General features: G+C 40.4%; 2 protein-coding genes and 1 pseudogene across 2 annotated transcripts; 2 read left to right on the top strand and 1 right to left on the bottom strand.

Moving 5' to 3' along the window:
• Positions 1-72,364: 72,364 nt before the first annotated feature.
• Positions 72,365-134,651, bottom strand: SLC38A6 (solute carrier family 38 member 6). Its single transcript, XM_059182256.1, has 17 exons — positions 134,519-134,651; positions 133,309-133,439; positions 130,249-130,322; positions 116,459-116,511; positions 113,523-113,562; positions 102,080-102,158; positions 91,614-91,696; positions 91,084-91,142; positions 83,629-83,694; positions 83,343-83,396; positions 81,627-81,706; positions 80,863-80,963; positions 74,939-75,063; positions 73,625-73,769; positions 73,420-73,514; positions 73,108-73,235; positions 72,365-73,074 (listed from the first exon to the last, which is right to left on the bottom strand). The coding sequence occupies exons 1-16, from the start codon at positions 134,621-134,623 to the stop codon at positions 73,155-73,157; spliced, it is 1,371 nt and encodes a 456-aa protein (XP_059038239.1). The 5' UTR covers positions 134,624-134,651; the 3' UTR covers positions 72,365-73,074; positions 73,108-73,154.
• Positions 84,026-86,732, top strand: LOC131835427 (large ribosomal subunit protein eL15-like; annotated as a pseudogene).
• Positions 134,652-134,760: 109 nt separating the features above from the next.
• TRMT5 (tRNA methyltransferase 5) lies at positions 134,761-143,935 on the top strand. Its single transcript, XM_059182255.1, is given in 6 exon segments — positions 134,761-134,938; positions 136,370-137,019; positions 139,294-139,418; positions 142,606-143,260; positions 143,668-143,711; positions 143,713-143,935. Coding segments are annotated over 6 exon segments (1,680 nt in total). The 5' UTR covers positions 134,761-134,777; the 3' UTR covers positions 143,758-143,935.
• Positions 143,936-144,179: the final 244 nt, after the last annotated feature.

Below are 144,179 nucleotides of genomic sequence, written 5' to 3'. Positions count from 1 at the left end.
ATGCAAATTTATTTTAATTATATTAATATATGATGGGACATTTTGAGCATGTGCAAATTTCTTGCCGCCAATTTTGTCTGAAAATTTTAAAACTCCATTAATACAGAAAACTGCACCCGCTGAGCCAAGTCTTGTAGGAATTCACGAAATGCACAAGTGCTCACACTCCACACACTCTCCCTACCTTGTACTGTCCTCCTTGTCCCATCCAAGTGTGTGCTCCTACAAGGTTAGTTTTGGTTCTTATTATGTGAGCTTTTTTATATTAAAAAAAATACTCATTCAACATCTCAAACATGTCTAACCATCCTGATTTTAAAATACCAAACAAGCCATGAAAAAGGAAAATTTTATGTATTGAGAAGAAATTTGAAGTAAAAAAGAAATTTTGAAAGAATCAAGAGATCATGTGCCGTTTCCCAAGCAACAGGTATGAAGGAATCCACAAACGCTGAGACCATAAACAATACACCCGAGGGAAACAACTCTGAGGACTAAGGCGTCAATGAGACTAACCCCTGAAGAAACACAAGAGACAGAAAGATGAGCACTGTTGCGACTGAAAACCAAACAGGGCAAAGTGGTGGGCCAGCTGTCTCACAAAGACACACACTCTCTCCATACAAGAGCTTAGGGCAAAATGCCAAATTCTGCAGAAGGGGCACCTGTCAGTACTACGAGTGGCTGATTCGGGGGTTTCAAATTCATGCTGACTTCCAAAACCTTCAGCTGTTAGGTGAAGCCCCAGGTGTAGATGAGAAAGCCACGGAAGAATGTCCAGAAGGCGGACAAAAGTTAACAGACGGCAAAGACTATGCATGGGATCAAATTTTCAATTTTGATAAAGGGGGTCTCTATCATAAACACATGCTTCCAAGGGCCTATATCTCCAAGACAGAAAAACAAGCTCCAGGATTTCAAGCTGGCAAACTTGGGTGACCTTCCTCATATCACCCCACAATGCCTTGCAAGCTGTGCCACCTGCTTCCAGAAGCCAACTTCGGGTCTTTTTCAAGATAAGGCGCCATCTTTATTGTAGTACTGACCCTTTCTCAATCATTTAACATGTGCGAAGCTGTGCTATTTCTATTGATATCTCTTTTTAGTGTTACTGACAAAATTTTTAGGTGGCTGCCCGTTTCTATAAGCCCCGCAGTTTTTATTGTGTGATTTTGTGCAGTGAGGGGAGTTTTCTATATTGAAAAAAAAAATGCCGACTGTACTATAATGAAATATATAAATGCACTGGGATGTTATTACCCAGATCTTTTTTTTTTTAAATATTTTATTTATTTATTTGACAGGGAGAGATCACAGTAGGAGAGAGGAAGGGAAGAGATCACAGAGAGAGAGGAAGGGAAGCAGGCCCCCTGCCAAGCAGAGAGCCCGATGTGGGATTCGATCCCAGGACCCTGAGATCATGACCTGAGCCGAAGGCAGCAGCTTAACCCATTGAGCCACCCAGGCGCCCCTACCCAGATCTTTTAATTCCTACATGTTTCTCACTCCACTGCAGGCTACAGGTGTGAACCCCTAAATTAAGCTGGGCCCCAGGATCAGAACCCCACAAGCTGTTCCTTATTCCTTGAGGCCCTTAGAGCTGAATCAGACATCTTGACAACCCTACACTGTGCAGCTAGTTTGTGAAGGACTCCCCGAAATCCCATTTGTTCTCCAGAAGCATGTTCTTTCCTCTTCATCTCCATTGCTCGTGTCCTTTCTTTCTTGCACCCACATGTTGGAAGCCCCACAGATCCCTGTGGTTGCTATTATCTGCTTTCCATGGAACAGCCCCCCCCGCCTCCCCCAGCATCAAGTGGTGCTGGGTGAGATGTCAGGGCCTCATCAAAACTGGTACCCTTTCCTGGATGATCCTGGGAGTGGCTGGAGAAAGCTAACACAGCTCTTAGTGGGACAAAGACATAGGGTCTCTAGAGAAGCCTCAGTTGTGGGCTGGGCATCCTACAGGCTGTCCTCAGGCTGTTCTGGAAGTCTTGGCTCTTTTGCAGGACTCTGAAGATCTGTCTCTTCAAGGGCAAGCTGAGACCAGCCCCACGGGAGGTGAGGAGAATAGGATGAAAATCAGACCCCCGGCCACCTAGAAAATCATACTTTAGCCACTGCCATTTGTGAAATGCTTTTCCTGGGGAATTTTATTATTCTTTCCTGACTACCTAACATATGTCAGACATCGGAGACTTCAGGAAATCCCCCACTGTGCTAGCTTTATTTTACTTTTAAAAGTGAGTTTCGAGCCCTTCCTGTTTCTAAACTCCAGTAGCTTTGTCGACATAAGAACAACACTGTGCAGCTCAGCGAAGACAACCCCAGAATGAAAGGTGTAAATCATGTCACTCCAACAAGGCAGAAACTTCAAAACTGTGTTAGTGCTAGAGACTAAAGGTGGAGATCAATAGAATTCTTCAGAAATCTGACTTCCCTTAACCCCTTGTTTCAGCTGAATTGCATGTGGTTTCAGAGCGGTTTTCAAGGGGATCACATTGAACTTGACTAGCAATTAGGAGAATTGTGTATGATTCTGAATTCATCTCCTGACCTCTTAGCGTGTGGACTACTTCAGCTCTAAATCACAGACCACAATAACATAATGCTGAACAGTGTCTCCCGCAAAAGTGAAAAAGGTAGTGTTTTCAGGCTCAAAGAACAATGTGTTGGGCGGGTGATGGCCCAGAAACATTTCAGTAAGAAATACATTGCTTTTAAATCAAGGTCAGACATCTATACTGACAGTCAGGGATTGCCTAGGAACATTCAAGCCTGGAAAGGCTCACTTTGGTGAGGCTTTGGTGCCAGGCTGCCTGGGTTTGATTCTTGACTCTGCCATCAATGAGTTGTCTGACCTTCAGGATGTCACCTTCTGTCCTCTGTTTCCTTAACTGTAAAATAAGCATCATAATGACACCTGACTCATAGATTATAAAAAAAACCCAATGCAGAGTTCATGGAAAATATCAGGTGCGTAGTAAGAACTCAATAAATGTTTGCTATTTTTAACATCTCAAACTACCTTATGAACAGTCTAGAATAACATGCAATTTTATGCAAAACTATTTATTCACCGTGGTAATTTGTTGAAAAGGTGCAATCTTCCTAACAATACCACTTTTCATGAGTTAATACATGGGAAGTACCTGGTACGTAGTGGGTTCTCAATAAATGTTACTGGTTATGGACCATCTCAAATTGCATGTGCCTAGCCATGGGATGCTATCTGAAGAACACTCAAGATTATTTGCTCTTGTTATTTCATAAGAGTGGTAATCTTTAGTGCCTTCTGTCTATTTGAGTCCAAATGCCGGTTTGGGTTCTGATAAATGACTTATTTTAAACCCTGAGCTCATGAGGTCATACTTGAAGGAATCACAGCCAACTATTGGTTGTTTATGTTGAAAGAAGAGAGGAAACACAAACAGAGCCAAAGTCTATAGCAATTACACCAGTTCCCCTCAGAATTTGCTGGACCCCTCCCTCCTTTCTGCAAGAGGTCTGCAGGCCTAACCCCTGGGGCGGTGGAATGCTTGAGCCCATTCTTCCCCCACTTGCCAGAGCTGATTTGGCTCATTTCTTCCCAACTCTTCTTTCAGGGACTCCTAGTTCACATCAGGGACTTGCAATTGGGGGTGGGGAGAATGTTTACACCATGATAATTGGCCAGCGCTACAAACTAGAGATTTCTTTTCTGGACAGCCATTTGTTAAACATTTAATAGCACACACTGCTTGGTGGGGCCCAAAACTTTGTTCCCTCTTGTACAAATCCTTTCCAGAGATCCTCCCCAGGCAAGGGACCATCTGGCACCTCTGTTGGGGGCGTCCCTGTGGGAAGCCTATTGCCATCTGGCACTCTGCAGAGCCCTGGTCCTCCTGATGGGCTGCCTGCCACTTCCACTGGAGAGGAGGATGCAAGATGACTCTCTCTCTTGTCACTTTGCCCCTCAGTCCCCACAATACTAATATACAGGCTGCAAAGACACAGGCAAATGTCTTTAAAAGAGTTAATACACTTAGTCCCCCCGGGGGAGGAGAAAGACTACGGGTCCTCTCAACACACATTTTATTCAGTCACTAATCTTCTCATTTCACCTAGTGATTGAGACATGAATTCAAACTTTTTAACCACTAAAAAGTAGCACAGCTAAGGAACTTGAGTTTTGTCTATTTTTCCCATCTTTTCTCCCTTTCAGGCTCTACTTGTCACAATTATGAAGAGAACCAGAAGAAAAGAGTAGAAAAAACCCTGAAGATCTGGTTAATTGACAGTTTTAATCATGGCTATGGTTGCAAGTAATTGTCCTTCACTGGTATGTGTCTGCCCTTGGCTGGACAGATGGGAGCATTTTCATACCTACCAACACCTTTCCCAGGAAGTGAAATGTCTTTGGCTCAGGACACCCCAAAGAATTTTCCCTGTCCTAGTTCCATTGACAACTGCCTCCGGAAATTTCTGTAGCCATTTATTCCAATTCAGTAAGAATTTCTCCTTCTAAGACCTTGGCCCAGAATTCATTGAGTTCCTCCTTAAGTTCAGTGAGGTTCCAAGTGGCTTCCATTTCCTTCCATAACCAGCACAGCCCAGACTCAGAGAGTCTGGTTCCCTCCAACAGAGAGTTGGATGAGGGGAGTGAATGGGATTTGTCCCAAAGAGCCAGAATTGCAGTGGAGTTTCCCTAATGACATGGCTAAGAGTGGAAAGAGCCGCATAGCAAAACTGGAACAGAGTCTAGAGAGAGAATGGAATTGAAGGTGGGAACCTCTCAGAGGATAAGGGAAATTGAAAATGAGAGATATTGGCTACTTTCACGAATGAGGCCCATCCACAATGGGTATGACAGCAGAGGGCACTGGGCTCCTGTAAAAATGAGGCTTGGGATCTGCCCAATACACACTTGGGCAACTCTCAAGTATCAACGGAATCTCTCGTTTCCCTAAAAGCTGATTTCATTTCCAGGGAAAAAAAAAGAAAATGAAAACTTCCCTATTAGAGTATCAGTTGAGGTATAAGTACTAAAAACAGATTCATATTTGTGGAGACAAACCCAAGTGTTTTGTTCCCCATGTAAAATTCAAACAAAACACCAAAACAAAACCCTGTCCTTTTGGAACATAGTCTGAGTTCCCTGAGTGTTTTGAAATTTAAATCCAGCTCCAAACCTAAAGTATGTTTGGCTAGTTCTTAATTATTAAAATCTTGGGGAAATTTGAGGGAAATTTTATCCATATACTTCTGATCTGTTTGCATTCAATCCATCAAAAAAGTATTTAAATGCTACTTCATTTCAAGAGATTTTTTACAAAATCAAAAACCAGGAAGTTCTATTTTACAGAGAGTAAACAAATTTAAACACCAACTGTTCTCATTTGGTGGGATTTGCCTAGACCAAAGAGACCGAATGAATTCTAAAGTTGGCCAGATACAGCCCTGCCTCCCTACTGGACTCATTCTATCACATGCAAAAATGCATGAAGTGATCCTAGGAGAAAAAAATTTAAATATATTTTTGATTTGCATACAAAGCTTTGTTCATATCAAACTAGAGTAGAAATTTAAAAAGCATGAAAAGTTTCTGCTCTTTTTGTTGTGATTTCCATCTCAATTTCTCATGGGATTCCATGGCACTGGGCCAGTTTTCTCATTTTGCTGGAGCTCAGGTCTCTCAAGGAAGAAAGAGTCCCAGCATAGGTCACTCTCATAGAAATATACTGAAGGATTTTCTTCATTGACTACAGTGCCTGGAACAGCAATAATTTATTTTACCATAAACTGTGGTGATCGTGTGAACTGCCTTGTTACATTTAAAGAGAAAGTTTATAAAATCCCTAAATGATTTTCCATGGCGTCCAATTCATTAGCTTTATTTCTTCTTTCTTCAGTTGTTCAACATTTCCATTGGGAAAAGATAACATGTGAAGTGCTGGCATTGCAAATACCAATGAGTTTAAGTAAAGATCACTTTTAAATTGACCAGATGACCATAAACTTTTGAATTCTTAGTCTCTTAGAAACTATGTGAGATCCAAGCCCAAAAACATTAGATTTTAGTTCAAGAGGTAATAAGAAATGACAACATTAGAGGACCAGCCAGGAAGCTGGAAGGGAAGGAGACACAAAGACGAGTATAAAATAACTCTTTATCAAGGGTGAGGTTAGAAATCTCCAACCATAGATACAGTCTATCATCACCAAACCCACTATAGTAGACAGATTTCATCAATTGCTCTAATTATTCACCTTTTGCTGTACCCACTGTTTGCCAAGGAACTTTCTACTTGTCACTCTGGTGTGAAGCCTTAGACATAGAACTTTTTAAAAAAATCAGCTTTTTAAAGTTATAATTTATATACAAGAAAATATACCCATTTTTAAATGTATTGGTAGATGGGTGTGATAAATATATAATTACCAGCACGATCGAGCTATAAAACATTTCCATCACTCAGAAAGTACTCTTATACCAAGGTCACAAATCTCCAGCCCCAGGCAAAGACTAATCTGGTCTGTAGCTCTATAGCTTTGCTTTTTCTAGACTTTCCCAGACATCAGATAACCTAGTCTTCCACTCTGGGCTTCTTTTGCTTAGTATCATGCTTTGTTCTTTCATGTATCAGTAGTTCATTTCTTGACGTATTCCATCGTTAGGAAATACTAGAACTTATTTATCCATTCATGAGTTTATAGATATCTGGGTTGGTTTCGCTTTCAGCTCGCGGAAATCAAGTTGCTATGAACATATATATACATATCTTTATGTGGACCCATGATATTTTTCTTATGTAAATATCTAAGGATTGAATCACTAGGTCATAGTTAATGACCAACTCCATTTAATTTTATAAAAAACTGAAAAACAGTTTCCAAAGGACTGTACCATTTGCAATGTTCCATCAGTAATAGAAGAGAGTCCACACTGTTCCACATCCTCACCAATACATGGTATCGTAAGTGTTCTTAATTTTAGTCATTTAAGTACATGTGCAGCAGTAACTTACTGTTTTTAACTTGCGTTTCCCTAATGACGACAGATGTTGAGCATTTTATCACATCCTGATTCACCATTTGTATATCTTCTTTGGTGAAGAGACTGTCCAAATCTTTTGTCCATTTGCTTTTATTTATCAGAGTTGTAAGAGTTCATCATATATTCTGGCCACAAGTCCTTTATAATATATCTGTTTTCCAAATATATCCTCCCAGTCTGTGGCTTGCCTTCTCATTTTCTTGATAATGTCTGGTAAACAGCAAAAGTTTATAATTTTGAAGAAATCCAGTTTATTTTTATTTTTCAAAGTTTGTGTTTTTGTATTCTAAAAAATGTTTGTCTAACCTAGTTCAATTTTTTTTTGGGGGGGGGGGTATGCTTTCTACTAGAAATTTTGTTTTGTTTTGTTTTTATTTGAGAGAGAGAGAGTGAAAGCACTGAGCTGGGAGGGGAGAGGGTTGTAGGTTCCCTGAAAGCAAGGAGCCAGATACAGGGCTCAATCCCGGGACCCTGAGATCATGACCTGAGCTGAAGGCAGAGGCTTAACTGACTGAGCCTCCCAGGCATTCCTCTACTGGAAGTTTTGTAGTTTAGGTCTTACACTTAGGTCTATTGCCTACTTAAAATGAATTGAGTGTGTGATATGAGGTAAGGTTCAAAGTTCATTTATTTCCTTACAGATGTCAGGTGTTTTTTGTTTTACTTTTAATATTTTTTAAGGATTTGATGCATTTATTTGAGAGAGAGAAAGGCATAGAGATCATGAGCATGGGAGGAGCAGAGGGAAAGAGACAAGCAGACTCCTCACTGATTCGGGAGCCTGACACAGGACTCAATCCCAGGACCCTGAGATAGTGACCTGAGCTGAAGTCAGACACTTAAATGACTGGGTCGCCCGGGCATCAACTGTTTTTTTGAAAAGACTCCCCTTTCTCCATTGAATTACACTGGCACCATTTTTCAAAATTTGATTGACCACGTATGTATGGATCTATTTTTAGACTATTTTGTCTGTATCTCTCTATTAAGTCTTTAATTTCTCCCAACAGAATCTTATGTTTTAGCAGATGCTGCACATATTTTGTTAAATTTATCCCCAAGCGGGCACCTGGGTGGCTCAGTGGGTTAAGCCTCTGCCTTCAGCTCAGGTCATGATCTCAGGGTCCTGGGACCGAGCCCCACATCAGGCTCTCTGCTCTCTCTCCCCTCTCTCTTTGCCTGCCTCTCTGCCTACTTGTGATCCCTCTTTGTCAAATAAATAAATAAAATCTTAAAAAAAAATTTATCCCTAAATATATCATGTTTTTCAATGCCATGCTAAATGTTATATTTTAAAGATTCAATTTCTAGTGATTTGGGACTAACAAAGATACAGTTGATTTTTGTTTAATCAATTTACATGTTTCAACCTGTCTAAGCTCACTTACTCATTCTTAAATCTTTTTTGGTAGATTTTAAAGAATTTTTCCACATCAACCATCATGTTATCTATACAGAAAGACATGTATCAGTAGCCCATCCTTTTTCATTGCTAGGTAGTATTCCATTGTAAGGATGTACTATGTAAGAGTTCATCATATATTTGGTTTTGTATTCACCATTTGGTTTTGTATTCACCAAGAAGATTGGCTTTTTTGGCAATTGTGCATAAAGGTACTATAACATTTTTGCACATTATTTTCTGTGAGGACATAGCTTTCATCTACCTTGGGTAAAGGTTTCATGTTTCTGAAGTCCTTGCATTAGGTGCATGTGTGTCTAGGATTGTTACATCTTTCTGATTAATTTATTCCTCTCTCATTAATAAATATCCCTCTCTATTTCTGTTATCATTATATGTTCTGTTGTGCACCAACATGCTGCATTCATGGAATGAATGTTTAAAAAGCCCCAGAAGTTTCTGGAAGGTCTAAAGAGGGTTATCCTAGTTATCTCAGACCGGAGTTACAAAACAATGCTTGAATCACCTTCAGATCAGAGCCTGGCCAAGGAGAAATCCAGTTGGCAAGAAAGCACTGGATTGCCTTTAACTATTTTCAAATATCACAGTCTTGAATCTCCTCAAACCAACAGGAAATTAAAATTCATTGAAAACTCCTATATCAAGGCTCACAAGCCAGAATGACTCAAATGTGAGATGATGAAATGTCAGGAATGATTTTTGAGGTTTTGGTTCATGAACTTTTTGGTTACTTCTTTTTTCTCTCCTCTGTCTTCCTTAGTTTCTTCTAAACTTTTTGCAAATTCATGTAAGTTATGCATGGCTGTGCCCACCATCTCCACAAACACTGAGGACAGAAAACCATCCTAATGTCCTTCTGTCGTTCTTCCTTCCCTCCTTTTCCTCTTCTCTTATGCCCCTTTTTCTTTCCTCCCCATCATTCAACATTTATCAAGTACCACTATGCATAAAGTACAGTTGCCCCAAAATTTTTAATCATGACCCACAGTAGAAAACACATTTTTACATCAAAACCCAGCACCCTCCCATCTTCCTTCCCGTTCTCCACTTGCCCTCTTCTCCAGACCGTCTTCCTGTCCCTCTCATCTGGTCGGAGGGCAGTACCGTTAACAGAACAGTGAACACCAATGGTGGGACTGCATCCCCAGCAACTCTCATCTAACTGGTGTGCTGCAAAACTCACAAACCCTTTTTAAAAGCTGCCCAGGTGATTTTAATACAGAGTCAAGGCTAAGAGGCATTCAACTTAATAGTATTTAAGCCCCTTGTATCTCCTTTCCTGGGAAACTGTGATTAAAATAGTGAAAGAATTGGCCCCAAATTACCCCATGAGGCAAGACTAAAGCCCCAAGATCTTGTGTGTATCTATGCCCCACCTCTATCTGCCTAAAGAGGATGAATATACAGGCAGCCCTTTGCCCTCGATCTAGTGTGGCCTGAGGATTCCTGTCTTCTCTTTCGCTACAGTTTGTAGGTACTGTACCTCCCATTAGTATCTCTGTTGTTCCTGGTTAATAGCCTAGATGGTATCAAGAGCCTAAAGTGTGTTCACTAATAGCTAGAAAGCATCTTAATAAAGACCAAGCCTTTTTCAATTGATCCACATTGATTGTTTCCTCCGGTTAAATGGACTGAGACAAAACCCAGAGCAGGGCGTGTTCTTGTTGTAGGTAGTGAGATTCCACGAGGGATGGAATCGTCCCTCCGCTCCAATCAGAGACAGGTGATGGAACCTCCAAGACTATCTCCACAGGAAGAGACAGGCTGACAGCAGAGAGAGGAGAGCACACTCATCCCCCACACTCATGGCCCGGGCTGGCCTGCTCACAGCTGACGTGTCTGGTTTAGACAGTGTAGCTCAAGCTGGGGTTTGGATTCCTTCAAACAATCTACACACAAGAAAAGGAAAACACCAACATGATTTTCTTTGACACTTTCCCCTGAGTTCCTTTTCCATTATTATTGTTAGAAATTCCAGAAAGAAAAACACTGAATTAAGCATTACATACATTCCTCCCGGGATGAGAATCGGGTGTGTGCATTTTGGACTCATGATTAAAGTTCTTGGGTACCCAGTTACTTGGCAACCCAGGAAAGGCCACAGGAACTCCATGCCTACCTTACCTTCTCTAGGGGTACAATGCGCTCAGCACAGAGACATTAAAGGCCAAACTACCAACCACAGCCTTGCTTGAATTTTCCTGACTGGAAGTTGGGATGGTCAAGAAAGACAGGGACTCGCCTCAGCAGAGCTAGAATGTTAGTCGGGGTCCCTGCAGGAAGCAGATGGCACGCTCCAAAGGGGTGACTGGAGAGAGTTTATAAATGGATAATTTGCTGGGCGATGGGTCAACCTACAAGGGACGATGACGCATCCCAGGGCTGACAATATACTGTGCCTTCCCTTCCTCGGGCTTGAAAGGAAAAAGTGATAAAAAGCAGTTCCTGGAATCTGGTGAGACCTGCCATTGTAGGAGCTGTGGTCTTCAGTGATGGTATGGAGCTGCTGCCAACCCACAGCCCCACCGGGAAGCAAACACCCCAACCTCACTCCTCCCTCCCTCCCTGCATGATCTCCTGCTGTGCCTCCCTTTGGCTGAACCCAGCAGGAAATGGGGGCAAAGAAGTCCAGCTGATGCAATCCTTAAAGGCCAGCGTCCCATGGCGCCTGAGCAGGATGGAAAGGGGAGGCAGGGGGAGAGCAGATCCAAGGGGCAGGCAGAGTACAAACAGAGAACTGGACAAAAACCTCAGAGTCCCCTGAAAAAGGAAAGTCCCAAAATACAAATCCATGGTGTATACTCCTACTTCAAACATCATATCATGATGCGTAATTGTTAAATATGACTTTGTACACAAAAACACACGATCAACTCTAAAGACCTACCCATAATCCTATTATTATTAATAATACTATTCAAAGGGGAATTAGAAAACTCTATAGCGACTGGATGTCAGGAGCTGAGTAAGTAAGTAATTTAGCAGCTGTAAGGTACAGAGGCTGTTATCAGGAGGCCTCAACCCCCAGGCCCTGCCCCATTTGGGTCCCACCTGTAACACCAAGTGGCCCTACTAGGGATTCCAACAGTGTAAGCTACGGTCCCTTTGCCTGCTCGGTGCTGATTTTCCTCTCTTGGGCTCCTGCAGGGTGGAATGTCAGCTGAGTGGCAGGGAGCCTGCTAACCAAGGGGCTGGCTGATTGCTTTGGAAACCCATCCCTCTACTGGAATTTAATAAAAACCACCCACCAGACGCAGGGTGGGGGCATTGGCTCTTTAAATGATGCGTTCCTTTAAGGGAGGAAAAAAAAAATCTATCTGTGCCAGCAAAAAAGAGAAAGAATCTAGTTATTCAAAGATGGAAGAAAAATGTTTTTAATTTGTAACTTTGCTAATTTCATTCCCCTGCTCAAAGCTCTTTGATGTTTATCATTGCTGAGAAAATAAATTTCAAATGCTTTACCCTGAGCTTTGCCCTCATCTTTTTCTACCCAAACTCTCATGACTCTCCTTCAATTCTCCTTCTTCCTTCAGAGGGACCGACTCAGAGGAATTTTTCTAGGCCATTCCATGTGTGCTCCCATACACCGGTCTCTCATGCTTTCCACCAATATTTCCCAACCCAGGATAGTCTGCTACTTAGGGGACATTCAGCAATATCTAGAGGCATTTTTGATTGTCAAACCTAGGGAGGGGAACTGCTACTGGTATTGAATGGCTGGGTTTTAGAGATACTGCTCAACATCTCATAAGGCACAGAGTGGCGTTACGGAGCCCCCAGAAGACAAAAAGGCCAAGGTTGGGGAGCCTTGAGACTCTGCCAGGAAGTCCTCCTATGCTCCCCCTCAAAATGCTGTCCATTCCCTCACCACTTAGACCTGCACTGCCCAACTGAGGAGCCACTTACCCTCTGGGGCTATTGAGCCCTGGAAATGGGGCGAGTATGAGTTCGATGCACTGTGTCAAATGCTCATCAGATCTCAGAGACTTTATATGAAAATTAGAATGTGAAATGTTTCATTCATAATTTTTATATCGATTACATGTTGAAGCAACATTTTGGATGTTCTGAGTTAAGTAAAATACATTATTAAAATTAATTTTACTTGTTTATTTTCACTTTATTAACGGGGCTACAGAAAATGCTCAGTTAAGTATATGACTGAGTTATATTCCTATTAGTACTGGTCTAGACCAGGTATTGGCAAACCTTTTCTGTAAAAGACCAGACAGCTTTTAATGTTTATGGCCCATACATGGCCTGGCACGTATTTTCTCCTTCTTCTCCTCCAACAGCTCCTCTTCTTTCTCCTTCAACCTTTTAAAAATCTAAAAACCATTCTTAGCTTGGGGGTATTTAGAAACAGGCCTTGGCCCCAGAATTAGCCTATGGGCCATCGCTGACAGACCCATGGAGATCACTGAGCTCCAGAAGTAATCCTCCCTTCCTGGTCTTTCACCAAGAACTTGGACTTCTCCAAATCCCTTCTTCTATAAATTCTGATGTCTGCATCTCGGCCTTTCCTTAACCCATTAGCTCTTAGAAAGTTGATACCATCTTTCCCAGACATAGATCCTTCAGAGAGACGAGCAAGATGCCTCCACCAAGCACGGCCCTATGCGGAAGGCAGGAGCACACAGGGGTGAGACACCCAAGCTATGCATAGCTCCAAGGACTTCCCTGACCTTTTGTTTTCCTTAGCTCTAAGTGGAGCTAATGGTACAACTGAGCTCAGAGACTAGGCGTGAGGATGGATGGAATAACAGACAAACAGAGCACTCAGCACTTTGCTGTGAACAGAGCTGTGCTTCTCATTACTGTTATTATTTTTGTGAGTGATCATTAGAATTAAAATTTAAGTATTTATTGAGTTAGAGATGAGAGAAATATGAAAACAATTCTTGTTATTCTTCTTGTTGTTATGATTATGTTTTAAAAACCCAAGTATTTATGAATTGAATTATAAAGTCTATAGAATTATAGCCTACGGCTTCCAGAAATCTGATTGTTTTTCCAGGGAGTTACACATACGCATGAATGTGTATATGTTGGCAGCTCAGAATTAACAGGGTATTTTTTCAAGTTCTAAATTCCTCTCAAATGAGAACGAAGTGTTCTCCTGACCCTTCCTACACTTCATATTACTGTCGACATCTGCAACTAATTGGTGATCTATAAGTCAAAACTGTGACCAATGCAAAAAACCTTTAGCAAAGTCGGCCCCAGGTTTGGCTGACCCTTCTTAATGTATTTCAGATTAAGACTAAAACAAGCTACCTTTTAACTGTTCAACTGAGTACCAAACGGTAGCAGTGAATATTTATCAAACATCAAATAATAACATGATCAGATAACATGCTTACCAGTGAAAATCTAATTTGGAGCATTTCTTAAATTTCATTGAATTTTTTAAAACTCAGACATTTTTGAGAGGTATAGAGGAATATATTGTCAGCATGCTATTTGATTGATTAAAGTAACCCTTTAAGACAACAAATCAAATTACGACCATCAAAATATCTTTGTCATGACACTTTAAGAAACCGTAGGAAGAGGCAACATAGCATTTTGCAAAAGAACTTGGGACCTGAAATAAATTGGCCTGAGTTTGGGTCCCAGCTTTACCTTTTACTAGCTAGGTGATGCCTTATACCTTTGCCTTCATCCATGAAATGGGGGAGAGCAGAAGCTTCTTTGCAGGGAAACTCTGGGAGGGTTAAATGTGATACCTTTAAAGCAAAGTGTTTGGCACACTGCTAACTATGTGCTTCAAACATCAGACACAAGAAGGCTACAAAATGTACAGTCTAGGTAAGTAACTATCTTTTTAAAATTAAAATATATAAAAGGTGATGGACTTGATAGCCTGTTTGTGTGTTGACTAACTGACCTACCCCGTGTTCTTTAGGAGAAGATGGATGTGACTCCAGAGAATTGCCCATATGAGAAGCAGCTTGTTGCAAACCAACAACCACATTCCAACTTAGGGCTCCTGTGTGGCAATTTGCTTTCTTGGTCCCATATCTTAATTCTGGGGCCAGCACCCCCTCAGCTGCCAGGCACGGCTTCTTGTCGCCAAATTTCAGTTTCATTCCTTCTGAAGAATGATGGCTTATCTTCCTGAGATTCCCCTTGGGCAGAGCACACATTTTCATACCACCCTACCATGCTCTTCAAACCTGGGAAAAATCCACCCAGCAATCTTCGTGGCCTGTAGTAAAGGCAAACAAAGAAACAGTAATCTCGGTTCTAAGCTGAAGTTCACTTATGTTCATTTATGATCCAGGTAATTCAAAAACAGATTAATAGGATGACGCTTGTTTATTTTTAAAGTACTAATAGTTTTGAGCAGGATGATTAGACTTTGGATTCTTTTCCATTGACATCTGCCCGTCTCAAGCCCTGGGTCAGGCATCTATAGAGCTGAAGACATTTCCTTCCACCTGAGCTGCTACTGCTTAATGTCGCACCACCGCTCTGTGAAAGAAAGTGGCCCCCCAGCCTGATCTCTCTGCAGAAACGGGGTTCCCGGAGCCAAGAATGCAGGCACAGTGGCCACATACTCCTCAAAGGGGCAAGTTCCTTGGGCTGCCGTATCAGTACACATTAACTTTCCTTCATTTGTAGGTTTCTGAAACTACTTGGAGTGAGGGAAAGTACACTGACCACTTGCCCATACCAAGGTTTCTGGGCCCTTCTGGAAGCTGTGGCCACTTCCCAACAGAAGACCAGGTCACCAGGGAGCCTTGGAAATAGTCCTCTAAAGCCTTGCTTAGGAGAAAGTTGTCTTCCCAGAGCGGAGGCAGTTGTTGATGGGCTAGGTCAGTCCCTCTTCCATAACCAGGGTAGGATGTGTGCATGGGGACAATCACATACCGGTGACATCAGCATACTCCCTTCTTCTCCAGCCCAAATATGGCCCACGGCAGGGGAGGGAAACATGACCACTGCTAGCCACCTCCAGCCAAGCTGCTTAGGCGAGGCGCTGGGGGATCTGGGTATATTACCTCATTTAATCCACGACAGTCTTTGGAATTAGACCTTTCTCTCCCCATTTTATACCTGAGGAAGCTGAGGTCCAAGGAGGTTAGATCATTTGCCCAAGCTCCTGCAGATCATAAGTAGCAGAGTCCAACCCAGGTGTGAACAACACATTCCTACCCAGACCCCCACAGCAAGCCAGGAGGGAGTACGCCCCAACCGTCCCCTGATGGCTACCTGTCAGGGTCACTGGGACAGGGGCTTTGTTCCAGGGCTGAATGCAGGCTCCCTCTCCCACTCCCCCTCTCCCCAGGTTGCCAGAGTAATGTGTCTGTTCTGTTCTGCTCCCAGTTTCCCAACTCAGAGCGCCGGAGTCCTCTGCTTGGCTTGGCCAGCTCTCAGCAACGCAGGGCCGTCCATCACTCATGTCTCAGGTTTGCTCCTCGGAGAGCCGCAGTTGACCACAACTGCTTTGGCGCCGTTCCACTGTGAGGGAGTCACAAAACTGGCATTTAAGTCCGGAGCGGAAAAAACACCCCAAGCTTGTTCGTTTTTTCTGACAGGTGCTGGAGCCCATGAAAGGTCAGATTCCAGCTCGCAGTCACATCCTGGCTTAGCCGGCTCCAGGCACACAAAGGCCTGTCTGTCTCACCCGAGCGCGGGGAATGAGGACCCAGGCCAAGGGCTTAAAATGGCCGCCTGATGGCCCGCGCCTGCTGATCCGTTCCTTCACGGACATTGGCCTAAATGAAGCATTGGGAAGCCCAGCTGCCAAGGATGTGTGAAACCGGTGAAATGAAGAAGAATGCGGGCTTTTTTCTGATTTGTAATTGCAAGAGATATTAACCCCCACCTCCACCCCCACCCCCACCCAGCAGCCCATGAATCCATCCCCTGACATCCAGCCCTGCTGTGGCTCATTTGTAAGAGCCCTGGGACACTTCTGTTTCATGTTCAAAGACTTGCTGGGCTGGAAAATTGAGCGAGAGCTGTCCCTCCAACCCCAGCCAGGCTGCTGGGAAAGGAAGGAGTTTGTTCTCTTCCTTGCTGAGGTATCAGGGGTGGCTCCGCGTTGTGGTGTTATTGGAACAGAGGCTGTGTGTGTTTAAATGCACGTAGTGCACGCTTTCCACCGGGAATGTTTGTTTTTGCTGCCTTTATGAAAACATGCCCCAATTCAAAATGGCTCCAAGGTCCCACAGTCCTGTATTTTAAGTTCCTCATCAACAGCTGTAGGCTGAGGTGCTTTGACACCTTTAACGTCTTCAAAAGATGGTCACTTCACTGGCCCTCCAGCCCCCTCTAGTCATGTGAGTCCTTCCCTCCTCCTTCCCCCTCCCCGTAACTTTACACGGAACTGTGATGCTGGCAGGGAGCCAAGGGACAGCGGCTAACACAGATCACCCTGGAAAGGAACATGGGAGATCCTGATTTTATAAGGGCTTCATTTGAAAGCTCCTGTTAAATAACAAGCTCAGACTTCCAATAAAATTCTTAACCCCCCCCAAAAGAAGATAATAAATCTGTGAAATAAAAACCATTGTTTTGGAATAATTTCTTCCCCATCAGTGGAGAATCTCACCCTAACAAGAGACTTTCTTAGTAAAATAAGCCACAGACCAGGCACCAGGGCCCTAGCCTCTTGTCCTAAATGTGCCTTGGAGTTGTTCTGGGTCAAAATGTGTTCATACCCACACGACCCCTGAAATTCCAGTCTCTGCCACCTCAGCAAGGTTCCATCCCACAGACTTCACCAATGGTTGGACTCAAAGAACTTCTGTTGACAGCCTCTGTGAAAAGGCGTCCTGGGGGCCTGTCCCACAGCCACTCTATAATCTTTCTCTGGGAAGCACAACTCAACCCTAATAAACACACCGGTGCTCACACCTACAATATGCACATACTGTGCTAAGCTCTTCCCCAGCACAGTCATAAGATTTCCCCAACACTTGAGGAAGTAGATATGATTCTTCCCATTTCGTAGAAAAAGAGCCTGAGGTTCAGAAAGGCCCCCTGCATGGGGTGGAACCAGCATTCAAACTGTATAAATCTGACACCACAGTTTAGCCCACCGGGCTGCTGAGCCTCTCCCAACCAGGGATGTCAGGAATAAATAATCCCCAAGAATCTTTACAAAGAATTTAGTAGAAAAGAGCATTTTGGCCAAAATACCTCTCATGTTTTTGGGCTCTCAGTATGTGCCTGACACTGCCAGGAGCTGTGTATAAATCTCCCCCAGCATTCCTACAAGGTAGCCAACGTGACTCCATGTTGTGTCAATGACCTGACAGACATGAGAACAAAGCAAAACGCTGAGTGAGCTCGATCCTAGAGTAAGACAACCCTGGCCATGCAGCTGGCTTCCATACGATGTAAATGTGGCAGCATCCGGACAACTCACTGCTCCATCCTGTTATTTTTTCTTATCAGAAACAATCAATGGCATTTATTGAGCATAGAGCACATGTTTTCGGGTTCCCGTCCTAGGTTAGGTTTGTGGTCCCTCTTTAGGGATGTCAGCTTTCCCAAAAATGTGATTCCTGTGATTTCCCAGACTGCCTGGGGCTCCGTGTGTGAGTGTGTGTGTGTGTGTGTGTATTTGCACACTCCCGCTATGTGTCGGTCACACTGCAGGGAGCTTTTCCTCATTTAAACAGCCAATTAAAACCTACTTTGGCACTTAACGCATGTCACTGCTTCTAGGCGCTCAGCTGCCTTCCCAGCAGGCCTTTAATTTGATAAAGAGCTTCTAATAACGACTAACAGAGCCCCAGTAAGTTAATTAAACCTTGTCCTTTATTTTGCTTTCAAGGTGTACCCTCCCTATAAAAGGCCCAAGGTCTGTGCTTGCAAATGACTTTAGACAATGTTCCATGCTTCAATGAGAAAAGTATGTCTGTCATGTCCTGGCAAGTTACACTTAAAGTCTCAATTTCAGCATCATGTCAGGCTTTAACGGAGGCCAGAAGCAGATGGAAAAAAACCTCTGCACCCAGTTGTATGGAAGCCAGAGTTAGCAATGGAAGATGAGTTTCCTCTGAGACTATAACGCTGAAAGACGACCTGGCTGTCATACCGAACTCCATTTATCCTATTTCTTTAAAGTAATCTGAGAGACCAGATGGGCTGTATAAACAGAACAGGAGGTTCCTGGGAGTTCACTAGCTTAATGAAGCCCGTATGTTTGACTCATGTAATAAGTATTTAATCATGCTGATGAAATTCATTTAAACCTCAGCCACACACGCTGTTGCGAAGTCCCGATAATGCCCCACGTCACTCGTGCTAGCCGTGCTGGAGTGAGATAGGTGCAACAGAGAGCCGGTGACATTTCTCCTGGTAAGTGCGCTTTGGGAAAGATAATGAGCCGTGAGAAGCTAATATGCAGCATTACGGCCTCTGAGTCCTCGACGTTCTGCTCTGCCTCTGCCCGTGAAAGGTGCTAAATGCTGGGTAATAACTCACATGTCCCCTCTGCCTAATTTCTGAGTGATCAATGAGAAAAGATACATCACTTGGGAAGCTCTCTGCTGGAAGTAACAGAAACCACCCCCCACCCCACTCCACCCACTTAATCTGGAAGTTTTCTGGATGCACATAATTAGAAGTCCTGGTACACTGTGCTGTCAGACCCTGTTAATTCAGCAGCTTGATCACATCACCAAAGACCCGAGTCCTTCCTGTCTCTCGTCTGCTGTCCATGGTGTGTGCAGGTGTCCACAGGCTAGCTGCCTCCACAGCCTCCATGATGGCTGCCCGTGCTACGTCACAGCGGGATGTAAATTACTGTAGTCCATTCATAGCCAGAGGAAGGGGAGAAGCCATTCGTTCCTTTATTAACAAAGAAAACTTTTCTTCAAGTGCCAGGTCCCATCTCTAATGGCTTTTGCTCACAAACCAAAGACAGACACCAGGATGGGATCACCTGATTGACTTAGACTCTTTTATCTCTGAGTGGCTGTAGCAGCGCTGGACTGGAGCAGCTCAGGCCAGTTTGCAGGTGCGCATAGCGCACAGCTCTTACCCTCTTACCAAAGGCCTCTGTTTAGTGACCTTGTGCTGGTATCTTGAAACCAGCCACAATGGGCAGATTTATACCACATGAACTGGCAGACACTACAAACAGGGCTTTTTCCTGAAGAGCCAGCTGATATGTATTTCCCAGCACATCACTGAAGTAGGGTCACTTTCCTTTTTTATTTATTTATTTGACAGAGAGAGAGATTACAAGTAGGCTGAGAGGCAGGCAGAGAGAGAGGGGGATGCAGGATCCCTGCTGAGCAGAGAGCCCGATGTGGGGCTCGACCTGAGCGGAAGGCAGAGCCACCCAGGCGCCCCTAGGGTCACCTTCCTTAAGGTTGGATACCAGAACGAAACCGGGGCTCTTTTAGCTAGAAAGAAAAATAGGGACGTGGGTGCCACATGAGCACTGAACGTTTTCTGTCTGAGAAGGGCTCAGCGGCCTGATCGTTCTCTCTAGAAAACACAACACTCAGAGCCTGAGCAAGATTAAAATACCTCATAAAAGTATAGGGCAAACCCTAAGTGGCTTTCAAAATATCCTAAAAGAATCTGCTTGGGTAGGGAGCGCTTGTTTTGTTGTTTGGCTTCATTTTTCCACCAAGATTGAAAAACTTCTCCTAAGAAAGCTCTTGGTGTCCTTTTGTCTGAAACAGTTCTCCACACGTAGGGTGTTCCATGACCATCCAGAAGAATCTGGGACCACAGCAGGCTCCTGGCAGCCTCCCCAGGAGTCTGGTTCGCTGGCTCTGCTGAGAGAATCAGGAAGCTGGACTTTGAGCACCATCCTCCTCCCCGCCCCCTCTGTGATTCTGATGCAACTTGTCTGAAAAGAAATTCCACACGGCAAAAGAAGCCTTCCTCATGGTGGTCTGACTCAGAGGTTGGCCAACTAGAGCCCACAAGCTAAGACAGATTTGTATATTTTTAAATGATTTCTAGATCTCAAAGGAAGAATATACTGTTGTGTGATGTTAAGGTGAGATGAAATGCAAATTTCAGTGTCCACAATAAAGTTTGCCTACGACACCATCAAACATGTGTGCATGTGTTTTACAGAAAACAGCTGCCCTTAAGCTATGATAGCTGAGTTGAGTTGAGCTGCAACAGGAATCCCATGGCCTGCAAAGCCTAAAGTATTTACTCTCTGGCCCTTTACAGAAAAAAGTTTGCCAACTCTGCTCTAAACATATTCCATTTAGTTGAAGGACCAATGGAATGAGAAGACTTTCCCTATCAATTCTCTAGCAGAGGGGTTCCCAATGGGTTAAGTCAAAGCCCACGAGCCACATCAGAGCCTTGCAACCTGGGAATCATTCTATGGCTCCATTTCCTTTGGCTCAAAGATGACTAACAATGGCCACATGGTTTTCCCTTTGACTGCTAACGGGCCCTTGATGGTGTGTAGAGTAGGTAGTGGTGTTTTCTTAGTAATATGCTCCACATATTCAAAATCAGTAGCCATCATACCATTCCCCACAGTGCTTCTACCCTGGACACACCCCTGTGCTTGCCCATGGCCAGAGTCAGTGGGGAATGGATACAAACACATAGGACACATGGCCTCTGCCCTCCTGGGACTTACACTTTAGTTGGAAAGAAAATACAGAAAGCCTGCAGGCAAGGCAAAAACAGCAGCACTTCCATTCCAAGCAGTGGGACTTTTCTCAAAAAAAGTCAGAAATGTGTCCAACCATTAGCCATCCTAGGTCAGGGCTCCATGAAATCAACATCCTCTGAGACAGGGACCCACAAAGGAGAGCTCCAAGGACTGAAGGCCATCACCGAGGATTCTGGAAAGTTCCATTCAAGGGCTATTTGCTGTCTGAATGTCCCTGATGAGTAGGATACAGAATGTGAACTCAAGGAAGCAGAGGACTCAAAAGTGGGGGCTGAACAAAAACTAAGGAAGAATGCACAGAGAAGATGATATCTGAGATCTTAAAGTTGGGGGGGCAGTTCATAGAACCTTCAGAGGAAGGGCGCAAAAACAAGGAAGTATAGGATGACTGAAGAGAATATGTCCCCTGGTGAGGTTGGACTAGGGGGATTAGTCTGAGAAGGTAGGTCAGGTCACAGCGCAGAAGATCCCTAATGCCAGAGTCAGACAATGGCACTTAATTCTATAGAAAAGGAGGAACTGTTTTTTAATGTACATTTTTACTAAAATTAACATATACAAAAGGGAGCACAAATCACAAGGAATTTTCATCAAGTGCGAATATCCAAATAACTAATAGTTCTGTTCCCTGAAGTATCCCAATCTGTGGGAATTCCCCCCATCCTGGTATATAATTAATAATAACAATGATGATTATGTCTCATACTTATATAGGATGTTATGATTTTTAAATGTATTTACATGCATTATTAAAGCCCCCCAAATTATGTGTGGCTATCATTATCATTGGCCTTGCATCACAAAGGCATAAAGCAGTAAAACCATGTGAGTATTCAGTAGAAGAAGCTGGACTCTGTATCCTCACTCTGTTAATGGTACAATCACTGAAATGATGTGGCAGATATATATTTATTTAAATAGAAACATGGTTAAAATACATTATGGAGTTGAAGAAAATAAGACTACTGAATAGCCATATAGAATTTCACTCATGGAAGATCTCGTGGGGCAGTGGAACATTCCAGAATCAGACCATCTGCTTTCAAACCCTGACTCTGACATATACTGGCTATGTGACTGCTAGGGACTGAATTTTCTGTGGGACCCCCATCTGTGGAAGCCCTAGTCCCCAGGGCAGTGGTACTTGGAGCTGGGCAGGCAAGGAGGAGCAGAGGAAGCTGTCACGGAAGTGCTGGTGACGTCTCTGCTTTTCCCCCACCCATATTCTGGGAAACGGATGACTTGATCTGAATGGCCTGGATTTAACTGTTTGGAATTTTGACTCATTTGCCTAGTGTTTCTTAGTGATCTGAATTCTGATAACCCTTGTGGAAGGGGTTAATTCACATCTTAAACAGGGGAGCGTTGGAGTCCTGTGTAGAATTCTCGGCTCCCCCAGTGACTGGTTGTTTGATCTTGAATAATTAACCTCAAAGGAAGCTCAGTCTCCCCATCTGTAGGAGCTGAAACACAACGCATTCCTGACAGGCTACTGAGAGGATTCAGTGAGACGACGTAAGGTTCTGAGCACAGTGCCAGACAGAAAGTAAGCGCCCCAGAGGGGTGGCATGAGTTCGTTAGTAATCACCCACAAAAGGGCACCATCCCAAGAGCAAGGACCCCTGAAACAAGCATGGTGGGTGCCTTCCCTACAATCCAGGCCCCCAAAACACCCCAGAGTGTCCAGCCCACATTTGTGGTGAGCTCTGCTGAAGCAAGAGGCACAGGCCGGTGGAGGGAGACCATGGAGGCCCGTAGAGACCAGGGGCGGGGGGAGCCACACGCAGGAGCCTGGTGAGCTGAGAGTAACGGCCCTCTCCTCCCTGGGACCTGTGGTATCCTGCCACTGGCTTGAGATTGTCTGCAGATGCCTGCCTCCTTCAGGTGAACACCCAAGCGCCCCCTGTGGGTGTGAGCGAAGGAAGGTTCTTCGCCTAGGAACTCTGGCTTCCAAAGCAAGCAATGTCAGGAGGTTCTTCCCACCCTCCCTCCTACTCTGTCTCAGTTGGGCCGCTGCCACATCCCAGACCCCGAGGACACCAATGCCCTGATGTAGCACCAGAGTAAGGCTGGGGCATCCAAGTACAACAAAGAGGTGAATGCCATTCTCTTGTTCTTTCCTTGACTTCTTGGAGCAAAGGGTGGTTTTGAAAACGCTTGAGGCCCATCCGTAGTACAGCACAGAGTGGGCCCAGGGCCCTAGCTTGGGGCAGCGATCATGACAGTTCCCCTTTCCTGGAAGGAAACTCCAGTCCCCTCAGTTTTTATGCCAAGAAATCAAAGACCTGTGCATTATAGGAACAGGAAGGAATAAAGGAGGTCTGAGAATGAGAAGAACGGAGAGAAAAATTGGACTTCATCATTTGGAGCCAGGCCCACAGTAGATGGAAAGTAGACGCTGACAAGGGACAAAGACGTAGTGAGAGGATGATGACCAGGGCTGGGGCCCAAGAGCGACACAAAGAGCTGAAAGCACCAGCAAAGCACATGTTGCCATGGACCCACAGCCACCCAGTCCCCGATAGCAGGTGCCATGGGGAGATGGGCATGCCCCCAGTGCCCATGCTGGTGTGGAGCCCACTTGTCCAGGGAGAAGGGGCAGAAAGAAGAAAAGGAAAAAATGGCTGGCTCGCTCTGGAGTCATAAATCACTGGAAGGGAGAGACCTTGCCCAGTGATGCTGGAGACTCTACCTGGCATCGTTCTGAGGGCGAGCCTGGGTGTCATCAATCCCTGTGGCCCTGCCCATTGGCCCAGGGCAAGGATGATGGTTGTTTTGCTGGCTCTGGAGCAGGTGTCTGCCAACTCATGGACACAAGCCCATTCTGTGTGTTTTCCCTTGAGTGTGATGGGGGCTAAGAGCAGAGTGGAAATCTGTCCCTGGGAACCTGGGAACGGGGCCCAGCGAGCTGGCAGAGCTGGAATGTCCTTGGCCAGTTCTTTGTGAGCAGAGACAGTCAGGAGATGAATCTCATGATCAGATGACTTGGGCTTGCTGGAGTATTTTCCTCAGGTTTTGGAATCATCTGAGGTCACTTGAGTGTCCTTGCTCTCCTTGTTGGGTCCCTCAGGTAGCTCGCTGAGTTCTAACTGTTTAGCTTGTGTTAATGTTTAGCTTGGGGGAGCTTGCCCAAGAGGTAGATGTCAAAGATGCTGTCAAAGATTGTCAAAGATGTGAACTGTTCACCTCACTGTCGCACCCATCAAGGAGGGGCCATACCCAAAAAGGGAGAGATTGTGGTTAGCAATTGTCTCCTTCCCTACCAGCCCAGGCGAGCTACATGGATCCTTGCTCCCCAAGGCTTCACCACTCTCCAACTCACATCCCCACTAGTACATCTGCAACAGCCCTTCCTTCTGGCAAACACTTGATAATACTACAAGGTATCTTCCAGGAAGCCTTCCATGACATCTCCCCAACCTCATACCACTGCATGCCCGAAAACCAACAAGAGCCGTTCTTTCTTTCGTTTGCTTAACAAATGATTGTTGAGTCCTACGACGTGCCAGATGCTGTCAGAACAAGATGGGCACAGTCTCTGCCTTCCTGGAGTTTAGTCTGTTGTGGATTAGAGAGATAATACAATATAAATAAATAAGACGGTCACACTTGAAAATGCTTTAAAGGAAATCAACAAGAAACTGAGAGCAAATGATGACGATGAAAGCTGATAAGTTACCATAGATGGGGCGATGAAAGAAGGCCTCTCTGAGGACAGATATTCAGCAGAAGCTCAAATATGAGCAGCCAGTGGTACGCAGTTCAAAGGGGACGATGTGTGCAGAGAGATCCCGAGTGAGAGGACAGAGAGGTTCATGCATTTGGAGTGCGGTCAGGCTCGGATCACTCTGGGCCAGCAGCCATGGGAAGGAGCTGGGTGGCAATCCACACTCATGATCCTTCAATCATTGGGTATTTTACCTTATTCTGGCAGGCATTCTGTTACACCGTTCCCACTGATTTACTTCCCTACCTTCCAAGCAGAGTATGAGCCTTTCAAGGGCAAGGCTGTGTTTGCTATGACTGCATCTTTGGCGCTAGCCCATACAGCGCATTGTGGATGGATGGGACGGACATTGACCCCTGACCACCTGAGTAGATTTCATACCTGTCTGTTCTCCCCATTTTCCTCCCTTTCCCAAGGTAAGAAAGAAGCTCTGGCTGGACGAGGGAGTGGCAGAGCCAAGTGGCCAGAGTAACTGACCTAGCCTTTGTCCTGAGATAACCCTGGCACCTGAGACACAAAATCCCCCGGGGTTGGAACTGGTGGAGGCTGTGAGCGCTTCTCCAGCTGCTGGCAGCCCCAAGGGTTCTCAGCAAGACCGAGCACCTTTTATGGACTCATCCATGTTTTGAATACATGGCAGAAACTCATGAGGAATTCCTGCCCATTGTTGAAGAATTGTTTACATATAAAAAATCCGGTAAACATAATTCAGGTAATATATGCTCATGGCATGATTTGATCTGTGGCAAGAAGCACTGATCCTAGGTGAGATTTTGTATTTCATTTTAACACACAATTCTAGGCCGGGCCTGCCTTCAGAGAGCTTACAGTCTGGTTAGAAGTAAAGACTTGTAAACAAGTAAATTCTAGAAAGTATTTCTGTTGCTAGGACATCAGCTCTGTTTACAGATGAGGTGATCAACTGTAGCTGGGGGAAAAGGGAGAGCAGGGGACACTGGAAAGGTTTCCATTTGGGAAAGGATGAGTACGGGTTGACCAGACAGATGAGAAAATGTCTTTCGGGTGGAGGCAGCAGAGTAAGCAAGGGGGTGGGGGGAGGGGGAAGGTCAGAAAGGGAATATGGCACGAATTGTTTGTGTATTTGGCAAGGCTCAGTGTCCAATACTGGGGAGAAGTGGGGGGGTGGGGCAGGCTACGGAGATTTGAGGGCTGGGCTGTGGAGCTTAGACTTGATCCTGTGAGTATGCGGAGCCCGTGAAGAGCTTTATGTGGGACAGAGAGCAGAGAGTAGAGGTCACAGTGGCCAGCCCCCCCAAAGACAGCGGGAGGTGGGGGGCAGGAGCTCAGTTGAGGCACAAGTGAGAGCTGCTGCTGGGTGGAAGCTGGGGGCTGGAAAACAGGGATGATTCTGTGGAGGAGCTGAAGCCCTTAGAAAGCTGCTCTGGGGGTGGAGAAGGGCTTTCACTCTGGGAGTTTCCTTCAGGGTGGATGATGGCAGCAGCCTAGAAGCGAGTAGATTTGGCGGGAAATTCATCCCCTTTTGGAGAGTTAGAGTTTGACATAGTCAATACCAGATGTGTAGCTGGGCAACTGGGTGCCCACCCTGAGCTTGTCAGCTCAGTGACTCCATCTGAGCCCTTCCTGGATCACACTGCTTTCCACGAAACAAGAAGTCCGTGGGACCACCAGGACGAGCCTGCCTACATGCAGGGTCATCTCCTTCTCGACCTTGACCTGGGTGACTAAAACCTGGGACTCCCCTGCCCAAATGGCCCCCATCTGTGGCCTCTTCCCAGACCCGTCCATCCACGGGTGGCTGATGGGCAGGCACACTTTGGTACCAGGCAGTGGCCCAGTGGTCACTGTTTGGGGCAGTGCAGAGGCCGAGTTTGGTTGGGGCTTCCTTGCCCATGTGCATGCGGTAAGGCTTCTTGGGGTCTGGGACAGGGGAGGGGTTTGGGGGGAAAAAACAAAAGATTCGCCATTTGTCTCTCCCACAGATATTAGGGACAGATCTAGAGGTAACCTGTAGGGTTACTTTCTTGGTGTTCTGAATCACTCTTATACACTAGTTATAACATCTGCCAGCCTTCCCTACGCCCCCGCTAGTTGGTCTGACTCCTTTCCACACCCCTCATCATCTTGGTCACCTCTTCTGAATTGACCCTGTCTCGTGTAACTAGACATTCAGATCGCTGCTGCATTAACTCTACAATCAGGGGCGACGAGGGAATTCAGAATCAATTACACAGAACAGCATAAAGTACCCCCTCCCCAGACACTGACGGATGTAGAGGTGACTCAGGAATTAGGTTAGTGGTGGGACAGAGAGTGGCAACCCGGGAAAGGGTTTGGAGCTGTAGGGCCATAATCTGGGGGGAGGAGGGGGGAGAAAGAATGAGCAAAGAACAGAGAGGAAGAGGCGCTGAGGGCACGCATCTCAAAGAGACAAAGCCACACCTACACCTACGTGTCCTACAGGTGCACAAAACACAAAAGGAAGGGAGGGTCCACTTCACTTTCAAGCCCAAGGTGCTGACCCTCCACAGTCTTCCTTGTGTCTCTTTCCTGAGCAAGGGGGGGGGGGAGCGGTCCTCCTCTCCCTTCCCCTCTGCCCTGATTCTACAGGCTGCCTTCTCCCCCGGGGGGTGGGGGCGCCAGCAACCATCCTGATTATCTTCTCTGCCTGGCCAGCTCTTCAGCTCCTCACCTTTTCATAATCTCATCTGAAAACATCCTTTTTCATTTGTCTCTTCGCTTTTCCCTCCTCCACAAATGTCTTTCCCTCCTCCCTTTCTCTCTCTTGCTCGTTCGCTCACCTGGCTGTTGTTGCTTTATAGAGCATTGGGGGGACAGATGACCTGAGAAAACATGCCCATAAAGTAAACCACTCTGGCTGGGTCTCTGCCTTGTCTAGACCTAAGGCAGCTGTGCGCGGTCACAGGCCCCACTGTTCACCTGAGCGCGGCCCAGCGACCCCACGGTGCCGGTGCTGGCTTAAGAGCTACTCCTTTTCTGTCAGGAGTGTCTTGTGCATGGTTGACCTTGGATCACTGGGACCACTCAGCCCGCAGCCCTGGTGGGTTACTCAAATGGAGTTTCCTGGTGGGAGTGGGGGGCACTTCTCCAGCCCTGGGGGGTGGGGCGGGGGTTGAGGTAGCAATAATTCTAGGAGCCTGACATCGGTGTCCCCAGGGTGTTTCATAAGCCCCGACATCTCCTCAGCACGGCTTTAGGGGGAGCGGAGGCTCCTCTGGCTTCCCTACCCCATTGTTGCCCCTGGAAGGGATCATTCTCCCCACTTGGAGTCTCTTCCCAGACAAAGGAGGGGGAAGTGACTGCATGAATCAAGAAAGGTCAAGTCTGGCCTGAAAGAAAAGGGACACGGTAGGCCCCATTTCGCAAGAGCCCTTTGGGGTTCTTTGAATTAGCTTGTTTTGTGTTGCGCTAGGTGGGGAGAGCCCAGGATCACTCTGTCAACAGCTCTATCTATAGCGGGAGCCCAGGCAGGCCCGGCCCTCCCCCCAGCCTCTCCACTTGCCGGGTGCTCGCTGACCCTGCGGCTCAGCTGTGGGGATCAATCATCTCCTTCCAGAACTCATCCTTCAGCAGCTGCGTGGCCTTGGCTATTTTTACCACCCCAGGAAGCCAGTGGCCAAGGACGTGCTGGGCCACCTTGGCGGGAGGTGTTGCTGTAGAAGGCTGGTGGGTTGTCAGGGCAGCTGAGCCTCTACCTCAAGGTTAAATCCAAAGTGCCTGACCTGGAACAGGAGAGCACTTGCTCTTCTTCCACTCTGCAACAGTGAAAGTACCCAGAGGCTTAGGCTGGGGAAGCAGGTGGCCAGAGGAGGGACAGAGCCCAGGGACACCGTGGTAAAGACTGGAGGGTGGGGGGCAGGGAGGAAAGGAGGCAGACAAGAGTGTGCCTGCGCCTGGGCTTCTCTTAGCCAAACAGGGAGATCGGAAATCAGAAGGTCTCAGGCAGCTGGCCTCAATCACCTGCAGCTTTGCAGCCAGCCCCTAGACACCCACCCCACTGCCTTCCCATCATCAGCACTTCCAGGGCGCTCGTTCTGTGCTTGGACCTGGGGATCCAGGGTCTGCCCTGGAGTTGTCCAGAAACTAGAGAGGCCAAATCAAACCAAACATCACCAAACCCATGAGGGCCCCTTACTCCCCAGTCTGCCCATCACCCCCAGTTCCTTTGCCCAGCCTGAGTGTATAACTAGCTTCCTGCTCCGGTCCCAAAGGGGGAGCCTGTGTAGTGTAAGAGCAGGTGACGCAAAGCATTTCGTGTTTGTAAAGGTTCATCTGATACCCTAAACCAGCTCCTTCAGCACAATCCTCTGAAGTCAGTCAGTATTTTTAGTCTGTTTAAAAATAGTCTGAACAGCCAGAGTCTCAGCTGCTGGTGCACATGTGTGCTCTGCACACAAAGTAGGAAAGGCAGAACTCACTAATGTCCTGACAGAGCAAAGGGTGGCCACCTTGGATTCCTGGGATGTCTTCCATCTCCGAAGAGGCAAGGAGGGGATCTGGGAAGAGAAGCTCTGAGGCTCTGTGTGGGTGCCCTTCTGAGGCCTTTAGGAAGGGAGAAATCAGAGCTCATGAGATGCTTTACTGAAGGGATGAGATCGGGGGAGAGCTGAGGCTCTGATCCCTTTTAGGCTCCAAAGACAGAGACAGAAACAAGTGAGCTGGGACCAGAGCCCCAGCACCTCCTGAATGGAGAAGCAGGCTGGTTCTCCAAACCTACTCTGGTCTGTTGTGGATCAGCTGGGAGGATGGCTGAGGGCAGCCTGTCCAAGGTGGAATAAGAGATACCCTAGGGAATGTTACATCTCTTAGAGCAGGGGGCAGGACGTGAGGACCTGTGTGGATTACACAAGTCCATGGGCATCCATGGGCCAAGAACGCCCTCAGTGCCCTGGGCTCTCTGTGGCTTAATAGACCAGATACTCTCTTGCCCTTGAAATAGTCTTTCCCATAGTCAATGCCAAATTAGCAAATCATTTAAAGAATAAAGTCACTTGACACTCTCATTTACAGCTGTGTGCAAATGACATAAGCTTTCTGGAGAACAATGCAGCAATTAGTATTGGACCTTAAAAATATTCACACCCCTTAAACTAATCATTTCTGCTTTATAAACATACTAATACTTTATATACATACTAATGCTTTGGGAAAGTGCTAAAAATGTAACACTTGATTTAAAAAGGCAGAATGAAGACTATAGAGAGTATGATATCACCTATTATTATTATTATTATTATTATTATTATTATTAAAACAGTAGCTATAAGATTAGAAATGTCCTGGGGCACCTGGGTGGTTCAGTGGGTTAAAGCCTCTGCCTTCAGCTCTGGTCATGATCCCAGGGTCGTGGGATCAAGCCCCACATCGGGATCTCTGCTCGGTGGGGAGCTTGCTTCTCCCTCTCTCTCTCTGCCTGTCTCTCTGCCTACTTGTGATCTATGAAAGTCAAATAAATAAATAAAATCTTAAAAAAAAAAAGATTAGGAATGTCTTTGTTTAAGGAGATTCCTTCATAAGGCATGTGTTCTACAAGGGAGACCTTAAGGGTTGGGTACTAATCACCAAAGCCCCCCAGAGCTCTTCTGCTACTTTGCACAGTAGCAGAAGAGATCTGGGGGGGCTATAGTGTTGACCATGGAGAGAAAGAGGCATGGAACTAGAGGAGGAGCAAGGAGCTGGGGGGCATGATTCTAAGACTTCTCAGAGTAAAGTAGCCAGAGATAGTCCACATTAGGGGAGCTGCTTATGAGGCAGAAAGATGTACTCTGTTGCATTTAAAGGTGACTTTGTGGCTCCCATCAACACCTCGAGTCTGTACCCACCTGAAACTTTCAGGAAAGCCCATCTCATTAGTAAATGCCTCATGTAAGTGGATGTTGGGGGAAGAAATCCAGAGAAAGACCTAATATCCATCTAGGTTCATAAACTGCAGAACAACACAATTAAAATGACTATAGAAATAGATGCTTATGGGCAGAGTTAGTTAAGAGGACCTAAGACTCCCTGAGATTTCCAGAAACACTGGGAAGGACTTTGGACTTCCACAGTATATGCCACAGGGTTGAACCTCTCCAGGAGTACAAGACACTGGGGATTCTTGCCAATATCCCATATGCCTGTATACACACACACATACACACACACACACACACAGGCACACACACAGCACTGAAAGAAGCAATACCAGGATTTCAACAATGGTTACTTTGGCAGTGGGTCTATGACAATATTTACTTTCCTCTTTATACAGCTTAGAAATCTCCAATTCAAATAATAAACAGACTTTGCATAATTTTTCAAAAACAACAAATAAAAATAAAATAAATAAATAAATACAAATAAAAAGCACAGCCATTCCATTTGGCATCTGGAGTGTTTGTGTTTTCCTGTGAGTGGATGAGAAGCCTGGTGGGCCCAGATCCCATCCTCTGTGCTGACTCTGCATGTCACCTGGGGGAGCACGAGGGGCCAGGGGGCCTGCCCACACATGGACAACCGAAGACCACATTGAAATCCTGAAGCTGGAGGTCTGGGACACTCTGGTCTCTTCTGCAGCCTAGAGGGTTCTCAGCTCACATCGCTGGATCTGTGAAAGGGAACCTATTTGCCAGCAAACCGAGGCAGAATTGCAGTTGAAAGGATATAATCAACCCCTGTCTCCTGGTTTCTCTGCCTTCCTTTGACTTCCGTTTTTGTGTCTTCCAAAACCTTGCAAGTAAAATACCATCCTACACCGATTTTCACCTTCAAATATCTTTCCTCTCTTTATAATAGATCAGAACCCTACACTGCTAGATTTGTTCTCTTCTCTCTCTCATTGAGGAGAAATTCTGCACATAGTCAATAGAGATGAAAAGGCAACCTACCCCCTTCACAGAACTAGAGCAAATAATACTAAAATTTGTATGGAGCCAAAATAAATAAATAAATAAATAGAAACCCGGAACACTCAAAGCGATCTTGAGAAAGAACAAAGCTGGTATCACAGTCCCCGATTTCAAGATACACTACAAAGCTACACTATCAAAATAGTATGGTACTAGCATGAAAATACACATACAGATAAATGGATAGAATAGAGAGACAGAAATAAGCCCATGGGTATGGGTTCAATCGACAACAAAGGAGGCAGGCATCTACAAGTGAAAAAAAAAAAATGGTCTCTTCAATAAGTGGTGTTGGAAAAACTGGAAAGTTACGTGCAAAAGAATGAAACTGGACCAGTTTCTTATATCATACCCAAAATTAAACTCAAAATAGATTAAGGACCTAAATATGAGATCTGAAATCATAGAGCTCCGGGAAGAAAGCAGGCAGTAATTTGACATCAGTCTTAGCAACATTTTTCTAGATAATGTCTCCTCAGGCAAGGGAAACCAAAGCAAAGACAAACTACTGGGACCACCAAAACAAAAGGCTTTTGTACAGCAAAGGAAACCATCAACAAAATAGAAAGGCAACCCACTGAATGAGGGAAGATATTTGGAAATGTTGTATTTGATAAATGATTACATCCAAAATACATAAATTACTTACCCAACTCAACACCCCAAAACTCAAACAATCAATCCAATTAAAAAATGGGCAGAGAACACAGACATTATTCTGAAGAAGACACAGGAGATGGCAAACAGACACATAAAAGATTCTCAGCATCTCTTTACATGAGGGAAATGCAAATCCAAACCACAATGAGGTTTCTGACCTTACAACTGTCAGAATGGCTAGAATTTAAAAAGACAGGAAATATCAAGTGTTGGTGAGGATGTGGAAAGGAATCCTGGTGCGCCCTTAGAGGGAATATAAACTGGTGCAGCCATTGTGGAAAATGAATGGAGGCTCCTCAAAATGTTAAAAATAGAAGTATGGACAAAACAAACTGAGGGTTGCTGGGGGGGTTGGGAGGTAGGGCTGAGTGGCTGTGTGTGGATTCTGGGGAGGGTATGGGCTATGGTGAGTGCTGTGAAGTGTGTGAGCCTGATGATTCACAGGTTCCCATGTACCCCTGGGGCAAATAATACATTATATGTTAATAAAACATAAATAAAATAAGAGAGAGAGAGAGAATAGAAGTATTGTATGATCCAATAATTCTACCACTTGGTATTTACCCAAAGAAAAGGAAAACACTAATTTGAAAAGATATGTGCACCCTCGTGTTTATTGTAGTGTTATTTATAATAGCCAAGATATGGAAGCAACCCAAGGTTCCACTGATAGATGAATGGATAAAGGTGATGTGTATGTGTGTGTGTGTGTGTATGGAATATTACTCAATGATAAAAAAAGAATGAGATCATGGGGTGCCTGGGTGGCTCAGCTGGTTAAGCATCTGCCTTCAGCTCAGGTCATAATCCCAGGATCCTGGGATCGAGCCCCACATCAGGCTCCGTGCTCAGCGGGGAGTCCCTTTCTTCCCTTCCCCTTGGCTGCCATTCCCCCTGCTTGTGCGTGTGCACATGCTGACAAATAAATAAAATCTTAAAAAAAAAAAAAAAAAGAGTGAAAGCTTACCATTTGCAACACGGATGGACCTGTAGGGTATTATACTAAGTGAAAATAAGACAGGGAATGACAAATACCATATGATCATATATGGAATCTAAAAACAAAACAAAACAAATGCATAAACAACTAAAAAGTAGAATCAGACCCACAGAGAACAAACTGATGGTTACCAGAGGGGAAGGGATGTGGGGGGTGGGCAAAATGAGTGATGGGGAGTGGGAGACACAGATTTGCAAGTTATGGAATGAGTAAGTCACAGGGATGAAAGGTACAACACAAGGAATAAAGTCATTAGATTGTCATTGTGTTGAACAGTCACGGAGGGCAGCTACACTTGTGGAATTACTATGCTGCATGCCTGAAACTAATGTACCATTGTGTGTCAACTCTATTTATATTTAAAAAAAAAAAAGACAACCAACCCATATGCCCATTGCACCTTCGGGTGGACAAAGCAAGTATTTCTGTCTTAGATATAAAATATACTATCACACTTGGAACTTTTCTACCATTGCCTTTGTGGAGATCTGAAAATGCTTCACTGCCCAACCATTAATTCTCAAACCATTTTGAGGGAAAAGGAAGGAAACTAGGAAAAATTACTCTCAATGTCCTTTTTCTGGACCGTGCCCTCAAATGTTTTTGACTGTGGCCAACTTGGGCTTGGCAGACGTCCCCACAGCCTATGTCCCTCTGCCTGTTCCCTCCTTCCAGAAGAAAATAAACAAAACCCTGTAGAAAAAAAAACCCAGAGGAACAAGAATTTTTTATTCACTTTATAAAAACATTATAAGCACATACCCATGATTTTATACTAAACTTCTATTATATATAATACCTATTTCTCATGTGTATATATTTTATACAAACTTAAATCTTTTTATATTGCATTATATTTTAAAACATGAAACGATGTTTTCTTCAAAAGCTTAGTAATGCTTAATGATTCTTAGTAGCCTTCAAATAAATAAACTTCATTTAGGTGCCAGCTAGGCACAGGTATCTCTCCCTGAGTGGAAAAAAAAAAATGACCTGTAGAAGGGCTGGTTTTATTTGTACTGTAGAAGTATAAATATCAGAAAAATTGGAAGAGGGGCACCTGGGTGGCTCAGTGGGTTAAGCTGCTGCCTTCTGCTCAGGTCATGATCTCAGGGTCCTGGGATCGAGTCCCGTCTCGGGCTCTCTGCTCAGCAGGGAACCTGCTTCTCTCACTCTCTCTCCCTGCCTGACTCTCTGTCTACTGTGATCTCTCTCTGTCGAATAAATAAATAAAATCTTTTTAAAAAAATTGGAAGATACAAAATTAAATAAAAGCACGAATCCTCTCAGTACAAGATCAGCTGATCGTCCCTCCCTGGCATTCCGTCCCCAAACAGCCCAGTCAGGCTATGCTTAGCTCCCCGCCCTCTCGCACATCTCCAGGCTGCTCTGCCCCACACAATGCTGTCCACCCAGGTCCTGCCCCACATTCTCCAGAGGCCTGTCCTGGCTTTTCAGGACGTGCCCTGGCAAGAGAACATAGTCTTTCCTGAGTTAGGTATCATTCTGGACTTTGACGTCTTCCAGTGTAGCTCAGTCTCTCTCTCTCTCTCTCTCTCTCTGTGTGTGTGTGAAATGAAAAGACTGGGTTATTCTCTCCCCACTTTTTATATTCTAAAAGGAGTAGGCATTGTCCTCATGCCCTGGAAATCTCTGCGAACTTGGTCTGGTCCTGCCCGCACGCAAATGGAAATGCCTAGATGGAACGAAGGCCGACGGAAAGGGTTTGGCCAGGCCCCAAAGAAAATAAAATGATTCGGCCCTAAAGAGGCAGACAGTCCTGATTCCGGGCACACGAGGTAAATGCGAATGGAAATCCAACTGTTGTAGAGAGTGATTGCTCAGATGGAGCAAATGTGCTGTGAAATCAGCCCTTGGAAAATCATCTGGAGTTCATCTTCATGAAATCCAAAAACAATAACAGACTCCCCAGCCGCCCCAGAGGGAGCCTCAGGAGCTCCCCTCGTCAGAAGCCCGGAAAGCCACGGCAGGAGCCAGGCCCAGGGTCTCTGACTCTGCCCTTGTTTATTTACAAACCTGCTTTCCTTTCCCACCTCGGATCATCCCTCGGCTTGGCCCCCTGGGGAGCCCAGGGCATCCATCATGCCCCTCACCGGGCAGGCGCTGAGACACACATGAAAAAGAGAGACCTTTAACTCAGCGGCTGCCTCCCCAACCCCAGGGAAAAGAGATCCTTCTCACGGCAGGAGGCAGGCAGACCAGGGACTTTACTCTGGGCCAACACAACAGAAGTCAGAGGAAAGGTGAATCCCAAGGCAGTTCCTGAGGTTCCCTAGAAAAGAGAATGCCCCTTTGCGTTGGGCTATGCCTGTTGCAGTGCACATTCAATAAAGTCCGAAAAGCTCTGACCACTGGGGTATTTTACTCCCGAAAAGGGGCCTGAGCTCATCCGCATTCCCAGAGGCGCCAGGAATCAGCCCAGAGGAAGTCCACATCCCCACCAGCCAGGAGAGCCAGGAGGTGTCCCAGTGCAAGGACTGTCCCAGGCGACTGTTCCCACACAGGAGGTTGGAGCTCTGAGGAATTCAAGGATTCGTTGTCTTGCAATACCCTGGTTTTGACTACCGCCAAAGATTCAGTGAAATGGGTGAATTTCCGGAAGACTGATGGCTCCTGTCCCCAAACCTCACATCTGCCCTTGACACCCTCCCAGAGCCTGGAGCCAGCCCGTGCTGGGTCTGTGATCTCACTTGGAAAATTCAGATGGTCGGGCTGAAGCAAAGAAGTTGGAGGGAGTCATGGGAAGGACTGGAAGAATGTTTGTAAGCTGCTTAGCAGATGAAAGTGACAACGTGTCAAATTTTCCAAGCTGGTTTCCAAAGCATTCTGTTAATGGGTCTTCCAGAAGCCCATCTCGTAACGACCTGAAAGAGGCTTGGGTCCCAACTTTTTCTGCCACAACATAAGAAATGATGACATTCATACAGGCAGCACACTCCCATGGCCCTTCCCATGTGCCCAGTTCCCAGCATGTTGGCCCCCTCCACCCTTCCTCTCCCACACACGACAGCACAGCAGGATGAAAGTGAGTATAAGAGCCTTACAACGGAGGTCATCTAGAAACCACTCCAGTAACAAAAAATAAATTAGTGAACAAATCATTCACTTACTTTACTAGAAGGGACAAATGACTCTTGTCTAAGTGTAGTCTCGTTGGGATGATGGTTGAAAAGGAGAGCTGGAGGGGTGCCTGCGTGACTCAGTGGGTTAAGCGTCCAACTTTTGATTTTGGCTCAGGTCATGATCTCAGGGTCATGAGATCCAGCCCCGAGGTGTGGGGGGCGGGGGGGGGGGTCGTCCATGCTCAGCAGGGAGTCTGCTTGACATTCTCTCTCTCCTTCTTCTGACCCTCCCCTCACTTGTGCATTTTTCAGTAAATAAATAAATAAATCTTAAAAACAAAACAAAGCAAAACAAACAAACAAAAAAAAAAAACAGAGAGAGCGCAAGAGAGAGAGCTGGAGCGGTATGGAACTCCCAGTGGGTGCTTGAGTCCTGGGCAACAGGCCTGGCTGCCTTAATTTCAGGGTCTAGTGTTGGGGACTGGCCATTGTTCCAGGCTAGCGTCCCCAGCCTTTCAGAAGTGGTGGCCCCAGGGCTGGCGTCACCCACTATGCAAATACTGTAGCATTTTGCACTCCCATTGTTGCAGACTTACGACTTCCGTGTCTGGCAGGGGTTAGGGTAACTCAAGTGTAATCACATTGTCAAGATGATCATACTTATCATCTTGTGACCCCCAAAAAGAGGCTAAGCTCCCGGGCCATTGAGGAGACATGAAGCTGAGGAAGGCGGGCTGGCAGGGAGGCCTTAGGAGAAAATGGGTGGGGGGGATATCTGTGGCAATTCCCAAGCTATGGGACGAAGGATTCTCTCCGCATTTAGAATCTGCTTTCTTTGGGCCACATCTTGGGCCCCCGACAAGCCAATAACTTGTTTCTTTTCCCTTCCTGCCTCTAAGAAGGAATACAGCTGAAAACATGTATTTCAGAATTTCAAATCAAACCAGCAGCTTGCCACCCCGGACAGTACTAAGCCCGGCTCCTCAAGCAGCAGCCAGAGCTCCTCGGAGGAACTAGCCCTTGGGAGGCCCTGCTGGCCTACGGGCCGGTCAGAGTTCTTTCAAGCTAATTGGGTATTTAGATGTGCTTGAAACCAAAATAGAGATTCCACAGAAAGTCTGTGTGTCCCTCTCTTTCAAACGTCCCTCAGGTCCTCCGAGTCATGGCATCTGTGCACCAAATAAACAACTGGGAGCTACGGGCTTCAGCAAGGACCATGAAGTGGCTCGTCCCTTCTCATGCTCGATGTCCGCTGTCCCTCTGATTTGACAAGAGATTTTGAGTTGACCATAGCGAGCCAAAGGTTCAGCTTGTCTAATCTGCAGCATCTGGGGCCTGGTCTTCACGTACTGACCTTGGTCAGAAACATCCCTGTTTTGATTGTCGTCTCCTTCTCCTTCATTCCACGACACTCAAGCGTCATGCGCAACATGGACCCAGGCACACCTACACAGAGCAGCTCTTCTTCGGGTAGAGACAGACAAACAAACGCAGACATGCCCGGTGAGCTCCAGGACAGTCAGGATTTTCATCTGTTTGTCTCTCCAGACCTTAGAAAAAACACCTGGCACAAAGTAAGTGCTCAATAAATGAGTATGTGAATAACCACAGAAAAGGCGCTTGAGCCCTGAGTGGTATGGCCAGAATGCCCATGTGTGGAGACAGAGCAGTCCCCAAGGCATGGTCTGCGAGGTGGGGCAGCAGAGAGAACCGGCCCATAATGTCCTGTTCATGCACACCTGACCGACACGTCGGGCATGGAGTCATTTGCTGGAGCTGCTCTAGCACATGGTGGAGACTGGGTGGCCTAAGCAGCAGAAATTGTGTCTTTTACAGTTCTAGAGACCCGAAGTCACTAGGGTGCTTCCTTTTGAGGGCTGGAACGGAAGATCTGTCCTAGGGCCCTCTCCTTGATGTGCAGACGGGCAGCTGCTCCTAGGTCTCCCTCCCTCCACACGTGTCTGGGTCCCAGTTTCTCCTTACAAGGACACCGGTGATGCCCCCCACTGGACGACGACGTTACTATAACTTGATGGCCTTCGTGAAGATCCTGTCTCCAAATAAGGTCACACTCTGAGGTATTGAGGGTTAGGACTTCAACATATGAATTTTGGAGTGGACACAATTCAACCCCTAGTTAAGTGTTTCATAAACGTTAGCTGTTAACAAACTCATAAACAAGGAAAAAGTAGAAAACAAAACCATTAATAATAAAGTCAAATGTTGAGTGCCTGGATGACTTGGTTGGGCCACTGCCTTTGGCTCAGGTCATGATCTTGGAGTCCCAAGATCGAGTCCCACATTTGGGCTCCCGGCTCCATGGGGAGTCTGCTTCTCCCTCTGAACTTCTCCCCTCTAATGCTCTCTCTCTCAAATTAATAAATAAAATCTTTAAAAAAAAATCAAATGTTTGTTTAATTAGCTCAAAATCTTCCAATAGCTCCATATGCAACCCAAGAGACAGAGGCCAAGTCCCTCAGCCCTACAGTCAAGGACTCCCACAAACGGCTTTCACTCCCTGTGTCAGCGGCCCGTCCCTTGTGTCGCTGCCTGTCTCCCCGGAAAATTCTTCTTCTCTTCCCCACATAGGCAGCTTCAGCCGCTGCTCAGAAGCCCAGCTATAGGCTCTGCTCCTCGGTCTATTTCCTAGGACGGTTCACTGGTCCGCCTCCCAGCACGTGCAAGGGAACTCTGAAGAATAAAGGGACTATTTTCAGGGGAAGGGGTAGGCTGAAGGAAATGAAAAAGGGACCCAGGGGACCCAGCGGCACCAGGAAGCCACACCATCCTGTGCTCTCCAGGAGCTGTGGCTTAAAAAAAACCCATCCAAACCAGCATCATTGGTAACAAGACAGGAAAGAAGCAGCGGGGAAACACTGCAGGCCCCCCTCCTTTTCACCTGCCCTCGGGTCTCCTGCCTGTGGCTCCACCGGCAAAGCCCACCTAGAAGATGGGGGCAAGGGGCTGGTCGATGTGGTCTACAACGGTTTCTCCCAGGGCACCCAGTGGGAAAAAGAGAGTCTGTATGTGTGAGTCCCAGGCAGACAGAATAATCAGCACACACCCTGCCCCCATCTCTCTTGCCCTTCTTAGATCCCAGAGGGCATTTTTGCATCTGGACCATTTCTGTGACCTAGAGCCAAACCGAGCCCCCCTGGTTGGGGACCTCACTTTCCCAGTGTGTGGCTGTGGCTATGGCTGGAGGATAAGCCCCAAAGCAGAGAGCGTGTCCAAGGCTTCCTCTGCGCCCACCCCCTGTGCTGCTGAATACAAAGCTGGGCTTGTAGTACGTGCTTAGTAAATCAGAGCCGCACACGAGCTGGGTTGTAGAGATGAAGTGTGGGTGGGATCCACACAAACACATATTGAAAAATCACCGGCTCTGGAAGAACAATTGTCAGGCCCATTTCCTGCTGCAGACGGAGCCAGGAGACGCTCGGGGCTTGGCAACCTGACAGGTGAGGAGCAGCCAGGGAATGGAGCAGGAGACAGAGAAAATGAGCCCTGTGGGTCTGGCCTGGCCCCATCAAAAGCAGACTCGGGGCAAAGTCTCTCTTCCCAGATTCAGGGGCCAAGGTGGGGTGGGTGCTGGCTCTGTTTGCTCAGGTCTGCTGCGAGCCAGAGTTGGGGGTGGTTAGGGAGGAGGCAGCAGCATTTTGGAAGCCGATGGCTCAGCCTCAGGCCAGGCAGAGCTTGAAGGCACAGAGACGGTCACCTAAGGGGAGAGCACACACGTGTCTATTATGGCACCTGCCATACCCCAGACCCTCCTCTGGTAGAAACTGTCTGCCCTTGACCGAGGCTGGGCTGGAGCGAGAGGTAGGCACCGAATGGACCCACAGCAAGCACCTGCCTTGATGACAACCTGTCTATAGGCTAGTCATTGACATATCCGATGGACACTTGGTCCTCACTCAAAATCCTCTCTACCCCGAAGACCTGAAGGGTAGAGGACCTGAAGGGAAATGTTCATTTCATTTCCCTTTCCAAGGAATGCACATGAGACTGAGTTCTAGCCAATGTAATTTATAGGAAAGTCTGATAGGAGACTTCTAGGAAAAAGAAAGTGACAAAGACAATCTCCCCTATTCCCGTGTCTTGATGTGACGTTGCCGCCATCTTCTTACTGCCAGAAGTCAAACCAACACCAAAACTTCTAGCATAGGTGTGGCAAGAACTTCTGTCTCTGAGGAGATAACTGAGCCCCTAAAACAGCCGGTCTCCACGTTCACAATCCCAGTAGTCCGGTTGTAGGAGGTGGTAAATGCCATTATTTAGGTCTGCTTCCCTGGGGTTTCTGTTACTTACAGCCAAGAACACCCTATTTGATATGACCTGAAAGACAATAAGCTAAGTTGGATAGACAGTCCCCCTCCAGGACGTGAACAGGATAGGTAGCCCACCAGTGGTTCAGGAGAGAACTTCAACTGGCACGCAAACTTTTTTTTTTTTTTTTTAAGATTTCATTTATTTATCAGAGAAAGAGAGAGAGGGAGAGCGAGCGAGCATGGGCAGACAGAATGGCAGGCAGAGGCAGAGGGAGAAGCAGGCTCCCTGCAGAGCAAGGAGCCCGATATGGGACTCGATCCCAGGACGCTGGGATCATGACCTGAGCCGAAGGCAGCTGCTTAACCAACTGAGCCACCCAGGCATCCCGGCACGCAAACTTTTAATAGTTACATATTTATCATCTACTCATTTAAACCTATAAGGAGAATATCAAACCTGTGACACCATGGTTCTTTTAAAAATAAAGTTTCTTAGGGCCCCAGGGTGGCTCAGTTGGTTAAGTTTCCAACTCTTGATTTTGGCTCAGGTCATGATCTCAGGGTCATGAGATTGAGCCCTTGGGGGGAGGCAGTGCTGGGCAGGGAGCCTGCTTAAGATCCTCTCTCCCCCTTTGCCCCCACCCCTCCCCACCCTCCACTCTCCCCCCTCACACACACACATTCGCTGTTTCTAAAAAAAAATAAAGAATAAAATAAATTTGCTTGTACAAAGGAGAGCATAAAACATAAATGGTACAAAGTGAAATATGATACATGGAATGTGAGTCTGAAAGGTCAGTAAATTAGATCAGAGGCTACTGAGGAATTAGCCAGTAAAGAGAGAGAGGGGGGCGCAGGAACACTGAGAGGGGGAGACATTCAGCTCCACAACGACCAGCTAAGGACCCTCACGTGCCGTGCCTGGGTGGAGGCTGGGGACGCCGCAGAGAACAAGGCTGTTCCGGGCCCTGCTGCCTGCGGTCCAGCGTGGAGGCAAACATAGACCAGGGAGCCTGACAACACGCCGTCCAGTTCCCGTACCAGGAAATTCCGTAAGAGACAAAGCGGTGTTGGGAGTGTGTAGAACAGAAACACCTGACTTCACCTGGAGGGGACAGAAAGGCCAGAAAGAGCGAGATGTAGAAAGGAAAAACTCCCCGGAATGGCCGCTCTCATCGGCCCACCTCAGCTCAAGGCGGAGAGCATCCTTAAAATAAACTTTTGCTTAGGAGGCTGTTAGGGGCTAAACTGCATCCCCTCAAATATTCAGGCACTGACCTCCTAAACCCCAGTACTCCAGAATGTGACTGCATTTGCAGAGAAGATGTTTAAGACGTATTATATTAAAATGAGGTCATCAGCACAGGTCCTAGTCCAGTATGACTGGTGTCCTAATAAGGAGGAGAAATTTGGGTCCAGAAACACATGAAGAGAGAAGATAGTGTGAAGACAGCCCCCACCAAGCCAGGGAGAGAGGCCTGGGACACATCCTTCCCTCACAGAGCTCAGAAGGAAGCACCCTGCCGACACCTTGATTTTGGACTTTCAGACTCCAAAGCTGTGAGACAATGATTTTCTGTTCCTTGAGCCCCCCTCGTCTGTGGTACTTGGTTTCATCTGCCCTCGAAAACAAACACAGAGGCCTAAGTGGGTTTTTGTCCTTCACAGTTAAAACAGCCCAAAGGACCCTGAGAGCACATAGACCTGAGTTTGGGAAGGGAAGATCCTGGCCAGGGAGGACTTCACAGGGCAGTCCCCTCCGGGTCTGGTAGGCCTCAGGGTCTTCCTCTGTCTGTCCCCTCTCTCCCCCAAACGGGAAGTCTGGAGCAGACACCCGTCTTCCCTCCTGGACAGGGAGGAGCTGGTAAGGAGGACCCCCACTCCTGCCAGGTTATGGGCTCCCCGGCCATAACCTTGGATCACTTCTAACAGTCCTGCAGGGACAACGGGGTTTACTGCCAGGAAGAGAAACCCCAGGAAGCCAGCCTTACTGCTTCTCGGGGTAGTGGGGTGGAGTGAGATTCTCCAGCCATGACTCATGCAAGGTTTCATGGGGAAGGGAATTTAAGAGAGTCATAACGACCATACTGAAAAGCAGTTAAGCCCATTTTCATGGCAGCATTACACAGAATTAAAAACTGGACGATTCGATCCTATTTTGCGACCACAGCTGCCGTGAACTATGCACAAGCAAACTGGACGGGGTGAGCTTCTTGCTGGGACTCAGGCTGGGCACACGGGCTTGTGGGAGGGGGCGTTTGAGCTTCAGCCGAAAACACCCCCACCCCTCCATTCCCTTCCTATTCCTCAGACTCCTCGAAATCACATGGCCATCTACCCCTTGTGGGGGGACACCAGGATAGCCAGCCTGTGCCAGAGGGAGAAAGGTCGAGGCCTCGGCAGACCAGACTTCAGAGACTCACTCCTGTCCTTGTGCGAAGAACCTCCACTCCACCCCCAACCCAGGGCTGCTTGGAAGGTGAAGAATTTGTAGCCATGCCTGCCTAGAGCCAACCAGCTTTTCCTGTCCCAGGGTTTCCTGAGCAACACCTCCCACAGCAGTGAGACTTGGGCAGACAGCACTGAGGAAATCCTGGAGAAGTGAGGGGCTCAGCAGGAAGGAAAATGGGCTCTTTCACAGACGACAGGAGATTGGCAGGTGCTAAGTGGGGGGAGGTGTGGGGTTTAGCCAGAGTTGTGCCACACACCGAGACTCAGAAGCAGCTCTGGGAGCTGAGCAGTCAGTATGTTCCTACTAGTGGGCTGGCCTCAGTGCTTCCATCTGTCTGACCGCATTTATTGAGTGTCGAGTGTTTACAAAGTGCAATTCTAACAGCAGAGGAAAACTTTAATATTAACTAGATTACACTTGGATGTCCCGGTCTTTGAACTTGGTCTGGTTGAGCAGAGGCATCCTACTCATTCTTTTAATGGAGTAAGCAAGGGGCAGGAATGAGCATGGAAATGAGAATTATTCATCGGACTACTTCCACTGTCCCTGAGCCCATCCAAGCCTTCTTTATTTTGTACTAACCTGGCTTCCAAAGTCAACCAACGAGCATTTGCTTCGTGACCTGCTGGGGCCCATAAGAGGATTTTTTTCAACCTAACACACTCATCTGTGAGCAACCACTAACAACACAGGCATTGTGAGGAAGGGCCCCGGATTTTTGAGGGCAAGGAGAAGCTGCTCACCCACTTCCTCACATCATCCTTGAAGGTCACCTTCTTGCCCACGTGATGGCAGCAGGAAATGTTCTTAGAAGCAAGAGCAATGAAAGAGACCATATTCTCCCAGCAACCCCCAACCGCACCACTGTCCCAGATAGGGAAGGAAATGCCAAAGCAGCTTCCCCCCAACACATCCTAAAAAGTTATTTCTAGTAACTGCCAGAACTATGTGTCTGGCACTGTACAGTTATTCTGATTTCCACAATTCTGCATGGCCAGTGGTATCTCCCCATTTTATAGACATGAAAGTACAATGAGCAGACCAAATTATGGCCCAAGGCACACAGCAGGATTTAATGCAGAAACAAAGGCCCGCCTCGAAATTGCTCAGTGTTTCCATAATCAGTGATTACAACCAATTCAAGAATAATAAATTTGGAGTGTGTCTGAAAGGGAGTCAGCAGCTATAAATAAACATACATGGATATTTCTCTTGAGCAAGCTCCAGTAAATTTTAAGGAGTCACAGTTCTACCTGGAATCTGTTTTCCAGCAGCAGGCGGATCTTTCCCTGGGCATCACAATGCAAGAAGAGTGAGGCCATCAGTACTGTTTCCCTGAGTCCTGCTGTGCAGTGACAATTTATTCTAGAAACCACACTGCAGAGCAGGACCAAAAATAGAAATGCAGGTTTTGCATATTTCATTCCTTAATGCTAGCACTTTGACCTTGTCCATAGTGGACCGGAATGGCTGCTGTGATTAATCCAACTTTATTGACACTTGATGTGTCCCTAGTTGGCCTGAAATGCCAGGTGCCTCAAAGGTGACAGTTACCTTCTGAGCAGCATCTACGTCAGAGTCTAATATTTTAAGCACATTTACCTCTCTTGATGCAGTGAAGGTTTCTAAGCTTCAGTGGGCACGGAGAACGAATGTGTTCTCCAAGGCCCAGGTCATGATCGAGCATGGGTTTTAACAACGTTTTGAAATGGGGAGGATGACTAAGGAGATTTGATATGGCCTTCGTTAACAACAGGTCAATTTAGGCCAATTCCTGAACCTGATGGTCTGGGTAGTCAATTCTAGCAACCAAGGCTGGATTCTCATAACAGACACAAACCAGAGGCTGAGAAAGCCCAGCTACGAAGGCACAGGCAGATCTGATGGTGGAAACGGAAGGCACATCAGCAAAGCAAACGGAGAGGCTCTCCGTCTGGTCCCACTTGGCCCCTGCAGATGTCTGACTTTCCACTTTTCAGCATTCACCCCCTCTAGTGAGTACAGTGCTTCCCAAATGACCATGACAGTCAGTGGCAAAATAAAGGTAGTTGATTTTTTTATAAACCAATTATGCTCCAAGGAAAAGACTACCCTTTCCACTATTGGATGTTGTTAAAGAAGACTTTCTTTTAGGAAGGACTGATGATGCTAGGTAGGAATTTGTTTTCTTTTTTTAATGTTCTCACTTAGCAAAATAAGAAGTTAGCCCTCTGCCAGGGGTTGCCAAAATGTTTACAGATTTCACTGGTCTGGGGAACCTCTGCATTAGAACATCATCAGAAAGCTTGCCGTGAGAATGCAGATAGTAGGCAAGTCCAGACATGTCCCGTGACAAGGAGCTTGCCAGGTTCCTTTCCCTCCAGAAGGTCGAAGCCTGACTTCCTAAATTCAGTGGGCACAGGGAGGGCGGGCCCTGGGGCCAGGGAACCAGAGGTCATGCTGAGAGGGGAGTTGGGCAAACATTTTGTATTTACTTTGTGATTCTGCCAAGGCTCTTCCTAAGTGCCTCTCTGCGAAAAAAGACGAAAGTGAATTCCCCAAAGAAAAAAAAAGGGCAACGGGGCAGATTACAGTCTGGAAGGCAACTGTTCTCATGGATCATTTACCAGCCTTCAGTGTTCTCTATCTCTCCAAAGCCCTAAATACAAGGAAATTGCCTCAAAATGAAGCAAGAGCAAGCATAGTTAGTACTCGCTGTTCTCCCGACCAGGAAAGTTCTCCCTCAACCTCTTCCAGCTTCCAAGGCCCAAATCAAACTTCTTCCAAAGACGGGTCCCAACTTCCTGAGATGGCCCCAAACCCCACCTCTCCTGGGCCCCCAGCACTCTCCATTCATACTTCTAGGACAGCCTGGCTCATTCTTACATAGGTCATTTCCTTCTGATTCGGGAAACAAGGTTAGAATGTTGGAACTTTAATAATAACCTAGGCAAGGCCCACCACATGCCTGGCCCTCCTCTCAGCAGCGGTGTCAACACATCCATCCTCTCAATAACCCAGCGGCTCAGCAAACCCGGCATTACCCTACTTTCATAGCTAGAACCAGACCCCAGGATCTTCCTGCCTCTGCTGCCTGACCCAGTGTCGGTCACAGTCAGTGCCTACTGAGAGAAGCGTGAGCTACGAGACAGTTGGATTTGCCTATTTGGGGTGTTGCCAAACCAAGGAATATAGGGCTGGTCTAGATAATGTTTAAGAGTTTTCTCCAGGGCACCTGGGTGGCTCAGTGGGTTAAGCTGCTGCCTTCAGCTCAGGTCATGATCTCAGGGTCCTGGGATCGAGTCCCGCATCAGGCTCTCTGCTCAGCAGGGAGCCTGCTTCCTCCTCTCTCTCTCTCTCTGCCTGCCTCTCTTCCTACTTGTGATTTCTCTCTGTCAAATAAATAAATAAAATCTTAAAAAAAAAAAAAGAGTTTTCTCCAGCTGTTCAGTTGTGGGAACTTTAATTAACTTGCACACTCCATAATCATATTATTTGTGTAAATATATCAGTACACTCGTAATTTACCAGTTTATTGATCACTGACTGATAGCTAAGGGTGGGTACACAGTTCTCTCACCACCTTGAATCTTGTGAAGTTGTAGGAGTGTGTACAGAATTAGTTATGTGCATATGAGCCCCAAAAGGATTAGCAAATTAATACATTATGCCTGTGTCAACACTTCTATTTTTAAACTAAACTATTTACTTACTTAACTAACTTTTGGCTTTACGGACAGCTGTTAGTACAGCAAACTGGTGTTTAATGAAGCAAGAAAAATAATAAACCATATTGATGTTATTTCCCAAATAAGTGCTTTTTAAAAACATCTCTTTGCTGGGAAGGCAAAAATGGAGCTGGAGAAGATCCAAAGAAATGCAATAATATGGTCAAGAAAATGGAATAATTTCTATGCAGACAAAAAAAAAAAAAAAAAAAAAGAGGGAGGTCCTTTTTCCTGGAAAGATGAGGGATGAAAGAAAATGTGATAAAAAGCTCTAAAACTGGGGTGCCTGGGTGGCTCAGTGGGTTAAGCCGCTGCCTTCGGCTCAGGTCATGATCGCAGGGTCCTGGGATCGAGTCCCGCATCGGGCTCTCTGCTCGGCGGGGAGCCTGCTTCCCTCTCTCTCTCTCTCTCTCTGCCTGCCTCTATGCCTACTTGTGATCTCTCTCTGTCAAATAAATAAATAAAATCTTTAAAAAAAAATAAAAAAAAAATAAAAGCTCTAAAATTGTGAAAGTTACACAAAGAAGATAAACATGAAGAGTTGCTTCCAAATTCCAAAATAACAGCATCACTTTTTTCTTTCTACCTTGGAGATCAACGTAAATACAAGCACCTACCAAGAAATAATACTGCTTACATATTGAGAAAGAAGATAAAAGGTAGTACTAACTTTTTACACAGTGACAACTAGTAAAAGCTAATTGGCTTAGAGGTGGATGGATTAAGGCGACTTGTAAATTATGAAGAGAAAACAGTATGTGGGAGGAGGGGAGGTATTTTCTATGTTGATGAGGCAGACACTGTTGCCAGTAACTCTGCCCTCTATCTGTCCTTCCTCAAACCAAATATTATGCTGGATGGACCATGAATCAATGTACCAATATTGGTACCAATGTACCAATCAATGTACCAATATTATACTTCTACATTTCCTATTGTGTTTCTGTATCAGATGATGAATTTGACTTTTGCTAGAATATATATAAAAGTTGTCCCCCGCTGACCAGTTTCATTGCATTACTATTCCATAAAAACAATCATCTTCTAATGAAAGGGTCTTAATTTAGTGACAAATGATAGTCCTTCTGAACAGAATTACCAGCAGGACATTAATTCATGCAAAGGCCTTTTAGCTGATCTTAGGAACATTAGCCTAAGTTTTGTCTTGGGCCACAACACCTCTCCACCCTTCTCTCCCATGACCCCAGATTACTGAGCTGCCATGTGTTCCCAATGCAAGAGTCCTGTAAATAAATGACCCCTCTGCTCATAAACTCACCTTGGGCTGGGGACAATGAATCCTGGCACCAAAGCCATGAAGGTGCCCACAGGGACACATTCTAACATACACAAGAGGACAATGAAAAGGACTGGAACCCCTTCTTGGGTTCTGGCTCAAAATGCTGCTGCCTTTCCTCTGGCTTCTCCCGACAGCCTTCTCTTAGCAGATAATCACATCTCACCCTTTAGAACATGTACTTGATATTAACGTTACACCCTCGCCTAGCAGGGCGGCCAGCTTTCCTGTGGTGGCTGGGTGAGGGTGGCCTTGGTTCACAGAGCAGGGACTGTGCCAGCGCCTTCAGGTCCAAATAAAATCTTGGAGATCTTTGCCTTCAGTGGTAATTATTCTGGCAAAGATCCTTTATACATTGCTCTAAATGTTAGCCCTCCAAAGCAGAAAATGACTCTGTGGAAAGTCTTTTGTGTTTAAAAAAAAAAAAGAAAGAAAGAAAGAAAGAAAAAGCAGCAGCAGCTTTAGTAAAGGCATAGCAGCTTTGGAGATAGAAAATGTATATTTTTACAGGCCATAGTGAAACCCACTTGCATAGCTAAGAGCTATTGCACATACCCATTCGCCTTCTTCAGTGACCTTCCAGGATTCAAGCTCTCAAACCAAATACAGTCTTATGTGTTCCCAAATTAGTTTTTCTCAGGGCTAAAGAGAAATTCCCCTAAAGCCCCACTTTTCCAGAATGCAGCACCCTCCTCTGTGCCCAAGAAAAAAATACACTCAAAACTCCATTTCTCAATATTAGGGCATATTATGGATATGAAATCTTGGTCCAAATCCCCATGGTCATATAAAACATGTCACAGAATTGCATTTGGGGGCATGGAAGAGTGTTACAAAATAACTATTTCCCCATCAGAGCACACTGGGAAATGTTTGCTGACACCTTCACTTGAACCCAGCAGGTTCCCTCGGAAGAGTTTGGCAAAGAACAGGCCCGTCCTTAATGAGGTGCTGGAATTGGTTAAAAATTTAATATGAATTTACAAAAATGGTACATCCTAAAAATCAGACCTCGGGCCCGCACAGGGGCGTCTTTGCGGGCTGCGTGGCTTCAGCTTTCAGTCTGCGAAATGTCCTGAGTCAACCAAGGATCATCGCCTTGTGTTGGCCACTCCTTCTGTTTCTAAAGCAGTCTGTGGAAAACATCAAGAATTTTTTTTCTTTCTTAAAATTTTTGCCTTTATTCCCCCTCCTGGAAAATTCTTCCTGAAACTGATGGTGATTTGTTTCAGAGGATTCCAAGAGATTCCTATTTGCAAGGGCCTTGGGAGCACAAGTCAATAGGTGTGATCATTGCTGGTTCCTCTTGGAGAATGGTTTCCTCTACACATCGTCTACATACTCTGGGCTGCCCGGTCATGCCCTATTGTTCCAGAACACTCAACTGCCCTGTCTCTGGCTTTCCTCTATGGCCAGATTGAAGAGAGAGGACCACAATGGTGGCCGAGGGGGCTTTCCTCCCCACTGCCCTTCTCCATCAGGTTAGGCATTCTGATTTTCAACCACTCAGGGGCTCGCAGTTCCAGATTTGGTCATTTTCCTTCCAGCTCCCATGTCCTTCACAGAATCCCCTTCCCTTCTCTACACACACATTCACACACTCACTCAAATCACACAAAACTCTGTCTAGTTCCGTGGTCTTAATTTATTAAGTGGAGTGATGGTTGCAAATTAGTTATTATACTCGTCCTTCCAAAGCAGACTGCATGCATTTTAATCCCTTAAGATTCTGGGAGTCTTTCTTTTACTTCTAATGGTAGAATTTCAAGGCACCAGAGCAAAGGGGCAAAGTTTTGAGGCAGGCTGGCCTTTGAGCATTCTTCCAAGCACAACACCTACTTTGGCTGCTATGTTCAGATCATGGGGATGGGAGTTTCAACACATTATGGGACGTAAATTAGTCTACATATTTTAACACCTTTTCAATCAGAAAAGGTTTTTTTTTTTTTTTTTTTTCTTGGAGAGTTTGGGAGATGACAAACTTGATAAAATGATTCTAACATGCATTTAAGAGAATAAATATATGAGAATAGCCAAGAAAAGATTTTTTGAAAGGAAGAGGAAGGAGAAGATACATGCTTGATTAGATATGAAAACATGAGTTCCACTTCTGTCCAGTGTGCCAAAAGCTGAAAATAGTGCCTCTCCCATCTTCACAAGCACAGAAAGTCAGATAAACTACAAAATCATAGATTTTCCTAAACCCATCAGAGAGCTAAGCTCATATAGAATCAAAACACATGAAATCTATAGAAAGACAGCCCCTCCAAGGAGAAATGGGACACAAGCAAGGGCCTTCTTGTGGTTGAGTATACGAAGAAAAGAGACCAGGAACCATACAAGCAGAAGAAGATGAAAGAGAAGAAGAGGGAAAGGGGGGAAAAAAAAGAAAAGAAGAAGAATTCAGCTACAAATTGTAATAAATTGTTAAAGGCTAAAAGTGGGCTAGCCTGAAAGTATAGCACCCCTGGGAGTCGGAAATACAAGTGGAATTTACACCCACTTGCAGGCTTTCATCAGAGGCCTCCACCCACCGCTTGAGAAAAGACTGAAAGGAGGGCAAGAGACCAAAGCAGCTCCCCTCCGTGGTGCAGGTCTGTGGGAGTGTGAAGCAGTGTTGCTGAGGGAAAGGCACAGATTTATACCCAGACTCTTCGCCTTAAGCCACAGGGGAAAGGCAGTGAACTCTGTTGCCCTTGGGCATAGATGAAGACCCATTGTAGCTGGGAGAAGGGTAAGAGACAAAAAAAATCCTCTATTTTTGGGAAAGGGAAAGGAAAGAGTCCTGGACTCAAGATTCTGTAAGAAGTCTCTCGCCAACAGGAAAGGGACAGGACACATTCTCCTGCATAAGACAAAAGGGATAGCTCAACTGCCATGGGGAAAAGGGCAGAATTTCTGAGTAAGCCCCACTCCTGAGACCCAGATACACAAGGCCAGTCTGGAACTGCACCAGGATGAAACCCACCCACACATCCCAGCACCCAGTAACAAGTAACGGCAGTCTACCCCACAGGCTGGGTGCAAGAGCATGGAGAAAGAACTCTCTGAGGCAGAGATACAAAGGTTGAAAACTGCAGCTGAAGAACGAACATCGAGAAAAATACCTCTGATATTCCAGCCATGATCAAAAACATAAGGTAATGCTGAAGGAATTTGAATCTGGTCATGCACTGAATATTAACATAACAACAACAAAAATCCAAAAAGCAAACAAAGCAAAAAAAAAAAAAAAACCAGAACCAAACCCAAGCCCAGCTCAAATCCTGCTATATTCATTCAATCTAACAGAACAAGGTAAATGTCTATTTCCAGGCACAAATTTTATTTACTTTAACTTGCATCAATAAATGTTGCATCAATAAAAAATTAGGAGAAACATAAAAAGGGGGGGACAACCCACTGTCAAGAGACAAAGTAATCAATGCAACCAGACTGAGACAATCCAGATAGAATTATCAAATAGGGAATTTAAAATAACCAATATATCAATATGTTAGAAGCCTAGTGGAAATGAACACATCAAAATTTTTATCAGAGAAATGAAAACCATAAGAAAGAATCAAGTAGAAGTATCAAAAGTAAAAAAACATAGCAAAGATGAGGAATGCCTTTGACGGGCTCAAAAATAAATTAGACACAGCTGAGGATAGAAACAGTAAACTTGAAGGAAGGTCAATAGAAATAACCAAACTGAAACACAAAAAGGAAAAAAAAAAAGCCCAGAGAATCCAAGAGCCATGAAACAATACCAAATACTCTAATCGGAATTGTAAAGGCGGGGGAGGGGTGGCGGGGAAGGGAGAGAGAAAAAAAAAGAAAGAGAGAAAGAGCAAAAAATTGAGCTAAAGAAAGAAAAAATGAGACAGAAATATTTGAAAAGATAGTGGTCAAAATTTTCCAAAACTAATGAAAGACATCATGTTGAGAACCCCAGGCAACATAAATACAAATGAATAAAAAAGGCCAACACACCAAGATACATTATTTTCAGAGTTCTGGGTTTGGATTATACATATATATGTTTGAAAATAAAAAAACCTAAAGAAAGATCCAGGTGGTTTCGCTGGAAAATTCTATCAAAACTTTAGAAATTACCACCTATTATATGCAACATATTCCAGAAAATAGAAGAGAGCATGACACATCTCATTTTATGAGGCCAGCATTATCCTGACATCAAACCAAAGGTAGTTTAAAAAACTATTAATATCCCATATGAATATTGGTGCAGAAATCCTTTAAAAAACAAGAGCTATATAAAAAGAATACAGGGAATAAAGACCAAATAAATGATAAATGTCTAAAATTGCTCATGTCAATATTAAAAAAGTGGAAATTTGGGTGGAAAAATAATGAATAATACATCAGAAAAGAATGGAGTTTATCCTGAGAAAGCAAAACTAATTCAATATTTAAAAATTGTCTTCCACCATATGAACAGCATTTTTAAACACATATATGCATTGCTACTTTTTCCTCTTGTCATTTGTCTTTTCAGAACAATTAAAAAATTTGTAATGTATTTTACCTTCAATCATTCAATTCTCAGTGCTCTTCGTGTCTTTGTTCTGGCACCTGTTCCTGCTTGAAGAACTTCAACATTTCTTGCAGACTACATCCCAAGGCAATAAAGTCTTAGTTTTCATTTTCTGAATTTCTTGCCCCTTGGTTAGGGTGGAGGGCTGGTTTCAGGTCCCTCCACAGTGGGTATTTTTCCCCTCCCCGGACTGCCCCACGGAGGGATTCTTTCCCGGGACTTTGGCCAGTCTTTTCTGTGAGTGTCTGATGGGCTACACGGAGAAAAGCCTGCAAAACAGATGCAAACTCCCCTGTATGTGTGGTCCCAGGGGCTCACACTCCCTCACCAGCCCCCACTCATTCTCTGCTAACTCACTCCCTACTCCAGGTGACTTCTGTTGGCCACATCAGCCCCCGGGGAGGCAAGGGCTCGTGGCCTGCGCTTTTCCACCCGCCCCCACTGACCCTTAGATTTCAGCCTAGTTGCTTGCCCTGTAACCTCAGCTCTTGGAGGGGTCCCTTGGAGCTTGTCGGAGTTTGTTTACTTTAATAAGAGTGGAGGTGAGGGTCCTTCTATACGTCTCTATCTTGAGCGTTTTATATTCTTCATACCTGGCTAGCCCACACGGCCATTTCATTCCTCAATATGCTTTTCATACTCACAGGAATACCTGTGACAATCGCACGAGCACGGACGTGCTCCCACCGGCCTGCAGGGAGCCCCCTTCCAGGAGCCAGCCTACCCTGTGGAGAGCCAGAGGTCCAGCTGGGGAGGAAGCCGGGGTCCTTAGTCCCGCACTGGGAAAGGTCAGTAGAGAACACAGCTTGCAGAGAGTGCAGTCAGGATGCAAGTGACCTTCTGGGGCCCTTGGATTTCCAGACTCTGTCTCAGTCTCCCGTGCCTGTTTGTGCCCCCACAGTTGTCCTCTAGGAGCCTGGGACTGGAGAGCGCCCTCTGCAGCTGGGGGCGTGGAGACTGTTTCAGTTTCGGCAGGTGACGATAATGTGGTTGAGAAGCCATGTTTACTGGCAATAGAAAACGGGATCCAGGAGACACCATGTGTTCCCACTCCACACTGTGTACATTTTTCGGGATCTGAGCTGCTCTGGCTTCCAGCTGGTTCATTTGCCTTCACTCTCTAACAAACAGGAGGGACAGGACAGAGAGAGGCCCGTTGTTTGGATGGGGTCTGTATCAGTGTTGAAAAGGAAGAGTAGATTTCTCTCTTTCCCTTTAGTGAAGAGCGAATAGGGGCAGCTGAGCAGCCAGCAGAGCTCCTCTCCTTTACCACACTCAGGGCTGTGCTTCAAAGTAAAAACCACCATGCTCTTGCTTTCGAAGACGTCAATGCTCCGTGCATATTTATCAAAGAAATTGCTTACAGAGAGGCTCTAGAAGAGCCCTCTGCTTTTTTGTAGGGTTTGAGACTCAGTGGATTCATACTTGCCTTCCACATTCATCTCAAAATACCCCCCTAAGGAGGTAGACTTCGTGATCTACGCCTCACAGATAGGAAAATCGAAGCTCATAGGAGTAAGGACCACAGTCACTGGGCTCCTAAGGAGGACCCATGTCTTGGAGTAGCCCTAGAGCACTTGATTGCATTCATGCAATGGAGGGAGTTGACATGGGAGCTGCTTTCTGCAACCTACGTCCTCGCCTTTGTCCCTAAGACCTCTTGTTGGAGTCTAAGCTTGTCTCTCAGTCAGGAAAAAAGAAAACAGGTGATATGTTCAAAAGGAAAGTGTAGTAAAGAAACTTTACACAAGGTAATAAGCAGGGTTTAAGGAAATCACTGAAGGACAGTGAAGTATGTTCCTGGCCAATGTATGAGTTTGCTAGGGCAGCTGTAACAAAATAACACAGACTTGTGGCTTCAACGATAGAAATGTATTTGCTCATAGTTCTGGAGGCTAGAAATCCAAGATCAAGGCGTTGGCGGGTTTGGTTTCCTCTGAGGCTTCTCTTCTTGACTTGCAGATGGGCGGATGCCTGCTTGCTGTGTTCTCACATGGTCATTCCTCTGTAAATGAGCATCCCTGGTATCTCTTTGTCTAAGTTCCTTATTCTTGTAAGGATGCCAGTCAGATTGGATAAGGGCCCATTCAAGGTCCCATTTTAACTTAATCACCTTTTCAAACGCCCTATCTCCCAAGTCCAGTTATAGTCTGAAGTATTGGGGGTTAGGGCTTCAATATATGAATTTGGAAGAGGACACAATTTAGCCCATAACAGCTAGTAACAATGAGGGAGAGGTAGTTATTACTACCTTATGACTGAAGGGGCAAAGAAGAAGTCCCCAGCAAGGATGGCTATATGGAGAGGGCCACCTGACAGGAGTTGTGCCTTCAGTAGAGAGGTGCAGCCAACATGGCCTAGCAGAGAGGGGGTGTGGAGGGGTCATTACCCTGACATCACTTTCCTTTCCTCTGGGTGTCTTTCTTTGGCTGAACCCAATGGAAAGCCAGAGGCAAACAAACCCACTGACACAGTCCACAGGGGTCTGCCTCCTTGACTGAGAGCAGCATGCGAAAAGTTGAGGGGCAAGTATGAGATACTCAGCATGGCTTACAAAGTGCACACTAAGGTTTGCTTTGAAGTGATGGTGATTTACAAGAGGGGCATTCAATTGCCTGGTTTTTCAATTATTCCTAGGTGTGTTCAATGGTGAGAGAATACTGGGGAAATAACTATGTCTGTAGGGTCATTCTGAGAAGACATTTCCTAAAAAAACAGTCTTCAGAGATGTCTTCTCTAGGGCTGGGGGCAAGAGCATCATTCATGTTACTTAAGTAGACAGTAGAGAAGGGTCAGGGATGACCTGGGTTTCTACCCTCTCGTCAGAGCCCTTCCAGTCGGAGTCCAGGTGTGTTCATGACTGCTTGTAATCATGCCTCTAGGCCTTTACTTGTGCTGCTCCCGCTGCCTGTAGTGCCCTCACACTCCTTTTCACTGGCTAACTCTCACTTACTCTTCAAGAGGGTCATCCACTCCCAGAACGCTTTCTTGGACTCTCCCGCCCACAGTAGGTGCCCCTCAGCATGCTGCCATCATAGCCAATGTTATCCCCATTGTAATGCTTGTTTGCTTGACTAAAACAGACACTCACAGAATGAGAAAGCCCAGTGGGGGGACCCATGGCAACAGGCCTTGGCCCAAAATCAAAATCAAGACAGTCAGCAGGACTGTGGGACATACTCTGACTTTCCTGTAAGGTAGGGAGACTCTTACTGAAGATGTAATAGGCAGACCAGTTTTCTTGTTTTAGCTATGTGCCAGGGGACAGTTGCAAGTGATAGTGGTGGTCGCCCAAAGATCTCAACATTTTAATACATTGAGGATACATGTTAATAGGTAGGACACAGCACAGATGGGGGTGGAGGGGGTTAACCGTCCATCCATCCGAGCATACCCTCAAGGGCCACTGTGCTTGGAGGTCAGCGGGTTCAGAAAAGCACCAGCAGCGGTCCCTGTGCCGTCATTACTGCCAGCCAGGCAACAGAGACGGCGCATGTGCACGTGGGGCCTGACCCAGCTCTACCGCGTGCTCCCCTGAGGGGTCTCCCTGAGGCCCAGCTGGTCTCACCCATGCAGAGCTAAGTGGCACAGGCAACATAGCACGGCTCCACGGGTCTGTCACCTGCTTCAGTGCTTCAGAACTGGCCTTTGGAATCAGTCCTCCATCCTGACTCTGACCAGTTCTGACAATGGACACAGTATTTAATCTCTGTGAAGCGATTTCCTCGTCTGTACGACGGAAGCAATAGTGTCTTTGGCATGTGGTTGCTGTGAGAGTAAAACGAACAAGTAGCACACATTAAATACTCAGCAATTGTTAGTTGCCTTATTTTACTGACAGAAGTACTTAGGGGTTCAGGAGAAAGATCGCCATGTGCTGGGTGGTCAGGAAAGGCTTGGCGAAACATGAGAAACTTGAATTGGGCCTGGGAAGGTGGGTTTGGAATGTCTGTGGATGGTGAACAAAAGGGTGGGTCAAGCAATGACCCCAAAACACTGGCCAAAGTAATCCTACGGCCTCTGGGCTCAGACCCTTGTCCAACTTACTTTGGTTTTTATTCCTCAGTCAAGCCTCCCACCTCAGGCAACCGCCCCCTCACAGCTCCTGCTTCCAGGTCTGGCTAATTCCCCTTGTGCTCAAAACCTCCATGATTTGCTACATGCCATGTGGCCCTCTAATTCCATCCCAAGGCTCTAGAGGTGCAGATCTGCAAACCAGCGTGATTAGCCACCACTGCTGGCTTCCCGTTCAGCATATAAATCTACTGCCTGGGATTACCTCATGCCAGAAAACCGAAATCCAAGTCAGATGGTTAAAGCATTAATAGCAGTGAGTGTTGTAAAGACTCAACAATGCGAACCTTCCCAAAATGAACCATCCTGACCTCCCTTGCGCTGACAATGCGTGTGTGACATCATGTGTAAATGAGCCTTAAATTTGAACCAGGTGCCGAGAGCTGTCTGGCGTCTCCCGGCTGCTGTATTAACCACTAACATGCACAGGGGGATTCTGAGGCAGTAAAATGAAGCGAAACTGATGGCAGTGACCAGTGCTGGGGCGCAGCAGCTGTGGCAGTGAATATTCAAATCACGCCCACCCTGTTGGCCCCCAGGCCCTGTAAAGCTTATTTCTGGAGGGCTGGGGAGCCCCGGGAATTTGGCTGGCTTCTCTCAGTGACAAAGCTCCACCATGCAAATCAACCCATTCTGACTTGATTCTCAGGCTTGATTCTGGGCTGTTTGGATTTGCATCCGTGAGGCAGGACTCTGAAGCTCTGTCTAAAGCAGTAGTTGGTGGTGGTCAAAGTTGGTCATGCAGGGACAGGCAGCCTAGGAGAAATTTTTGGAGGGCACAAGTTCCAAAGAAGAGAGCCACAGCTCCAAACCCTCAGGTGCTATGGCTTCCTCTGGCTGGGACCTGGAGATGAAAGTGTGCCTTTGTCTGTGCGGCATTATGGACTCCCCTGAGCTGGGCCTCTCCCTACAGCAGGTTACATGACAAACAGGCTCTAGAGATCACGAAACAAAATTTGGAGGGCTGGAATGAGGCGTGTATGTGACCTACCAATGCTAGTCATAGGTCCCAGAGAGTGGATGAAGCAGGTAAAAGTGAGTTAGGAGGAAATGAAGCCTGGATACAATTAAGAGGGTTTTTGTTTTTTGTTTTGTTTTAATGTTTTTTATGGTGCCCGATCCCAGGTTATTAAGGGCATGACCATGTTAGCAGCCTGCATTCCTATCATCACTAGAAACTGGAGGCCTGTAGAAACTGAGACACTGAGGATAGAAGGAAGGCTTATGAAATAATTGCTGTCTTCGTGGATACTGTTCTAGAGGCTTTATACATCTGGTAAAAAGAATGTGGAGCCCAAGATGGGTGAAAGCCCACACCCCACATATCCTATAGGTCTTCAGCTCTAAAGAAACCCTGTGTTATTGAGGGCAAGCTCTTAAACCACCAACACTCATCAAGTGCACTGCACTGTACTATGAAGTTTGGGGGTGGGGAGGCAGGATGGGAGGCAGGTCCCAGACACAGGATATAAAGGGTCTGCTAGACAGAGTATATTTTCTAAAGCCTGTTATAGTGTGGTTAGATATAAATATACAATAATTTGCATATTTCATGATGTAAGGAAATTAAATGTAGTACCAAGATGTTAAAGATGGGTTTCCTAGAAACAAATATGGAGCAAATAATTTCATATTAGAGTCTTAGAAGTCCCTTCAGAAGAGGCAAGTATTGAGTTAGGTTTTGAGGAGGAGGAGGAACTTTGGGGAGGAAAGAGAACATATCATGTATGGCTTTGTGCAGAATTGTGGAGGCAGAACCATGGCGAGTCCCTTGAGATGCCAAGGGTTATCATAGGATCTGAAGGCATGGGGGATTTCCCACAACTCCAGGAACAGTTCCTCATGCCCCCTAAAGCTGAGACTTTAGAACAAATTAAGTGTGGGTTTTTAGATGACCAGCCCTTGAAAGCAGAGCGTGCTTTTTCTCATGCAGCTTTTGGAAGATAAGGATGGTGATAGGCAATGCAGAGAAGCAATTAAGATCACTTTTGGAACATGCCTTATTCAAAAGCCTTCAACTAAGATTCTACCTTTTGTTTGATTTAAAGCCCAAACTCAGGGGTGCCTGGGTGGCTCACTTGGTTAAATGTCCAACTCCAACTCTTAATTTTAGTTCAGATGATAATCTAGGGTCATGATACTGAGCCCTACATTGCACCTTGTGTTCTGCATGGAGTCTACTTAACATTCTCTCTCTCCCTCTCCCCCTTCCCTACGGCTCACATGGGTGCATGCTCTCACTCTAAAAAAAAAAAAAAAAAGGGGCCAAATTCAGCCTGGCTTCCAGAATTCTCTACAATCAGGATCCTACCCCTCGGCTTTCTTTCTCAAACTGTTCATTACATCTTTACTCCTGACAAAATTTTTACTGGTCACTTCTAAAATATACCTTTCATTTTTTTATGCATTTCTTTTTTTTTCCAAGGGGAAATGCATTCCTCCCATTATCATCTTTACTTCGGTTGTCCTACAATTTTACTCAGCTGTTACTTCCTTGGCAAATCTTTCCCATTCATCCAGGCCATAAGCCTCCATTCCTATGAACTTGTCCAGCAGAGGTTTTAATGTTCCTATTACTCACCAAGCTATGTCATTCTTTCAACAAGTGTACACTGATGTCCAGGGCGCACATGGCATGCACTAAGGCCAAACCCCGTCCTTCCGGGTATTATGATCCTAGTTGTACACAGCTTGCCTCTGTTGGACTGTGAGCTCCAGGAGTGATTGGATTGAGCAACTAAAGGTTAATCACTGTGTGTACTGAGCAATGCCACGCACCTCTATGACAAAATCATCCCCTGGCACACGAGGTTGGAAATGGGAGTCTAAGAATTTTCTCTCATCAGAAAATTAAATTAAAATTAAAGTTCAAAACTGCTACAGTATGGCTCTCTGACTTACTGAAAGCAAGTTTCTTTTTGTTTTACTAGAGAAGTGGAAACATTGTGAAATGTTTAAGTAACTGAGTCTGGGAGTGATTAGATATCTTTTGGGGGATTTGATTGAAAAGAAAAAAAATCTGGGAAAACCATTTTTACTTTCACATTAAAATGCATGAATGCAACTCTATTTATTTAGTCTGGTTAGCTAATAAGTTGAGAACTATTCTGGATGAGTGAAAGCAAAGAATTTATTTGAATGCAAATGAATGACAAATCTTTAGACAAAGACATGGGGAGTATCCAAGTATTTGCTTCCCTGTGAAATGTAAATATTATCATGGTATAATCATTACTGACTGACTCGCTAGAACACGTAAACCTATGAAGCTTTATAGTAGAAATGCTACTTTTCCTAAATGCTGAAACATTGGCCAATTTTTTTTAAAATTTGTAAACCATTAATTATTTAGATATTTTTCCCTTCCAAAGTTTAGGATCAGCAATTACTTGGGGGAAAACCCAACTAAAAACGGGCGGGGGATATGTGGCAAGTTTTTAACAAATACAGGCCTATTGCATTTAAAGGACTGTATTATATTTTTATGCTGTATTATGACCTTTCTTTTTTATATTAAAGGATAATGATGATAAGGTGGCAAGCTTTTTCTTAATACCCTCCATCAATTTGCAAAATAAAAAGCTGGCAATCTTAGGACTGTCCCCAAAATCTATTTTGAAGGTCTAAGGATCCAAAAGAAATCCAAAGTCTGGAAAACAATGAATCAGAATCTTGATGGTCTGAGATATAGATATAAAACAAATTTTATTTGTAGAGAGTCATAGAACACAAAATTGGATTTCTAACACTGTTTTTCAAGGGGTCTAAGTTTTCGCAAAGTCTGATTGACAAATACTGGAAAAATATTCCTGCTCTACCAAAAGCCCACATGCCTTTCCTTTGCAGAGAATTTTCCTCTGAAATTCTTAACAAAAAAGAAATAATAATGTTGTGGCAATAGACCATGACTCAGAGGACAAAGTGTGGGCCCAGTGCTGTCTGGCTGGCATGGGAGAGCCGACTTAGACTCAGGTGCAATATTTCAATGAATAAAGGAGATTCTATACAGTTGGTGTTAACTATGTATCAACTATGAGCAGATATACTTAGCCATTAGCTGGATATACTTAACCATTAGCAGGACAGTTAAGCACACAAAAACTTGTTTACATCCTGGGTGGGCGACCTTGGGCAAGTCATTTAACTTCCTAACTTCTATAAACTTTAATTTCTAATCTTTTAAAGGGGGGAAATAGCTGTACTTACTTCAGATGACATGTGATCACGTGCTTGGCCTGGTGCCTAGTCCATCCACACATGGGCTGGCTCATGTTTGGGATATTATTTTATGAGACTGATGACCTCCCATTCACTTAAAATATCAAACTTCCTCGGATATAAACAGAAAACTAAGAGAATGAGGGAACTACAAAAATAGTCTTCACTCTTTCCTCATGGGGGTCCCTTTCCCTAGAGACCCTCTCCTTTCGATTCCTACTTTTACCACCCAACTAGAAGTAGAATCAACGGGTTCTGATCCCCAATACAAAACACCTTAGGTTGATAAAAGGCATGTTCTGGGAGACCAGTCTCTGAGCTACCATGTTTGGTTCTGGAACCCATGGAACCCTTCTAAGGAGAAGAGTTAGAAGCACATAGCTGCCCCAACCCTCGAGATCTACTTCTTTGAAGTTTGGTCTTTTGTCTTATAAAAGAGAGGCATTTCCCTACAAGAACAACTGAAGACTAATCACGAGTGATTTTAAGTCAATGAAATGACATTTGGCTGCTCCTGAGATGGCACCCGAAGTGGCCTCGCTTTGAGAGCCAAACCTAGTTGGTTTAATCACATCTTCACAGGGGGGTGGCCTCATAGCCCTTCTGACATCCCCAGTACTCTGGGAAGAAGCAGCGGCTTACGTTTTTTTCTGGGCGTCACTGGCTTTGAGGTCCACTTTTCTGAGGGTTCTGATCTGGCTAGCACAGATGGTATTATTCTTGTTCTGCCCCATGTGGCTCCAGGGAAGGGTTCTGCACGCACAAGCTGGCTCACACAAGGCATTTCTGTGTATCGCTTTTATTGGTTTCAGGAGACAGAGGCAGGCAAATTAAAGCTGAATATTAGACTTTTCTGTTCGTTAAACGCCCTTCAGCCACTTTCACTCACAGGCTCCAGACTCCCACCGCTGGCTCAGCACCCGCGGCCTCTTTCTCTCGACTTTTCCTCAATCCCTAAATCTATGCTCTTTTTATAAAGAGTGCTGTAGCTATTTCTTCAACTTCCTCTTATCCTGCCAACTCATTCTCATAAGGTCTCAACCTTTTTTTTTTTTTTAAAGATCTTATTTATTTATTTGACATACAGAGATCACAAGTAGGCAGAGAGACAGAGAGAGAGGAGGAAGCAGGCTCCCTGCTAAGCAGAGAGCCCGATGTGGGGCTCGATCCCAGGACCCTGGGATCATGACCTGAGCCAAAGGCAGAGGCTTTAACCCACTGAACCACCCAGGTGCCCCAGTCTCAACCTTTTTTTAAAAAAATTGAGGTAAAATTCACATAACATAAAACTAACCGTTTTACAATTCATAGGCATTTAGTAGAGGTTGCATCCCCAATGACTTATCAAGACAGTTTCCTAAATAAAGACATGAAAGATATTTCCTAGTACTAAGAGGAAAAAAAAATTTTTTAAGATTACATATTTTTAAGTGATCTCTATACCCAATGTGGGGCTTGAACCTACAACCCTGAGATCAAGAGTCGCACTCCACTGACTGAGCCATCCTGGTGCCCCCTGAGGAGAAATTTAGAATGCCAGTTGCTTCCCCTCCCTTAAACCTTGATCTTCCATGGATAGAAGTCTTTCGGCATTTGAGGAAAAGATGCATGAAACAGCTGCTTATCCTTTTGGAGAAAGAGATATAATTTGTGGGGGGAACACGGTTGTGAAACATTTAAAATAGATTTGTTCACAGAGGGTAGTATTTATAAAACTAATTTTCAGCTTTATTTACTACTCAATGGAATATCAGCAACTTACTTGCAAATCATTCATCAAACATATATACATTTATATATTTTTATATATTACATATAAACTTGACATTTGTTCCTAGTTGTTTTGGTACCTACATATATATATTTATATATGTAGCAAAACAACTAGGAACAAATGTTAAATTTCAGTAGTGGGTATATGGACATATTATTCCAATTCAGATGTATATTTGAAGTTGCTTATAATATAAAGTTGGGAAAAACTCATGGAGAATAGATTTTTATTTAGATAATTTGTACTAAATGGTATAAAAATGTGTTATCCATGTTTTTAGGATATGAAATTTTAGGCTATGAAGGGTACTGGGCTCAAGTCTGGTGTCAGCCACAGTCCTCACACTGATCATTCAAACTAAACAAACCTTAGAACAGATCCAAAGATTGGCTGAGCTGAGCAAAGATTATACGGAATCTGGAAGAGCGACAGCAATGGCCAGCCTCTCTCCTCAGATTATCAGTCACACCACCTCCTCTCCCAGGAACAGTTCACATGTAAAGGGCACAACTTTCACATGGTGGTCATTAGAGCCATAAGAAAACTCCCTAAACACACAATGAAATAAGATTTTTAACAAATATTTACTGAGCACCAATTGAGTGAACTTACGGTATTAGGTGTTGTGTACAAGCTAATATTTGCAGGATGTGGCTTCTGTTTTGGGGTTAATCACAATTGAGGGAGAGAAGGTGCTTAAATGTGAAAAGCTAAGTAACACCACAAAATGTAAAGAGTAATTATTACATTGTTGGTGAAAATGTAAGTTAGTAAAACCTTTACTGGAGGACAATTTAGTAATAGGTATACAAATTAGAAATATGTATACCCTTTGACTCAGAATTCCAGTTAAATGGGCAGGAACAAAATACTATGCCACTGTAAATAGAGTTAGGCTGCTTGCCTTCTTATTTTATTTTTGTAAAGTAGGCTCCATATTCAGCATGGAGACCAGCATGGGGCTGTAACACACAACCCTGAGATCAAGACCTGAGCTAAGATCAAGTCCAATGCTTAACTGATTGAGCCATTCAGGTGCCCCTAGGTGGCCTGAAATGTGTTGATACAGAATAATCTCCAAAACAAAAAGTGAAAGGAAAAATAGACAAGTGGGATTACATCAAGCTTAAAAGCTTCTGTGCCAGAAAAGAAACAATCAAGAGACTAAAAAGTCAACTGACAAATGGGAGAAAATATTTGCAAACCATATATCTTATCTGATAAGGAGTTAATATCCAAAATATCCTACAACTTAATAACAACAACAAAAATAACCCCAAATAACTCTAATTAAAAATGGGCAAAAGACTTGAATACACATTTCTCCAAAGGCATACAAATGGCCACTGGGCATATGAAAAGATGTTCAATGTCCCTGTTAAGGAAATGCAAATCGACACCATAATGAGGTATCACCTCACATCTGTTATGATGGTCACTATAAAAAAAATCAGAAAATAACAAATGCTAGTGAGAATGTGGAGAAACTGGGACCTTGTGCAGTGTTGGTGGGAATGTAAAATGGTGCAGCCACGGTGGAAAACCATATGGAGGCTCCTCAAAAAATTAAAAACAGAATTTACCATATGATCCAAAAATTCCACTTCTGTGTATTTATCCAAAATAACTGAATGAGGTATTCATACTACCATGTATATTACAGCATTATCCACAAGAGCTAAGAGGTGGAAACAGTCTAAATGGCCACAGCCAGATAAATGGACAAAGAAATTGTGGTATATCTGTACAATGGAGTATTATATAGCCTTAAAAAGGAAAACCTACCATATGCTACAACATGGATGAAACTTGAAGACATTATGCTAAGTGAAACAGCCAGTTACAAAAGGACAAATACTGCATGATTCCACTAAAGCAGTGAAACAGCCAGTTACAAAAGGACAAATACTGCATGATTCCACTAAAGCAGAAATACTCATATACACAGAAAGTAAAATGATGGTTGCCAGGGCTGGGAGGAGGGGAAAATGAGTTTTTGTTCAATGGATATAGAGTTTCAGTCCTGCAAGATAAAAAAAGTTCTATAGATCTACTGTATGCATAATAATGTGATTATAATTAACAACAGTATTGTACATTTAAAGGTTTATTAAGAGGACAGATTTCCTGCTTTTTTTTTTTTTTTTTACAACTGAAATTATGTATCTATACATATCTTTAAATATCTCTAAGTAAAAAGAAGTCAAGATGCAGAGGACTGCAAGTTTGCCAATGTTGTGTGTGTGTGTGTGTGTGTGTGTGTGTGTTATATAAACAGATAGTTAGCTCAGCTTAGAATATATTTTGCAAAGATACAGAAAGCTGTAAGAGCAGTTGCTTTCAAGGAGGAAAACTGGATGCTTGGGGCAGATACTGAAGGAGGGAATTTTGTAACTTCTGAATTTGTACCAATTACATTTAAATTTTATCAATAAAAAAATGTAACACAAAGCAATTTATAAAAAAATAAGAAATATATTATAAGGTAATAATGACACACACCAAAAGAGTTATCTAAAAAATAAGAGATAAGGTGAAATGGAGAATGAAGTATTTACAAGATGGAATTTGAGCCAGGCCCTGAGAAATGGGAAGTGCTTGGGTAGGCAGAGGAGAGGAGTAAGGACAGGCCAGGTGTGTAAGTAGAAGTCAGTGTGGGGAAGGAAGAAGAAGAGGAGAGGGCAGGGTAATGAAAGGCAAATCAAGTGTTGGTGAGATGGTTTCAGTGTATCACAGACTGTAGGTAAGAGAGAAAAGAATGAAATACAATTTAGTAGATGACACAGGGGAAGGTGGGATTGATGTGGCAGGCAGTGGGGAGCCACAGTAGGCTCTTGATGAAAGCTGAATTCCAAGGAGATCAATGAACACAACAGACAAAATGAACTAAAGGACAGCTGTTAGAAGACTGATGCAGCCATCCAGTGGGTGCCCATTACAATCGTCTGGGAAGATTTAAAAATATGTATTGGGGCCCGAGTTTCAGGCAGAGATTCTGATTTCATTGGTTTGAGGTGGAACCTGAATGTTCTCATTTTTTAACGCTTCCCAAGTGATTCTAAAGAGCAGCATAGGCTGAGAACAGCTGTAATAATCAGGCAAAAAGGGATGAAGGCAAAGGTGCCAGGACTGGCAGAAGACTGGGAGGTTGGGGATAGGATAAAAGCAAATATAGGAGACATTTCCAGGGAAGAACTGATGTGCAACAGACTGGAGGTAATGAATGAAAAGAGATATATGGTCCATTGGATTTATGCAATCACTCAACAAATACTTACTAAGTCACTGCCAAGTACCAGGTACCATTCTAAGCTCTAAGGATATAGTGACGAGAAAGACAAGTCCCAGTTCTTAACAAACCTGTAGTCCAGTGGGCCCCAACAACAGGCGAGCCTGCCAGCAATGGGCTGTGCTAGAAAGCACGACTGTGCGCTGGGGGCTACTCGTCTAAGCCAAATGGTCAGGGAAGACCTTGCTGGGCCAGTGACACTGGGCTGATGCTTGAATGAGGAGGAGCTGGGCCTGCAAATCTCACTGAAGAGAAAGTTCTAACTCGGAAAAACAGTAAGCCTGTGGGAACAAGCTGGGTGTGTTCAAGGCAAAGAACAGCTAGAGAAGAGTCAAAGATATGAGACAGGTCAGAGAGAGAAGGCGTAGACCAAGCAGAGCCTTGTGGGCCATGACACAGATTCCATTCTCCATGAGATGGAGGCCCTTGGAGGAAATTAAGCAGAGCAATGACATGACCTGGTTTACATTTTTAAACAACTACTTTGGCCGCAGTGTGAAAACGAACTGCAGGTGGTGGGAATGGAAGCAAGAAAACAAGTTGGAAGAAAAGATTAGAACATGTTGAGTTTAGTAACTGTGCAGCACCTAGGCAGAAATATCCCAGGACAACTACTGCCTTGGGAGTCACTTCCAGAAGGACTGAAGAAATGCAGATTAGATGACAATACAGGAATACAGGACGATAACTTTACCCAAAGAAGAGATTAATAACATGGAAGAAACATCTCTAGTGGGGGGCTGCAGGCTCTACAGCTGGTCTTGTCTCACTGAGCATCTTTGTGAATGGGATGAAGAAACGTCAGGATCATGAAGGATGTCAAAAAGCAGGAATTGGGGCACCTGGGTGGTTCAGTGGGTTAAAGGCTCTGCCTTTGGCTCAGGTCATGATCCTAGGGTCCTGGGATCGAGCCGCACATTGGGCTCTCTGCTCAGCGGGGAGCCTGCTTCCCCTTCTCTCTCTCTGCCTGCCTCTCTGTCTACTTGTAATCTCTGTCTGTCAAATAAATAAATAAAATCTTAAAAAATATTGTCCATTCTGGGGCACCTGGGTGGTTCAGTGGGTTAAAGGCTCTGCCTTTGGCTCAGGTCATGATCCTAGGGTCCTGGGATCGAGCCGCACATTGGGCTCTCTGCTCAGCAGGAAGCCTGCTTCCTCCTCTCTCTCTGTCTCTCTGCCTACTTGTGATCTCTGTATGTCAAATAAATAAATAAAATCTTTAAAAAAAATTTAAAAAGCAGGGAATGATGATGCACTAGAATCAAAACTCCAAAAAGATCTCAACTGCTTGAAGGATGAGCTTAAGTTTAGACAAATTTAACATATATGGATAGATAACAGGTGTGTATGAGTAAGTATATGTATATAAATGTGTGTATATATATGTGTGTATGTGTATATACACACATATGTGTGTATATACACATACACACATATATATGATATATTCCTTCATACTTAAAAAAATTAAAATCAAGTACAAGACCTAGAAATCTGGCAGTTCACTTAAAAGAGAGCTGGAGCTTTTACTGACCACATAGTTTATGAGGCTGAAGCGTCCTAACATTGTGAAAAAGCTGAGGTAAAATCAGATTACGGTGACATTATTGACATTATTACAAAACTATAAAAATTATTTTTCTGGGGAAGAATACATCAGTCATGAAAATAAACTGCATTGATCAGATATTTCTAGAATATTATTTTCTCATCGGACTACTGAAGCAGAGAAGGGAGAAGAGATATGTGATTTTAGGAACAAATAAAACCACCTATATTCAAGTCAATGCTCAATTCAAGCATACTGAAGCTTTCCCCAAACATCATGTCAACTAACTTGAAGAAACAAGGTGCATTTCCCCTGGCTGAGAGAAAACTTAGTCTTCAAACATGAAGGCCTTTAGAGAATTCACAAAATTCAGAAGACTTGTCCAAAATTGGACAAAAAGAGATAGAGCTGGGATTTGGACACAGGTAAATATGACTCCAGAATCATTAAAAAAAAAAAAAAAAGAGTCTACCTGTAGGTAAATATATGAAAATATGGATTTTTTTTTCCTTTGAGTTAAGCAGTCTCATTCATCAAGTCCATCTGAAAAAGGTTCAATGAGAAAATTCCAAGTTTTATCTGAGGTTTTTTCAGGTAAGAAATTCAGGTGTCCTATTTAACCTCACAACTTTAGGACTAGGTACAACTCTAGTGCATACTGTGTGCTCAATAAACATTTGTTCAGTAAATTAGCCAGTCCCTTTGCTTGTGTTGTGCATCAGTCCACTAACTGATAAAAGATAAAACACATATACATTTAAACAAATGAGAAACAATTTTCTGCAAGTCTTTTTTCCCTTATACCATTCCATATAACCATGTCTTTTAATCATCTTTTTTTGCCCCCCTGACAACTCAATTTCCCTCTCCACTCCTTTCCTTTGTCCCACAGGCAAACAGACCTTTCACTTCCACCTGTCCATCTGGCCATCAGCCAAGATGAGTCTTCCTGCTTCTCAAAATTGCTCACCTTGATTGACAGCTTCACAAGCTAGGACAGTGGATCATGAGGACCATAAGAACACAGATCAGACTGTTCGCGAAGAGTGAGAAACAGAAAGAATTCTGACTGCAACAAGGAAACCACATCTATAATATCTGTACTTATCCTTCACCAAAATTTTGTTTTCCTATTTTCCCCCCTCTTCATTGTGAGACGACTATAGGAGGATAATGGTAGAAAAATGAATAAATGGTGTGTTTAATTAAAAAATTTTTTCTCAGTACTGTAAAAGATTCTGAGAAGTTCTAAGACCAAAAATTATGACACCCAAAATCTAGGCAGAGTTATTGGCAGGAAACAAGGTCTTTTTTTCATTAGGGCTAATTCTAATATAGCCACGGAGTACTGTCAACATGCCAAGAAGAAAATCAGGTTAAAATAAATTGTTTTGAGTTCTTTTGTTTCTCGCATCTACTCCTCATCTCTCCATACGGTACTGGCAATGTCAGCACTAGAAACTAGAAACTCCACACCCCGCTACCCACAGATTATCTAGTAACCTGATCCTGCAAATACAAAGGACAGGAATGGAGAAGAGAAAAATCCATTTATCTTCAAAAGAGATCTTTCAAATTCATTAACATCTCATGTAATGCTTACCATTTCATTTGTGCTCACAGAACCTTATTCTTAGGCTCCAAAAATGAATCATTTCAGGGTCAAATGCCTATAGCACTTCCAGGAAATGGGGGGAATACACATTTCAAATACAAAATAGTACCAGTGCAAAGGTCATGCGGAAAAGGAATGAATCTTTCCCAACTGATCTCTGTTCACTTCAGAGATCACCCCCCAAACTGTTCTTAAAGGTGGATGCCGTATATGTAGGCAAATACAGAACATGAGATTTTACAAAAGTGAAAAAGTTAGTTCTAGAAGCACATGAAGGCCAATGATTAGCTCGTAATCCATTCAAAGGCATGTGTAAAGTTTATCTGAAAATGGATGGTAAGCTTCTGCTTTTCCACTGGTGAATTTACCAGGATACTAAACTTGTATTTGAAAGGTGTCATGGTAGAAGAAACAGAGGAGCAAATAAAGCCGGAGAGTTTGGGCTGATCTGGTAACTTGCTACCCGCCAAATGCCTATTAGGAATTGCCACAGGGAGGAATCTATGGTAGTTTCTAGACTGCAGCTCTATACCTAGATTGTGCGGCATTTCAATTCTGCTTCTAGATGGAAAGGAAACACACACACACACACACAATTTCCAGACCTTGGGTGTTTAAAGGGCCCTTCACACAGTAAATCAACCTACTCCTGTCTTGTTTTCTCCGCAGCCAGACTGAAATAATACAGCACCAACAGAGGTGTGAATTACCCCCATTCATCTTAATGGAGTGTTAACTTCAAAGGCTTGTTTTAACCATTTAAATGCTAAGCTCATGAGTAAACATTCTGTTAAAAAAAGGTACAATTTAAACATTCACCCTCAACATATGAAAGTAATTTATATTCTCAGCACTTCGTCTTTTAATTTAGCAAACAAGTCTCCAAGTGTTAGAAAAGTATATATTTTGTGCTTTACTTAGTTTTATTTTAAATAGTTCTTACCTAATAAATTATGAACATTAAGCCCATAATGCAAGGGCCTATATTTCCCAGGAAAAATGCAGCGGAGTACTTAAACAAGGTTTTTTGGTAATCCTGGTGAAGGGGGCACTGCTCTTACCTGCCATCTTATTAGTTTCCTCCAAACTCTTGGGGAGCTGTGACTCCAAATAGGCAACTAGATAAGGCAGAATATTAAAGTGAAATAATAATAATAAAAAAACTCTTCCACAAACAATTTCTCTTGATATTAACTAAGTTTTACGCAGGGTGTTCAATAGGTTACTTGTCCCTTTGCCAAACCTCTCATGATCCTACCCCATGAGCAGGTGACAAATGTATTAACTGATGCCCAGCTGTCATCACACTTAACATTTGCCCCAGGGGGCATCCTTGCATCTGTTGCAGATTTAGGGTTATTTTGGTATTACTGGAATTAGATTTATGTAAGCAGCTGAACACTTATTTGTATTGGGATCTATAATTTCATAAAGAAAAAGAGGGTACAAGAATTAGCTTATCAGATTGATGGGCTCTGGCTGACCTGAAGCCACATGGTAAGCCACGCCTGGCTAAGCTCCTGGGACCAGGCTAAGTGTCCAGTTTCAGGAAGATATTAGTAAAAGAGTACAGTGGGGGCAGAACTGTGGGGAAACACTACAAAGAGTGCACGTGGGGCCAGTTCCCCTGTGGATGAAGGCTGGAGCAAGATTCTAAACATATTAGCTCTGCAAGATGGAAGATGAAGAAATTCCACATCGCTGATTGAAAGCAAATTTGTTTTACTGGTCCAGATGAGGCTCTCTTAAAAGAGCCTGTCTTGGTCTGCACCTAATTTATACAAGGTCATTTAATCTTCTCAACACAATCCTGTATAATTGGTATTAACTCTATTTAATACATATGTGAAAGTGGAGGCTTAGAGAGGTTAAGTACTTTGCCAAAACTCATTGAGATTTGAATCTAAGTCTTTGTAACCCCCCAAACCTGGACTTTTCCCATTATATTACGCTGATCCCAAGTTGCCAAAGAATTATCTTAACTCAAAAGAGAAGGTCAGTTGTCAATTTTTCAGCTCATTTCCTCAGTGGGAAGCAAGGGGGCACCTGCAAAAGTGGGTATTTCCATACATGCAAATTGTACTTTGCATGCAATTCCCTACTTTACATGTACACAGGGGTAGAATTACATTTTTACTGATACACCCTGGCTTTGGTAGGCTGCTAACAAGGTGCCCTTTACATAGAACACTCACGGGGAGGAGAGATCTAGCTTCTGGTTTCCAACCAGAAAAAAAGGCCACATCAATGGGAAACAATGATTTATAACCTCCACAGAAAATATGATATAAATCATCACTATCTGTCTCTGTTTGCCAAGTAGAAAGTCACATGTTTTCGTGACGAATGAGAAAGCTCAGAGAAGTTCCAAATCCACAGCCAATCATCACAGCTCTATCTCACAATGAACAAGAGGAAAATCACAAAAGTTTCTTAGAGAAGATTTGGAAGCAGGGCAAAATACCAAATGATATAATCCCACAGTTTTGTTATTAGTGATTAATGCTGACAACATTACGCACAGCTAACATTCAATTTTGTATATAAGCTCAATATGCTGATTTCTTAAAAAACAAACAAACAAATGAAAGACTGACCCAGTATATTTAATAACATTAAAAACTTCTGCTCTGCCATAAACACTGTTGAGAGAATGGAAAAGACAACCCGCAGACTGGGAGATAGTCTTTGCAAAACACATTATCTGCTAAAGGACTGGTATCTGAAATACACAAAGAATGCATAAAACTCAATAATGAGAAAACAATCCAATTTAAAAAATGGATGAAAGAACTGAACCTCACCAAAGAAAATATACAGATGGCAAATAAGCATATGAAAAGACTCCCAACATCATATGTCATTAGGGAAATGCAAATTGAAACAACAATGAGATACAACTATACAGCCATTAGAATGGCAAAATTCCAAACCACTGACAACACCAAATGCGGGCGAGGATATGGAACAGGAACTTTCATTCATTGCTGTCAGGAATGTAATATATTACAGGCAGTTTGGAAGGCAGTTTGGCAGTTTCTTATAAGACTAAACATATTCTTACCATTTGATGCAGCATTGTGCTCTTTGGTACTGACCCAAATGAGCTGAAATTTACATTCACGCAAAAACCTGCACACACATATTGATAGCAGCTTTATTCAGAACTTTGAAAGCAACCAAGAGGTCCTTCAACAGGTGAATGAGAAAACAAACTGGCACATCTATAAAATGGAGTATTTTCCAATGATAAAAAGAAACGAGTTATATGAAAATGCATGGAGGAAACTTAACTGCATTTTGTTAAGAGAAAGAAGCCAGCCTGAAAGGTTAGATAATAAATAATTCCAACTATATGACACTCTAGAAAAGGCTCACAGCGAAAGGCTCATAGTTTCTATGAAGTCACTCAAGAGATCAGTGATTGCTGATATCTGCATCAATAGTGAACTCTAAGGTAAGCTATGTACTTTAGTTAATAATACTGCATCAATATTGGCTCCTCAAGTGTAACAAATGTATCAGAGAAAGGCAAGATGTCAATAATAGAGGAAACTATGGGTGTACTGGTGGCGAGGGGATATAGAAGAACTCTGTACATTCTGTTCAATAGTTCTGCAAACATTCAATCTACCCTAAAAAACAAAATCTATTAATTTAAAAAAAAACCCAAAGATTGACTTAGTATACTAAAGAACATTTTGTATTTCTTATTTTAATTAAAACTGTTATAAACCAACTTTCCCCTACATATTCCCACTTTGTTCTGCTTTTCTGATAATAATGTTTATAAAAATGTTTACCCATATAAAAAGGATTTATCCAAGGGGTCTTCCAGAATTATTCCTTTTTTTTTTTTTTTTTTTAGCAGAATTATTCCTTTTTTGCATACAGAGGTAAATTATTCTTCATAAGAAGAGGAAAATATTTCTTTCATTTATTAATCCAATTAAAAATGATTAGTGCTAAACTAAAATTCCCAACCAAAATTCCAAAGATGAGCAAAACAAAAGCCTGTGGAAATAAAAAGATAAAGAACAATTAAGAGTATTTTAAACCTCTACCTTCTCCAATAAAGTATATTGCAGTTCAAAATATATTAACTTCCTTAATGTAAATAAAGTAGTCAGTTATAAAATGATGAATTATTTCTCAAAATAGAATTCTTAAAAAAAAAAATAAATAAAAGCTAACCTACCCCAAGCTTTTTCCTTGAGAGAAAATCCTCTCTGCTAAGTTTAAGATAAAATAGTCCTGGGAATACAAAAATCAGACATGTTGATGTACTGGAACCTTTGAACAGGAGGAAAAAATAAAATAAGTTATTGCCAGATTCAGATGTGAGGCTGGATGACAATATTATCCAGTCTGTTCCATGGGATTTTTTGAAATAGAAAACTTACCAACTATACCAAATACATTCTTAATGTCAGGAACATATAATGCAAGCAAAACAATGATAATATTGAGTGCTAGAGTGATCAAAGAATGGCGAATCCATGAGAATGGAAAGTTGGAGAAAAATATCATCATTAAAGCTTTCCGTGCCTGTATAACAGAAAAAGAAACAGATTTAAGCAAAGAAAAAGTGTCAGAGCCAAAATACTTGCTTAGGGAAACACCGGTATAGTACAGTAATCGTGACATTCTTGTTCCCTGCACCACTTAGATTTTAAAAATATAACATAAACTATTATTATAAAGTATTTATGACACATGAACTAAGAAATATAACTGTGTGCGCTTCATAAAAATATTTTAATTCTTGAAGAAATGTTCATATTCAATTTCTCTAAGTTGCATACTTTTCAAAATGACCAACAACAACATTATGTGATGAAATCTCAGAGAATCATTTTCATTAAATTCACACAGAGAAGAACTTTGTGTTCTTGAAAAAGAAATCATGCTATGGGAAAGAAACACCATTTATTATTTTATTTTATATTATCTGTTTTATAGCATATAAATATAAAAACTAGTTCATACTCCCCATTGCCAAAGTGGTCAGCCGACAGTCTCGCATCACACCAATGTTCATTCGCCACCCCAACCCCCACTGAGGCACGCCTGGCAGAGCAGTCCATACAGGTAGTGGGCCAAAGATCTCGAGGGCCCAGTTATTAGGGAGCTCAGTGTTTAGGGGTTCGAGACATTCATGCAGCACCATTCATACCTAAAGCCTCTGTTTCCATTTTCTCAGAAATTCTTAAGATTCTTACATATGGCAACTAAATGCAGAAGGAAGATCTGTTCTGCCCCTTCATTATAATTCTCGAGTAAATAAAATATTTTGACTAAGATTAAATTAAAATGTATATGTGAAAACAAATCTACAATAAACCAGAAGGAGCTTATTTTTGCTGACTTGACTTTTGCCTCTTCATGCACATTCTTTTGAAAACAGAATACAGAATTAAAGAGGGGGGAAAACCTGAAACTTTAGAAGAACCATAGTCTCTAAATTGGAAACAATGCTGTGGGAGAGCGTAAATCTAAACTAAATCTCAAAAAGCACAAATCAGCTTAGTGGTTCACTGTTACTTCTGTGCTTTCATGGGGCCATATGCAAGTATGAGGTCTTTGATCAATTACTTGACAAATGAATAAGATACACAAGAGCTAGATGTGATTCAAACACTCTAGTCTGCAAAGAATTAGTGTTGCCATATTAGAGAGCTGCTACATTAAGCAACAAGCCCTTTAAGGATACTTACAGGGAAGTGGATTAGAGGGACTGTCAAAAGCACAGCAAATAGTATGCATAACTTCACAGTCATGACAACAACATCATGGGGCAAGTATGTGCTATAACTTTGCAGTAATTCTGACGCCACTTTGTCTGTAAAATAAAAAAATAATAAAGACCACATTATAAACCACTAAGACGTCAATTTCAGCAAAATTATTTTTCTTGCACAAACAGATCTTAACAAATGTTGGATTCCCAGTACCAAATCCATCTCTGGCCTTTCTCCTATCCTATTTGAAACACAGAGACATAAGTTAAATATCTTCTTGAAAATTACAATCTTTTCTTTCAGTTAAACTAGAAACCAGCATAGGTAGGACCTCTAAAATTATGACGATGAACATATATTTATCTCTTTAGAGATAAAGAGATAAATATCTCTTTAGAACTCTTCCATTATCTGAAGGTTTTGAACATTTAAGTTTGTCTTGTAAGGTGCTTTCACATGTATTACTGAAAGTGTATGATGTGTTCCCTTCCGATAACAATAAGACAGATAGCTAGGCTAAGAAATATTCACTGACTGTCCAAGATCACACCACATAAAGGGGAAGAGCTCTCAGAGCTAGACGCCCCACTTTTTTTTTTTTTTTTTGGCACAAAAGTCAATACGTTTTCCTCAATACTGCAATGTTTTCTAGAATCTACATTTCTGTGCATGCTGCTGCTCCACCAACATTTCATCTGTAGATTCCTCTTCCCTAAGAAAATGTAGTTGTAGGGGCACCTGGGTGGCTCAGTGGGTTAAAGCCTCTGCTTTCAGCTCAGGTCGTGATCCCAGGGTCCTGGGATCAAGCCCAGCATCTGGCTCTCTGCTCAGCAGGGAGCCTGCTTCCACCTCTCTCTCTGCCTACTTGTGATCTCTGCCTGTCAAGTACATAAATAAAATCTTAACAAAAAAAAGAAAAGAAAACGTAGTTGTAGGGAAACGGCTTACTCGGCGAGCCAGTGTGGTAGTCAGGGAGAGAGTGTGTACACGCTGACCGTGCTTTCCTCTGTGCTGTTCCTCCAGTTTCACAATGTGTTCTGCACCCCCAGGTAGACAAGGGGCATGAAGAGTGAGCACTCTCAAGACCACTCCATATCCTACCTTGCAGGGAAAGATCAGTTTGTACTTAAAATGGAATGGTGCTTTTAAAATTTGAGAGTAATAGATATCAGAAAAGATGTTTTGGAGGAAATAAAAAACAAGGATCTAAAATATAACATTACAATAAGATGGACACACCCATAGAATAGAAAATGGATAAACACAGATGTACACATAAGCGGCAGTAGGCATTCTAAACAAAGAGCTACGGTGATTCTGAATCGGGAAAGGTAACAGTGACTTGGGGATGAGCAAGGAGGCAATCCCAGGAGGCTTGGGGAGAATCTTCATGATTTAGAGAATGGCAGGAAGGCAGAGGGCCCTGAATTCTGGGACTACACAAATTAATGTTCAAATTCCTCTACTTGCTATCACCTTAACTTCTCTGAGTATCTTGGTACTCAGTACATCTGTAAAATGGGGAAAATAATATTTTGACCTGTGGATTATTGAGAGCAGTAAATGAGATAATGTATGTGTGGGGACAGAGATTTTGTCTCAGAGCAAGAAGAGCACAGGCAGAAGCCCTAATGTAGCAAAGAGAATACGTAGCTGAGAAAATGAGTACCCAATGCTACTACAAAGGCTGAAGCAGGACGTGCTGTAGAGCAGACAGTAGTGGGTGATAATGTCCAGAAAAGGCATTTAAGACCCAGAAGCAGAGCTCTTCATAGGTAAACCCTATGAAGTGGGCCACAGAGATGCAATGACTTATAAAGACTGGTGTATTATGATCTGAACTAAGCATGAAGAAAAAGATACCCAAAACAGAAATAACAGTTAGGAGGATACTGTCATAATCACTGGGAGGTAAGGAGAAACTGAACTAGACCAGTGATAAAGAAAATGGGAGAGAAATGAATTGTCTAACATATCAATGAACTCATGATGTGAGACTAGTGGACTAAGAGATTAAGAAAAGCCGAGAAAGCTGGGTTCTTGTTTCCAAATCTGAGATATTTGTGAGCCTTTGAAAAAACACGGTAAACTTTTATTTCCACTTTCTGAGTCATGAAAATGAGCTATTAACACAGATTGCTTAACAATTTTGTAGACTTTTAAAACGGTCTGATTATGATGTAACATTTGGGCATTGGCTTGGTTCCCCAGAGGAACACTTCTTCTCCCTCAACTTATAATACCTTAACATCCATAAAGAGCCAGTATTATTAATCTAGATACGTATAGGCCCCTGTAGTCTGACAAAATTGAGATATTAACCAAGCCCTGGGAACACGGGATAAAAGGATCCCAAGCAGCTTCAGAAGCCTGAAGAACTAGATTTATTATAAATTCAAACTATCTGTTACATATCCACTTTCTACTTTCCCAGGTCTGAGACAGTCAATTCTGTGTTCTTAGCTGAGCCTTAACATATGTAAGGGATAGAGTACAACACACTTCCCTGAATTCAGATAAATCCCTATAAATCTCAGTAAGGATCTGACGGTGATCTCTTCAAGTTATGTATGCCATTAAGTCAGGAGGCTGTCCTGTGTAAGACACATTGTCAAACCATATGAAGTTCATAAAGATTACCAGAGAGTAGCAGAAAGATCACTGGATTCGTATTCAGGAGACATGCTACTAAGTGTGTGACTGACAGGTCACTTCACTTCTTTGGGCTTCAGCTGCTCATTTACGAAATGAGTTGGAAGGCCTCAACTTATGACTACTAGCCCTTTTGATAATTGTTCAATCAACATTTTTTTTCCATAAGACTGATGGCTACTGTTATCTCGATAGAAATATACCATAAAAGATGCTCCTCAAATATAATTAACCCCCCACAAGCTAATGTAAACAGCAAAATCAGTATCTGAATCCTATAAAACTTTTTTTGAAGATTTTATTTATTTATTTATTTATTTATTTATTTATTTGAGAGAGAGAGAGAGCAAGCATGCAAGAGAGCACAAGCAGGGGGAGCAGCAGAGGAAGAGGGAGAAGCAGGCTCCCTGCTCAGCAGCCTGCTGATCAGGGAGCCTGATGTGGAACTCATTCCCAGGATTCTGAGATCATGACCTGAGCTGAAAGCAGACGTTTAACTGACTGAGCCACCCAGGCACCCTAGCTGAATCTTTGTGTGTCTCTGGAGGAGAATTACTTTTATATCATTCTTTTTAATCTATCTATCACCTACCTATGTGTTCACGTAACAACAGGTGGGCAGGTATACAGACAGGCAGGTAGGTATGTAGGTAGGCAGGTAGGTAGGCAGATAAAGATACACAGATATGCCTGCAGCTTAAGTGAGCCAGGTTCTTCCAAAAGCTCACTAACCAAAACTTGTTATGAAATGAAAGAATGATGAAGGGATGAAGGAAATCTAGGTTCTACAGTGTAATTCCCTATGAGGCAACATGGTAACAAAAGCACTGACTCTGGAGAAAGGTCAGAACTGGATTCAAATCGCAGCTCGTTATTCATTAGCTGCAGGTATCTGGCCAGCCAAACCACTCACCCTATGTGAACCTCTAAGGGTTCAATTAAGCAATGTATACAATATCCTGGGCACTCACGGAATAAATTTTAGCTCAATAGATGTATTAGTGGCTATCCTTTCTCTACTTTCCCTTCAGTCTAAGCTTTCTTACAATTTAGTACAGCAACTCATGGTCATTCACATAACTATTCCTCAGGAATCCTGGAGAATGGCAGGCCATTTGTGGTTTCTTCCAGAAAGCTATTTATCCATGAGGAGGAGGAGGTCTATTTTTTGGATTTTTTTCTCAATGTCAAAGATCTCTAAATAGAAAAGTATTTGTGCCAGGTGACAGTTTTACCTTAGAAAAATATACAGCTATTCTGTTATATTAAGTTTCTGCTGAGCCCCAACAAGGAACCTGCTACAGTATCCTACTGACATAGAAAAGTACTACTGAGCTCAAGTCTGTGCAAAAGTTTAAAAATCCAACAACCAAAACTAGAGCTTATGTAGTTCAAGAATCCTGTTTCATCAGCAATGATCAAAAAAGCTTAACCATCTGCCTTAAATTTCTTTGTAGTTTATCCAGCAGGGTACCATAGTCATGCTGAAAATAAAGCTTTTCCTGATGGTGTACACAGAGCTTTACTATACTCCTCTTATCTACATGAGTATAAAAAGCAAGAGCAGATTTAAATTAATGAATAGCCTTTATTACCGTTAAAATAGCACAGATAATAAGAAAGGGACTACACAGCAATTACAATTTTCTCATATGCTGAGAACTCCAAGACCATATTTAAACACAGTACTGGAGACTTACCATATTTAACTTAAATTCCATTAAAGATAGTGAGAAGTAAAGGTCTGAAAAACTCAACACCTGAAGTTATAAAATAACTACAATACTAATGATAATAATAGTAGTAACCACCAGTAGTAGCTCTTCTTTGTGGAAGGCTGCTATGTGCCAGATATTATATCAGGCATGTTTAACTCATTTCCTCCTCAATACAACTTTACATAATTATCCCTGTCACAGATTAGGAGATGAAGAGATTACAAGGTGACCTTCCTGTTCAAGGTCACATTAGCTATTTAGAGCAGACTAGTTTTCCGTACCACATTTGTTGGATTTCAAAATCATACTCTTTCCAATGGGATTAGGAAAGGTAGCTGGTTTAGTAAAGGTAGCTGTGGAAGTAAACATTGTCCAAAAACTTGTCAGACTTGGAAAAACTCTGGGAGAGAAGGAAAGTGCCATTAGAAGTAATCATGGCTGTTTAACACCTGCAGCACAGGCACAAGGGTATCAACCATGAAATTAATCAGTCATAACAGCTAAATATCACCAGAGCTACAACAGCCATTTACTTGGAGAGTTGTTATAAAAGCACTCAGAAGCTGAAAAATGTAATAAAAATTGACAAACTGTGTGCAATTTGTTATAAGGGCTTTGTTTGCAAATTAAATATGTTTGCAAATTAAAGAGCCTACAACATTTTCCTTGTTCTAGACTTCTAAGTTTTACTTTTTCTTAAGGTTCTTCTTGGACAGGGAAAAAAACACATACCAAGCAGGCAATTTTCCAAAAATAAATAAAAATTTACTTTTATTGTAAGAATTTAAAAAAATCCTTTACAGAATTTATGGGAAAAGATCATGGTGCATCATGGAATGCACATTGTCAAATTGTGTGAAGCAAGTCTGAAGGCATACGACCATAACCTAAGCGTATAACCATAACCAAGTGTAAACCCTTTCCTTTCTTAACTTGTTCTTCTGAAATTAAGATGATTGATTCTCCCTACCTCCCAAACTGAACTGCAGTGTAACATATTGAATTCTCAAATTAAAAAATAAAATCATTATTGCACATTTTTTTCTTGTGGAAAGACAACAATATCCCTAAGCTTACTTAGGTGTTTAAGAAAATTTTCATATGACATTATTAATCATTTTTTTAAAGATTTTATTTATTTATTTGACAGAGAGAGACACAGCGAGAGAGGTAACACAAGCAGGGAGCGGCAGAGAGAGAGGGAGAAGTAGGCTTCCTGCCGAGCATGCAGCCCCATGCGGGGCTTGATCCCAGGATCCTGGGATTGTGACCTGAGCTGAAAGCAGACACTTAACGAATGAGTCATCCAGGCGCCCCTGAAGTTATTAATCTTGAACTTGATCCACATGTATTAAAAGGAAGAAAATCAGTTTTTTTAAAGCCCATAAAGCTACTACAGTACTGCACTGAATTTTAGCAGCCTAAACAAATTAACTTATTAATGAAAGGCAGAAACAAAGTCTATATTCAGGTGTGACATCAACTATAGAATGATTTCTTTTGTCATTGGTAATTAAACAATATACTTACCATAAAAAGTGAGGTACCCAAAGAGTGCAGATACAAAATAAATGAGAAAACTTAAAACAATTGCTGTATGGGTTACATTTTGCATTCTTTTCTTTGAAGGGCTAAAAGACAAAAATGGCAAAAGTAGAAACTATGATCTGAATTATATCTAAAGAAACAAATATCTCCCAAGCTAGTTGTCAAGAGGATTCCTTAATTGCTCAAGACCTACTTTATTAATAACTATATATCAGAATTTCTGATTTGAAATTACTGCGCAAAGATTATGCTTCCAGGAAACATTCTCAAGTTGGATGGAAATAACTCTCAATTGTTTTTATTTTTTTGTGTGTCTGTAGATATTTATTTTTTTTCCAACTTCAGGTTATCTTTATTAATAATATTAATAGGGATCACATTAAATTTATATATTAACTCGGAGAGAATTTGCATATTTAGCATATTGAGTTGTTCTTTTTTTACTTTTTTTTTTTTTTTTTAATTATGTTCAATAAGCCAGCATATAATTTGTTTTGTTTTAAACTAACACTTAGGGGCACCTGGCTGGCTCGGTTTGTAGGGCATGTTTTGGAGTTGTGAGTTCAAGCCCCACACTGGGTGCAGAATTTACTTAAAGACAAAATCTTCAAAACAAATAAATAAACTAACACTTAGAATCCAGTGATAGGAAAGAATGATTCATAAAGGAGAATGTCATTTGATCTGAAAGACTAAGTAAAAAGAAGTTCTTAATATACTTAAAATATTTCAGGATCCTATGGTACCTTTGAAGTTCACAGTATATTGGCAATATGGAGGTATGGCAGAGAAATGAAAAAGCCATGGTAGGTATGGCATAAACACTCTGGAAAAGAATTTAAAAAGATGAAATTATTAAATGCTGTTCTAGTGAAGCCACTACTTCAATTGATAATAAACTCAGGTCCAAAAAAAAAAAATCAATTTGGTCAAATTTATTTTAGCTTGCACAAATCATCTCTTTATAAAATAAGGTGTTTTGTTTTGTTTTTAAAGAGAGAGACACAAGTATGGTCACCAACAAATGTTTTGCTTGATTGTTTAGACCTCCTGTCCTAGCCACAGTATTTCTTGGCTGGCTTCTATAGCATGTTCATGGTACCACCCACCGAATCTAAGGGAATACTGAAAATACTAATCACATCTTAGCATTTTTAACTAGGATCTGTTTCAATGGGAATGAATATGATAAATTCTAGACTGACAAATTCTTAAAGATCCACTGAAATGCACAAACATAAGTGTTTTCTTAATTAAAATACTTAAGAGCCAGAGGAAGTTATAAAGCAAACAAAAATTATCGTCTAAGTGAAAATACTGTCTTTATATAATGAATGGTGATGATTTACTTTCTCTTTTTTACCATAAAAAGATTTCCCTCTAACAACTTGAGGCTCTTTGACAAAGACTCCAGATGAGTGAAGACCTGTCTTGAAATATAATGCCTCCTAAAATATCGGAAGGGAGCTGCAAAGGAAAGCTATCGCATTTCCTGAGGCTGGATTAGGGGAATGAGAATTTAATTCACAATTTCTTTTAAATATATTGCTCAATGTCCTGGCTTGTCAATTACTCTACAGAGATCTTTAAGGCAGATAGCCTTTACCGTGTAAAGGACGTAGTAATCTCCCTTACGGAGCCGGAGAGACATTTCTTATTGAAAAACTGGGGATAAAAAGGAAAATTCTTCATGGAGGACGTAGCACACTAACCTGCTACACTAACTGAGTTGTGCCGGAGTGGAGGGGATTCTAGTATCTGGGACTTAGATTTCAACAGAAGCAAAAAATGTAGAAGTTTCAGAAGAAACTGGTGGCAACGGGAAGACTTTGGGCTCTTCTGGAATAGTAAAGTAGACATCCATCCATATCACAGCTCCTGTCTCCTCTGCCAGTGCTCAGGGGCTCTTACAGACACTTCCAGGATCCTGGTTCCCAGAGATGGCAAGGAGACTTGGTCTTCTAGTCTCTACTCCAAGCATCATAAATTTCAACTTTGGAATGTCAGCCAGAAGATACATTGGCAACACTCACTTGCTGATCCAATGATGAGGCTGTTTAGCTACAGACCGAGGTTCTACTCACTGGGGAGGAGTTTTTGATATAATTGGCTATTTAGCTTTACAAGTCCAGAGGGCAACAGGAAGTCTGTATCCACAGAGGACCTTATTGGCCAGACCAGACATTTGGTAAATCTGTTCTTTTAGGCAGTGACCCATTTAAAACAAGCTCCATTTAAAGGCATGCCAAAAAAAAAAAAAAAAAAAAAAAAAGGTGGCTGTTTCATAATGGGCCACCCTGTGTTAAATAATATTATTCTTCTGGTAGGCAACCCTATACTTAACACTTTCATGAAAATTAATTAGTTACAGGTACAAAGACCTAAGAGACCCTGTTATACAAATCTCTTAAAACTTGAAATGTGAAAAATCAACCAAAAGTATCTGTTAATAACTTACACACCTCTTTGGAGAAATGAAAGAGCCTTGGTTTACAATCATCTGTAGCATTTGAAATCTGTTTAAGAGAATTGAGGGGAAAAAGAGAAACCAGCAGTCATTAAAAGTCAGAATACATCAACAAAAATGATGTATTTATTATTAGTAGGCTTTCAAATAAAAATATTTCAAAACAAAGTTCCAAATTGCAATATAGTCATTACTTTTTCATTAATTAGGAAAAAATTCATTATTAGTCTGATTCCTTTTTTAGCTTAAAAAAAAGGAAGAAACAAAATATAAACTATTACCTGGAAATATTGCTCTACATAATTTAATGGCAGAGGACAAGGAATGGACCACTTTTTAATTATTACCTGTAAAAATAAGTAGAATCCACACTCAAGATTATTTCTTGTAAAATTCATGACAAGAAATTGATTTCAAACAGGTCAGCATTATTTTGATTAAACTAATACCATATCAAATAATAGCTATTTGATAGCTAAAGATTCTTTGCTCATATTGTTTTTTTCCAGTTAGAATGGGTCATCCTTTAACATGGTTACCTATCTTGAGGGGAGAGGGGATGCTGTATATCTGTCTAGCGGGGTTCTCCCCCATTAAAGATGGAGAGTCTTCTCATGTCAACTTTCAAAACCCCAAAAGCATCAAGGCATTAAAAAAAAGTACACTCAAAGTGGGAACATGATGTTTTTAGTGACAATGGTATATATACTATGGCTATTTGTGGACCTGGCACCAGTAGCAGATAGAGAAAAATTAACAGCAGTTTGGGAAATGGCCACAAGCAGAAAGAAGTAGGGAACTCATGCAAAGCAGGAATTTAGGGATTTCTGATGAAGAAGTTCTGCACTGCTGACTTTTTTAAGACCTGTATTACTTTTAACAAATGTAGATAAAGCAGGCTAAGAAAAGTGCACATAGCTAGCAAGCTCTAGCTGTTAAAAAGAAATCTTTAAAAAATTCAAAGAAATCCAGAGGGATGAAAATCTCTCGGGATTTTACTCTGGATTGTGGTACCACCCTCCTCGACCTACACTTGTGGTTGTGTGGACATTACCACTGTTGCAGTAGTTTCAGGGCACGTAATTACTCTGCAAATATTTGCTCCAGGCTGGAACCCAGCATCCACAGGGGCAAGGGAGAATAAAGGAAGCATTTGTCCTTAGCAGGAGACCAATAAGTAAATACTAGTCCTATTGCTCTTTGGTATTTATCTAGTTTTTGATTTTAACTAATTCAAACAAAATTTTATATACTGATAAAACAAATCTAAGAAAAACATACACTTCTATAGTTAAGTTAATGAGTGAGCTAAAGAATTACTCTTTATTAAAACCCTCACCAACTAAAAAGAAAAGGAAATAAAAGGATAAACTGAGCAAGTTGCTTGGATATTTCTAGGTAGGTTTTCAATATGAAATAAAACTAAATGGTCAACTTACCAAGACGGGGAAAAAAATCAAAAGCGATAATTTCAAATCTGTTTTCTGATATGTTTTCAAAAAAGTATGAGGAGGGGGCAAGACAGAAGCTAGAGCAGCAGTGTGGTTCCTGGTCTCTCTCTCAGCGCTACTTCAAATTCAGTGTTGCACATCTCCCCCTTAGTAGCAGTGGTGTGGAGGTGGCAGCAACCATGTACTGAGCACCTGTGTACCAAGGACTTTGACAAGGTCGGAATGTGAGTGAGCTCATTTATTTTATTAGCTATTATTATTACTTGGCTTGGCAATCAAAATATTTCAAAACATGCTCCAAAATACAATATAATGATTCTTTCATTCATTTTTTAATAAATTTCTAATTAATGAAAAGGTCATTAGCAGTTTGGTATTATATTAACATAAAATTCAGTTACCATAGCTAATTTCCCTGCAGACTCCTATCCCAAGCCCAAGCCTGCCCAGTGGGATGGTGAGATCTGCTGTTCTATAAAGTACAGTACAGAATGGGAATAGAAAGACACCCAACAACAAAGTATGATGGGGAGGGCTTGCTCAGGTTGTAGATAGAACATGGTAAGAAGAGAACTCCAGGGGTTAGAAAGGCAGAGGGAAAAATAATTCACTGGCATCAAAGGCCCTTCTTTCTCTCTAAGTTCTTCTCATCTTTCGAGGTGCAGCTCAAGTTTAATTTCCTTCTCTCCGTCAACTGCTATGACTCTTATTCTGAAGCAAGTAAAGCAATAATTAATTATGTATTATCGACATGGTTCTCTGTTGTTTTCCAATCAATTTTTCTCATCTCTCCTATGAGACTGACAGATCCGTAAGAGCAGTGACCACCAGTCTATCTGAAGCACTGATCATGCCTCACTCAGTGCTCAGAACAAGCAAGGATTCTGACTATGAACCATCCACAAAGTTTTCTATTTTGATTACTGGCTCATTAAAATATTACTTAAAATACTAATCTGCATTCAAGACAGAACTTTTGGAAAGAATGGCAATCCATTTGTTTTCTAAAATGGACTGAAAAAGGTTAAGTCCATCTGGTTACTGTCATTCTGAGTCACTGCTAAAATAAAATGGATTTTAAAAATTTTAGATATTTCAGAGGGGGCAAAATTTTATTTTAAAATTTTTAGACAAAATAAAGATCTGGGACAACAGATAAGACTAGGTTTGGGGGCACCTGAGTGGCTCAGTTGGTTGAGCTTCAGACTCTTGATCTCAGCTCAGGTCCTGATCTCAGGGTCATGAGTTTGAGTCCTATGTTGGGCTCCACACTAGACCTGGAGACTGCTTTAAAAAAAAAATTTTTTTTTTAAAGACTTAAGTTTTGCATTCCATCTGGTAGCAGGCATCTGCTCCAAGGTCAGCCAAGATGGGCGTTTAAAGTACATCCAGGAGCTATGGAGGAAGAAGCAGTCTGGTGTAATGCACTTTCTTCTCAGGGTGCACTGCTGGCAGTACCCACAGCTCTGTAGGGCACCCCCCCACCCCGCAAATTCCCCACCAAAGCCAGCTGATAAAGCACATGGACTGGGGCCCAAGGCCAAGCAAGGTTATGTAATATATCAGATTCACCATAGTGGCCCCAAACGCCATTCCTAACAGTGAGACCTCGAGCAAGCCCGTCCCATCATGGTGCTAACCAGCTAAGGTTTCCCAGAAGCCTTCAGTGGGCTGCAGAGGAGCCAACTGGATGCCACTGTGGGTCTCTGAGAGTCCTGAATTCTTACTGGGTTGGCAAAGATTCCAGGTACAAATTCTTCGAGGTTATCCTCATTGATCCATTCCATAAAGCCATGAGAAGAAATCCTGATACCAAATCAGCCCACAAGCACCGGATGACACAAGGGCTGACATCTGCAGGCCACCAGAGCCGTGAGAAAGGGTCATGGGTTCCAGCACCCCATGAATGGTTCTTGCCTCAAGGCACGGGGTAGACACAATACTCTCTGCTAATATAAGGAATGTTTGTAAAATCCTTACCTGATCAACAATTTAGCTCAGTCATGGCTGCTTTAAAGTGTTCTTTGTCAAAATGAGTTCTCTGTAGATTGTTTCATGAATGCATTGTCAAATTATGAAAGTTAAAGTGCAATAATGTTTGAAGACTGTAAGTGATGGTGTGTCTTGTTCCTAATAAGATAAACGCTTTTGTCTTTGCTTTATGTCATTAGGGAGTTTATATGCCAGTGTTTAAAATGCTGTTCAGGGGGCACGTGGGTGGCTCAGTGGGTTAAGCCTCTGCCTTTGGCCCAGGTCATGATCCCAGGGTCCTGGGACCGAGCCCCTCATCGGGCTCTCTGCTCGGCAGAGAGCCTGCTTCCCCCTCTCTCTCTGCCTATCTCTCTGCCTACTTGTGATCTCTCTCTCTCCGTCAAATAAATAAATAAAATCTTAAAAAAATAAATAAAATGCTGTTCGGTATAATAGGTGTAAAATAAATTCCATAAAAGTGGATGGCAGAAGCTAGCCACATCATTTATGGGCACATGTAATGAAACCTACAGCTTCACTGGGGTGATATAATATTCTGCTGGTTTACTCTCAAATGGTTGTTTTTAGGGGTTTGGTAAGAACAAGCTTTTTAAATTGGATTTTGCTTGGAAATGTGAAGAAAATCCAAATCCCTTATCATGATCATATGCAGAATAATAAAGTTAACTAGGACCCACATTTTTAGGTTTAATCCAATATTCCACTTAAGTAATTGTTGCTTTTCAAAGAATAGTTTTAAAGAATGCCACCATTTTTAGAAGAACTGAATAAACCTATTGTAAGAGGGTTCTCTTACAAATGAAAATAAATCCTCCTTAACCTAAGCAAAATTGCCTTGATTTCCATAGTACCACCGAGGTTCACATAAAAGGTGGAGGCTCCTGATTCTATCCCATGACTCTGTGGGATCTATAGAATACTGAATTTCATACAAAGCAGCCAGTAATGTATTTACACCAGTGTATATTAAAAACTAGTAAAATTGAATATTAGGTAAATGAGAAGAATCTACCTTAAGATTTGTAAGCTAGCAACCAATGCTAGGATTGGGAAACTGGCAGCCATCAGATAAGCTTTTAAATATGAGAGTAAAAAATTAAAGTCGTCTTTGATCAGAATTTTAAAAAAAGACTAAGTTACGATTTACATTATTTGGAGAGTGTAATTTAAGAAAGTAAAAGGTTTATTGACTGATTTTTTAAAAAAAATTTATCTTAAGAATTTAAAAAAATGTAATATAGATATTATATAGATTTATAAATACATATTGACCAAAACAATAAATGGAGCCATTGACACCATTCCAAAAAGTCTGGGTTGATATACACATGTATCCTTCCCTAACCACTATGTATTTCTAACCTAATTATTTAGAAAATATAAAATAAAAGTCACAATTAAAAGGAGCATTTTTTAAAAAGTGTACAGTGTCTTCACTGTGTCTTCACTGTCCCATTGTAGACCAAATTTAAGCTGTGCTCACCAGTAAAAATTTGAGCAGATGGTTTGTAAAGCATTACAATAAGTACAGAATAAGGGTCTTATTTCCATATGACTGTACAGTAAGAAATCTGCATCAAATTTAAGAGTAGCTGCCAGGACAGAAATGAATATTGTGAAAACTACAAAAGACATGCCATATCAATATATTTCACATGCTTCAAACTACTGGCTATAAAACCCAATTACTCTTACCTATGCAATGCTTGGATTGCCAATTATCTGTGAGGAAAAAACCGAGTGTTATCTAGACTGATTCTCTTTCACATCCATATGTTCCTTTGCATACATAGGTCATCCCTAACCATACAGATGTTTCTCAACCATCAGTTTATGAAACTGGACTACTTTCTAGCACCATATAGAAAAATAAACTCAAAATGGATTAAAGACCTTTAATTAGGAATAAACATGAGACCTAAAACCATAAAATTCCTAGAAGAGAACATAGGTAGTAATTTCTCTGATATCAGCCATGGCAACATTTTTCTAGACATGTCTCCTAAGGCAAGGGAAATGAAAGCAAAAATAAACTATTTGGACTATGTTAAAATAAAAAGCTTTGGCACAGTGAAGGAAAAGCACAACAAAAAGGAAACCTACTGAATGGGAAAAGGTATTTGCAAATGACATACCTGATAAAGGGTATTCAAAATACATAAAGAACATATACAACTCAATGTCAAAAAACCAATTCAATTAAAAAATGGGCAGAGGACTTGAATAGACATTTTCCCAAACAGGACATATAGATGGCCAAAGGACACATGAAAAGATGTGTCTTTTTACTAATTATCAGGGAAATACAAAGCAAAACCATAATGAAATGTTACCTTATACCTAACAGAATGACAAAATAAAAAAGACAAGAAATAACAAGTCCTGGTGAAGATTTAAAAAAATACAACCCTTGAGCACTGTTGAAGGGAATGTAAATTGGTACAGTCACTATAGAAAACAATATGGAGTTACCCCAAAATATTTAAAATAGAAATACCATATGATTCAATATTCCATTACTGGGTATTTACCCAAAGAAAACAAAAACAATAATTCAAAAAGATATATGCACCCCTACGCTTATTGTAGCACTATTTACAATAGCCAAGATATGGGAGCAACCTAAATACCCATCAATAGACAAATAGATAAGAAAGATGGGTGTGTGTGTGTGTGTGTGTACACACAATGGAATATCACAACGCCACAAAAAAGGGTAAGGTAGTGCCATTTGCAACAACATAGATGGACCTAGAGGGTATTTTGCTAAGTGAAATAAGACTGAAAAAGACAAATACCATATGATTTCACTCACTGTGGAATCTAAAAAAAAAAAAGCAAACCAAAAAACCAAAAAAACACCAAATGAATAAAAAACATAAAGCAGAATCAGACCTATAAAAACAGAGAACAAACCGATAGTGGCCAGAGGAAAGCAGGGAAGAGGGGTGGGCAAAATGGATAAAGGAGAGTAGAAGAAACAGTCCCCCGGTTGTGGAATGAATAAGTCATGGAAATAAAAAGCCCAGCATAAGGAACATAGTTAATGATACTGAAATAGCATTGTATGGTGACAGATGACAGCTATAGTCACGGTGAGCAAAGCACAGTGTATAAACTTATCAAATCACTGTTGTACACCTGAAACTAATGTAACACTGTGTCAACTATACTCAAAAAATAAAGTGCCACTGCGAAAAAGAGTCCATTTATGGTGAGAATAACTATTGTCTCCCTTTTCAATGTGGAACCTAAAAAGTGTATGTCCAGGGGTGCCTGGGTGGCTCAGTGGGTTAAGCCTCTGCCTTCGGCTCGGGTCATGATCCCAGGGTTCTGGGATTGAGCCCTGCATGGGGCTCTCTGCTAGGCGGGGAGCCTGCTTCCCCTCTCTCTCTCTGCCTGCCTCTCTTCCTGCTTGTGATTTCTCTCTGTCAAATAAATAAATAAAATCTTAAAAAAAAAAAAAAAGTGTATGTTCATGAATGTTACCTAAACTTACTGTGGTAATCATTTTGCTATATATATAAGTCAAGTCTTTATGCTGTACACATTTAAGCTTATACAGTGATGTATGTAAATCATATCTAAATTAATTGAAGGGGGAAAAAGTATATGTTCAATTCATTTGTCTCTAAGATAGAAGTCAGACAATTTGAGGTGGGGAGGGCAATGATTTTTAATGCTGATAAATTCAACAAATGATTAAATGTAAACACTGTTAAGTATTTTAGTTTTAAGAGCATCCATTAAAGTATTTCTGAACACTAACACCAGGGTTCCTTCCACTTCATTTAAATGATCTAAAGTTGTTTCACCTCTGCATCCCAACAGATAGTTCAACCTAAATTAAATGCATCCTGGATTGTTATGACAACTTGAAAATCTGGCTCGATAATATGGTTTAACTACTGAGGTGTTGTGTTGCTCCTTTGGGTACCATTTTTCTTTGACTCATTTTCAACAATAAAGAAGCGTTTAATCACATACACACCCAGTATTATACAGAAATAAACGGATACACACATCAACGCAAAGAATTAAACTTCATCTAAGGTTTTAACAGAGTCAGTGTGCTTTCCTTTCTAGTTAACCAAGAGATACTGGATTTGAAAGGATGTTCTAGCTAAGCCTCTTCAAAATAGGTACAATAATTTTGTGGAATAAAAGTGCTTTCAGTAACACACTGAAATAAAACTCTGACAGAAAACAGAGTTAAAAGATAAAAAGAAGATATTAACACAGTAAGTTCAATTTTAGTGAGGAGATAAGCAATATACTGTATTTTAAACTTACCATGAGAGCAAAGAACACCATAAAGAAAAATGATAAACTACTTGTGTAGCCAAGAAAGCCTGTAAAATAACAGTAAAATAAAAAGCAATTTATAAGGAAAGTGATCCTAACATACAGCTAAAGCTATACATCTTGGGCATGTTTTCTATTACAGTGCTTGGTATCTGGGGCTTAGGGCTGAGAATAACAACATTCCAACTATCTGTCACAGATCATTTATGCAGCTCTGTACAGCAGAATTGGAACTGGCTTACCACTAATGGTACACTGTAAGGAAAGGCTGCTCTTTAATGTTCCACTGTAAAGATTTTATTTTAGTGGGGCAGACAAAATACTACTACAAACCAAGTAATAGGCTAACTAAGCAAGGCTGAAGGCTGAACAACCTAAAATAAGTCCAAGTTCAGAATTATTCACTGTTACCACCCTTCTGCTAAAAATGTGGTACTGTGAAATTTAAAAGCCCCTTAACGTTATCTTCTTTCTTCCTTCTTTCCAAACAAAAACTGTCTTCTTCTCTAAAGACTTACCTATTTTAGGAAGAAGTGCAAGAGGGAACACAATGCCAACACAAATGATTATTAGTAGTGTTTGTCCATCAAGATACCAAGACCTAGTAGAAAAAAAAATAGTCCTATCTTAGGCACAGGAATCCAGTGCTTGTGTTTACACACACACACACACACACACACACACACAGTTATAACCATTACAACCACCCATTAGGAAAAGCCTACTTCCTTTCATTAAAATATATTCTTGAGAAATCCCATTATTCTTATTAATGAATTTATATTTAAAAAGGTATCAAAACAATGAGATGTCATTTTTCAACTACCAAATTAGCAAGTATTTAAAAGTAAGATAATAGTCAATGTCGGTGAGGAGTGACAAGGTGTACACAAACTGGTGAAGGTAGGGGTGCCTGGATGGTTGAATCTGGCTGTTGTTTTTGGCTGTTGAATCAGTCGGTTGAATCTGGCTGTTGTTTTTGGCTCCTCATGATCTGAGAGTCCTGGGATTGAGCCCCAGGGTCAGCTTCTGCGCTCAGCGGGGAATCTGCTTGAGTATTCTCTCCCTCTTCCTCTGCCCCTCCCCCATGCTCAAGTGCACACACACTCTTTCTCTAAAATAAATAAATAAATCTTTAAAAGTGGTGAAGGTAAAAACTGTGTATATTACCTTTCTGGAAAGCAATTTGGCAAAAGATATTGAAAATTTTCAAATATGTAATACTTATAAAAGATTATTAAAAATAAACAATCAGGGACGCCTGGGTGGCTTAGTCAAGTTAAGTGTCTGACTCTTAATTTTGGCTCAGGTCATGATCTCAGGGTCATGAAATGGAGCCTCCAGATGGCCCTGTGCTGGGTATAGAGCATGCTTCGATTTTCCCCCATCTCCCTCTGCCTGCCCCCACTCCTCCCTGCTCATATGTATCCACTCTCTCTCAAAAAATAAATGAATAAATAATCAGTTGGAGTGCCTGGGAGGCTCAGCCAGTTAAGTGTCTGTCTGACCCTTGATTTCAGAATTTCAGCCCAGTTTTTGATCTCAGGGTCATGAGTTAAAGCCCTGCACTGGGCTCCATGCCAGGTGTGGAGCCTACTTAAAAAGTAAATAAATAAACAATCAACAATAAGAAAAAAATATTTGTAGAAAGATGGTTACTGAAAACATTTAAAATACTGAAAAATGGAAACAAATATCTAAGACTACAACAATTTAAAAACAAATTATGGGACTATGGGACAATCATAAAAAAGAAAATTCTACACATATAATAATGAATAATATAACAATATATTGATATGAAAACATCCTAAATATACATAGCATGATTAGCAATTTTGAGGAAAAGCATAGATTAAAAATGGAAAAGAACTGCAACATCTTGATAGCCATCATGTTTTGGTGGCATTATGATGGGTAATTTTTCTTCTTCACAGTTTCCATATTTTTCAAGTTTTCTTGAAAGAGCATGAATTACCAGGAAAAAAATATTACATTTTTCATATAAAGACACGAGAATATTAAATGGAAAAAAAAAGGTAACTTAAAAGTATGATGATGTATTTGATTACTAAAAAAAACCTGAATGAACATTAACAAAAGAGCCAGAAGGATATTCTTAAAATACCAGAAGGAGACATTTCTGTGTGGTAGCAATATCAGCAATTTTTATTTTTTTCCTTGTTTGCATATAGATGGTTTCAATTTTCCAATATAAAATACATGTGTGGAAATTTTTTAAAAGTTAGAGTTAATTCCCCAAGAATTTAATAGTAAAGACTTCACTTTAGTATGTAAAGGACAAACAATTCATGAAAGAAGTACAACTAGTAAATACACATGAAGAAAAATCCAATCTCTGGTGCTAATTAAAGAAATAAATATGAGGCTGTTGAAATTAAACTAGTAAAATTATTCAACAAGTAATATTCAAGGATGTGGCACAACTGGTCCTTCAGGCATTGCTAGTGATCTTGTCAATCAGTACTACTTCTGGGAAAATAATGACATTACGTAGCAAATGCAATAAAAACATGGTACTCTAAGAAAATAATCTATAATTTAAAGAATTCTATGTGCATGAAGCTATGAATACAACATTACTGTAACATTAAGAAGGTGGAGGGAAGTCACATATATTTAACAAAAGAAAATATTAGGCCAATAAAAGCATATTCAGTGGAATGCTATGCAGCTAGAAAAAAAGACAATTTAGTAAAATGGAAAATACTAACAATGAAAATATAAAATGTATGATTTTTAACTATGTTTTAAAAAGCTTTTTGAGAAAAACTAAAAGGATAAAACAGTGATTAGGTAAGAGATGTTATTATGTCTGATTTTTATTTGCTTTCTTTTCTGAATTTTCTATAATCTTTTCACTGAAACATGCACATATACACACATGAAGAGTAGTAACCAAGTATAGTTAATGTCAGTATGGCAGCTGGAGCATCAAAGACAACAGGGATTTTTTTTTCCCCCAAATCAGTTGGCAGGGTGCCTGTGTGACCCCAGTGGGTTAAAGCCTCTGCCTTCAGCTCAGGTCATGATCCCAGGGTCCTGGGATCGAGCCCCACATCAGGCTCTCTGCTCGGTAGGGAGCCTGCTTCCCCATCTCTCTCGCTGCCTGCCTCTCTGCCTACCTGTGATCTCTCTATCAAATAAATAAATGAAATCAGGGTCAAATCATTTGGCAGATACTCTCAGAATTCCCAGCTGGTGAAAATGCATCCTCTTTTTCTACCAAGTAGCTAAAGTCACCCACTGACATGTTAAGTTAAGAAAATGGATACATTCCTGGAAACAGATAATATATCAAAATCATGAGAAATAATAAATATGAACAGAGCAATAATGAGTAAAGAAAATGAATCAGTGTCAAGAACTTCCCAACAAAGAAATCCCCAGAACCAGATAGTTTTACTGGTGAATTCTACCAAATATTTAAAGAAGAATTCATGCCAATCCTCAAACTCTTCTAAAAAACTGAAGAGAGGGGAATACTCCCAAACTCACTTGACAAGGGTAGCATACTCTTATACAAAAGCCAGATAAGGACACTACAAAAAAAGAGAACTACACATCAATATCCCTGATGAATACAGATGCAAAAATCCTCAACAAAATATTAGCAAAATGAAAACAATGGCACATTAAAAACATCATACACAATGATTAAGTTGAATTTATCCCCAGAATGCAAGAGTGGCTGAACATATGCAAATCAATAAATATGTTACAGCGTATTAACAGGATGAAAGATAAAAATCATACGATCATCTCAACAGATGCAGAAAAAGCATCTGACGAAATACAACAAAACTTTTATAATAAAAGCCTTCAACAAATTGGGTAGAGAAGGAATATACCTCAATATAATATAGGCCATATACAACAAACCTATAGCTAACATCATATTCAAGAGTGAAAGGTTGAAAGCTTTTTCTCTAAGATCAGGAACAACAGGGTGTCCACTCTCACCACTTTTATTAAACATAGTACTGGGAATCTTAGCTAGAATAAATCAGGCACGATAAAAATAAATAAATAAAAGGCATCCAAATTGGAAAGGAAATAGTAACTCTGTATTTGCGATCATATGATCTTATAGGGAGACTATCCTAAAGACTCCACCAAAATGGCTATTAGAACTAATGGACACATTCAGTAAAGTTGCAGTTAACAAAATCAACATACGGAAATCGGTTACCTTTCTATACACTAACAACAAAATATCTGAAAAAGAAATAAAACAATCCCATTTACAATAGCATCAAAAAAATTAAAATATGTAGGAATAAATTTAACCAAGCAAGTAGAAGATGGGTACACTGAAAACGACAAGATAGAACTCCAATGGCAGAATTTGAAGAAGAAACAAATGGAAAGATAACCTGTCTATGTTCATGGATAGGAAAAATTCATTTGTTAAAATGTCCATGCTACCCAAAGCCATCTATAGATTTAATGCAATCCCTATCAAGATTTGAATGATACTTTTTACAAAAATAGAACAATCCTAAAATTTGTATGGAACCACAAAAGATCCCACAGAGCCAAAGTAACCCTGAGAGGGAAAACAAAACATCATACTTCCTGATCTCAAACTGTACTACAACGCTGCTGTAGTTATCAAAGCAGTATAGTACTGGCAAAAAAATAGACACATAGGCCAATGGAATGAATAAAGAGCTCAGAAATAACTCTGTACCCATATACAGCCAAACTGATACTTTCAAGGGAGCCAAGAGCGCTCAATGTGGGAAAAGTGTCTTCCGTGAACAGTGTTAAGAAAACCAGATAAACACATGCAAAAAGTGAAATTGGTCTCCTCTCTTATACCACTCACAAAAATTAACTTGGAGTGGATTAAACAGATTAAAGACTTAAATGTAGCACCTGAAACCATAAAACATGAAAACATAGGGGGAAGTTCCTTGACATCAGCCTTGGCAATAATTTTTTGGATATGATACCAAAAGCACAAGCAACAGAAGTAAAAATAAGTAGGGTTACATCAAACATGCAAAAAGCTTTTGCACAGCAAAACAAACAATAAACAAAGTGAAGAGGCAATCTATGGAATGAAAGAAAATATTTGCAAACCATATAATTGATAGGTGGTTAATCCAATTGAAAAATGCAGAGGAAAACAACGGCCATTTTTCCAAAGAAGACATACAAATGGCCAACAAGTACATGAAAAGATGCTCAACATAACTAATCATCACAAAATACAAATTAAAACCACAGTGAGAGACCACCTCACACTTGTTAGCATGGGTATCAAAAAGAAAAGCAATAACAAGTGTTGGTGAGGAAATGGAGATAAAGCAATCCTTGTGCACTGTCAGTGAGAAGGTGAACTGGTTCAGCCACTATGGAAAATAGTATGGAGGTTCCTGAAAAAATTAAAAATAGGGGCATCTGGGTGGCTCAGTCGGTTGAGCGTCTGGCTCTTGATTTCAGCTCAGGTCATGATCTCAGGGTCTTTGGATGGAGCCTAGCAAGCAGGAGTGCTCAGCCAGGAAGCTGCTTGTCAATTTCTCTCCCTCTCCCTACCTCCCCCCTCGTGTACATGCATGAGCTTGCATAAATAAATACATCCTTTTAAAAAATTAAGTGATCCTGCAATGCGCTTCTGAGTGATATATCCAAAGGAAATGAAAACACGATATTGAAAAGATATCTGCTTTTCCATATTTATTGCAGCATTTACTCACAGTAGGTAAGATATGGAAACAACCTAAGTGTTTGTCAATGGATGAATGAATAAAGACGTGGAGGTATGTATGTAGGCATTTATTTTTAAATACCATATATATATAATATATGTGAAATAATGGAATATTATTCAGCCATGAGAAAGAAGGAAATCTTGCCATTTGTGACAGCATGGTTGGATTATGAGGGTGTTATGGTAAGAGACAGAAGTCAGGCAGAAAGACATCATTACTGTTTATCACTTACATGTAGAATCAGAAAAAGCCAACCTCGTGGAAACACAGTAGAATGGTGGTTAGCAGGACTGGGGGTAGAGGAGCCAAGGGAACTGCAATGTTGGTCAAATGGTACAAACTTACAGTTATGAGATGAGTAAATTCTGGGGATTGTGATTGTAGTTAACAATAATAATATACCTGAAAGTTGCTTAGAGAGTAGATCTTAAATCTAACAGTGATGGTGGGGTTAGCTAACACCACTGTGGTAATCATACTAGAATATAAAAGTGTATCAAAATGTTGTACACCTTAAATTTATACAATGTTACATGTTAACTATATTTCTTTTTTTTTTTTTTTAAGATTTTGTTTATTTATTTGACAGACAGAGATATCACAAGTCGGCAGAGAGGCAGGCAGAGAGAGAGAAGAGGAAGCAGGCTCCCTGCTGAGCAGAGAGCCGGATGTGGGGCTCAATTCCAGGACCCTGAGATCATGACCTGAGCCGAAGGCAGAGGCTTTAACCCACTGAGCCACCCAGGCGCCCTGTTAATTATATTTCAATGTAAAAAGAATGAAAGAAAAGGTTTTCCCCCACATGGGTTTCAGCCCCTGGCTTCTAACATGGACTTCATGATTCACTGTGTCTCTTTTTTATTCCTGGTTTCAGAGAAAATCCTTTGTAATCTATCTTTAGTGGGTATTGGTAGGTGCCAACTTCCTTTTAAACAGAACAAAAGAGGGAGCAGCAGCAGAAATAGCAACATGATCACAACTTTCCCTTTATCACTCTAATTCATGTCTTTAGGAAATGCCTGTGTCAGATCCTAAAACCTGTGAGTACTAGCACAAGTATCACTAGTACTCACAGACCCAAAGCTGTGCTCCCTGCATTTATATGAGCCTCTCAATCCCTGTATGGAGGAGGACCTAAGGGTACAGATATTAAAAATACAAAATGATACTGCGCAGGTTCATCTTCTAGTCACTCTTGAGTAAGTATCAAAATGGGAACCTCAAAACATCCCTCGTTGAGGAACACTTTGCAACTAAATTTCTGGAGCCGGCAAAAAGCCCAGGGCTCTACACTTAAAATCTTCTTCCTTCAGGGACCCAATATCAGAGCCAGACAATTGCAGTGTCAGGAGGAAAAAGACCCAATGCAGCAGCAGAGCAGATTCCATGTGTTAGCTCTGTTGTCCCTACCATCATGAAGGTGGAGTTGTGCAATGGGCACATTCATCCTTAGGATCCAAAACTCTTCTCTTGCATAAGAATAAACATTTTGAAATCCTGAACTTTACAACTTATACTATTATCACTAGACTATGTCAGACCACAATTCACTCTTGCCCAGAAGCCACAAGACTGCCCAGAGTACTGAACTGTGGGACTGAAAACAACGTCACCGCCTCTCAGCAGTCTCTCAGCGTCACTGTTATGGTATGTTAGTGCAAGAAGAGACCTCAGAGATCCTTTGAGTCAACAACTTCATCTTATATGTCTGTAAAAGCAGCAAAAAGATGAGAATGATCTTAGTGACAGGAGAAATGGAAATAATCTCTACCCCCCTCCCCTTTTAAATGATTTATTTGAGAGAGAGAGAGAGAGAGTGCGCATGCACACAAGCAAGGGGAAACATAGGAGGAAAGGGATAGAGACAGGCACAAGGCTCCATTTCACAAGCCTGAGATCATGACCTGAGCCGAAACTAAGAGTAGACGCATAACAGACTAAGCCACCCAGGCGTTCCTGATCTCTATTATTGAATAGTCACTCTTGAGTTTACGGTATTTTTCAGCTACTGCCTCATTTTTCTCAAGATGGTGCTTTCCTTTACACTCTCCTAGTCACAGGATTGAATTTTAAATTACTAATATCAAAAGAACTTTATTGCAAAATATAATTTCTCTATCCCTGGCTTGGCTTCTGGTTATTATTAATCATTTCTTATACTTATTAAGGTAGATTAATAAAGCCAATTATAAACACAGTGCTTTTATTTATCATTCAACTATAAGGCAATTCAGTAACATATACTAAAGGTAGTTTAGATTTGATATGCATGTCACAGGCAACTGAATTGTGTTTGGCAATGGATATTTTCCAAAGAACAGAGATGATTAAACTTGGAAAATTAAACCCAGCCCGAGAAATACAAACCAGCAAAAAGTAATCTCCAAAAGCACATATTAAATAAGTATATTTTATAAATCAAGATTTTAGAAGAATATACTACCCTTAAATTTTTTCCTAAGAGGAGAAAAAGAATTATCTAACAGAACCCCTGTTTTCCTACTGTAATCTAAATATGCATTCCTTTAAGCCAAAAGAATTAGAGTAAAAGTTTTATACTTCCTAGAAAACTTGTTTGATCTATGGATTTAATCCTATATGATAAAAATGTTCCAAGTATGAAATATAGAGTATAAATCTTTAGCTGTATTGCAAATGCTTTGGCATGCAGATGCTTTTTTCCATATTTTAATGAAAACCAGATTTATTTATAAGTTGCTTTAATTTCATTCTCGAATGGAATGGAACAAGAGTATCATATGTTCTGAATTAGGATCTTACTCACATCCCATATCAATTATGTAACTCAAATGCAAGACAACTTAATTGTGTCAATCATATTCCACTGACAAGATCATTAAATGTTAACAGAGAGCTTCCAACTTTTAACAGCCATAGATTTTTAAAATATAAATTATTCTCCAAAAAGTACAGATGCCTCATACAAGTTTGGGATAAGTATTATAGCTTCTGACTTCTAACAGTAATTGTTGAAATTAGAATATTATGAACATAAAGTTTCTTTTTGATAACATCTTTATAAAGGCTTATATTTCACAAAGGTACATCAAATCTCACAGAAAATAAGCACACATGAAAGACCTTAAGTGTAATTTATTGTCAATCAAACCCTAAAATAAAAGCATAACAATATCACATTGATCTCAGAAAAAATAATGCTACGTAACTTTATTTAGAAATAAACTGTCCTAGGTAGTTGTCAATTACCATAATATTTGTTTCTTAATTATTTTACAGCATTAAGCTTTGAAGATTGGTGATTTATCTGCATTCTAACCACTTAATACAGTCTCTTATTGGAGTTTTTTACAACTCTGAAATATAAAACAAGCAAATGTACTTCATGTATAAAACAAGATGAGGCTGTTAGAGAGGTGTACAATTTTCAACAAAACAGAGATGATGCAAACTGGTCATAGTATTTTGAAGTATACCTTAAAAAATTCATTTCTGACATATAAAAATATCATTTTAATCAATTTTCTACTAATATGAGTAAGATGGAGGTTAATTTTTATTTTTTTAAACAAATGAGGAAAAAACCCAACAAAATAAATGGTAACTGATTTAAAGTGAAAGCTATGGCAAAAGTATCACATTTAGAGAAAGAAGACCTAAGTTTTAATAGCAGTTCTGTCTCATACTACCGTAATTATTTCTAAAATTTTATAAGCATGTTATCCCTCCTCTTTCCACAAGGCATATAGCAATTAAAAAAATGTAAAAAGAAGTCACCAAATTCAGGAGCAGGGAAAAGGCAAACACGTGACAACTACTGGGATTAACAGTTTATGCAGTATATTCAAATTTGACTCTGACCTCCCTGGCAGAGCAAACAAGGAAAATCGACCTTTAATATAATTATTATTATTGAAATTTCTTTATTTTTAATTGAGGATGTATCTGATATTCAACATTCAGGAATTTAATTCTCCACATTTACACTATGCTATCAGCTTACAAGAGCATATATATATATATATATATATATAAAATATATATATATATATATATAATATCTTATTTGATCATCTCAACAACTTTCTTAAGAAGGCAATATTGGTATGTCCATTAAGACAGGTGAAGAAACCTAAGGCTCAAAATTATGTTGTATGGCCAGAAGAAGTAAAATCAATTACCTGAGGTCACTGACATGGATAGAACACATGTCTCCTTACTCCTCGTCTAACATTCCTGATTCTACTTCTCATTGCCTTGAGTTCTTAGCCCTACACTATAAATTTGTCACACAGAATTTTTTGAGTAATGGAAATTGTCCTGAATATTTTTACAGCAAATGAAAAAGTGAACTTCACATAGCTCTTTCTTATAGCAATTGTTCATCAAACTAAGGGCATAAAACTTAAATGAATATGGAAACCCTACAAGCAATAAAGTACTACAGAAAGGCACAGTATCTTCTGATGATGAAAAATCATTAAAGACTTCCAGTTCCTATTCAGATCTAAAGTATACCATACTTGCCTTTTATATAAATATGTATTTGCAGTTGTCTAAGTAGAACTTTTTCATGGAAGTCGAGTTGTAAAAGCTAAAAAAGTTTAAAAATTTGCCCTGCAGTCCAGAACAAGTACAAATATTAGAGCAAAACAACCAAATATTTAAGTCCAAAAGTCTGATGGGTTTTTGTGTTGTCGTTTAGAAAGTGTGTGAAATAACTTGATGACACTTAAAAAAATTTATTCTCTCTTTTCCAGTGTATTTTTCTAAAAATTTCTTTTCCTATGCAATGAAAGGAAAAGTAAAATAGTTTGCTTTCCCATAGAAAGAGATGAGTCAATAGTCTTTAGAACCCAGTATTTTATAAATAATAAAGGAGAAAGGAAGTATAATGTGGTTTAGTATTGTTTATAGTATTGTTAAAAACCAGGAAATGAAATCATTAAGTCCCTGCAAATCATTTATTTTTTCAAACCATGCTTTAGAATAGCAATCTCACAAGTGCGGCTGTAAATTTACCACCACGGTTTGTGGAGAAGTGACAGCAGTGTGATCCCCTCCCCCCCTTTGTTTAAGACATTTATACTCCGTACTTCTCACCATTCCCCATTCCTACCTGAGTCTTTCACAGTCCCAGAAATTTCTCCCTTCCTCTTCTCCAAGAGAGAGTTCCCCCCTGTCCTGCCCATTTTACCATATCATTAATAAATACTTATTGAATTAACAAATGAGTGGATACAACATGAAATATTTTTTCTTACCCAGTATGGTCTCCAGACAAAAATTCTGAAATAGCAGCAGGAAGCTCTGTTTTAATAATTAAAAGATAAGATGACATAGCTGCAAAAAGGATAAAAATTGTTCCTATTAGAATTCTATAATTTTTAGTCATTTAAGAATAATCTATACAGAAACACAGATGTCCATTAGGACTTTGACGACATGTGGAAGATTAACTCATACTGCACTATCCCAAAGGTATAGACACACCAGGAATGGAGATAAGTAACTTTGCAGAGAATAACTGGTAGTTCATTAAGTAGTCTTTGTTTACATTTCAAACCCAATACAAACTGTTTAGGTAAGAGAAATGGTTTAATTACAGGCCATTTACAAATAAAATTTTCTTTGAAGTTTTGCATAAATCTGTGTATGTTTTCAACCCTGTTCAAGGCATCAGAAGTTAGTTTAGCAATAACTGATAAAGAAGCAGGAGTTTAATAAGTACAGCTAATAATTTTGATTACTTGTTTCTTCTTACTAGAGAAAGACAGGCCCCCAGAAGTCTCCCTCTCTCCCACTCCCTCTTCCTTTCACTGCTTGCCCCCAACACACATAACATTATGCATGTTATTATAAAACAGAAATGAAATGTATTATGAATTACATTTTAAATTGTCCCTAAAAGTGATTAGAAAAGATTCAATGGAAACCATTATGCATATTAAAGGGACAAGACTTACAACTTTTATTCCATTTTATTAACAGTTGGGATCACCTTTATTATGCAATCACAACCTGAAGCTAACACTGCTTCTTATATTTTAACTGACAGGATCCAAGAAAGAACTAGCTTTTTTAGCATTTTAATAATGATCCTATTTCTGATGTAGCTATTAAAAAAAAACAAATCCTATAAACCTTCTATCATATATTAGGAAATTTTTTAGTATGGTCACAAAATATAGAACTCACTTATAGGTAAATACTTGAGTTTAAGCTTATATGTTTAAGTATATAGTAACCCAGATGACTGGAATCAGATCTCAGTTTAACAGAGTAATAATCTCTCTTTCCCCCAGAGATTAAGGATATATTAAAAAAGGACCAACAAGAATATATCCAAGAAGAATAAAGAGTGTACTCTGTATGCACATTAATTTTATTACTTATTTATATTTCAGGAAACATTTCAGTTTCTCCTTAGACCTACAAAAACTAAGAAAACAAATGAATGCCAAGTCTGAATGGTAAAAACTGATTAAAAGGTTCAAATGTTTAAGAAGAAGAGTGTGTTTTTTTCAAACAACATATGTAAACATAGCTAAATTTTTCCACAATTATTACAGTGCTGTGTGGCTAAGAAAAAAAAGGAAATATACTAGTTGCTATATAAATTTATATGAAGATAGACAATAAGCAGATACACATAATTTTTTAAGTAAAATGACATACCCATGGCAAAATAAAATTTAGAATAGTTAATACTCACTTCTCTGTAATGAGAATACATATATATGCATTTTCCAGTTTATGACTATTTATTCTTCCCCCAAAATGCAGTTGTTGAAGTACAGCTTTTTCCCCAAGAAGTACAGTACCTTTCTTCAAACTCATTTTGTTTGGGGACATTACAATGATTATATATGAAAAGGTGTTCTGTATTGTTCATACTGTCAAAAGGAAAAATGCTATCAATTTGGCACAGAACAGAAGGAAGGTTTCGATTAACCTCCTCCACTCAAGGATTTGGAGGTCTGTGTTTATAATACTTTATCTATTCCAAAGAATCACACACATATGGTATAATGAAAATCATGAGCTGAATTTTCTGAAACTGGCCTAGAGCTGTTTAAATGAATCTTGCAAGGAAAAAAAGAGGAAAAAGTACCTTGAACAAAAGGAATGCAGACTTCCTATACAATGTAATTTATTATCTGACCATCAGTCTTTCTTGCTTGGATTAATCCAACACCACATGCATTTCTAAAGTTTCAGACATTCATCTCTTTCAGTAATTTTCTATTATTTCTTTTAGATCTTCAGTTGTAAAAGCTTCAATGAATATGATATCGTATTTCTTTCTAATATACAATCTGTCATTCTTCCCAGAATTTCTATTAGCCCCTGGCTAATCATCTGATCACTTTTATCCTCTGTTGTAGCCTTAACTCTTTGGTTTTCAAATGGGAGTCCTATTTCATTAGATTCCAGTCTGAAGAATCATGTATATTTCAAGAAACATGAACTCACCAAACATATGTTTCTCTCTCAAAAAGAGATCTCAGCATACAAGATATTATAAAACATGTAAAATACTGCTTCTTTCTTACCGAATGCTGGTGTTTGTTTTAAGAGCTACAAAACCACACAACTCCCGATGAGGAAAAGCCCCACTAATTAAGCAGGTAAAACAAAAACACTATCCTTTTTACTGTCTTAATCATTTTTTCTCAACCACAAGTAAACTTCCATTCGAGGACCTAGCACCTTAACATATTATATATAATACAGAGAAGAAATAAAAGAGATTGCCAAACATGCAGTAACTTAGGAAATATATCTTAGATTCACATAAAAAGGATAATTAGCTCAATAAAATAAAATAAGAAAAGTTTTAAAGATGTAATATCAATAGTAAGGCTCATATACCCATTGTTTTTAACCAAAAGGTTCACTAGATCAAACAGCTGCCTGCCAGAGCTCTTGTCTCATGTCTTCTATTAATGGCATAAGGAAGTGTTTAAAGACTTATTTTAGAGACAGGTCATAAGCAAGAATTTGTAAATGATTTTTGCTGACATCAATACATAGCATAGACTCCTAATACAAGACACACCACGTTGTTCTCTAAATTAACAGCTGTAACAGGGTCATCCATTTTAGCCTTCATTATGGTTAAGTGATTCTAGCCCACCGACTAGCAAGCCAGAAGACTTAGTGCTAGAGACATACCTTGATGACAGGTATTCAAGCCATTACAAATCATTTACTTTTACCACATAAACTAAATAAGTATTCTTTTCTCCTTCATCTTAAACATAACTAGTAGAACTCATTTAATGGAAACTACCCTGGGAAGGAAATTTTTAAAAATCTGTCAATCTAATCATAACACAGAAATTGAAAGTATTCTTTGAAAACCATGTGGAAAAGCAACTGTTATATTAAGAAATGACTAAAATAGGGCAAAATCTGATTAGGCAATAGCAAGTAGTAAGATATTAATATTGGTTGATCTAATCATAGAAGAGAAACACATGAACTGGGAACATGGATGTTGAAGGGAGAGATGTCAGAAACAACAGAAAAGGGGAAAGCGCCTTGTTGAGAGAAGAATCATAACAGTGAACATCTGGGGGTTCTGAATGCCTATTCCATGCTTCACAGTATTCTAAGTGATTTGCAAGCTATTTTCTTAATTAACCTCTACCACAAAACTGTGAGGTAGATATTTATTCCACAGATACAGAAATAGAAGCACAAAGAAGTAACCTGCCCAATGTAGTGATAGTAGAAACAGTCAGTCTGGCTTGAGAAATGTGCCCTATTAACTATCAGGGAAAAGTGCAGGAGCAAAGCGAAGAAGAAATCACTACTGCAAAGAAAAATAAGGGTGGTCTGTCAAAAGGACCACTCTCTAGAATTATTTTGCGTCTTTTTCATCGGCATTTAAATGACAAATGCTTACAAATAGTGATGTCAATGGGTAAGATAAAGGAAATGAATGAGAAGTCTTAAAAATACTACATTCATTTCACTTTGACATATTTTCAATGTAATTTATTTCAGCTTTGTAGCTGGTTTGATAAAAATTATTAATCCAAAAGTCCTCAGATAAGCTAAGGAGTTTCCTGAGGGCCTCTACTGCTCATCTACCACTATGATTCTAATGCATCTGCAACTATTATTGTAATTCAGAAGGAAAAGCTTCCTATTCTCACACATTTGAGATATTAACATCAAACTGAAATGAAACAAACAAAACTCTTCCCCAAACCCCTGAACTCTCATGGACTATTTTTCCCAGGACTCCTTAAAAAAAATTAAAAGCCTCATTTGGAGTCTGGGCCTAAGAAATCATTAGTTTGCAAAAATAATTACCCTTTTTGTTAAACTCTTAAAATACACGTATGAAGATAAGATTACATACAGCTATTTTTAAAACAGAATGAGGTTTTCAGCACTTGGAAGAAGTTCAGCAACTTCTTAAAGGATTAGTCAGCCAGCCCTAAACAGATGTACTATGGGAGGAAATAAGTTTGCCTTTCGATCTGAGAGACTCAGTTTTACTTCAAACAGGTTTTTAGTCATGTATAGCAACAGGTTTATTCTACTCAACTTGTCTTATTAACCTGGTGTCCCTCTTAAATGTCCAAATGCCAGTGAGAATCTATCCCCGCTCAAAATAGTACACAAGACAACCTCTCTTTCTAAAACCCCCCAAAATGTCATTTCCTTAATTTGTACATAAATGGAAATCAAAATACATGGAGGAAAATTTTCACCATAACCCCAGGAAAATGTTTATCTTTGTTTTTTATCATTTATCAAGATCTTAAATTTGAACACAAAAGGAGAATATTTACTATTCTGAAATCCTCCAATAAGCTTCAATAAGTCACAGGAATAAACAGTACAGCATAATGAATACAGTGGAGGATAGTGTAATAGCAATGTAACAAGACAGATGGCAGCTAGGCTTGTGGTGAACACAGCATAATGTATAAATATGTCAAATCACTAAGCTGTACACCTGAAATTAATGTAACATTGTGTTTCAACTATAGTCACATAAATAATTTTTAAAAATTATTACTAAGAAATATATTACTTTCAGAAAAAAATTTTTAAATTTTTTTGGAAAGATTTTATTTATCTATTTGACACAGAGAGAGAAAGAGAGGGCACAAGCAGGAGGAGCAGCAGGCAGAGGCAGAGGGAGAAGCAGGGACTTCTTCTGAGGACTGAGTAGGGAACCCACATTCCAGGACCCTGGGATCATGACCTGAGCCCAAAGCAGTCGCTTAACTGCTTAACCCACTGAGCCACCCAGGTGTCCCTCAAAACCTTTTTAAAGTGACATGTTGCCAGCAAATTTTATCTGTGAAAATAAATTTTTACTTGTGGGAAAAAAAATCTCCTTCCAAATTTCCTGCATCTTTCCCACTCTGAAGTAGTACTTTCTAGAATTTCTGGACAGTACTGCTCAGGCTCAAAGAAGCTGCAGTATGTTTACAGATGAGCTGACCAGCAGATGGCGTTGTAACAGCACGCCCAATTCCAGTCTCCCAGGGGAGAGTACAAACTAAAACATCTAAAATGACTTCACTATCCCACACACAAAAAAAAGGCAGAAAATAAAACCAAATAGTTTCTAATTTATTTAATATTAAATCATGAATTTTAAAAATTCTGAGAATTTGAAATTTTTATAGTTCTCAAATTATTTATACATTTCTGATGATGAGATTTAGAAATTATGCTGCCAGAGTATAAAAAAAGGCTGCAGAGTTTCTCTTAAAACTTAAGATTTCCAGACTGAGGTATTAATCAAGACTGCTGGGATAAGGTTTGTGGGATCTGTGCCAAAATGGAAAATCTAGATCATTCTAGCACTTTCAGGAAGTTCCAGTAATGTTTAGGGTTCTACTTTCAAAATATATAGCAGTGATTCAATCTTTAATCTCCTTTAAGAAATTGGGGCTTTAAAAAATTAATATGCTATTGATAGTGGTCCTTCATATTTTATAAAGAGCAAAGTAAGGATTTAACATACTCAGAGTCACTAACCTTTCCACACTTTGAGATGAGTAGGACATAAAACCAGAAAAAACATCAAGTAACTCCACTTTATCATGCATTTCTAGTTCACAGGACTTTCTCTGGTTTGACTAAAAGCAATTTGGGGTTTATGGTTTGAATACTAGGACTATTTAAGCCTACTAAATGGTCTATCTCAAGAGTTCAGATGAATGTGAAACTAACTACTTACTTAGGTTTTTAGGAAAAGAATCTCATAATGCAACACTGCTAGAGGAACTATGTGGAAACTATGTACACTTACTTGCTACTAGGGTTCTTATTCCTTTTACTAATAGCCCACCAAATCCAAACCCTAAGCCAGAGTTCTTATGCCTGTTACAGCATTAAATATTAAAACTTCCAGATGTCTCTTTTCTGACTTTGTGTCCCAGCAGCTCTCAGAGCCTAGGGAAATGGGCAGCTGGGGGCTATTACTAGTACTTCTTTCAGCTCCCTAATTCATTATTGCGGGGTGGGTGGGGGGGATCAGGAATCGCTTGAAAGTAATAAAATACTTGCTTGAGGGCTCTCCATATTCCAAAGACAAAAAAGTTTCCATCAGCTTAGAATAAGAGTGCTAAATTTCTTGAGTCACATTTTTTTCTATCACAAAGTTTGGAGATTTTTTTCAAAGACTCTATATTTTTCCAAATAATTTGTTAGACTACACCAGTGCTCTGTGATTAATACTTGGTGCCTCATTGATGCTGGGTGAAAAAAAGGTTTCCTGTAAAGTTGTGACAGTAAATTCTTTCCTAAAGAAACTATATACTCACTAATCTATTCCATGGTCTCCTCTTCCCAGCTGATCAATTCTTCTTCCTCCTAAGGAATAACTGAGCCACACGGCTGGCTTTTCCTTCTCCTTCTCCTTCTCTTGTTCCTTCTTTTCTTCCTATCATAAATATTACTAAATGCCTACTATGTGCTAGGTAATAAGAACATAAATGAGCAAATTACTTAGATTTCTGTAATAAGGAGATGTAGGGGACAACTGGGTCTTCACTGAAACATCCATGTAACAAGTATTGATCAAGAGCAATCCATGATCATTTTGACTTTAAAGGTCTCTCTGCTCCATTTTCTCATAGATTCATCAAGGACATAAAATCCTAAGAAAACTGAAAAATGTTTAAATGTTACAAAGAACAGAAGAGTTAGGAAGCATTAATCTAAGACATGATTACCTAACCTGAAAACAGATTTCAAAACATTTTATATTCTATTTTATATAAATAAGATTGAACTCTACTCAATACTTTCAGTCTTTTAATTTTTATATAATTCTAGTCTATAAATCATTCTATGGATTTTCAAGTCTCTTTCCATCATTTATATAGTATATAAGATTATCTCTTTGAGGCAAAATCTTAGACTTTTAAGTAGAAATTTTAGAATTCAACAAATATTATTTATTGAGCTCCTCTACCAGAAATTAGGTCAAGTTAGGAAAACAAATAAAAACACATAGTCCCTATATCCAGTGAGTTTTTAAATCCTCAGCATTTAATCTTTTCAGAGATTTTCAAACACTGTATCACAGCAGGAAGGATAAAGGCTTTAGAAGTAGACAGTGAAGTTGAGTCCCAGCTTTATCAAGGGGTTAGTAAAAATAAGCAAGTTACTCATCCCCTCCATGCACTGACTTCTTCCTCTGTAAAATGAGGATTTCATCTCCCTTGAAGAGTTTTAAGTACAGGGGCACCTGGGTGGCTTAGTAGGTTAAGCACCCGACTTGATTTCATCTCAGGTCATGATCTCAGAGTCATGAGATCGAGCCCTATAGCAGGCTCCATGCAGGCCCTGAAGCCTGCCTAAGACGCTCTCTCTTCCTCTGCCCCTTCCTGCTTGTTCGCTCTCACGCTCTCTCTCTCAAAGGAAGAAGAAGAAGTAGTAGTTTTAAGTACAATTAAAGCGTCTAGTAGAATGTTTGACCTAGAAAGGATCTATGATATCCATTTTTCATTTCTAACCAATCAGGGTAAAAACTCAGACCATTTATACTAATAAGGATCATCCTACATTTCAGAAAATGGTATCAGAACCAGATTACATTCAGATGGGCATGTAATAAGCCTAAAATTTCAATGTGATGCTATATACTTCTATCATCTTATAAATATCCAACATGTTCCTAATTAATAAAGAAAAAAGGCAAAATCCACTGTGAAAAATAACGTCATATGCACGACATAGCCAGGAGCCTCCCAAACCAGTATGTTGTTTCTTCTCAAGCATACATACCTAGTAGGTGTTAAGGACTCCACAGAACCAACTTATATCAATCATAAAACTCCTTAAAACTAGAGTCCCTACACTTTAACCCCAAAGGCTCAGCAGCTGCCACAAAAGGTAGTGAAAAACTGAGACTCCCCTTTTCTGACAAAGAACAGCATCCAAGAGAGCTTTCAGAACAATAGTTCCTGATGTGTTAATTACCTAAGAAAAGACCAAATGATCTTTTGAGCAAAGTATAACCCTCCTACTGAACTTAACTGTAGTAAAAATATTTCAATACCCTGAAGGAGTTAACATACCCCTCAAAGTGCCAAATTAGAATTAGAATTTGGGGGCAAGAAAGGACCAGAATGAAGTCCCTGTTACCCATCCTATTCCCACAGCGATTTAGCTAAAAGGAAACTGAAGCCAAGAGGGTAAGGGAGGGATTTCCCCAAGATACATGATTATCTAGTGGCAGAGACAGGGGTAGACAGAATTCAAGGTATTTGACTTCTGGTCCAGTGCTCTGCTCACAAGAGCAAGGTTGCACTTCTACTCTAATAAAGGAATGATTTATGCATATCTGACAAAACAATAGAAGGCAGCTCTGAAAGTATTTCAGTTTTTACTTCGTGGGTTCTCAATAAATTACCCTGTAGCCAATATGAAGAAAATCATGAGGACATTTTTCTAAAAACTAAACATTATCAGCTTTTCTGAATTTGAGGGACATTAAAAATTACCGTGACTGTTTCTAAGCCAATATTTCTTCTTTTCTCTAAAGATTTGTTTATTTGGGGGGGGGGGGGAGAGAATGTGCACACACGTGGAGGTAGGGACAGAAAGAGGGATCCCCCATGGGGTTCAATCTCACAACCCATGAGATCATGACCTAAGCCAAAACCAGGAGTTGGCAACTTAACAATGCCACCACCCAGGGACCTTAAGTCATTTTTTCTTAAAAAAGGTTATAATAACAAAAAGCAAACAAGCAAATCAACATACTTAGGGCTGAGAGAATTGCTGATTTATCTGCCATCAGACGCAGGAGTCCTTTCTAGGACTTTCTTTCTTTAGAACTTTTTTTTATTTTTTTAATTTCATGTCAGCTTTTCAAATATTTAAGGCTAGTGATCAGTCTAGCCATTCCTTTTTCTTTTTTTTCTTGATAAATATATCTAGAATATTACCAAGTACTTGGACATAGCTCATACAGATCATATTCAGCTTTGTTCAGCTCAACAAAGGTTTATCAAGCCCTTGTGCTAGTTTCTGGGAGTACAAAAAGAAATGAGACCAAGCTCTTGCCTTGGAAGTGCTTACAAGAGAGTAGGGGAGAAGAGCATATACAGAAATAGCTTCATTCTAATAAAAAGTGCTTAAATAGATCACGTACAATAATAGATACAAGATTAGAGAACAAGGAAGGGATGAGAGTGAAAGATACCAAGAATATAACGGTGGGCATTTTGGCAGGGTCACACATTCGGATCTAAATTCCTGGACTGAAAATACTGTATAAGGGGTATCTAGGTGGCTCAGTCAGTTAAGCGGCTGCCTTCGGCTCAGAGCATGATCTCAGGTCCTGGGATCAGCCCCAAGTTAGGATTCCTGCTCAGTGGAGAGTCTGCTTCTCCCGTTGCCCCTCCCACCAGCTCATGTGTATGCTCACACTCTCTTAAATCAGTAAATAAAATCTTAAAAAAAAAAATTCTACATAAAATGCCAAACAATAGTTCAACCTAACTTAAACAAAATGCGATGGTTCTCAGTAATAAGATAGAATAATGAGGGACTGAAAATATTAAAATATACACTCATATTAGGGATGCCTGGGTGGCTCAGCTGGTTAAGTATCTGCCTTCAGCTCAGATCATGGTCCTGGGGTCCTGGGATTGAACCTCCCATCAGGCTCCCTGTTTGGTGGGGTGGGGGGGGAGGGATGTGTTTCTCTACTCTGCTGCTCCCCCTGCTTGTGCTCTCTCTCTCTCAAATAAATAAAATCTTTAAAAAACATATATACTCTCATATTAGCCATTACAAGTGTACATTTAAGCTATTATATTTGCTAAAATAAGATAAATTATTCTAAAGCAGATCTTAAATTCAATGGCATTATACAAATTTATAAAGGAAGAGACTAGTTACTGGCTTCTAGTGTGAAGATGAAGTAGTGTGTGTTAGGAGATTATTTGGTATGACACCCAAAAAAGCATTCTTCTCTTTTTTCCATGTGCATTCAAAGAATTAAAACATGTATGTTCAGGATTCCCAAAACAATGGCAGGTATAATTTGTTGTTGGAAGGTTAAGTTTTTCCTTGACCAAGAAACCCATTAAAGACTGAATTTGGTTGAACAATACTTAAAGTAAAATAGCTCAGATCTCTTGAGAATCAGAGTTGAACTTTATTAAAGCTGTCATCTTTAAATTATTTTGAACTGTTACACATAAGAAATAAGATTAAAATTTCCTCTGACCATACAATCTTGTGTAAGTTCCGAAATGCATGTCAACCTTCTCTGTGTATTTTCCTTTAAACTACTAGCATTTATTTAGCCCTCATTTAATGGTACAAGAAAATTAAGACCTTGTTCAGCACTATATAGCTTCTTACAAAATATACAAACATGACTCCCATATTAAATATTTAATACATTTAGTTAGTAACTGTCCATAATTAACAGTAATTTTTGTTTCTACATGGTTCTCAATATTGGGATCTTTTTTAATGAAAACAAGATGCAAGATACATGTGAGAACAGTTCTTATTTGTTTCAGGTTTGTTTGTTAATTTTTTTAGAGAGGGAGGGGCAGAAGGAGAGGGAGAGGGAGAATCTTATGCAGGCTCCACACCCAGCACGTAGACCACTGCAGGGCTCAATCTCATAACCTTCGGATCATGACCTGCATGGAAATCTGAAGATGCTCAACCAACTGAGACACCAAGGCGCCCCAGGTTTGTTTATTTTTTAAACTACCCTGTCATTTTAAATTTCTTGGTTATAACAGGATATTACTTATCTATGCCAGATTGCCCACAGCCCAGGAAACATCACTGCCTCTGAAGCAGTAATTAGGACAAAAGCAGAGGGGAAATATTTTAGAATAACCTGGAGAATTTTTCTAAACTGTACCTTACAACACTATCACAACTACAGAAAGCCAGTGCTTTAGAGGTATATTCCAGACCTAAGAACAAGATTGAAATAAAGGATTTTCTTGGAACTAAATTTAGAAGCTACTGTCCTACAAAGGCTGTTAATAAAAAGGATCTTAAAAAAAAAGAGAGAGAGAGAGAGAAAGAGTGAGAGTAATAAGACCAATACTGAAGGTTTCTGAAGATACCTATGGGTGCAGAGGTCCAGGTTCCCAGCTAGACTGGTAGTAAGACAATAAACAAAAGGAAGAAATTGCTGCCACCCATTTATGCGTAAGCAGTGCGCCTTCAGTGGCTTACCTCCAATATTCTGAATCAGGATGGTGCCGGCTACCACCACCTATAAAAGAACAAATGCATTCACAAGATGAAAAAAGAAATAATATAAAAGGACCCATATTTTATTAAAATCCCACAACCATTACTAAAAAACAGATGCAGAAGTGAAGAGAAATTGAAAATACATTGTCAGCCATTTGTAATACATAAAACTAATTATTATCACATAAAAAGCCTTTCTTTAATAGTTCCACAGTTACTATAAAGAATGCTTTGGAAAATTTTCTTGGCAATCATTTTAAACAGTTAAAAGTGTTAAAAAGCTAGTAACTGGTGATTATCAAAGTAGTGAAACATTGAAATTAAATCTATCTGGTCTCATTCTCCCTTTTTCACTGCTTTAGAGGTAGAACGAGACATTGCTTTAGTAGGTCAACTGCTACAGCTTGACGTATACTACGCAGGTACCGTTTTGCATAGAAGAAACTCATATAGTCTTCTGAGTGTGTCAGCACGGCATAGAGCAAGTTTTTGAACATCCTGTCCCAGGAATTAGTAAAGTCTAGAGCAGAAACCTCTAGAGCCCACAATTTCTCAAATTTGAAATTTTAAGTAAAATATTTCAAACTCAATAATATGAAGTGGGCTTAGGGTTAAGACAAAAAAGAAAGTCATAGGGGCACCTGGGTGGCTCAGTGGGTTAAAGCCTCTGCCTTTGGCTCAGGTCATGGTCCCGGGGTCCTGGGATCGAGCCCCGCATCGGGCTCTCTGCTCAGCAGGGAGCCTGCTTCCTCCTCTCTCTCTGCCTGCCTCTCTGCCTACTTGTGATCTCTGTCTGTCCAATAAATAAATAAAATCTTTAAAAAAAAAAAAAAGAAAGTCATAAAGACTGTAGTCTATTGGAGAACTCCTCCCCTTTCAAACTAGGGTAGCTGCTGCTCAGCTCTGGCCAGTGCTGGCATATGAGAATGTGCATCCAATGTAGCTAGATCTTCTACATTTCATTAATTTTTCAAGAAAAGTCAGAAATGGAATTCTTTCAAAATTTCATAACTCTTAGCTGGCAATCAGTTAAAGAAAAAAAATGTAAGCCAAACCAGTATGCCTAAGGACTAAGTTGAGCTTGTAGGTTTGCTGGCTTGTGATTCAGATAAGCTTCCCAGGAAACTCAAGACACCTTATCCATTCTTGGTAATCAGATGTACTCAAAGGAAATGACTAAACATTCTACTTCCACTTAGGTCTTTCAATTGCAGAAATCTTGGTGGATCTACACCCCCAATGGATATTTGGAATGGCCTAGCTACCTAGGATCATTTAGTTCATGGACTGCAAACAGATCACCTCTCAGACTCACCTCTATTAGGAATTCCATTGGAATTCCATCATTGCCTATGATGGAAACACTGGAGGCCTTGGGGTCTGCAAATCAAGGCTAATGACAGGTGTCTTTGAAGATGGGAGTAGTTGCCACTCTTAACTTTTCCAGAATAAACGTTGCATGTTAACTCATTTAAAGTTTAGTATAAAATGCCACAGTTGAGGTACCTACGTGGCTCAGTGGGTTAAAGCCTCTGTCTTCAGCACAGGTCATGATCCTAGGGTCCTGGGATGGAGTCCCACATCGGGCTCTCTGCTCCGCAGGGAGCCTGCTTCCTCCTCTCTCACTGCCTGCCTCTCTGCCTACTTGTGATCTCTGTCTGTCAAATAAATAAAATCTTCAAAATGTCACAGTTACTTGTGAAAAGACTATTTTGAACTTTTGCACACTCTTTCATATGCAATTGATAGCTATTGTCAGTCATACATGAAATTTGGATTTCTACTAATATATTGCAAAAAAACAGTAAAATCCAATTATTCATGATTATCTTTCCATCTTAAGTGCTGAATATAAGCACTCAAGATCTAGAAAGCCAGTATGTCTATCTACCTATCTATGTGTTCAGAGGCTACTATAGTGCATGGCACATGGTATTAACTCACTTATTTGTTTGATGAGTAAATAAATTGATTTATAGACAATTTTTAAAATCTTTCTTCAAAAGTTCAAAAAATTTAAATATATTTCCGAACAATGTTATCTTATCATGTCCTATCCACATCTGCATCATAACTGGAAAGAAGGAAATAGGAAGATTTCAACCCAATTATGGAAGTGGAGAGGAAGTAAAAAAAAAAAAAAGGCAAGCAAACAGCAACTCCTCATTTAGAGTATCCTCTGTCCACGTACTTGCCTCCTAAGAACTGAGTGCGTACATGAATGATAATGCAACTATTTCAGAGTTTTAGGGAAAGGGGGCTCTTAATTCTTTTAGATTCTCCTAGTCAAGGAATGCAGGAAATGCTAGGGTGAAATAACAGTCATGATGCTTAGAGTCATATTTATGGATCATACAAAATTCATTTGAGAGTTCTTTTGTACATATAAATAACATCGTCTTCTTCCTTGGTTAAACTGGATACAGGAAACTGATGATGATTATACCAAACATCCCTGTCTTCAGGAAAGAAAAACTGTTATCAGGATGATTAACGGAACCCTTTACCTGTAAGTAACCTATTCTCCATTTTGTTCAAGGGTGATCTATGCTTCTTTCTTTTCCTGCCTTTATGAGGATTTGCCTAGTTAATAGAATCAAAATTAATTAAAAAAAATTAAAACAGGCCATTGTTACAGTTATAAAATCATTCAAGTCACTGCTCTCCTTCATTAGCGTGAAAAATACTAATAGAGCTAAGTGTCAAATTAAATTTATAGATGCATCTTCCAGGAGGGAGTAAAGAGAGATTTCTTCTCTTTGTCTTTCTGTTCCCATCATTCTTTCTTTACTTTAGTTTCCTTTTAGTCTCCTAATTTCTTTCTCTTAGATATATCTATCTCTTTTAACTAGAAATGGAAGGTAAAAAATGTCTCTATGGATTTAGGAGACAATAAAGAGAAAAAAAAAATCTACCTTTCCAGGTAATCCAAATGCAAAGAGTCCAAGATCTTCATAAGATGTCACGGCTGTTAAGAGAGATTATAATTTTTACTTTTACACAAAATGATTCGTGTGTCAAACCTTAAAGGGAGGAAAGCTATTCTACTATGACCTTTTAGCTATGGGATGGTCAGATTAAATTTAAAGCAGAAGTAACCACTTCTGGGGGAAACTTTTGGAGACTTATGGGCTGTAAGGATAGAGTCTTCTTAGAATAAGCAGGGCTTAGCAAATCCCAATGTTATCTAATTACCACCCAAGCTACAGTAGCTCAAATGCACTAATTACTCAAGAACAACCCCACTTCTCCCTAAACAGTACTTGCATACTACACTACCCAAAAGCAAGTTTTCACTGGCAATAGTTTCTGAAATCTGCATATATAGTTAAAGTTAGATAAAGTATGAAATTTGTATCATACTTCCAGAGACATTCATTTTTCCTTACCCTCATAATTAGGACATACACTTTCTTTTTCATAAAAGTATGGAATTACATTTTCACTCCACATATTTAAGAAATACAGGCACAGAAAAGATGAAAATTAAATGGCTCATAAAAGAACCAAATTTGCCCTTAACCCATATAGCTTCATGTTCTAACTAATGACACCACCAGTAAAAATGAGAAGTAAAAACACATATGTAATCCTATAGTTTGGAAAAAATGCTTAACCTTATAGTACTTAAACTAGAAAGAAGCAGACTAGCAGATGCTAAGGCTCGGTACTGCAATACACTTTTCCTATTGAGTCCAAGATATGGCTCATCATTTTTTAAAACAAGTTTTAATACATTCTCTCAAGACATACATGGGTTTTCTTTAAAATGTCACTAACTTAACAAAAAGCTCCTCTCTACTTTTGTATACAAAGATCACCAAGTTTGTAAAGTTAAGCATTTTAAAAGCCGTATGTGGCCTTTGCATGTTATACCTACAAAGCTGAAAAGAAAACAGAAATGTTGAAAATAAAAAATTACTAAAATACTAATTAAGAACAGAAATTTTAACATTCTTTTCATTGCAAAAGTTAAGTTTTTTAAAAGATTTTATTTATTTATTTGACAGACGGAGATCACAAGTAGGCAGAGAAGCAGACAGAGAGAGGAGAAAGCAGGCTCCCTGCTGAGCAGAAAGCCCGACTCGGGGCTCGATTCCAGGACCCTGGAATCACGACCCGAGCCAAAGGCAGAGGCCTTAACCCACTGAGCCACCCAGGCGCCCCAAAAGTTAAATTTTTAACTTTAATCTATTATCAGAGTTCATGGATGACACAGGTATTTTTTGAAGTCTATTTACATACTGCTAAACACAGTGAACAAAAACAATTTAGCTATGATTTGGGGATATATAATTTGATTATAAGTAGAAATCTTTATATTTTAATAATGAAAGACTTCTACAATAATCTGACAGGGGTAGATTTTGGATATATTTTAGAACATGAAAATTAAAAAGCGGAATTACAAAATTAAGAACTGAAATTTTTTCCTCCTATGTGAAATGCCAAAATTCTTTTTTCCAAATATACATACTCTAAAGTGAATGTCATCACAAAAATTAATAATTATTTTAATCAATAAACTTTCCTAGTTTGTTTTAATTTTCTAAACATAATCGATAATATTATATAGGGGCACAATTCCTTAAATTTGACATTCCAAAGCCTTGGTATATGTATTAAACCAGAAAAATTATCTAAATGTTAGCTTCTAACTAATTTGCCATTGACAAGGTAAGTTTGCTGAATATTATGTGTATATGAACCAAGTTGCCAGAAGATCTCTGATTTGCCACTGAAGCAGATTAAAGGAACATGATTGTTTAATTTTAGCACCCCTCTTTAATATTACAATGAAAATTATCTGTTCTTTTTTTCTTTCTTTTAGATTTTATTTATTTATTTGCCAGAGAGAGAGAGAGAGAAAGCACAAGCAAGCACAAGCAGGGAAACATGTAGGTTCCCTGCTGAGCAAGGATCCTGATGTGGGACTCAATCCCAGGACCCTGGGATCACGACCTGAGCAGAAGGCAGATGCTTAACTGACTAAGCCACTCAGGCATTCCTTAGGTTCTTTCTTAAGAAAAACTTTCCTTCTGAAAAAATGAAACAAGATGGGATTGGGAGGGAGACAAACCATAAGAGACTCTTAATCTCATAAAATAAACTAAGGGTGGCTTGGGGGGTAGGGAGGTTGGGAGAGGGTGGTTGAGTTATGGACATTGGGGAGGGTATGTGCTATGGTGAGTGCTGTATAGTGTGTAAGCCTGAGGATTCACAGACCTGTACCCCTAGGTCAAATAATACATTATGTGTAAGTAAAAATAATTTTTAAATAAATAAATAAAATGCAGGCTTCCATCAGTCTCTCATAAGAAAAAAAAAAAGGAAGAAAGAAAAACTTTCCTTCCAAGAACTTAAAGTGAGGGGGCTTTTCAGTGTCTCAATATACTGAACAAGTTGCTATGTAGAGGTTCTCAGTCAATGAGCAAGTTATTAAGATGATAATGATCCAAAAATTTAACTAAGGTTTATTTTATTTTTGAACAGCAAAAAACAAGTATAGATTGTATATTTAATAAACATGAAAAGCAAATAAATTTCCCACAAGCAAGTCATAATACTGAAGGATTCTAAAATAGATTGGCATTTCAATTACCTAAATTAATTAAACATTTATTAGTTTTTATATTATAACACAACCTTTATTATCACAGAAAATACCATCAAACTAACAGTTTAATAAAGATAAATGTAGTTGCAACTTCTTTTTTAAAAATTTTTATTTATTTATTTGTAAGAGCGACTGAGTGAGAAAGAGAGCATGAGCAGGGGGAGAGGGAGAAGCAGGCTTCCCACTGAGCAGGGAGCCCAGTGTGGGGCTTGATCCCAGGACCCTGGGATCATGACCTGAGCCAGAGGCAGTCGCTTAACCAACTAAGTCACCTAGGCGCCCCTGTACTTGCAACTTCTGACAGTAGTGGCATACATTTTAGCAAGGCCAAACTTGCTCTCTATTACTTTCTAGTTTTATAAAAATACCTCCAAATACAACAAACTCCCATAAGCAGAGTAAAAAACCTTTAGACTTTTAAATGGAGACTGAGTACAATGTTCAAATCTGCACTCTATCTTTCAAACCAGCATGTCTGGCTAGCCATTCAGTTTTGTCACTGTCATCATACTTCTTTTATGTTGCAAAAATTAGAAGCATTTTCCCATGTCTAAGACATCGTGAGTATAAGCAATGGTCTCTGGCTTAACATTGAGGCTTTACTAAAATATGTACCAGTCAGCCAAATGTTTTATCTCTACAAATTCCCTTTTTAATGGTTTTCTGGATCATCTCAACATATAAACCAAAACAACCCTAGAGAAACATTTTTAAAGCTCTGTTCTATCATTTGGGCAGTTAAGATGCTAGTATACAATGTAAACTGGTATGACATTTGGAATACAGTTTAAACAATGAACCTTTAAAAAAAATCTCATTCGGGTGCACTTGGGTGGCTCAGTCGGTTAGGTGGCCGACTCTTGATTTTGGCTCAGGTCATGATCTTAGGGTTGTGAGATCAGCCCCTTGCCAGGCTCCAAGCTGCCACTCAGCACGGAGTCTGCTTATACTTCTCCCTGCCCCTCCCCCAGCTCACTCATTGCCTCTCTCTCAAATAAATAAAATTTCTAAAAAAAAATTTTTTTTTAATTTTCTTTATTTGACAAAGAAAAAGATCACATGTAAGCAGAGAGGCAGGCAGAGAAAGAGGGGGATGCAGGCTCCCCACTGAGCAGAGAGCCCAATGTGGGGCTTGAGCCCAGGACCCTGAGATCACGAGCCAAGCCAAAAGCAGAGGCTTAACCCACTGAGCCACCCAGGAGCCCTAAAATATATATTTGTAACATTTACCCCTAGAAGTTTGTATCTTAGAAAATAAGACTAAAATTATATGCAAAGATTATCATGCATAATTTACACTGAAAAAAAAAAAACCACAAACCACCTAAATGTTCAATAATGATAAAGTTAAGTATATTACAGTAAGTATTCCTGATTCATTTAATATGTAACCATTAAAAACTATGCTTATAACATGAAAAATGTCAATACTGAGTGAAAAAGTTGATTTGAATATGATCCATAAAATAGAAAACCTAAAAAGAGTGGGATTAACTATAAACTGATAATAATGAATGCATAGTCTTCTTTCTTTGTCTTCCTTTCTTGGGGGGCATTCAAATATTCAACAATGACCATAATAGGCTGGTGGCACTTTAAAAGCCATACCTCTTGAATAGTTCTATTTTTTCCACTAAATATCAGATAGGGTTGATTTAAGCTGCAACTTTAAATTTCTCTGGTGTTTAATAGTTTAAGTATCATTTGGTCTACTAATAAAGGATATTTTTCTGCTCTTTCATATGATCTATGTTTTAATATCTTATTTATAAAGTGAAAATGTTTTGAGAGATCTCAAAATAAGACGTGGTAATGACCAGTCACATTAGAAGCATATTCCTACAGAATAGGAATAACATTAATTATGAAAATTATAAAATTAATTCAGTCTTTTACAGGAAACCATACAAGCAGTACTTGGCACAATTCTCCTAAAATAAATAACTGAAAGCAGTCGTTAGCAATCTATTTTAGGAAATTATTTTTTGATATTAGAGAAATCAATGTTATGTTTTCAGGAGGCAGAAAGGCTGTAAATCTTAACAAGTAAATTGGGGGAAAATTTCTTCTTTAATGTACCATCAAGGCACACTTTAGTGCTATTTTGGCTAGACCAAGAGTTTGGCCTCCACACGAATCATTTGGAAAGCTGCTTCCCATAAAGTCGTGGAATATTTCCAGCTAGTTACTCCAGTGTTCTGTCTGCTTTGCATTTTTTCCTCAATGAAATAGGACAATTAATAAACTCTGGTTACAGTACAAAGCCCAAGTTTCAGCAGCAGCAATATTATCTTTGGATCCGAATTGAGGTACATGAGTTATTCAAATAACAGTTCAACTCTCAGAAAGTTGGCCATTTGGAATGCACCCTTATTATTTTGAAATCCTTTTCTCTCTTGTGCTTTCCATCATTTTCCTCTCACCTTTTTCTCCCTAAGAGTGTCATGCAGGTCATTCATTTATTGAGAGTCTACTATGTAGCTGTAATCACTACTTCTGATCTTTCTCAACATGCAATTAAATGTCAGTTTACCCACCAAATGTGGCATGATTTTAGAGAATTTGATGCAGGAAAATAAAATAAGACACTAGAATACTAGAAACATTCTCCTTTCAAGTGATGCAGAGGTTGTGATATTGCATGTGTAGGGAAAGTTCTAGGATCCCAATATACTGCTTGGCTCTACGATTTACATTTACATAGTCTTATCCTATAAATGCTATTCACTAGTTTCCAACTTTAGACTCAACTTACAGAGAAAACGTGAATGACATACATACGATTACAAAACAGAAAGTAAATACTGTCAGTCTTAACAATATAAAAGTGCAGCAGGGACATACGAGGAATATGGGAAATAGGGAGAGGACACATGTAAGGATAAGAGCACTAACATCATATCACACAGCAGAGAGTTAAGGGATGCTGTGTAAAGTCCATGGAACAAAAATAAAAATTTAAGTGCATCGGAGTTACAAAATAATCAGATAGGTTACAATATCTATAGGAATTTCATTTCAGATAGCAAATGGAGCACTTGGAATTTTTTAAAAGAAGGGTATTACAATGGGGGCACCTGGGTGGCTCAGTCAGTTAAGCATCTGGCTTTGGCTCCGGTTATGATCCCAGGGTCCTGGGATGGAGCCCACACCAGCTCCCCACACAGCAGGGAGTCTGCTTCTCCCTCTGCCTCTGCACCTCTCTCAGCTCATGTATATTCTCTCATAAACAAACAAACAAATAAGAAGCATGCTGCAATGGACAGTATTGAGAATCATTGCTCTAAAGGGCTTATGTAAAAAAAAAAAAAAAAAAAAAAAAGTGCTTACCCAAGTGGTAAGCACAAAGGAGACATTTTACTTCTCATTTATTTCATCATCATTGCTAACAATTAAAATCCTACTAAAAGAAGTATAACCTTATTTTAGGAAGAGGAAGTTAGGGGGCTATGCTCTCTTCATTGGTGGGCTCTAAGAAGGACCAAAATTCTCTTTGGAAGCAACAAGTGGTGAATCCCAGTATCTGCCTTGACTCTTTTCAACCACCTCAGTTGATTTTCACTGGTTCAGCAAAAACACCACAAATGCCTTAAGTGACACTTAGTCTACCTCTTCAGTTTCATTTTCTCTTTTGTAACTCATACACAAACTAAACTATTTTTGGTATCTTGAATAACATATGTAGTACCTACCTTTGTATATGCAATATTCTCTCTTGCCTTGTCTCCTACTATTCAAATTCCCTTTCAGCTCAGTCCTCCAATATTTACTGACCCTCAACCCCCAACCCAGACAAGGCAAATCACTCCCTCCTCTGAGCTATCACTATATCTAGCCCATATTCAAATTGCTACAATTGTCAAACTGCCATTATAATATTTTTTTTAACTTACGTATATTTCTCCCCAATTAGACTATGAACTCTTTCAGGGAAGGAAGTCTTATTCATCTCTGTATTCCCAATAGATAAAAAAGAGTACTGAATAAATAAATGAACCTTACCCTGGGCTTTAGTTCTAGAATAGATCCATCTAGATATAGAGTTGACCCTCGAGCAACACAGGGTCTATGGTGCCAACCCCCATGCAATTGAAAATCTGCATGTAACTTCTGACTCCTCAGCAACTTAACTACTAATAGCTTACTGTTGACTAGAACCCTTACTCATAAGTCAATTAACACAAACTTTCTATGTTATGTACATTATATACTGGCTTCTTATAATGAAGGAAACTACAGAAATGAAAATGTTATTAAGAAATCATAAAGAAGACAAAATACGATTTCCATACTGTATTTATTTTTTTTAAAATCCACATATAAGTGGATCTGCATAGTTCAAACCTGTGTTGTTCAAGAGTCAACTGTTCTTCAAAGTCCACCTATCCAAAACTGAACTCATTTTTACTTTGAATCAATGCCTTCTGCTATGTTCTTATGTCCATTTAATGATGCTATCATTAGTCCAGTGTCTCATAACAGAAATCTGGGAGATATCCTTAGACATGTCCTTCTCCCTTACCCTCCACATTCAGACATCAGCTCCTCTCAATTCTAACTCCCTTAACCTCCATATTCCCTAATCGATTTCTTTCTTTTATTTCCCTTGAATACTTTGTTTCAATCTTCCAGTTTTTGATTCTTAGACTTTTGTGACAACTAGGCCTTACTGCTGACTTACTCAGGTACTGTTAGTGCAAAGCAGAGCCTGACAAATGAGAAAGACATTCTTTTCAGGAAAAAGATAAAGAAAGGGTCGTCATGAACACAATCTTGAAGGCAAGCATGGCCTGGAAAGCTGACTGTACCTTTGCGAAAAATAAAACAAAATAAAACAAAACAAAAAACTACTCCAGGGGGGCGCCTGGGTGGCTCAGTGGATTAAGCTGCTGCCTTCGGCTCAGGTCATGATCTCAGGGTCCTGGGATCGAGCCCCGCATCGGGCTCTCTGCTCAGCAGGGAGCCTGCTTCCCCCTCTGTCTCTGCCTGCCTCTCTGCCTACTTGTGATCTCTCTCTCTGTCAAATAAAATAAATAAAATTTAAAAAAAAAAGATTAAAAAAAAAAACAAAACAAAACTACTCCAGGGATGGCTGGGTAGCTCAGTCAGTTAAGCATCTCACTCTTGATCTCAGCTCAGGTCTTGATTTTAGGATTTTGAGTTCAAGTCTCGCCATGGAGCCTACCTACTTAAAAAGAAAAAAAAAAGAAAGAAAAAGAAAAGGGAAACCTACTCCAATCTGGAGGTGGCTTTTAGATCAGCTGCTCAATTGTCCTGGGAATTCCCATTCTCCCCTGTGCTAAATTCCCTATTTCTTTGATAGTACATAACTTGGTAAATGGCATCCTCTAATGCTCATTAAGTAGGAGTGCACAGGAAATAACTTTTTGAGTCTTTGCATGTATGCAATATTATTATTCTACCATCACACTTACTTGATAGTTTTGCTGGGTATAGAATTCTATACTGAAATCATCCCACCCTAATTTTTGAAGGTATTGTTTCATAGTATTCTTATTTAAAGTATTTCCTGGGAAGTTATTTGCTATTATAGTTCTTGATTCATTGTAGGAGAATTCTGTTTCTCCCCTCTGAAAGCTTTTAGAGCATTCTCTGGGTTTCTGAATTTTCACAATGATGTGTGTTGGTATGAATTATTTTACAATTATCATATTGGATACTAAGAATTCTTTCAATCTGGAAACTAGTTTCCTTCAGTTACACAAACTTTCTTTGTACTATTATGTTGATAATTTTCTACCATTGATTTTTTCTCTTTTCTCTTTATGGAATTCCAATTATTTGCATGTTGAATCTCCTGCACTCGTCCTCTATTTTTGTATCTTTTCTCTCTCATTCCAAGCTCCTTGCCTTCCCCTAAACCCTCTGCCTAAAAAATGTCCTTAACTCTTTCAAGCCAATTACTAATTCTAAATTTTATTTTTAATTTCTAGGACTCTTGTGTTTCTCTTCTTATAACCTTTTAATCATTTCTTATCTTTGTTTCAAAAATGCAGTTATCTTCTTTTAGTTCTCTGAAGCTATTAAATATAGTATTTTTTAAAAGTTTTCATCTGGTCTCTGTATTATCTCTGTTTCCTCTTTTCCTCTGAGTTTGTTTCTTTCTTAAATTTTTTTGGGGGAGGGGCAAAGGGAGAAGGAGGGAGAGAGCACCTTAAGGAGGCTCCATTCTCAGTGTACAGTCCAACATGAGGCTGTCTCACAACTCTGAGACCATGACCTGAGCCAAAACCAAGAGTCTGATTAACTGGCTAAGCCACCCAGGTGCCCCTTTAATTTTTTTTTTTTTTAATAAACTTTCTTTTTAAGAGCAATTTTAACTACATAGCAAAATTGAGCAAAAAGTAGGGAGAGTTTCCACATCCCCCTAACCCCAAACATGCACAGTCTCCACTACTGTCAACATTTCCCCTGCAGCAGTATATTTATTACAATCAGTGAACCTACACTGACACATCATTATTACCCAAAGTCCATAGTTTACATTACAGTTCACTTTTGGTGCTGTACATTCTATGAGTTTTGGCAAATGAATAATGACATGTATCCACTAGTAAGGTATCTCCTGCATTCGTCCTCTATTTTTGTATCTTTTCTCTCTCATTCCAAGCTCCTTGCCTTCCCCTAAACCCTCCGTTTCACTATCCGCAATATCCTCTGTGCTCTACCAGTTCATTTCTCCTTCCCCTCTAGCCCCTGGAATCTACTGGTCTTTTTACTGTCTCCATAGTTTTTTCTTTTCTAAAATGTCATAGAGTCAACCATTTTTTAAAAAGTAGGCTCCACACCTAACATGGGGCTTGAACTCATGAAAGTGAGATCAAGAGCTGCATGCTCTACTGGCTGAGCCAGCCATATGCCCCAAGAATGCCATATAGTTAGAACTGTACAGGATGTAGCCTTTTCAGATTGGATTCTTTCCCTTAGTAATATGCATTTAAGGTTTCACTATGTCTTTTCATTGCTTGATAGTTCATTTCTTTTTAGTGCTGAGTAATATTTCATTGTCTGGATGGACCACCATTTATCCATTCACCTACCAAAGAACAACTTGGTTACTTCCAAGTTCTGGCAATTATGACCAAAGCTGGTTAAATATCCATGTGCAAGTTTTGGTGTCACATAAGTTTCCAACTCATTTAGATACCTAGTAGTATCATCTAGATCTGATAGTACATCTGGTGGATCAAATGGGAGCCTCTACACCTTTCCATCAGGGTCTTCACGTCTTGTGTCAATGTTCTACCTTCAAAATTATAGAATGGGTGCTTCCTCACATTTGGAGCTTGCATTTGGAGTACAAGGGGAAAAAATGAGTTCACCATAACTCCAGGATCTTTGACCCAAGCAACTAAAAGGAAGATGCTATCATCTACTTAGATGAGAAAAAAGAGTGGAAGGTATAGATCGGAAGTACAAAACTGGAGAATTCTGTTAACTTGGGATATATATATATATTAGTATCCAAGTGGAGATGTCATGGAGGTGGTTGGATATGAGACTGAAATTCAGGGGAAGAGATTCAGGCTAAGGACATAAATTTCCGGGTCACCATGAGCCCTAGTGAGTATAAAAGAAACTAGAGGAAGAGTCCTGGGGTACTCCAATGTTTAGAAGATGGAAAGATGAAGAATATTCAACAGAGAAAAAAGAGGAGTATTCAGAGAAATAGGACAAAAACCAGAAGCGAGTAAATAAGTGTCACACAGAGGAAGGAACAACTAACTACCAAATGCTGCTGAACGATCAACCAAGGTGAAGACTGACAACTGACTGCTGGATTTAGCAACTAAATGTAAGTCACTGGTACAATAATTCCAATGGAATGATGGTGGAAAGCCTAACTGAAGTTGTTCAAAAGAGAATAAGAGAAGGGAAAACAGACAGAGATAGAATAAGAGAGGGAAACTTTCTGACATAAGCAAGTCTTCTGAAGAGTTTTGCTATGAAGGTATGGGGCATATTGAAGGAATGTAGAGTCATTCTTAAAATGGAAGAAATGACAGATTTTCTGTAAGCTGATAGGAAGAAAACAAAGGAACAAAGATGATAAAAAAGAAGTGTGAAGGGAGAGAGTGACTGGAGGGATGTAGGTGAGAGCAGATGTGATCAGAGCAGAAGTAGAGAAGCTGACCTTAGATAAGAACACTAAGAGTTCCTCCAAAGTAAGTGGTGGCAAGAGCTTATAATGTTCATTTATGATTCCTTCTATTTTCTCAGTGAAATAGAAAGTGAGGATATCAGCTAAGATTGTAATCAAGGAGAATGTGTTCAAGGCATCATCTCCTAGACAGAAGACTAAGCACATGAATGAACTAAGGAAGTTAATGAGGACTGTGTGATAGTGTCATAGGTCCACTAGACACCGAATTATAGTGATAGCAATCTGCGAGATTGTGTGTTTTTCTTCAGGAACATTCAGTTGCACAGGTGCATGTGTGAAGTAGGCAGAGTCACATTTAACCATGGCTGGAGTTTTGCCAGAGGAGTAGGATGATAAAAGGGAGGAGCAAGGGAGTGCTTGTAATAACATACCATGAAATTTCAAATGGAAAAAGGGGGCTATATGGACAAGAGAGTAAGGGAAAGTACAAAGGTGGTAGGACCAATGAACTCCCTCCTGCTGACAGTAATGTGCAGACCAAAGAAGGAGCCATATGGGTTTATTCCCTAAGTACAGAAGTTTCCCCAAAGAATCACAATAAGCCAACTGTTTCTGAGACAGCAAAGTGTATAACATCTTGCAAACTTCAAGGGTTTTGCATCAGTGAGAACTCATAGTAAAAGCTAGCATTGACCAAAGACTTGGCATTTTATATACGTTACTGTATTTCATTCTCACAACAATCCCAAAAGGAACGATTATTATTACTGTTTAATAGATAACAAACTAAGGCTAGAGAGATTAAGGTACCTTATATGCTACCTCTGTTCCCCGAAACAGTCTTAGGAGAACTCAATTCCTATATAAAATCCAAAACAGCAGAATTTCACAAGAAGAAATCCTTTATTTTTATAAAGATAAACATTCCTCTTGTACTCCAGGCAAATAAATGAAGTTATTTTGTAAAGACTTAGGAAAGCCCTTTCTCTGACCAATCAATTTGATCTAATACTCCTTTATGACAGTCCAATACATTGAAGAAAAATTTTCTCTAGTCTTTTATGTGTGTGCATATGTGTATATATATATATATATATATATAATATAAAACTATCTAAATATATATATATATATACACACACACACATATATGTATATACATTTTTTAAAAGCCTACCTCCATAGAGAACTTTACAATGACTGAAGGAATTCAACAGAATACAGGTGCATCAATGTATATGAAGAACCATGAAGAAGTTAGTTCTTGGACCAAGTAAGCTACAAAAATAAAGGAAAAAGAAAAAAGAGAAAGAAACAGAGGTTTTCAGTTCATACATCCTAAAGTAAAAGAAACCAAGACAGTGTCAGAATTTTAAAGTTAAATATAGATGAACTGAAGGAGAAAAAAAATTAGCATTACTTGGAAATCTTCCTAAATTGAATATTACTCCCAAATAATTGAAATTAATAAAGCATGTTATAACACTTTATTAATGAAGACATAATTGCCATATGGTTGACTAAAATATTACTCTTTCAGTAGAATCCATAATAAAATAACCTATTAAGATGTTAAAACTACCACAGTTAGGTAAAAATAATTTTGTCACACAAAGAAGCAGAATTTCAAAACATGTCATTAAAACTCCAGTCAAGTTTCAGGCGGATTCATAGACACCTATTTAATGCTATTATTCCTGAATTTGGAACGTTCTTATGAACACCTTTTACTTTCAGATTAATATCACTGCATTGTTTCCTAGTATGTTCACTGTTTGCACTGTTACCAAAGCTCCTTGAAAGCAAAAGCACACATTTGCAGGTTGGATGGCCAAAGGCGCTAGTACAAGATATAGCTGTGAACTGTGGATCCTAAATCAGTTTTGCATAAGAATCACCAGGAGGACTTTTAAAAACATATTTCTTAATTGCACCTCAGATTCCTGGAATGAGAATCCCCATGATTTATAAATCGCTATTTATAAAAAGATCTGCAGGTATGTCTGATACATAGACAGATTAAATAGAGTAGAGCTGAGGATTTAGAACTATGCTCTGGAGAGTCTTAAAATTCTCAAGAAATACCTTTGGGCTTCTCTCACCTGTTCCAGTCAGAATAATCCCATTTTTATCTATTTTATGTAACTATTCTGCTTCTTCAAGTCTGAAAACTACAAAACTGATAGAGCAAAGTGAATTCACCCACATAAGAATTAAACTCATAATTCTACCATCAAAACTGACCTAATCCAAACATAAAAGAGACCATATAGATAAAAACATCAGGATTGAGAGACAAAGACCATGTGTTAATGCCATTTGAAAAACTCTATTAAAGCAGTTCTGTAATTCATATATTTTTATTCATTGCAACTGAAAAGAACTGAATACATGACTGAATTAAATAATAAAGTTCCAAATGGTAAAACGCATATACACCTCTATATTGTTTTAATTGCATATAATTCTGTCAAAAACTACCTTCTTCTAGACTTGCAATTAAAAATATAAAACTATCTAAATAAATCCAAAGTTTAGTGACCTTGCCTCCTACAGAGCAGGCAGGAATAAATCTGAGAAGGTGTTCTCCTTGGGGGAAATAATCACCCGAGGAGATATATGGTCAGAATAAACACCTGTCTATTGTTTCCCCATAAGATAAAGTTTGGATTCTTTAAACACCTTGCAGGTGCTTCCCCTAATCTAATCTACTGAAATCTAGAAAACTATGCTGTGTGCTGTAGAGAAAGGCAGGTAAGTTTCCTCCTCTCATTCTGTCCTTAAATATTCTCCTAGGATTGGGTCTATCTATCCTGGCCTTTTGAAATTCTCCAGTTCAACCACCCTACCTAAGAATAATAATATGCCTGCTGGAAATTAAATTTGACACATCCACCCCTATCTGTGGTTATCATCTCAAGGGGCTGCTTCAACAAATGACCCAGGACAATATTTTTACTCACCTGTCTGAATGCACATACTAAGCAGGAGGTGAACTGAGTAAGAAGCCAGGACAGCAACTATCAACAGCAAAACACTGAAATATAAAAGAGTACATGGTCATGGGGTGCCTGGATGGCTCAGTGGGTTAAGCCTCTGCCTTCAGCTTAGGTTATGATCTCAGGGTCCTGGGACCGAGCCCCGCATCCGGCTCTCTGCTCAGTGAGAAGCCTGCTTCGCCCCCCTTCTCTGCCTGCCTCTCTGCCTACTTGTGATCTCTCTCTGTCAAATACATAAATAAAATCTTTAATTAAAAAAAAAAAGTACATGGTCAAATCCCCATAAAGTTTCCTTTTTTGAGGTATTTCATTACAAAAACAAATTTTTTTCACATTCAAATGTTCATAGGGACTATCTTCTGAGTAAGTGAATTATGGTCACTCAAGAAAACACTCTGTATTCACCAACTTTTATTTAAATGAAAATATACTGCTTTTAGATTAAAAAAAAATTTTACTTAAAACATAAACAATTTTCTCCTTCAGCACTCCTGTCTGCTGACTGCTGGCTCAGCCATTTAGTGATCTTGCAGTATTTCCCTTTTATAACTATTTCTTCCTATTTTAAGTCTAAACAGAAGTTTTAGTTGTGAAATCTCATTCTCTTCTTTTTCCTTCCCTCCATCCCTCCTCTTCTAATGACTGTACCTCCATATCATACCTTCAACTATAATTTTGAATTAAGACAGCATTTCCTAGGGCAACCTGGGAGGCTCAGTTGGTTGAGCATCCAACTCTTGGTTTCAGCTCAGGTCACGATCACAGGGCCGTGGGATGGAGGCCCAGGTATGGCTCCTCACTCAGTGGGGAGTCTGCTGAAGATTCCCTCTCTCTCCCCACCCACTCACATATTCTCACCTTCTCTCTAAAATAAATAAATATTTTTTTTTAAAACGGCATTTCCTAGCATTCATTAAACACATATACGCTCGCCAAACCAAACAAAAGCAGTTAACACACATCTATTGACACAATTTCAAAAGGTGCAAATAATGTAATAATTAGGATCCTTGTACCAAAAGTGTAAAAAGAGACAACATGCGTAATTTCCTACTTCTTCTCAGGAGGATACTAACAAGACAAGCTTCTTAGAAAGCTGGCACTAGTGGAGTGCCCCAGAAGTTGAAGAAATTCTTCTAGGTCTACTTAATACTTGTTACGAAGTAGCAAAGCTGAGAGGTACACCTGTCATTTGTATACAAGTACACTAGTCAGTACACTTGAGGCCTCACAAAATAACTGTTTGGTAACACTAAATAGAAAATCTGATATGATTCAATAAGGACATGTTCCGTGGTATACATCTGCACGCAGATTTTAAAAAGGGAATCCAAAAATAAGTCCTATGATTATGTCTTGCCTAAGATATCAAATACACGACTGAAGTTTTAAAATTATGAGAGTTTATTAAGAAACAAAACAAGCAAAGAGGAGAAAAGAGAGAGAGAGAGAGAAAGACAAATCAAGAAACAGACGCCTAACTATAGAGAACAAACTGAGGGTTACCAGAGGGGAGGTGAGCGGGGGATGGGAGAAATAGGTGATGGGGATTAAGGCGTGTACTGTGATAAGCACTAGATGATGTATGGAATTGCTGAATCACTATACTGTACAACTGAAACCAATATAACACTGTATATTAACTAATGGGAATTTAAATTAAAGCTTGTAAAAAATTATGAGGTGCACCTAGCACTCAGAAGAGCGTGAGACTTCATCTCAGGGTTGTGATTTCAAGTCCCATATTAGTGTGGATTCTACTTAAAATTTTTTTTTGATTTTTAAAAATTATGAAAGGTTGTGCACATAACCAATTATAAAAACAAGTCGGGGTGGGGGTGTGCCTGGATGATACAGTTGGTTGAGCATCTCACTTTTGGTTTCAGCTTGGGTCATGATCTCAGGGTCATGGGGTGGAGCCCCAGGTCAGGCTTCTGGCTCAGCTTGAGATTCTCTCTCTCTCCCTCTGCCCCTCCTGCTTGCACATGTGCTCTCTCTCAAATAAATAAATCTTTTTGTTTAAGTTGCATTACTTAAAAACCGGTTGCTTATCAAGAAATGCAAAATAAAAGCAGAAAATAAACCTAATGGGCCACAATTTTTATTTTAAATTTCCTGGTAAAATAGATCTGCTTCTACTGATAAAGAAAACAAATGATAAATGCTAAGGATAAGGTCTAGTTCTAAAGGATTTGAGTTTAGCAGAGTAACGAACTTGCAAACAAATCATTATAACACATTATAATAACAGAATAAATACACAAAGTACTACGGAAACACAGAAAAGCCAAGGATTTCTCTTTTGGGCGAACTGAAATGAGTTAAGTCTAGATGAAAAGCAATAGACACAGAACACATGTCTAGACTCAGGGAAACAAGACTACCTAACAGCAGGAAGACAGGAGAAGATGGAGAGAATTGAAAAGATTATGAACTTTACACTCACAAAATTGCTATTCATAGGTAATCTGTATGGCTGATAAACTTTAATTCACTTTGGCCAACTTGGCACAACAAATAGCCACTCCTTGGAGTGCCTGGGTGGTTCAGTCATTAAGCATATGCCTTCAGCTCAGGGGTCATGATCCCAGGGTCGTGGGATTGGGCCCCACATCGGGCTCCTAGCTCAGTGGGAAGTCTGCTTCTCCCTTTCCTATTCCCCCTGCTTATATTCCCTCCCTCTCTCTTTCTCTGTACGTCAAGTAAATAAACAATATCTTGAAAACAAACAAAAAAACAAACAGCCCCTCCTTAAGGTTTTTATAAGCAAGTGTGGATCAAGTTTCCATTTTTTAAAATTGGCCACACTTCTGGATAAAAAATACAAATTATATTGCATCCCTCCAAGCTACAGACTAGCAATAACATAAGAGTAGCAGGAAAATGCCAAAACCCCAGAAATAATTTAACTAGACACCATGTAACACTAGCTCTGGAGCCTCTTTGCTTCTTGGTGTACTATCAAAATGGGGAAAAAATAAAAGTAACACTAAAAGAAGAAGAAGGAAAAAAACAAAAACTCACCTAAATCCAAGGATGCCAGTATGAGCCATAACATAAGCTAAGCCAAGGATGCCACTTCCCATGATGGCATTCGTCAGATTAAACACAGAAAAACCAAATGAAACACCTGGGGATCCCTGTCTGTAAATTTCCTGCAAGCACACAAATTTAGTAGTGTTAAATGTTTGGATGGTGAAGTTCCAATTTCATCACGAAATAATTGAATGACAAGTTATGGGTAAAGTTTCCTGCAAACCACAGGCACCGTGGGTTCCTTTCTTCCCTTCCCACCACCCACTAGTGAGGGCCAGGAATCTCGTTTCTTAGAAAAATCATCTCCACGAGTACAGGCCCAGGCAGACTTCAGGAAAAGCCACGACTAGCCTTGTGACTGCAAAAGATGAAGATAGGATAGGAATGAAGTGGGACAGAGAGAAGGGAGATGGCCTCAGCCCATGTGATTACTGAAGAATTCCTGAGTCAGCTTGAGGCTGCTGTAGACAAGGTTGCTCCCCAATTACTAGGACTGCAAAAGTAATCTCTATATATTTAAAGAATTAAGTCAGCTCAAATGCAAGGATGGTCAGGAATACCTTGCAATGACGATATAATAAATAGAAACAATTCACGTTGCTCTACCGAAGATACCCTTGAAAATATCCTCTCCCAAAACAGCACTTGGGAGCAAAGTCTAGAAACTGTTAGAGTGCAGGGGCTTGAGTTAAAAGGCCAAAGACCCATTGCACAGGCTTTAGGGTCAAGGAAGTGCTTATGTACTTTACACCAGGCCACCTCCATTCCTTCACCGCTAAGGCTCTCTGTATGAAGATGTTTCCAGGCACCCAATGACTAAGTCTAGAAAAGAAAAATCTTGTGACTCTGGCAAAAACCTCACAAGACTGGTGGACGGAACAGGAAGTCCACAGAGAGACTAAGGAACAGCACTGAGTTACATAACGTTAGGGCTGCTCATCCAGTCATCGTTTTCCACCTGTGCCTGCTGCGCCTTCTTTCTGGGCCCTGTTATGCGGCTAGCACATCCATGCACTCCGCCCAGTCTCATCGGCGTCTGGATGCTGCCTTAGCGCCCCACGCCCCACGAGTCCGGCTCCAGCTTCTCCCTTCTCCCCGTGCCGCACCCCGACCTCCTTCTTTCCCCGGTCTTCTGTGCCAGGCATTTCAGGGAAGCCCGGACGCCTTCAGCACCGGGAAGCTAGCAGAGGCCACTTACGTTGCTTAGCAACGGGCTCAAGTCTTCCGCCTCCGCCTCTTCAGGCTGCTGGGCAGAGACGTACCAGCTCCGCTCAGCGTTGACGATCCCCCAGGGTGCCTCCATGCTGCTCGCTGGCCGACTACCAGATCCATCTGGGAGATACCACCCCAACCCTCCAGTCGTTAGTCGCGTCGGAGGCGGGGCTGTGGGACCGGCCCTTCCGGGTTTCCGTACCTAATTCAGCGAGGCGAAGAAAGGAGGGAGTAGACGCGACCTGATGACGCTCGTCTCTTGGTGGCGAACGGTGATGATGTCATCGAGGGCCAGCCTTTCCACGAGTGACCCGTTTCCGACCCGCACCAGAGCCTGCGAGGGGTGTAGTCTTGGAGTCAGCCGCGGAGCGACGCCGGGAATTGGGATGGTGACGTTGGTGAGGTGGTGAGCGCAAGGCCCCTGAACGGAGAGGCTGATGGTCGGGTGGCAGTACCCGGCCACCAAGGTCTGCTCTCCGCCGCAAGAACGTTGTGAGGTCACCTATCGCCTGGGTGTTAAGCCTAGGTCCGAGTAGTTGCTAGGAAGGAATGAGTTTAATCTTTTCAAAAGCTTTCTGAAAGAGCCTTTCGTTTTACACGTGGGAAGCCGAGACTAGGGTTAAGAAATTACAAGATCACACAGCTGGCTTACTGCTAGACCAAATTTGAACCCTGACTGTGAAGTTCGAAAATTGCGTTACGGGGTCCTGGGACAGGGCCCTTTCCCTACCGGTTGGTTCTTTGGTATTTTAGAAGGTAAAGTGAATAACTGATACTGTTAATGTAGTGGGCATATAAGACTTAGCAAATACTAGTCCTCCGAATACCGAAACCTCAAGTCATCGACTTTGGTAGGAAAGCGTTGAAGACGGACAACCCAGCAATACTAGCAATATATTAAGACCACAGGCTCTGAAGTCAGGCCGACCTGGCTTTTCATCCTTGCTCAGCCCCTTAAAGCAGCGAGACTGGGTGAATTAACCTACTTCTGACCTTTAGTATGCTCGTTTACTAAATAAGGATGTGATATCACACACCTGGCAAGATTGACAGTGTGTTGTAAAGCATGTAGCACTCCTAAGAATATCCTAGTAAATGGGTACAGTCATAAAATTAATGACCATTTCATTTAGAGATTATCTTTTAACTTAAATCACAGCCTTCTAATTCCACATGTATAGAAAATTGTGGGTGGAGAGGTTCATTGACTATAGGGAGGCTGATGGATCACTAAGCCTTGTTGTGGCTGCAGGTGATTTGAAGCTGCAAATTTATTATTTGCTACTAATAAAAAACAATGCATCATGGAAAAGATAGTATACTTGTCACACATTACTAAAGTTTTAGTTATCAGCATTTAGCAGGTTGTTTAAAACGGGAGAATTTTAGGGGCACCTGGGTGGCTCAGTGGGTTAAGCCCCTGCCTTCAGCTGGGGTTGTGGTTTTGGGGTGCTGGGGTCCTGGAATCAAGTCTCGCATAGGGCTCTCTGCTCAGCGGGAAGCCTGCTTCCACCTCACTCTCTGCCTGCCTCTCTACTTTTGATATCTGTCAAATAAATAAATCTTTTTTTAAAAATGAGAATTTTAGATTTTTTCCAAGATTTTATTTATTTAGGGGGGGGGGCAGAGGAAGAGAATCTCCAGCAGACCTCCCACTGACCAAGGGGTCTGATACAGAGCTCAGTTTCATGACCCTGAGATCATGATCTGAGCCTAAATGAAGAGCCCCACACCTAACTAAGCCACCCAGGCACCCCTAGAATTTTATTCTTAACCTATTGTGCACATATAAGTTTGTAATTTTATGGTATTTTTAAAAAATCCATCCTTTTTTTAGGATCTTACCGAGGCCATTTGGATTCTCAAGAATACTTTTCAAAGTGGAAAACTGTAGAATATCTGAATCAGAATCACTGACTCCACTATCTTGGACATCACAAATACAGAAGCATAGCAGAGCACCTTTCTTGTTGGATCAAAGAAAAAAATTCTCAACTATGCCTGAAATAGAAACAGACCAGAGAGACTCTGAATTGTTTTCACCACCCTCTAATGTTCGAGGAATGACAAAACTTGATAGAACAGCTTTTAAAAAGACAGTAACCATCCCAGTGCTTAAAGTTAGGAAAGAAATAGTCGATAAATTGATGCGATCCCTTAAAAGGGCAGCACTGCAGCGCCCAGGCATAAAACGTGTGATTGAAGATCCAGAAGATGAAGAAAGTAGACTAATTATGTTGGATCCCTATAAAATATTTACTGATGACTCCTTTGAGAGAGCAGAACTCAGTATTTTAAAGCAGCTTAATGTCAATCCACAGATTTCTAAATACAGTTTGGAACTAACTTATGAAAACTTTAAGTCAGAAGAAATCTTGAAAGCTGTGCTTCCTGAAGGTCAAGATGTGACTTCAGGTTTTAGCAGAGTTGGACATATTGCCCATCTGAACCTTCGAGATCATCAACTACCTTTCAAGCACTTAATTGGTATGTGTCTTAGTAACATTCATGTACTAAGTAGTAATTAGCAAGTTCTAATTTTAGTTCTTAAAATTATTTGATGTCAAATTACAGAAGTAGGACATTTTATCATTTTAATTTTAAACTGGATCTTGGGCTACACACCCTCTCTTTTAAAACCAGTTTTGAAATATTCTTCCCCAAGTGACAGCAAAGCTCTAAGAATCAGTTCAGGCTTTTGTGTATACAACATACAAGCATAGATTAAACTCACATCTTCAGCTTTGGCAGAATTCTTTGGCATCTTGTCATTTTGGTACACAGAACTTATTAGGCCCTCAGAGCTATATTGAATTCTAGGTTTCTTAAATTTGAGTGTTTTACCATCAAAAGTGCAAGACAGTGTTTACTCATGTTTTGATTCAACTGATTGTCTTCTGTATGTTAGGCACCATACTTTGTTTTTTAGTGCCCTTAACCTTTTTAGAAATGATGCTTTTGTGTGTTGTACCTCTTTAAGCCTTCACGTTTGAGCCTGGGTCCTTTATCCTTTGGGATAAGAAAGAAGACTAATCACGATTGCAGGTATCCCTTTACAAATATTGATGTCTATGTATTCTTCAGATCAAATTTTTTTAATGTAGAGTAATTGTCAGAATTTATGGGAATTATTTTCACCTTTAAAATATAGTTCTCAGTATTTTGCATGGGTTGAATTTTAGAAATATGCCGTTATGCATTTCATTGGTTCTTATTGATGATAGGGGCTGATAATACATAGTGATAATATAATAAATATCTAAGCAGATCTTTATATGTATAACTGGGCACAAATGTCAGGATAAGCTTTGCTGTGAGTCATTACTTGTCATAAGTCAAACATACCTTTCAGCATCCCTATTTTATAAAGGAGCACTCATAGATTAAAAGTGAAACATTTTCATACAATGGCAATTTTAAAGCAAGACAGTGTTTACTCATAGACTATAGACTTTCAGAATTGGTTTTGGTTTTTTTATTTCATGCCTCATTTCAAACTACCATACCTTAAAAATTGAGTTCTGATACCTGAAGTGGAACAGGATAAGAACAATGATTGGCTGGAGTTTATTAGTACTATCATATTTAAAATCAGGTATCTAATTATCAGGAAGAAACTGGGCAAATTTTTATTATGTATCAGGGTATTTGTATTTTTGAGTACTTTTTACTAGCTTACAAATCAAGTTATTTTTGTGCAGTGAGATAGCATGTAGATTCTTATAAATTTTTTAAGTGCTGACAAAAAAGGTAGACTTTAATTGAGGGGCATCAATATACCATTTCTGGTGTGTTTTATTATTTTGTAGCTTTTCTGGCTCTGGCAAATATTTGACAAAAACAATTTAAGTAAATGAACACTGAATTTAGATAAGACTCTAAAGATCTATTTTTTTAAATATTTTATTTTTTTATTTGATAGAAAGTATGCAAGAGAGTAAGTGGGAGGGGTAGAAGGAGAGGAACAAGCAGATTTTCCACTGAGCAGGAACCCTGAGATCATGACCTGAGCTGAAGTCAGATGTTTAACCAACTGAGCTACCCAGGCACCCTAAGAATCTATGTTTCTTTTATTTGAAAACTTATTTTCCTGTCATATATTTCCAAAGCGAAGGCATCTTTCTGTTTCAAGCACACAGTAAAGAAGACATTTGATTTGGGGCCAGTGAGGACAGACTGGTGATTTCTGAGATCTTTGTTGCCCATGGTCCTTACATCTCTTCTTTCTGTGTTTTACCTTATGGTCTCCCTTTTTGATTATTGTTGTGTATTGGTCCATTTGAGATTTAGTAAAAAAAAAAATAAATAAATAAAAAAAATAAAAAAAGGAAAAATATTAAGTAGATCCAAACTCCTTGAAAATTTTTCTTTTTCTTTTTTTTTTTTCCCAAATACTTTATTTATTTGCAGAAAGAGAGAGCGCACAACTATGGGGAACAGCAGAGGCAGAGTGAAAAGCAGGCTCCCCGCCTACCTGATCCCCCTGGGATCATGATCTGATCTGAAGGCAGACACTTAACTGACTGAGCCACTCAGATGCCCCTCGAAAATTTTTCTTTAAAAATGTACCCATAAGGTTTTTTTGTATTTGTGTTGGAGGCGACACTAACTTTACTAATCTGTTGAATTTTTAGCATTGTATGCCACTCTATAGGTGCAATTTTTGTCTATAAACCAAAAGAAAATTGTTTATTTCCATTTCATATATTGTTTTATTTTGCGACCAACTGGCAGTATTTATTACGAATTCTTATCTTTCAGGCCAAGTTATGATTGACAAAAATCCAGGAATCACCTCAGCAGTAAATAAAATCAATAATATTGATAATACATACCGAAATTTCCAAATGGAAGTGCTATCTGGAGAGGAGAACATGATGACCAAGGTATGGAGTATTTTATTGTCTCCTAGTTACATATTATATTGATTAATGTTTAGAATCTTAAAAAGATGACAAAGATTAAAAATATTTATAATAACCCAGTGTTGATGAGAATGTGAGCATTTATATAGCCTTTTGATGGAAGTGCAAATTTGACAGATACTCAGGAAGAATATATGGTAATATATTGCTGTTTTGAATACGTACGTTCTCTGACCTATCATTGCATTTACAGGAAGTTATCTGAAGGATAAAACTGGACAAAATTGTAATGCTGTATGTACTAGGTTCTTCATCATCATTTTTATAATAACAAAACAGGAATGGAAACAACCTAAATTTTCATCAGCGAATTGATCAAATTTTGGCATATAAAATAGTATATAGAACATCGCTCTATTTTATTTTTTTTTTTTTTTTTTTTTTAAAGATTTATTTATTTATTTATTTGACAGAGAGAGAGATCACAAGTTAGGCAGAGAGAGAGGAGGAAGCAGGCTCCCTGCTGAGCAGAACATCGCTCTATTTTAACTAAGTATTTATGTAAATATGCATGTATATTAGAATGTTAACAGTGGGCATATTTTTATTTGATGTAGTTACTAGTGACCTTTGTTCTCATCTTTATACTTTTCTACTGAGCACATATTTCTTTTATAAGAAAAACAAATCTATTTCAAAGAAAAAATATTTTTAATATGTGGGAACAGATACCTGGTACCCCTAAAATCTCATCCTCTACCCCCAAAATCCTTTGAAGTGCTGGAGAATATAAACTTTTTTTAAGCCAAAAGTCTTAGATGATTATATATTAACATTATACGAAATTTTATACCCAAGCTAGGAAATAGGTTAAACTCTCTCCATAACGTGACAAAAATTTTAGTAACAAAGTCCTCTTAAAATGTAAGATACGTCTTTTTGTTTGTTTCTTTCAAGTTTTTATTTAAATTCTAGTTAGTTCACATATAGTGTAATGTTGGTTTCAGGAGTAGAATTTAGTGATTCATCATTACATATAATACCAGTGCTTATCACAAGTGCCCTCCTTAATGCCCATCACCCATCTTAGCCCCTCCCCTTCCAACCTCCCCTCTAGCAATCCTCAGTTTGTGCTCTATAGTTAACAGTGTCTTAGGTCTACTTCCCTTTCTCCCCCTCCCCCTACATTCATCTTTTTTTTTTCCTTACATTCTAAATATGACTGAACATTCTCATGGCACTTGTCTTTCTTTGACTGACTGACTTCTTTTAAACAGGATTTTGTAAAACTTAGGAGAGAGTTTATGCAAAATAATTATTTTTTAAAGGTTCTGGGACACATAAGCTTAGGTGAATATTTCGGGTATAATATTATTTCTCCATAATTTAATTGTAGCTGAATATTAAAATACCGTTTACTACACACTTACTATTAGGCCTTAGCTAATGTTTTAAATATAACATATTTTAAGAAGCCTACAAGATAATGGTTATTCTTTTTAATATTCTCTTTATGCAGGTAACAAGGTATGACTGAGTAGGGTGTTGGGAGCCAGGCTTCTGACTCCAGAGTAGTCTTTCCCTGTATAAAACCTCCATGGCCTACTGCTTGTATGTAGTACATAGTATTACATACATGTAGTTACATGTGAGATTTGAATGTGAATCCTTTGCTGGTATCACTGCTTATCTCAGCACGCACTGATTGAATACTACATGTTCTTCATTTGCTACCAAGCTTTACGATAGCAGGTGGCATCCTTCTCAGAGCTCTAAAAGTTCTGAGAAACTTATATAATTTTTGAAATGGTTTCTGACTGATTTCTTAAGTCAACTAAAGTTTGTTCTTAGGGTCTATTTAATACTTAACATTTATACCATAAACGTAAAGGCTCACCCAGTATAATTTCTTTGCTCCAAATAGAATCACATTTAAGTTTGACTTTAGGAGCTCATGCAGTATATAAGTACTTTGTGTGTATATTGTGAGTAAAAAGATACCTGAAAGTTAATTGGGCTGAAAGTAATGCTGACTAGGTGAGTGAGATACCAGAGACAGTGTGAGTAAAATCAGAAGGATACTTAGAATTATTTTTTTTTCAAACTAGTACTGTGCTTCACATTAAAAAGGGGGAATAGAAAAGATATTTCAGGAAAAGCTTCCCAAGACATATTCAGAACCTTCCAGGTTTTAGTTGGCAGAATAATGAAGGAACATTTCCAATTCTGGAGCCTTAACATGGCCAGAGCATCTGATGTGGTTGGGATGAAAAAATATTTACACAAATTTGAAGGCAGAATATTCCATGAAGGCAGAATATAGAAAATATTTATCTCTACCAGATTTATAGAACTTACAAACTTTTCTTGCCCTTTTATTCTTCATCCATTAAAATAAGGGCTGAACCAATTTAGAAAATACTCAGGTTAATAAAGACTTAATTTTTTACAAATAAAATAAAATAAAATAAGGGCTGAAGTCAGATTCCATGACTATAATTTTAATTTTGTTTTCTGTCGTGTTTATGATAGCCCCCCCAAAAATGGCATTAAGTCTTAAATGTGTTTCAAGACTTAGCTTCATTGTATAAATTTAGTTTAATCCATGAAAACTCAAATTTGGGAAAAGAGAAAATAGCAGAATGATTTGTTCTGTACACTGGCTCTAATATGTAGTCATGAAACTTGCAATGTCCATGTAACTATCTAAAAACATAGCAAAATACCCCCAAATTCACTGGTGCATGACACATCTATCATGCCTCTCTTACAAACTGAAAACTAAGGAAGCTTATTTGCTGAGTGGAAGTGCTATCTGCAACTTAGCTAGTCATTGTGAAGATGTGTGTGGTGTGTTGTTTCAAATTATAGGTTTATTTCTCTCTCCATCGGGTGACTAAATAGAGTATGATTAAGCCAGTCAGCTGGCCTGTCTGAAAAATTCCTCATGTGATTTGGGAACCACTTTATGACCCCATTAGAATGAGATGGAGAGCCATTTGGCTTTAAAGAGATGAATTTTCTCATGTCAAAGTCTAATGTGGGTTGTTAACTGGCCTCAAGGATAGCATAAACACCAGAATTATAATTAAAATGCACTGTTATTTTCTATTAAATGTAAATGTATGTGTGTGGGTATATCCATTCCAGTATTCATGGCTGGAATTTAAGACTAATCAGGTTAATCAAAGTATAATACTTCTTTCAGGTTCGAGAAAACAGCCACACCTATGAATTTGATTTTTCAAAAGTCTATTGGAATCCTCGTCTCTCTACAGAACACAGTCGTATCACAGAACTTCTCAAACCTGGGGATGTACTGTTTGATGTTTTTGCTGGGGTTGGGCCTTTTGCCGTTCCAGCAGCAAAGAAAAACTGCACTGTATTTGCTAATGATCTCAATCCTGAATCCCATAAATGGCTGTTGCACAATTGTAAATTAAATAAAGTGGACCAAAAGGTGAAAGTCTTTAACTTGGATGGGAAAGACTTCCTTCAAGGACCAGTGAGAGAAGAGTTAATGCAGCAGCTGGGACCACTGTCAAAAGAAAGAAAACACTCTGTGCACATTGTCATGAACTTGCCCGCAAAGGCTATCGAGTTTCTCAGTGTTTTCAAGTCACTTTTAGATGGGCCACCATGCAGCACTGAGCTTCTTCCCATAGTGCACTGTTACAGCTTTTCCAAAGATCCTAATCCTGCTAAGGATGTTCAGCAACAAGCTGGGGCTGTGTTAGGCATTTCCTTGGAGGCATGCAGTTCAATTCACCCAGTAAGAAATGTAGCCCCTAACAAGGAAATGTTATGTATCACCTTCCGGATTCCTGCTGCTGTACTCTACAAGAACCAGACCCTAAATCTAGGTGAGCAATTTCTGGGAAATTAAATATAAAGTATAATACCTTCATGGAGCTTTTTTAGTCTACATATATATTTTATTAATTAAATTTGGAAATATGTGAAACTAATTCTAGTTAGCTATTTCAATTCAGGATTCCTTGCTGCTCAGTTGTGACTACTTTCTCCCAATTTTACAAATTTTAGCATGGTATACACACTGTTCAGTCTAGTAGAAGACAGCTTCATTAAAATAATAAATCCATGGGAATGTTACTATTTCATGTATAAGTTGAATATTAAAAATCTATATATATGTTTATAAAAAAAAAAAAAAAAAAAAAATCTTAAAAGGCCTATATTATTTGGTTTTTGAAAGTATTTTCCAATGTTAAGTATCTTACCTAATACAGGTTTTCTGGATTTGTTACAGAGAATCATGACGATCCACCTCTTAAACGCCAGAGGACAGAAAAATAAAGTCTTTTCAGAAGAAAAAACTCAAATTGCCTCAGTCACTTAATTGGAAAAAGTTTTCTCTGTTTCCCCACTAGACACTTACGTAATGAAATATAACTTGTATGGTTTCATAAAATGTTAGCTAGGAACTTTAGAATTGAACACTTCTGTTTTGCTCTTGCTGTCTTATAAGTTGAAGATTATCGAATTAGAATTTAAATGAAATAAATCTACTAAGCATATTTTATGTTACAGTCTTACAATCAATTATATCTAATTTTTTATTATATTTAAATATTGATTATCTCCTGGGAAAATAGGTTTTGAAGGTGGGATAATTGCATGCTAAGAAAGCACTAATACCATTTTGTAGTGATCCTCAGTTGAAGAGTGTGCCTAAATTTTATGTAAGTACCCCAACCTATCACTATATAAGTCATAAAAATGAGATCATTAGATCAGGGATGGCAAACTATGCCTGGCAGG

The sequence above is a fragment of the Mustela lutreola genome, chromosome 7, assembly GCF_030435805.1.
Source record: "Mustela lutreola isolate mMusLut2 chromosome 7, mMusLut2.pri, whole genome shotgun sequence".
In the NCBI taxonomy this organism is placed as follows: Eukaryota; Metazoa; Chordata; class Mammalia; order Carnivora; family Mustelidae; genus Mustela; species Mustela lutreola.
This window is presented reverse-complemented; position numbering and strand designations above follow the sequence as displayed.

Coding starts and splice junctions, on each gene's coding strand:
- SLC38A6 (XM_059182256.1), bottom strand. CDS start 134,623: ATGGAGGCACCCTGGGGGATCGTCAACGCTGAGCGGAGCTGGTACGTC. Junction 116,512..130,248: donor TAGTATGTGCATTCAGACAG/GTGAGTAAAAAT, acceptor CTCTCTTAACAG/CCGTGACATCTTATGAAGAT. Junction 75,064..80,862: donor TGGGTACCTCACTTTTTATG/GTAAGTATATTG, acceptor TTTATTTTACAG/ACAAAGTGGCGTCAGAATTA.